This window comes from Pelodiscus sinensis, chromosome 32 (genome assembly GCF_052426305.1).
Source record: "Pelodiscus sinensis isolate ZL-2025 chromosome 32, ASM5242630v1, whole genome shotgun sequence".
Classification (NCBI taxonomy): domain Eukaryota; kingdom Metazoa; phylum Chordata; order Testudines; family Trionychidae; genus Pelodiscus; species Pelodiscus sinensis.
The window spans coordinates 12364450-12502259 of record NC_143083.1 but is presented as its reverse complement, the minus strand read 5'-3'; the positions used below and the strand labels follow the sequence as shown (position 1 = coordinate 12502259).

The window sequence follows — 137810 nt, the reverse complement described above, 5'->3', positions numbered from 1 at the left end:
GGAGTCCTCCTAGCACCCTCGTTGGCACCTGTCCTGGTGCTCTGCAAGCCAGGAGTCCCAAGGGACGGGCGTGCTCTGTTACCTGGTGTCACAGCCAGTGGGCGTGGGGCCCGCGGGGACAGTGGCTCTGTTGTCCCCAGAAGCAGCGCAAGCCGAGCCTGCTCGAAGGGGCAGGTGCCCCAGGTCGTCACGCCAATGACACAACCCAGGTGGGCCAGGCCAACCCTGAGTGACCCCCAGAGCTTGCTGCAGAACCTGCCAGCCCCAGGTGTTCCCTCTCATCGTTTCCATTCATGTGCGGAATAATGTTATATGCACGGAGGCATCTGCAAATGTGCACCACCCCTCGAAACACAAAACCTAACTGGGGGAGGGGTGCTCTGCTAATCAGCTGGGTGGCACTGGAATCTCTTCTGAGTGGCCGCCCGAGCACCCCGCTTCCAGGGGACGCTGCTCACAGGACGCGCCCTGGGAGCTGCCGCTATGGCCTGCCGTCCCTGTTCTGGTACCGGGGCTGTTGTAGATCCTGGGTAAGAATGAGCACATAAGACGATGTTCTGGGCACTAAAGCTAGCGCACCAGGCCCTGGAGGTTTGTAAATGGGGCCTGAGCCCCGAAAGGACGAGCCTCGCTGCTCAGAATCAGAGACCCAGCCCCTGTAGGCCCATGGAACCCCCCGGTGTGGGTCACTGACCCTGGTAGTGGTACTGAGACCACGTACAGCGGGAGATAAGAACAAGGGAGCGCTACAGCCTGAGCTGAGCCCAGCTGGCTTTATAGCTCAAGCTTGTAGAGGCTCCTCCACAAAGCTCCCCAGGTTCAAATCTACCCGGTGTCACCAGCACTGACCTTGGCCCCGGGCAGAGGCTTCAGCAGCAGCGTGTGGCTCTGGGGCGCAGCTGGGCTGAGGAGCCTGGTGCCTACGAGATTCAGTGATGCAGCAGCACAGTGCCCAGCGCAGGTAGGGAGCAGGCCCGTCCCTCTGCGGTGTGAAGACCTCAAAGAGGTTGGTTCTGGGCCGGCTGCAGTTCTTCCCTTGGATCACTAGATGTCACTGTCTGCTGAGCTTTGGTGGCCTGGTGGCTGGGTTGGGGCATTGTCCAGCCTGAGAGGGAGAGGGATGGGGGGGGGGAGACATTCCAGGGGTTCCCCGGGGGTCTGACCAAGCTCTGAAATTGCTCTGTGGCCCTGGGGTGAGCCACGGCCAGTATGTCTCTGTTGGAGAAGGGGGGGTGACTGCTGCATAAGCATCTTGCCCCCCAACACTCGGTGCATGGCATGGGTAGATGGTCAAAGTAGTGCTGGGGCAAGCTCCACCCCCTTCTGCTCAGGCTCCGCCCCCTGCTCAGGCTCCGCCCCCCAGCATGGTGGGGAAGCACAGAGCCCCAGTTCCGCTTCCCCGCAGGACCAGGACAGCACATGGCCCCGGCCCCAGCCTTCCTGGAGTATGGGGAGGGTGGGCAGTAGGGACAGCAACACTCTGCCCCCAGTACACCTACGGCAGGCGTGTGGCTGGCAGTTTGGGAAAGCAATGCCTTCCCCAGCCTCACCTCCCGACTGCCCGCTGAACGAGCAGCTGCTCTGCAAGGCCTGATGAGACCCCCCCCTACTCCGAGCTGTGATCCGATGTGAGCTTCAGCCCCCCCGCCAGACCAGACCAGACCAGCTCAGCTCAGCTCAGCTGTTGCTGTTTGACTTTTGTTAGTGCAAAGACAAGTCTCATAAAACGGGCTTGTGAAATGTTGCCACCCAAACTAGGGTGCGCTCTCCAGGACAATGATGCAACCCCGACCCTGGGCCTCCGCGACTGGGGCTCCAAGCAACATTTAGGTGTTTGGCTGCTTCTCCAAACTTCCTGGGTCTGTCGCGCTGAGCTGGAATTATCACGGTGCCTCCATGGGACAGCTGAAGACCTCCTGAGCTTCCCGGCCCCGCCCGGAGCACACACACGGCAGAAGACAGTTTGGAGCAAACTTGGCCAAATCTTGGTAACTCTTTAGCTCGGGTTTGGGAAGGGGAGGGAGGGGGGGTTAGGACACCGAGCGATGAGGCTAAATTCAGCCCTAACGCCTGCATCCAGCAAATGAGGAAGGCAGGCCGATTGGCGGAAACCCACGGCATCTGGCAACCCAGTGCCTGAGGAATGGGAAATAAAATGTCTCGGGGGCCGCACACGGGACCCCAATGGGCCATGTGGGGCCCATAGGCCACAAGCTGCCCACCACTGTGCTACCCCTCAGACCTTTGGAGCTGTGCTAACCTGGAGTTCCCACCCTAGATGCTTACGGTCGCTCTAACCCTGCAGACAACGGGGATGCAACAGGCAGGTAGGAGTGTTCCCCGTAGCCATAAGCCTAGTCTGGGTTAAAACTGCACTACTGCAAAACACTCTTGAAAGCAGAAGATGAAATTCCCTGGGTAACTCAGATTTCATCGATTATCTTAATGTTGGTTTCTGGGGTAAAGAAAGAGACCCAAGAGGTACACGCAGGGGTGCGGAACCTACGGCCCGGGGGTCAGATTCGGCCCTGGCTTACCTGGATCAGACCCCTGAGCCTCAGGGCTTCCCTCTGAGTTGGTGCTGATGTTCCAGCCCTCATGGAGCTGGAGCTGGAGCACCAGCGTTGGTTCCCCACTGCGGAGGGGGAGCCCCAAGTCTTGCGGGCCAGAGTCTGGCAAGCTGGGGCTGGAAGCAGCACTTTTGGCCCTGGTTTGGTTTGATTTTGGCCTCACCCCAGGACTTGGGGGGGGGTCCCACAAAATCTACTAGCCTGGTGTGCGTGGGGAATGCGTGAGGGTCTTTCTCCTTCTCAGTCGGGGGACCACGTTAGTGAAGTGAGGGGGTTCTTCCTTTTGTGCGGCCCCCGACTGATTTTTCTATGAGCCAGCAGCCCCCGATCCAAAAAAGGTCCCCCACCCCATGCAGGTTCCCATCAAGGTGCCTCGGCATGTGGTGGCTGTTGATTCATTAAATGGAAAATGCAAAAAAAAATATTTTTTTGGTTGCAAAATGCAGATTTTCATTGAAAAACACCCTCCCCTTCCAGTCTTAGAAGGTGACCACTGCCAAGTGGGGGAGGGGGGAGGATTGGAGTGGGAGTGGGAGAAAAAAACCTCAGTTTTGCTCTGAAGTGTCCGTCTCTCAGTAGAAAAGAGGCAGTGACGTGCTTTGAGGAGCTCTATTCCGTAGAAGGGACGCTTCTCGTATAGGGGTGTTGGGTATAAAACCCCAACGTGGTGCCCAGCTGGGAGCCGGGTGGACTGTCCCTTCCACCACTCAGGTTTGGTTGGACTTTGCTGCAGAATGTACCTGGCGTCAGGTACTGGGAAGGGATGCTCGGGTGAACCAAGCTGGCTTGGAGCACCCCACCCCCAGTGGCAGGGCTGCATGCCGGTCAAACTGGCCCACTGTGACGTAGTGGGGGGAGCTGTCTGCTCTATAACCCAGTGTGCTATGGTGGTGCCTTGCTGGTTGCTGGGCTAGGGCAGTGGGGGACCTCCATTGGCGGCTGTTTGTAGCACGGCCCAACAGGACAGCGGATGAGTCACTAGGCAAGGGTCTCACAACCTGTCGGACCGGTCGCCTCCCAGGGAGACAAAGGGAGGAAGGCAGAGACCAACCCCTGTCTGGGGGGCAGGGCTGGAAGAGAGTCAGTTCCTGTCTGGTATCATGGAGGAAGCAGCCTAAGCAAAGGGCTGGGATTTAGGGGCCCAGTCTCCCCCATCTCAAGGGGGGGCTGAGGCATCCTAGGCCTGCCCTGGAACCAGATTCCATCTGTGCTGTGTCCTGGAGAAGCAATAAACTCCCTCTATTCTACTGGCTGGTGGAGTCTGTTCGTGCCACTACAGGGGTGCAGGAGTCGGGGGACCCCCAACGCGCCGTCACACCCTGCAATAACCTTCGTAGATTCCAACACCAGAAGGGACCATCGTCATGGTCCAGTCTGACCCAGGACTGTGCGCTAGGATTTCTGGGGGGACGTCCCAGTCCTGGGAGGCCCCAGACAGCTGCCCCAGCCTGGTCCCCTGCCCAATGGCTACTAAAACCGAGTGGGCTGAGAAGCTTCTATTTAAGGCCAAGGTGCCACCCCCAGGAGCTCTGATTGAAGGCTCGCCTGGCTCCGCGGATTGGTCCAGCTAGGAGGTGGGAAAGGAAGTTTGTCCAAATAGCCTAGTGCAGGGCTACTCGACACGCGGCCCACGGGTGGGATCCTTTGAACACGGCCTCCACTGGGAACACGCTCTACCACGGTGAGGCGTCTCCCAGGAACGGTGAGCATTGAGAGACGCAAGCAGATGGGCTGGCTGGAACAGACGGGTGCAGGGTATCGGCATTTCTAGCCCCCAGGGTGCCAGGAGCGCGGGGGCATTGTGTGAATGAAGAAATTTGCATATATTTGCATATATATTTGCATGTATATGCAACCCCACTTAAGTTGCAGCCTTTGGTATGTGCTGTATCATTGTGGCCCCCCAGGCTTCTAAAGTTGAGTAGCCCCGGCTTTGTGGTTTCCCTTGTGCCTTGTTCCAGATGCCCAGCTAGGGTTGCCAGGTATCTGGTATTGACCCGGACAATCTGGTATTTTCACCTCCTGTCAGTAAAAAAAATTCAGAAAATACCGGACACCTAAAATGTCTGGTATTTTCTGATTTTTTTTCCCCTGCCAGGAGGTGAAAATACTGGACACGTGGCAACCCTACACATGCTCAGCAACCCGCTCTGTGCCTCCTAAGTCCCCCGGACTCTCCCGCTTACCTGGTTCTGCAGAGAAGCTGTTTTCTGGCTCGATCAGGAAAACAAGATGGCCGTTGCCAAAAGTTCCAAAGGCTTTTCTTAAAGGGGCCATGCTCTTTTATTTTTTTAAATTTTTCTCAACAACTTTGGTCTCCCCCCCCTTTTTTTTTCTCACCCAGAATATTTTCCCCGGTGTTTTTTTTTGGGGGGGGGGGGAGGTATTCGGGATTTTTAGTTAAACCATCTGGCAACCCTATGCCCAGCCAAGGAGGAGAACTGGGCATGTGTGCCAAGGAACACAGATGGGGGCTGTTCAGCTGGGGGGGCGCTGTAAAATGAAGAAAAGGTGACACCCTGGGGCACTGACCTGGCGAAATCTCTGGGTGACCTGCCGAGATGATGGCGTGCGGGGGATTAGGCCCAGGAGCGGAGGTGGAGGTGGACTGGGGGGAGCTGTGCTCACACCTGAGGCCAGCGGGCATGAGGCCAGGGCGTATGGGGGAGGCTTGCTCATTTTGGAGGGGTTTGAGGGTGAGATGAGGAAACGGGGGATCTGGAGCAGCAGCCGGACAGGCCCCAGCTTTGGGAGGAAATAAACAGGCTGGCCACCAAGCCACCATCTCCATGGCAACCCCTTTGGATGTGTCCATAGGAGAGTCCTAGCCAGCGTGCCTCGGGCTCTGCCATCAGGGAGAGGGCACAGACCGGAGGCAAATGTCCCCTCCCGCAAGGAAAGGCAGGGTCTTGGCTCCTCACAATCCTCGCCCCTTCCCCAGTTCTGCACCCCTGGAATTTCACAGGCCACCTGGAATGGGGAGGACAGCGCGGGCCTGCCTCCCGGGGCCTTGGTGGGACAAGATGGCACGGGACTGCGAGAGGTTCAGGTGAGGGGGGGCCTGAGAGACTGGACACCCGCCGCTTCCTGGGCATCCCTTTGTCGTGTACCAAACAGGCCCCGGCACCGTTCTGTAAAATGGAGGCCTCTTGGTGCTGCAAAATGTGTCTGCAGGATGGGGCCACGGTGGCTCGAGATGAGACGGATTCTACGTTCACATATTGCAGCCCGGGGGGGAGCCTTTTTGGGGGTGGGGAGGCCACTGACCCACAGAAAAATCAATCAGGGGGCCGCAGGTGAGTCAGAAGCATAAAAAACCAAAACCAAACCAGACCCCCACTGACATGGCCCCCGACTGAGGAGAAAGACACTCCCCACATTTCCCTCACGTGCTGGAGGCTTGGGGGACCCAGGCTAGGAGATTTTGTGTGCCCCCTATGTGGGGTGGGGTGGGGCTGGAGCTCTGGCATAGACTCCCAAATGCTGGGGGGACGCCCAAGCCTCAGGGGCTGGATCCAGGCAAGCCAGGGGCCACATCTGGCCCCCAAGCTGCAGGGTCCCACCCCCCAGGAGTCTGGGGGGACGAGAAGAGCTGGGGAGGGTCTTAGCCCATTGCCAATGTAGTCCAAATCACAGACATTTTACACAAACACGGAGCAGCAATGGGTAGTGTAGCAGGAGCCCCAGAAAAGCATCAGGGAGAGCGATCCGTGTCCCAGCCCGCCGCGGCCGGCTGAGAAACCTAGGGACGGGGATGAATTGCGAACCACCGATTGAATGGCAACGACGGCATGATTTATGGTTTTGCATTATGGCCGGGCTCATTTGAATATATGCTAATCAGGCTTTCTCTCCCGTTTTGTTTGGACGACTTCAGTTTGCTATGGCAACCGGCCGGCATGGCAGAACTGCCAGGAAATGTCAGAACGAGGTTAACGTGGCGACGGCGGGCGGGGGTGGGGCACACCCTGCCAGCCCAAACGAAGGGGCGGGCCCAACCTCGGCAGCGCAGACCATACAGGAAGTTCCCGCCAGCGGCAGGGTGGGCCCAGAGAGCGAAGTGATGGGCCTAGATCCACTTCCGGTGTGTCAGTTCGCATTGAGCACTGTGAAACAGGCCCCAATTCTAATGTTGTGTGTGTGGGGCGGGGGCGGGGGCGGGGGGCGGGGGGACTGTGCTGCTAAATATAAGAAAAAGTCCCCTTCCGGGTCCCGGTGATGATGGTAGGAGGCTGGGGGAGTCATTTGGCTCCTCGGATTCACACCTTTCCCCAGGAAATTCGCTGGCTGCGTTTCAGGCCACTTTTCCTGCCAGGCTGGGTTTGCCCAGAGGCTGGGAAGGCAAAGGCTTTCTCAGGGGCAGGCCCAAATCCTGTTCCTGAGGAACAATGTGGCTGGGATGGGGGAAAGGGGGCTGGGAGACTTTGAACCAAACTGCAAACCCGGCCTGTGATGGAAACAACAGGGGGTGCGGCAGGATCCAACGCTCCAGAACTCAGCTGCCCTTGTGGGCTCAGCCTCGGGCCCCATCAGAGCACTGTGGGGCTGAGTCTGTAGAAGTCAAGGCGTTCCGGCCGTTTGAAGAGGGGAACCGGGCCCAGCAGCCGTGCGGCCCACGGAAGAGGCTGTGGGTTGAGCATCCTCCTCACTCCTTTCTGAAAGGTGCCACCTTCCGTGGGGGGGCTACCTGGAGGGCCCATGCCCCTGGCCGTGGCCTGGCAAGCTAATTTGCAAGATGCAGCTGGTGACTATGAAGGTGGCCAGCGTTTTACAAGGTCCCTCACCAAAGGCTCTTAAGCAAAGTAAGTTGTCATGGGCTAAGCAGGAAGGTCCTCTCCCAGATTGATCACTGGTTAAAGGACAGAAAACAAAGGGTAGGAATAAATGGTCCATTTTCAGAATGGAGAGATGTAACTGGGGGGCGGTCCCCCAGGGGTCCATACTGGGACCAGTCCTATTCATCCGATTCATAAATAATCTGGAGAAAAGGGTGTGATGTAGTGGGAGGGGGCTGTCTACTCTTGTGGCCCTGCATCCGCTCTGGTTGGGCAGAAACTGGTTGCCGTGTTGGGCTGTGAGTGACCCCTACTGGTCTCTATCTGTAAGCACTGCCCAATGTGGTGGCAGCTGTCCTGATCAGAAACACATAGGCAATGGCCAGCGGAAACTTCTCACCGAACCATGAGAAGGGGTTTGAACAAAGGAAGGGGTGGGGCTACCTGGGGGGATGAGTGTTCCGTGGTTTGGAGAAGGGCTAGTCCCTTCTCTCCGTGTTTTCTTGGCTGGGAAAACATGGAGAGACGGGACTAAATCAGGTACTGGGGGACCAGGGGCTTGTGTACCCCTGACTCCCACGGGTCTAAGGCTGCCTGCTCCTTACTCCAGTGTCCACATTGAACCCAGGCTGTGCTGTATCTCTGAGAAGCAATAAAACCTCTCTATTCTACTGGCTGGCAGAGTCCCATCTTGCTGGGATGGGGGTGCAGGGTCAGGGGGTCCCGACGCACCGTCACAAGGGGTAAACAGTGAGGTGGCGAAATTTGAAGATGATACTAAACTGCTCAAGATAGTTAAATCCAAACCAGTGCTGGGAAGAGCTTCAAAAGGATCTCACAAAACTAAGTGACTGGGCGGATTAGGTGATGGGCAGATATGAATGTTAATAAATGCAAAGTGTCTCGAAATAGGACATTACTTTGAAATTTGGCACTGTGTAGACATGCCAAATTTCAAAATAAGCTATTTCAAAATAGAGTCGCAGGAAGATATGCAATTTGCGTATCTTATTTCGAGTGTCAGCTGCTGTGTCAATAGCACCAAAAGCCAAATTCAGCTATTTTAGCTTAATCTATGCAATTGACATAGCTGAAGTTGTGTAGCTCAATTCCACTTTAGCCCTGCTGTGTAGACATACCCTGAGAGGGAAATTTAAAAGGAACAATCCCACCCCCATCAAATTCCTAATCCATCAGCTATTATCAGGAGAAGGATAATCCCAAAGGAGGGATTTTTTCTGGAGAAAAAAAGAAAATATGGAAAATCAACTACAGAAAAATATTTGTAAGGAAGCAAAATGTTAAAATTCTGGGGCAAGGCTTTCTGAATTGGAAAAGGGGCCCAAACACACTCTCCAGTGCCTCCTGGGGCTCTAATTGGAGGTAATGAGTCCACATTAAGGAAACCTGCCTGGGACTAATTTGGGGCTTCCCTGTAGTGTAGACGTGCTATTTTGAAATAATAATACATATTTGGGGGTATGTCTGGACCACAGAACATTTCCAGGATATCGGAGGTATCCAGAAAAGTTCTGGTGTGTCCAAAGAACACGTCCGCTTTTCCCCTAAAAAATTTCGGAAAAGCAGACACATTTTGTCGGCATCTCTGTAAACCTCATTTCACAAGGAAGAAGGGATGTTCCGAAAGAGGGTTTTTTCCCACATTTGTCTCTGTGTAGACAGGCTAAATGTTGGAAAATCCTCTTTCGGAAGACAAGCGGGAAAAGATACGCAATTTGCATATCTTTTTCCAACTTTTCTTTGTAGTGTAAACACTGCCTGGCTACGTCTACACTGCAGGCTCGTTGCGCAAGAAGCCTTTTGCACAAAAGTTTTTGCTCAAGAACTTCTTGCACAAGAGCACGTCTACACTTCAAAGCTCATGGCAAAAGTGATGTGCTTTTGCACAAGAGAGCGTCCGCACTGTATGGATGCTCTTGCACAAGAAAGCTCTGCCTGCTGTTCACAGAATGGCCATCAAAGCACCTGTGCTTCTTCCGGTAGGGGTTTCTTGCACAAGAAACCCCTTTGAAGCGTCCACACTTGCCTTCTTGTGCAATAGCTGTAGCACAAAAGGGTGTTATGCCCCCTAGAAGAAGGTCACCTACACCAGCAAAAGCCCTCTCTGTTCTGCCATTTTATTGCTGATTTACTTGTGCAAACGCAAGCTTGAAGTGTGGACGCTCTGTAGGTTTTTGCACAAAAACCTTGCAGTGTGGACATAACCTAGGAGTCCTCAAGAGTGTGTTTTAGCGACAACTGGGAAGCGGTAGTTTAATTTAAACCAAAAGGGTTTTGCTCAGAGACACCTGTATGCAGAGATGATGAAAATGCCAAATCGTTTTCAGGTGGGAGGTTACCGAGCGTTGGAGGAGATGAAATTTACAAACTGATCAGTTCTTTTTTATTCTCTCTCCCAATAAATGCAAAACCTCTGTGTGTGGAAGGGGGAGGGGAAAGGGGTGGGTTTTTAAGGCTGGTGTGTCTCATCACGCTTAAAATCTAGCCAAGCCGAGCCGGGACCCCTGGAGTAGCTGGACTGAAATGGTGCGGATCCTTTTCACTCCTCTGTCGGGCCGATGCCTCCTTCCTCCAGGGGCGGCCCTTCTCCACGGGGGGCTTGTCTGCGAGATGAGCTTTTTACTGTACATCGCTGGCAGCTGGCGCCCCCCTCTCGGCGAGGATTTCAGTCTGTGACTAGGACACGGAGCAAGGGCCGCAGGATGGGCTTCTGGGAAGCCGGGCACAATCGGCTACCGAGCTGGGGTGAGTCCGTGTCTGCCCCTTCTACCTCTCGGGGATTTCAGGGGGGAACCAAAACCCAGTATGAACTGATCCCTAATAAGGGATTTTTTTAAACGCCCCTGCTAAGATCCGCTTCCCCCTCCCCTGTGCTCAGAACAGTTTGGAAAGTTGTGAGGACAAATCGCTTAACCGCCCAGTCTGAAAGATTATTTTAGGGCCCAGGGTTTGTGTGACTAGCTGCTTCTGCGCAGCTCAGAGCAACACAAGAAAACTGAATTGGCATCGCAGCGTCTTCCGAGGGATTGATTGTCTTCGGATATTTGCTGCCCATAACACTTGGCATAACTTTAGCGTGAGCTTTTATTCATTCTTTCTCTCGCGCTCGCACGCACGCACAGGTGGGAACCTTCTAAAGCAACCTTTTAACTCGAAACTAGCCCCACCAAAAGGGGAAGGGAAAAGGGGGAAAAGTCTCTTCCATTGCGTCCTGTTCTTAGCCCAAGCTCGGCTACCAGACTTCGCTTTTTCGGAGGCACTTTTTCGCCTGTGGGTGTCAACTATCAGAGAATGTAGCACTTTAAAGACTAACAGGATGGTTTATTAGATGATGAGCTTTTTTATCTGAGGAAGTGGGTCTGGCCCACGAAAGCTCATCATCTAATAAACCATCCTGTTAGTCTTTAAAGTGCTACATAGTCCTGCATTTTGCTTCAACTACCCCTGACTAACACGGCTACATTTCTATCACTATCAGAGAGGTAGCGTGTTAGTCTGGAGCCGCAAAGGCGACAAGGAGTCCTGTAGCACCTTCTAGACTAACAGATCTATTGGCGCCTAAGTGGGGCTTTGCCCACGAAAGCTTATGCTCCAATCGATCTGTTAGTCTATAAGGTGCTCTAGCGACTCCTTGTCGCTTTCGCATGTTGGGTTTGTCGTCCCGAGTGGAGCAGCTCTTGCTGGCTACGCAGTGGAACAGCCACCCCCAAGAGTAACCGGCCAGGAGGAAAGTGGCGTGTTTCTCGTGGGCCTGCGGGTTGGGCGGGGGGGGAGCAAAATGGTTGTCATTTGCCAGCTAAATCGCACCCTCTAGTTTGTGCTCCTCTCGGGGGTCTGCAAGATCCAATCGAACCCTCCACTCTGATCTTTGCGACACACCGTCTGGATTGTCTCGGTGTCTCTGTCGGGGTTGGATCCCTTTCCAGGGGCGCTTCTTGTGTCAGTCTGTGCGGGGTGGTAAAACCGAGCCGCTCTAACATACGGTGCGTTGTGGTTACCTGCTCGCTAAACGGCCGCATAGGGGTGCGGATTTTACCAGTGACCGGAACCTAAAACCACCTTGACTCCTTGTTCTGAGACTATTGGGGAAATAATCCATTTCCCCTCTTTGCTCTGTGTAGACAAGATGTCTAGGGAGCGCCAGGTTGTATTACTGCCCAGTGGTTTACTTGCCAGGCAGTTTAACGCTCCTGTTTCTGTATATCTACATTTTAAAGTCCATATAGACCATACTAAATTAATGTATTTGTGTAAGTAGTTTGATGAAAAATATCCTCAAACCATTAAGAAACAAATATGATTTGGCTAGTTCTGGCATTTTTTTAGTCTATTTATAGCTGACTTTATAAATCACTTGGCTTTTCCCCACCGTAGCACAGGGATTGGCCGGTGTTTATTGGCTGAAAATAAATAAAGGTCATGTTTCTTATATGGAGAAATGCCTTCACTTGGATACATCATGTCTACAAGAGTGTGATCTGGGGAAATAACAAGGGAGACACAAGAAGGAGAGTGACATTAGCTAATGTGAACGTGAAATTCACCAGTGTTAAGGCCCGGTGTATAAACTTACATAATTCTTCCAGTAGGGTGCCAATTTTCTAGGCAGATGTTCATTGGATTGTGGTTCAAGATAGCTTATTTCTGGAGTCATTCCGAAAAAGTCACTCGTTTGAAATGACTTATGCATGGGGTTATTTCGAAATTATTTTGAACGAGTGACTTTTTCGGAATAATGACCCCCTCTTCCCCCCCCCCCCCCATAAGCTATTATTCCAAAATGAGCTCTTATTTTGAAATAAGCTGCTACGTGGAAATAACTTTTGAAATAAGTCCCTCTATGTAACCCAGGGCTGAGAGAGGAGTCGGTGGAAAGGCAATGGAAGGGCTAATGGAGGGGACCCCCGTAACATTCCCTCTTCTGGGAGGGTCCTGGGAGGGTTTCATTACTTAGTTGGTTTTTGCACATCAGGTATGTATGGTAGGTATCCCTCCAGGGCTCCTGACCAAACAAACTCGGAAGTGCCATGGGAAAACCAGTCAGTGCACCCGGTAAGGTGGATGGTGATTTCTTCTCAAGCAAAATACTACCCTATTGAGTGGTAGGTCCCTATTAAATTCTCCAAAGATACATCTGCACAGCACCATTTTGGAAATAATTTAGTCCGTGTCTACACAGCAGGCAGTTATTTCCAAACAGTGTGGAAATACTGTCAAGCTGGAGGACTTCTTACATGAGGACTGCAGGTATCCCGAAATAGCTACCCTTCATCCAAGAAACTTGTCTGCTGTGTTAAAATTTTTGAAATGAGGATTGCGCGATTTCAGCATCCCTGTAAACCTTGTCCCACAGGAATAAGGGATGTCTCGAAATAGTGCTTAATGTCTAATTTGGTGCTGTGTAGATGCACCACATTTCGAAACAGCCTGTTTCGAAATAAAATCTAAAGATACGCAATTTGCGCATCTTATTTCTATTTTAGAGTGCAGTCTAGACATAGGACTCCTGTAACCCTCATTGCCGGAGGAGCGAGGGAGGAAGTGTTGTGTGGAAGCTCCCAATTTCAAAATAAGTGACTAGCTCAATTTGTGTAGCTTATTTCCAGTTAAGCCCTGTTGTGTAGATGCACCCCAAATGTCTTTGCCCTTGCACCTTGGGTCTTGCATGAATTGGCTTCATTTTTTATTCTAATAGAGCATTGAGAGACACTTGTATATATCAGGTCAATTTCACACACCCCCAACCAATCAGCCATTCTTCATCGTGCCCCCCCCCCCTTTGCCTAGTCAGTCACCTTTTTTGTGTGTACGTCCAACTATGTCAATGGCCACAGTTTGTTTGCAAATCTTTGTAGACACGTATTTGGCGCCCAGTTCCCCAGACCTCCGGGAGCAGGAGCTGTGAATCAGTTGGTTTTGAAGGCGACTCTGGGGTGGTGGGATGGGTATGACTAGTGTTGGTACCTTGCTGGTTGCTATGCTGGGGCTGTGGGTGACTCCTGCTGGCTGCAGCATGGCCCAGCAGACAGGGGATGAGTCACTAGGCAAGGGTCTCTCAACCTGTCTGACCAGCTACCCCCCAGGGAGAGAAACAAAGGAAGGTGGAATGGCGCCCCTGGCTGGGGGGCAGGGCTGGAAGAGCGTTAGTTTCTGTCTGGTAGCATGGAGGAGACAGCCTAGGGAAAGGGGCTGGAATTTAGGGGCCCAGTCTCCCCCATCTCAAGGGGGGGTTGAGGCATCCTAGGCCGGGTTCCTGTAACCAGATGGAGAAGCAATAAACCCCCTCTATTCTACTGGCTGGTGGAGTCTGTCCGTGCCATTACAGGGGTGCAGGAGACGGAAAACCCCAAGGCGCCCTCACACTGGGCAATTTAAAGAGGGCGATTAAACCCCGAAAGCTTCGGTTTTAACTGAGAGCAAAAGCGATTTTCAGCCACCCCTCCGGCTGTTGGTAGACACAAGGCGGCTGACTCCAAGTACCCTGCTGCTCTATATTGAATAAAGAGCAAGCACCGAATTTATTCGACACAAAAAAGAAAGTCCGGCTGAGAGCCGATGCACCGCGCCAGGACATGTTTAGGCGTATTAATTCTGACTTAAAATAGGCTTTGTAGACTGGCTTGTTTTTACTTTCTCCCTCCTAGGCGCTCGGGCAGGCTTCTCGCGTTGGGAGTCAGTGCTCTCCGCGGTCGGTAGGGGTCGCCGTGTCAGTCAAAGAACCCGAGTAGCTGTAAGCCCCCGTGCGCCCAGGGGAATCTGGCAAGGAGGGAAAGCGGCGGGGAACAGCCTGCGTCTAGATGAGACTGTGCAGCCCCGTGCACCCGGGTTGGAACTTGCGGGGGGGGGGGGGAACTTCCTCATTCCCAGGGTTTGAAGTTGGGTTCAAAGACTGACCCCACCCCTCCCCAAATTGTTCTTGGCCTCCTGCTAAGCGGGTGTCCGACGCAGCGTTTACACGGCTGTTGGCTAACTCGGTGTCCCTCTAACTCAGTGAGACGCTCTAGAGCGGCTGCCTTCCTGCGGGGAGGGGGGGAGCCGCGGAGAGCCCCGCGGAGAGCTAGCGTATGCCGGGGGGGGGGGGGATTCTCTGGGGGGGGGGGCAGGAACTCCGGTAAGGGTGGGTGGGAGCGGGGGGGTTGCCCCCCAAAAAACCATCGGACACCCCGGGACTGGGATGGAACAACGCGGCGAAGCCGTTCTGGTCCGGAGGAGGGACCCGGAACCGCCTGGGCTCCTGGCTAGCTGCACAGATGGGACCCGACCCTGAACTGCGTGGGGGCGCCCTGGTTTGGGGGGGGGCTGGAGGGGGCGGTTCCGGGCCGGAGTAAGCCGGGATTACGCCCTGACGTTAACTCGTCTGACTCCCGAGAGAGCGCGCCCCCCCTTGTTTCGATGGCCGTCGGCTACAGATGTGGGGGACCGAAACAAGGAGGAGGAGCAGATGTCAGGGCATCAGCCTTCGTGGGGGAAACCCACTTCGAGACGCCGTGGGTCTGCTTCGTTCTCTGGCGTTGCTGGAGGCCGGCCGGGTGCAGCTCCGGGGTACGCTTGGCTACGGCTCTAAACAGGCGATTTGCACCTTTTTGCTGTTGAAAAGGGGGTTGTGGGAATCTAGCAACCGACCCCGGGGTTGCTCCTGGGTGTGGCACGAGGGAGGTGATGGGGGCTCCAGGGAGCGTGTGCCCCTGCGGTGAGTGGCAGGCACTGCCCTGGCAGACACGGATTCCGAGGCGGGTTCCTTTAGGGCGCAATTGGGCGCCAAGGAATTTCAGCTCCAAGGCGGGGTTGGTAACCCGGGAATTTCGGGCAGGCCGCGCCGGGTTCCCACCTTTCACCTGCAAATGCCGAAGGCAGGAAAGGGTCAGAAACCAGTCCTCGGGGCATCCGGGCCTGGGGGGAGAACTCGTAGCGTCAGAGGCTCTATTCCCCGGAGCGAAACGCAAGGATCGGTCCTTTCCCTGCGCTCCGATCTTGACACTGACTCGTGTTCTGCGGGGGGGGGGGGGGAGTACAATATTGCTGGCGGGGAGGCGAGGTGACATTTTTCTGCTCCCTTCCCCCCCCCCCCATGCTGATGCGAGGCGCGCTCCTGCCCCGGGGCAGCAGGGGAGACCGTCGGTTCTTGGGCCCGCTACGATTGGAAGTCCGCAGGACCGGAGGGAATTGTGCAGCGGGTTACGGTGGGGGGCGGACGTTAGAGGCTCGGCTCGGACCAGGTGCACGTGTGGACAGAAGGACTGTAGAACCGGACCAGACCCGCCTTGAATCTCCCCGGCTCTCCAGTGGCCTGACAAACGCAGCTGGGGTGGGGGGCAGGCTTGGGGTGTGCGCTTGAGGGGGGGGTTGCAAAGAGTGAGCCGATTGCCCCCTGCAGTCCAGCTTGGGGGGGGGGGCGACCCTCAGGGCCTATGGCTGCTCACTGTGCATGGGGGGAGGGGGGCTGGGACAAGGGGAGCAGAGACCCACTGAACCGGACTGCAAAGCCTGGCTATAATAGAAACACTGGGGGGGGGGAGCCTCTAACACCGACGCTCCTCTGCATTCTGTGCCCCCCCCGCCCAGTCGTGCTCGCGAACCTCGTTCTCCCACCGCTGGGGGCGTGTAAGGGGGAGGGGCTTCCCTGCTCCGCGTTGGTCTCTATTAAATTAACGTCTGGGCGCGGTGCACCAGGGAGGAGGCAGCTCCCTGTCTGCATCCTGGGACAACCCTCCCCCCCCCAAGTGAAATCCGGGCCCTAGACACCTCCCCCGGCCACCTCCCGCTGAGTCCCCGGAGTTGCGCGTCAGCTGCGATTCAGAAGTCAACCCCCAGCCAAAACCGCAGCACTCAGGGAGTTAGTTCGTGGCGGGGGGAGCGGATCCCCCAACCCCAGCCCCGCCCCGCCTGTCTATCTGGCGGTCCGTACAGCTCGGGGCGCCAGGCCCCGCCCACCCGGCCCCTCCAGCTGGGTCTTGTCCACCTGTAGCATCTCTGGCCATTGGGCATCTCCTCCGTTGTCATTGCCTGTAGGGGACACACACACACACACACATACACCCCCCTCTTTATTCAAATTTATGCCTCGGCTCCCCCCCCACACACACGCTTCCCTCCTCTCTTTGTTGTTTTGCAAAAGCCCTAAAATATTCATAACTAGCTGCGACGGAGGTTTCTTTTTAATGAATTTTTGATCAAAACATTATCAGGGAGTCAAAATACACAAGCCATTTCCATACCCCCGCCCCCTCCCCTTCCCCCTCCGCCCCTACCTCGGAGGGAATACAGGGGAGGAGGTGGGTTTGAAAGAGCTGGGGGGGGGTGTCCTTTTTCTCTCCCCCTCCTTTTTTCTTGTTCAAGAGGAGGGGAAGCGGGGATTCCGTGTCAGGGAGATACTTGCTGGTTTCAGTGGCTCAGGAAGGCGGAGGTCAGACCCCGCTTTGCCTTTCCCAGGCCTAATTCTTCTGCATTTAACGCCCTTCACGCCGGATCGGGGCCAGCTGTGCGGCAGAGAGAGCCCATGGGCGGCTGGAAAGCAGAGCCGAGGAGATGGGGAAGGGAACATCCCCTTTTCCCGGGCCAGGCACAGAAGATTGACTTTAAAAGCGGGGCGTGGGTCTCCTCGTGCCTGGTCTGTCTTAACAAGAATCCCAACCTCCCTCCGGAGTTTGTCCTAAAAGATCAGAAAGGTTTGGCTCTCCTGAACCCCCCTGCTCGAAGACCAGCCGGTTCTGTAGTAGCTCCTGCTGCTAGATCTTTCTGTGAATGGCCATCAGAGATTTCTTGCGAAACAGTGTCCAGAAGTGTGGACGCTCTCGTGCGCAAAAGCACATCGCTTTTGAGATGTGCGTGCTCTTGCACAAGAAGTCTTTGCGCAAAAACTCTAGTGCAAAAGGCTTCTTGTGCAAGAAACCTGTAGAGTAGACGTAGCATGTTTACACTACCAGGGTATTTCGAAATAAATTATTTCAGAAAAATAACTGCTAAAATAAGAATAGCATGTCTGCACTAGAGGGAAGCCTCAAAATTAGTTCAAGGCAGTCTCCCCTAGGTATGTCTGCCCAGAGATATCCCAAAATAGCAATTCCCTGTCTTTGGAATGCGCCGCTATTCCAATATATAGCTAATGTGCTCTTCTGCCATCCCTTTAAACCTCATTGTATGAGGAATAAGGGGTGGTTCAAAATAGCACTTTATTTCAAAATGGGGTGCTGTGTAATCAGCACAAAATTTTGAAATAGACTCCAAATAAGCTATGCAAGTGTGTAGCGCAAATTGCCTAGCTTATTTCGAGTTTATGGTGCTGTGTAGACACACCCACATTAAGGAGTTATTTTGAAACGAGTAGTGCATCCACACTACGTCTAAATCTACGCTGCAGTGATGTTTTGGGATACCGAATGTATCTGGAAATAGCTATTCTGTGTATTTTGAGCACGCCCATTATTTCGAAATATAACAGGTTCACTGTTCCAATGTGCCTCATTCCACGAGGCATAAGGGATGTTTCAGAATAGCGATTTATTTTGAAATAAGTGCGGTGTAGACAATGCCGAACTTTGAAATAAGCTGTTTTGAAATTAACTCAAAATAAGCTATGCAATTTGTGTAGCTCAAATTGTATAGCTTATTTTGAGCTCCAGATGCAGTGTAGACACACCAAGCCCATTATTTCAAAATAAGGCGCTGATTATTTTGAAATAATTCCTGCTTTCCATGAGGAACAGTATGTCTACACTGCAATGCTATTTCGGAATACCAGAGTATTCCAAAATAGTTATCCTGCATCTTCACAGCAAGGCTGTTGTTCTGGACTCGCTATTCCAACATCCCTATAAACCTACGAGGAGTAAGGGACGTTTTGGGATAGTGCTTTATTTCAAAATTTGGTGCTGTGTAGACAGCGCCAAGTGACTAAATGAGCTATTTTGAAATACGCAATTTGAGCTACGTAAATTGTGTATCTTATTTTGCGTTACGTTGCAGTGTAGACCCACCCGAATAATGCTTATTTTGAAATAATTATTTCAAAATAGAGTTGTTATTGCAGTTATTTCAAAATAACTCCCTAGTGTAGTCCAGGGACCTTCTGACCCAGGGTACATCTAGATTGCTGAGTTTTTTTCCAGGATACCTCTCTGCCACATCCAAAGAACACGTCTGCTCTTCTGAAACTTTTTCAGATGAGCACATGCATTTTTTTGGCATCCCTGTAAACCCCATTTAACAGGAAAGAAGGGATGTTCTGAAAGGTTTTTTTTCTTTTTCTTTTTCTTTTTTTCTGACAGTTGGCCCAGTGTAAACAGGCCAAATGTCAGAAAAGCCTCTTCCAAAAAAAAAGTGGAAAAAGATACACAAATCGCGGTTCACAATTTGCGTATCTTTTCCCAGAAGAACTGTGTAGTCTAGACAGTCATAATGCCCCATGCAGCTGTGTGAGGGGTTAGGGTTTTTGAAAAATCGAAGGAATTAAAAATCTTTCCTCTGCCCAAAGGTTGCATTTTTTTTTTTTAAACTTCCCTTTCCTCCTTGTCTGGGCATAATTTTTCAGGTGAATTTGCTAGCCTAGCTCTTCTCTTCCCCTCCTCCCCCCCAGTCCAAGGCTGTGTTGCCACATCCTCCCCTGAAACAAAGATGATGGCTGTTATTTTATGCTCTCCCATTATTATGCATACTTAATATTCATGTGCAGCGCAGCAGTCTCTCTCTCTCTCTCAAACACACACACACACTCTAAGAATAAGGCTGACTTGTGCAGTCCAGTCAGGGTGTGTCTACACTGCACTGTAGGTCAAAATAAGATACTGCAATTTGAGCGGTATTGATCTTATTTTGAAATAATCCACTATTTTGAAATAGCACACCAGTTATATTTTTGAAATAATGGGCTTGCTGTTAAGACATGGGATAGCTATTTTGGGATACCTCAGGTATCCCAAAATAGCACTGCAGTGTAGACATTGGGTGAATCTACACAGCACCCTAAACTGTAAACCTCAAATTGTGTATCTTATTTTGAGAAGTCAGAATAAGCCATCTGTTATTTCAAATTTACTTCAAAATAACAATTACTGTGTAGATGCTTGCACTGTTATTTTGGAATAACGGCCGTTATTCCAAAATAACGCTGCTGTGTAGACACACCCGAAGTAATTACTCCCCAGTGCTTCCTGGGCTCTAAATTGAGATACCCATAATGTGGATATGCTATGTCTACACTGCACGGCTATTAGGGGATACAGTAGGTATCCCACAATAGCTACCCTGCCTCTACACAAGCTGCCCATTATTTTGAAATATTTTTCAAACTAAGGGGTGTGCTATTTCACCGTCCCAGGAAACCTCATTGCATGAGGGATAAGGAATGGCTTGAAACAGCACGTTGTTTTGAAATTTGGCGCTGTTGATGCGCCAAATTTCAAATTTTTCTATTTTGAAACCGATTTTAAATAAAATATGCAATTTGTGTAGTGCAAATTGCGTATCTTATTTCAAATTTAGGGTGCTGTGTAGATGCACCATCTAGCTTAGTAGCAGGAGCTTTCGTGGGCAAAACCCACTTCCTCAGATGAGTTTATCTATTCCTCCTACAGGTGTCGCTGTTTTCGACAGCGCTTTAGAACAAGCCCTTTTGGGGGCGAACATGAGCGTGCGGAATGTTTTGGTGGAAATGGTCCCACTAGCAAATCCAGTTCCCACTCCAGTATTCCGAAGAGGAAAAGCTGCATTCATCCCCCTTGTTCACACTCGGGGAAGCCAGGATCCTCCCCCTGCTCTCGCACCTGGAAATGCTCTCTGTTCTCAAGCTGCACCGAGCCTGCGTGCCTTAATAGGGAAGCAAAAATTTCTACCTGCATAGGTGGGACCAGAGAAGAATTTTGGGGAACAACCCGGCTTTCCGATTCAGCCGCTGGCCCGCAGCGACCCCTAGCGGCGGGGCTGATATAGCTAGTGAAGTTCTCCATGAAACTTAATAGAGAACTTAATAGAGTAGCCGTGTTAGTCTGGTGTAGCTGAAACAAAAAACAGGACTGTGTAGCACTTTAAAGACTAACAAGATGGTTTATTAGGTGATGAGCTTTCATGGGCCAGACCCGCTTCTGGCCCACGAAAGCTCATCACCTAATAAACCGTCTTGTTAGTCTTTAAAGTACTATATCGCCAGGTCTTTAGTTTCTGTGAAACTTGGCCTGGGTGAAACTTTCTCTCCTGTGGGGCCTCGGTTCCAGTCACCCCCTCCCAGGACATTGCAGATGCGCACCCAAAAGCTGCCCCCTCAGCGTCAAAACTCAGGCAGGGGGTGTCTGTGTCGCTTAGAAACGAGCGCAGCGTTTCAGGAAATGATTAAAACTCATCAAGTCCCTCTGTAAACACCGAGGCTAGGTCTAAGCTGGCGGGTTCTTGCGCCAGAAATCTGCAAATGAGGCTAAGCGTGGAATAGCGCTGAGCCTCGTTTGCATATTTCTGGCGCAAGAACCCGCCAGTGTAGACAGGAGAGAGTCTGCTCCCCTTGGCCTGGTCCCAAACATGGGTTTCTACCTCCTGCCCTCTCCGGATTTTCTGAATTCGCATGTAATGCGGATGGAGGGTGGATTGGGTGACGTGCACTTACCGGCCTAGCTGCGAAAGCAGGTACGAGTGTAGCGGCGGACTGGGTTGGGTGTACGTATCTGCGCGTGTTTACAGCGCTACAAGCCCGTCACTATTGTACACGCGTGGGTTTGCTGCATGGATCTACACAATGAGAGCTGTACTCTAACCGGAGTCGCTGCACCTGCCATGCATCCAGCAAAGCGTGTGTGTAACAAAATAGATTGAATTCCCAAAGAAACCACGCGATTGCTGTCTCAAAAGAAAAAAAAATTCGCCTCTACCTGCCTGGAGCAGCGGGGAGGAAGTTCCCCAGGGGTAGCCGGTAGCTTCAAGTTCTCTGCGATCTAACAGAACCCAAACCCACGGGTGGCTCTCGCGTGGCCGATGTACAGCTCCGTTGTGTCGCCACAGAAATGACAATGAAAACCCCCGCGTGCTCTGGATGCTCCAATTGGCCAGGAACCCGGGTGCACGGACTCTTGCTCCCTAGTTACGGTACAGCAGGGGACATAGCCCTGAGACGCAGCCTGCGCCGGGAAATATTGCTCGGAGTTCGGTGCATTTCTGCTCCAGGAGAAGCGATTCCATTCTCTGCCCCCTTGGCTTCCTTGCTCTGAACTCCAGTGTGGAAACCAACCCTGCGCAGGCGGGAGGGGTGGGGCTTGTAGCATTTGCACCCTGGGCTGCCTCAGTTTCTATCCCATCCCTTTGCAAACGGCTCATTCCAACCCGAGTTACTCCGCATCCGGGAGGCACTACCCAAGGAGGCGGAACAGGGCACATGCGGAGAGTAAGCGGGGGGGGGGGGGGGGGGGGCTGAGCTACACGGAGTTGTTTCGAGATAACTTGGCGCGTCCACACTTCCAAGCTCCTTATTTTGACATCACGGGCTGGTTAGTTCCAAATAACTCTTGCTTTCCTTGTGTTGTGGGGGGAAAGATTATTTCGAAATAGTGAGTGGGGAGTTACTATTTCGAAATAACTTCCTAGTGTAGACATAGGCCGCCCTTGGCTGATGTCTGACCCGCCCCTCCCCAGCCAGATCTAGGGCGCGGCAACACCCTCCTGCTTCTCCCAGGCTGAACCAGCTGCCTGCAGCGCTGAGGCTGCCCCAGTTGGACGAGGTGCGTCCACTTTTTCAATCCGAATCTCTCTCTTCCTTGAACAAGAGCCCCCCCCCTTCCCCAACGCTGGTGGTTCTCTCCGATGCGCGCAGCTACCTGGAGATCTCCTCCTTGGGGCATTTACAGATACTACTATTGGCCCGGGGGTGTCTCTCTTCACGCCGCTTTGGAGAGGTTTCCTTTGTGAACGCGCTCCGATCAGCTGCTCGGTGGCTCTAGGGAAGGGGGGTTAGGGGCGAGCTAGCTCCAGATTGGGATTTCCAGCTGCGAGGCACGCTTCTCTGGAAGAGAGGGGGAGACCTCGGATGGAGCGTGGGGACCAGTTTGGGAACCGAAAGGCTTGCTGCAAGGATGAGCAAAAAACAAAGCAAAGTGTCTACAATCCAGCTTCGTTGCAAAGGGCGACAGTGGAGGTGGGGCTAGGTTAGCTCCCCCTTGGGCCAGCCCAGGTTCCCACGCTAAGATTCCCACGCGTTGGTCCCGCCAAATATTGCGAGTGGGCTCGGGACCTAGCCGGCCCGCTTGTGCTTTTCACACCTCGAAATCTGGCTCGGAACTTGAGGCTGGGAACCAAAGCTCGCCAGCCTGCCTTTTGGGGAGGGGGCCAGGAAAGGGGAGCGGAGCGTTACACCTTCTCCCCCCCCACTCCCAGTCCAGAGCGCAGGAGCGATGTTTTGCAATGTTCTCTCCTCGTCTCACCGAGGCGATCCATCGAGCCACACCCTACCACCAGTCAGGGGAAGAAGTGGGGGGAAGCGGTTTCTTCCCTTTCCCTTTGGAGTGTAGACCTAGGAACTAGCCACAGTAAAAGGTAAATCCCCCACCCCCACCCCCTTGGTTTAATTCCCACACGGGGTGTGATTTTCCTGTATTCCAAAGGCCGGGAAGTCGCTGCATGGAAGGCACGTTTATTCTTTGCACCTCCACTTGCGTGCCCCCTATACTCGGTTCGAATCCTGCCCCTCGGCTTTAACGCTACCCCAAGATTCGACTCGGCTCAGCTCGATCCGGAGCGAAGACTCCTTCGGGCCCAGACGTTCTGGCAGGGCCCGGCCCCACGTGGACTCTGCATTGTAGATGAACCATCCCGCGCTGCCGGTTTAGTCTTGACTCGTGTTGATTTTCCCCCCTCTACAAAACCAGACAGGCAGCCTCGCCTTGACCCCCCTCCCCAGCAAAGAAACCCATTCAACTCCGAACGCAGCCAACCTATCCTGGATCTCGACGTCACGACGTCATGCTTGACGTAGTAAAATATGGAGAAAGCAAAGGGGGGGGGGGATTTCTCTCCTCCCCTGGCCTCCCTTCTCCATTTCCAAAATGGACAAAATGGATGTTTGGGTAACTCTCCTCTTACGGGGCGTCTGGGCGGAACAAGCATTCGCCTCCCCCAGGTCAATGCAGGCAGCAAGACTCCTCCAAAGCCCCCAGTTCAATGCTAGAGGTATGGGCTGGGGGGGGGGGGGGGAGGAGAGACAGACGTATCTATTTAACCCCACGTAAAGACAACGTGACCAGCAAGACTCAGCTGTTAATACCCTCTGTGCAGCCCTCTCTGGAGGAGACAGATGCTGCTGAAGCTTTTCCTTCCCGGGTGGATTTATTGTTGGCTTCCTGGCTTCCTTTGCAGCTCTTCCTTTTTCCAGACTAAACCCTGGGAAATCGCCCCCTTTCTCCCTCCGCTTTTCTTTCGGCTAGTTGGGATGGGGGGAGTGTGCCCCTCCTTCACGGGGCAGATGTGGGGCGTGGAGGAGGTGAAGGCCCCTCCCTCCCCTTTTCATCTTTTTGGGTATTTTTTTCCCTCCTCTTCCTCCGTCCCCTCGCTGATTTGCACCGTGAGAACCGCTGGAACCGCCTGGCCTGGGTGGCAGCCGGAAAGTTCCCGGAGGGGGAGGCGTGGGAAGCAGTTCCCCCCCCCCCCCCCGCTCCTACCTACCCCGTCCCCATGTAGCAGCAGCACCACACAAAGTTTGAGAGTGGAGCCAAACAGGGGGAGCGATCCGGAAGACACCCCCTCCTCCTCCCCCCCCCCCCGGGCCCGGGCTACTCCGAGAACTACTCCGCGCTTAGCAAGTAGCCTGCTCAATTAGAGGAACTCTCCGAGGTTGGTGCCCGCTGCCGATTCTCCGCCTGCCCCTGGCGGTGGGGTCCCCTCCCCTCCGGATTACACTGGGGCTTCCTCTGTGATTTTTCCCACCCCCCCATCGAACTGAGTGTTGGAGGGGAAGGGGGGGAATTGACACCAAAGGCGTGAAAAAAAACCCACCTCCCTGCAGCTCTGGCCGAGCCCGGAACAATGGAGTCCAATTCATGGTGGACAATGACCGCTGTGACGGCTGTTTGGAGTGCTGGACACGTTCTCACCAGCTCGGGCTGCCTTTGGGGACCGACCACAAGGGACTGTCGAGCAGAGACGCTGGAACTGTGAGAACAAGCGTGTGGGGGGAGGGGTGGGGGGAGAGGGGGCCAGGGCTGCAAAGTTTCTGGAAGTGTCTCCTCCCTTCTCCCCCTTTACTCCTCTCAAGATCTCTCCCCCCCCCCTACATCCCCAGTGTCTCATCTCATCCCAGTAGCCCCCAGCCCTGCCGAGACTGGTCCAAGAGTTTAGAACCTGCCGCGTGTCGCCACAGATCAGCACGCAGAGAAGATGCTCCAAGTTGGGATGACTTTCTATAAAGTCCCCCCCGCCCTTCCTCCTTGGGAGCCCGTTTCTAAGAAACGGCAATTTGGGAAAAAGGAGGGGAGGGGGAGTTCTCGCTTCCCTCCCTCTCTGGCCTGTGTTAGAATTTTGAATCAACAAGTAAGTAGCAACGCCTCGTGTTTCTTCCTCCCCCTTCCCCATTCCCTTTGGCATTTTAGGTCCCTTAGCCCTGGGTGTGTGTGTAGCTGTTTAAAATGCCTCCCAATCTCCCGACGCTTCTACAGAGGATGGGGGGGAGTGAATGGCTTGGAGGGCGGGGGGTGATGTGTATTTTTTTTCTTTTTAAATGTTCTGTCTTTTTTTTTTTCTGCTGCTTTCAAGGACTGGCCACGTTTTCTTTCTCCCCCTCCCCGTCTTTAATAGCCCACCCTTCCCCGCCGCCTTCACGATTTCTTGTTTTCATAAGGCAAACTCCATGCCCCAGCGTTGGCATGTGCAGCACAAACAGTTGTGTGATTGTTAGGGACCCTGGGAAAGTGTGGCTGGCCGTGTGAATAGGGCAGAGCGATTCCGCCAGTCGCTCTTGTTTGAGAAGACTTCTGTTCGCTCAGACGCGATTGTTATGCTAATCGCCGTCCCGCATGCTGTTGAACTTGATGTTGGCTGCTTTTCTTCGGGGCTGCACGTCTTTCCCGGCCCTTGTTTGTGGGAAAATTTTGCTCCGGGGCTCCAGTGTGAAATTAATTAATCGGGGGCCTTTCTCCGGGCTGGAGACACAAAAGGGGAGCGAGACGCACGCGGGGAAACTTACAAAAGCGACCCCCCGTTTCCAGAGTCTCCAGGGAAGCGGCCCCCGCGCTTACCGTAGGGAAAGGCGCACGGGCGAGGGGGGTTAATTCTATCGACACTCTCCGGGGAGCCAGCTGACAGGGCGCTTGGGGGCTTGGTGTTAGGATTTGGGGACTCGGAGTCGGACGCGGAGGAGGTCAGTGCTCTGGAAGTGGGAAGGGCCGGATTTGGCTGGGGATGGATTTGGGGCGTGTGTGTATCCGCGCATCCTGCCACTGAGCCGCCCGCTGTACTCGGCTCCTTGATGGCACACACTCCTGCCCAAAGGAAAGCCCCGGGAACTTTTTTATTAAACACCGAGACGGTTTTACACTCCCCAGGCTGGCCCGGGGAAGTGGGGGGAAGGAGGGCGAACACCGTATCCCGGGTCATTTTTGCACCGTGGCGCTCCGTGGCTGCGCATCCCCTAGCTGTGCATTTCTCAGCAGTATCTACAGAGCAGAGGAACAGCCGTCCTGCACCCGAGGGAAATAGCCTGTTACAATTTGGGGGGGGGGGGTGTTTGCTTGTGTGGGGTTGTTATTTGGCGGTCCGTGAAGGATCGGGCGGACTGAATCTTTCAGGACGAATCGGACTGTCCTTTCTCCGCGCGGGAAATAATTGCAATGAGCCGCAATGGAGGAGGCAGCTAGTCCTTTTTTAGGGAAGTCAGGCTTTTTTTTAGGGGTGGGGACCTTTGTGCCCCAAAGAGGCCAACATGTGAACATCAAATGCCCTTGTGGCCTTTTGTTGCTAAAGCCCCTGATCAGCTACGGGAGAGACCCACCTCTCTTGCTAGATGTACAGTGCATGGCAAGATCTCTCTTTCCAGCCTGACTGGGCAGTTTGGGGACATGTTGACTTGCGACTGCAAGCCTCTTACCGCTGCTTTCTATACGCGGGGTCTGATTCAGTGGATCCTTGTGATGGGTTGGGGGGGTTTTTTAAAATGCAAATCAACCTCCGCAATCCTAGCAAACCTTAATCGAAACAGCTAACATCTCCCTGCAAAGATACCCCCGGGAGCTTCCAAGGAGCTGGGAGGGGTGTTATGTAAACCCGCCTGTAGCTCAGCAGAAGTATTAGCTGCCCACGAGGAGAGAGCTGGAGGCTTAGATTTTTTGGTGAAATTGACACGTTCTCCTCCTACACGCTCGGGCCACCGTTCCGTGTTGATGCTTTCCAGTGGCTCTTAGATGTGGCAACGGAGCCATTAGCTCGTTCCTAACTCTGGGATTCTGCAGGGAGCCGGAGGATAACCTGGCACGTCAGTCGTTTTCAGGCCGCATGTCTCTCCACCAGCAATGCCCCGCACAACAGGGAAACACGCTGGGCTTTCGCCCGCCTCTGCCACCTGACTGTCTTGTAGGCCCTCGCCTATTCCAGCTGTTTTTATTTCCCCGCGATTGTGGGGATGCTCTGGCAGTTTCTGCAGGTAGAATTCCCGGGCTGGTTTTATTTCTGGCTTTGCCCTCTGGAAGCGGTGCGACTTCGGATCAGGGAACTCCTCGGCGGTGCTAAATGCGAGTCTGTCTAGCCGAGTGAAACCGACCTGATTTGGAGAATTACCGTTCTGCCACTGCGTGTGTTCTGAATCCACTTCGGTGGCTTTTCTGGTGTCATTTAAGAAAGAAGCTTTCTCCCAGATCAAGGGCGCTAGAGTTTTTAGCAGAAGACGGTTGGTGACTGGCACGTTTTCTCCGCTTGACCGTAGCTTTTCTGCTCTTTATAATCACCGTAAGTTGCCCGAGAGCTAAGGTTGGTTGTGGTGGGTTTTTTTGGCGGGGGTTGTTTAAAAAATACGTCTGCATTTTTTTAACATTTTTTTTTAGTTTACATCTGTCTCTGAAAGTTAGTCCAAGTTGGAGCACTTGCTTCGTTGTTATTCTAGCAAACTCTCCCCTCCCCACCTCCATCTTTCTCTCTCTCTCTCTCTCTCTCTCTCTCTCTTTTTGCAGGGGGAGGGGTAAGAAAAGGAGACTTCTTCCTTATCTTTGGCTCATATTTGTAAATGCAATGTTGTAAGTTTCCTCTCAAATGTCCTCCAACTACACACACGATTGTGCGTGTGTACCACGTGCACAAACTGCTGTGTGGAAGGGGTGTATGAACCCTGCTCAAAGTTCTGTAATTAACTGAGGCACTTGAAAATTATTTAAAGTTTTTTTTTTTTGTGGTGGAGGGGATGTTTTGAACCACAACAAATAACGGATTCAAAATACCAGGAGGCAGCCCTCTAGTATTTGGTTACAGACAAACATTTTTTTTCTTTGATTTACACGCATTGCATATTTCTAAATATCCCTTAGACTAAACGTCTGTCCCATTTTTTAAAGGTTATATCTCCTTCTTTTATTATGTTGATTTTTTTTGTTCTCATTTATTAGCTAATTGGATAAATTACTTTGTGTGTGTGAGAGAGAGAGAGAGAGAGAGAGAGAGAGAGCTGTGTTTACACCAGGGTCCAATATGGCTGCTGGTGTGAAGGTATCTTGTTTTACAATGACCATGCATGCAATATCTATCTATCTATCTATCTATCTATCTATCTATCTATCTATCTATCTATCTATCTATCTATCTATCTATCTATCTATCGACGCATTGTATATCATATTTGCATGTATGGTCCATATATATAGACACGCGTTGCATAGTGAAACCTTTGAGGGGATATAAATGGATATCATATATAATGGGGATATCAATAATCTGCCCATTTAAATGAAATAGATTTGGATGAAGGGAAACTTATGCAGGTAAGTGTCTAACAGGAAAAGCCCTCTCTTGGCCCGAAGCTTGTGCTTGTACGAATACACATTTTGCTTCGTTGTGATTAATTTCAAAAACCTGCCTGGAAGCTGACTTAAATCCACCTACCAGTCTCCCTCATTGCAGAGAGGAAGGACGGGGAGAGAAGGAAAGGATACCTGGCAGGGACAGTTTTTTTTTTAATCTTTCCTTTCTCCTTGCACCGTTAAGAGCAAATATTGCAGGACGTGGCGGTGTTTGTTTCTTAAGATCCGGGTTAAGCCCTAGGCACACGCAAGCTGGCACACGGGATAGAATTCAGGGGCGAACTCGCTCCATGTGTAGGATGTTTAAAGTCCTGGCGAAAGGACTTAAAGTAAAACTGTGGGGATCTCCCCGCCCGGCTTCATAGAGATTATCTCCCTGTCTCCAGGCACGGAGGGGGGGGGGCCTTAAATTCGGCCCAGAAACTTCCTGGGGCTCTTTGTACCGACCTACAGCTAATAAATGAGCGGAAAAGCCGCAGCGAACCAAATGAAGGGCTGGGATTTTTTTTTAAATTTAGACACCCCCCCTCACACACACACACACACACACACACACACACACACACACACACACACACACACTTCTTGTGGAGAAGTTTACAGCTCTTCGCGCGCTGTGGCTGAGTAGAAGCGGAAATTGTGGCTTCTTTGAGACCGGGTCTTATTTACACGGTGACCAGGTAGCTTAGAATTCGGAATGCGTCTCCGCTCCGGCCCTCAATCTTCGCCCGGGCATGGTTTGGCTCCATACCTGCGATCGGTCTCTTGCATTGCTAGTTATGTGAGTTGCGGGTGGCTTTTTGTGAGTCGGAGATTGGTTTTAACTATCACGCTGGGATTTTCCTCCTCTTTCCCTCCCTCCTTATTAAATAAATCCAGATCTAGGCCAGCCGGGCGTGTATCATGCAGGGCGGAATACCGAGAGCGAGGAATCTAGTTTATTTTACGTGTGAACCCCTCTCTCTCTCCTTCGGTGGGTTCTTGCTTTCCAGGCAGTTTTTTGCGCGGGGTTACTTACATCCAGAAGGCGTCTGCCCCTTTGCTTCTCGGGCGGACGCTGCAAATATTGGTGCGTGGCGACTTGCAACTGAGGGAGGGGGGAGGAATGAAAAGAAGCAGGTTCCCCGTTATGAATGTGTCCCGTTCCCACCTGCTCCGAAATAAGCATTTAAACCCCTTTGGAATTACACAGCAAATGCCAAGGGGAAACGTACTCCGATCTTAGCTGGCTGAAGGAATACCCCTAAAAAGAGAGAGTTGGAAAGGAGAAGAAACATTCTTGAAATCTTCTCCTCCCCCAAAAAAAGGCCCGGCAATATAGAAAGAGCATTTTACCGCGATGACTGAAAAGACGCGCACGGTGGAAGCAATTGTGCCGACGTGGAAACGCACAAATTCAAACCCCCTCTCCGCAGTAAAACGGCTCCGTCGTTTTTATATGGATTTCTCTGCTTTACGCCAAGTCCTGGGAAATATATTTTTAAAAAGCGTTTGCGATAAATCCCACAAAAGGGAAAAAAACTTGAATGGGCACACATGACGCGTTTTTATTAAAACGCATGTGTTGCTTTGTATAGAACACGTACCCACTTTTATCACCCTGCTTGTGTTACACGTATACATAAGACTAGGTCACATAGGGGCACATATATACGTGTTAAATGTGTGTATATATAAGACTAGGTCACATGTAGACAGTTATAACACGCACAGGAAAACATTGTTAAAAAAGTGCGGGCGCTAAGTTTATAACAATTGGGTTGGTGCACGAATTAGGTTCGGGTATCACAAACACGCCACCCGTGTCGCTATAAAATCCCTATCTCCTTTTCTAACAAAATTTTCGGTCTGTTATACGTGCGTTCAATTAGCACACCAAAATGTTGTTAGACAAATACCCCCCCACACGCGCACACAGAAGTGTGTGTGAATTCAGCCTGTACAGACACTTCTGTTTCAATGGTACGGTGTATGATCCACATGACAGTTTATTGTAACTGTGCGTGTCCCTAATTCCATTCCCTGGGATGGGTGTATTTTAAAGGATGTCCATTATTAATATGGGGTCCCCCCCCCTCACATCGTTCTATGGGTGAAAGTCTCGACTCGGAGCTTCTCGGTGTCTCTGGGAACAAAATGTATCCCGTGTCTTGCCCACGGGAGATGCAAACACGTTGGATAGACTTGGGCTCTGGTTAGAATCGCTGGGGTCCGGGGTATGGGTTAAACATGCCCCCCGCTGCCCCCGCAGCCCAGCCGGTGCAAACACGATGCTCCGATCAGAATAGAAACCCTTGTCTCAAACCAAATTCTAACGCCAAACGGGCCTTGGCTGAGACATGCCATCTCCAGCCCAATACAGTAGTTAGAAATATTCGAAAAGGGGGAAATATGTACACGCATGGCCATTTGCACTAGTTCTGTGCGCTGTTTAAGTGTGTGTGTGTGTGTGTAATATCACACACATCCGCCCGCACGCTGTGTATAAGGCATCTTCCATTGTCAAATTATACGCAGTCTCTCCTAGCACCGGGCATGCGACGCACGGTATAAAATAAGATCACCCCCCCCCCCTTATTATATTCCAGTGCATTAAGGTGTATGTCACACACAGCCTCGCGGGGGATAGTTATGCAATTAAAAATGCAACGCCCAACAACCACAAAAAGGCCGGGACGATGGGAGATGATCCATCTCTCGCTTTCTCTCCCGCACACCCAGATCATCTTTCACATTTCCCCCCCAAAATTGTTATTTTGGAGTATTTTGTTTAATGTCAGCGGAATGGAACACGCCGACTGTGTGCGTGTACACAGACACCCACGTGTCCCTGAGACATAATGATATATTTAAATTCTGCAAATGCATTGGGTGGGGAGGAGGGAGGAATAATAAGCTAACTAAATAAACAGTTACCTGGGCAACATCTGTCTCTCTCTCTTTCTCTCTCTCTCCAGTGCTGTTTGCCTTTTAAAAATAAATCTGGCACTAATAAGTAATAAGTTCTGTGGGGTAGGCAGTAAAACTTACTTAAAAAAAAAGAAATCGTGTCTGCCACATCAAGTCTTTGAAAATGGAGAAAGGGATCGACTCCGAATTAACACACCGGGGTCACTTTCTCTTATATTACACTAGCAAGAGCTGTAGAGCTACCGTAGGAGCCTTCGTCCAGAGTGGGATTCTATTACGGTTGACTCGTTTGCAAGCCGGGTCGGTGTATGGGCCAACAGCTGTTTCAGGGGTAGTCTTCATTGCCCATGCCGAACTCAAACCAGTATTTGTATGGCAGAAGCTTGCGTTTCAGTACCCTGGACAGCACGCGATCCGTTCCCATTCATTCCCCGAGCGAGTGCGATGGGCGCCGACCGGGCATGACGCCGAATTGTAACATTCTGAGTCCAGACATGTAGTTCAGAAAGCTCCGCTCATCCGTTTATTCGATGTGTTCCCTGCTCTGTGTTTTTTTTTTAAGACTAAATAACTCTGGGAGTTGATTTAACTGCGGGGAGGAGGGATCTTTGGGAATTATTTAAAAAATGTGATTCCCGAGTGGAAAAATGAACCGGGTCACGGTGAAAGGGGGGTGGGGGGGATGCTACGGACCTTGGCTTTTCTTCGGTACCCCCAAAGTCTTTGCTCTAAGGGATTCCTCTGCGTATCCTACTTGGAGCCCGTTCCTCCTCCCGCTACAATTTGCACCTGTCCGATCCTGAGAACAGACCCTAAAGAAGAGTCCTTAGCACGGAATAAATGACATAGGCCGCTGACGTCAATGCGAGCAGGATCGGAGCCATAATGGGGGGAGGTGTATTTTGGGGGAGAACCAAGTGGATTCCTCTTAATGATGAAACAGTAGCGTGAAGCAGCCGCGTGATTCTTAATGGGCCATCCCTGCGTGCCAGGAGGCAGGTAACTAACAGCAGCGTGTTAATCGCCTCGATCCAAGTCAGTTGTGCTGTTGGCTAAACAGGCAGGGCCGCTGTCCGGTGTGAACAACACCTTGAAAGCGACAGAAGCCGGGAGAAAGCTGGGGACCCCGAATTCTGTTAGATCGGAGCATTCTCCGGGGGAGGGGGGTGCTTGCATTCGGGAATCCAAGGGACAGACGAAGCTTGATTTTTCCAAAGATCCACGCCATCTCCACGCACCCAAAAGCCTCTTCCCTCCCCCCAAACCCTCCTGCTTCCTCCCGGCTCGACTCTGAATCATTCACACCAGAAATGATCCTCATGGGAGGGGGGGAAGCACCCCTGGAAAGGCCTTTGGCGTAGGACAGTTCAGCAGAGGAGGCTTATAAACAGCCTGTGCGGAATATCGCCGCAGGGGTGCAATATTCATGGCTCTATCAGGGCTCGTCTTCCGACTTCTCAGCTAATTAGAGGCCGGCCGCCTGGGTGAAATATACAGGCGCTGGTTGGCTGGGGTGGAGCCAGCCTTTACGAAGGCAGGTCGGAGTCAGGGAATTGGGAAGGGGGAGGGGTCTTAATTGATGCGCTGCGCGTTGGGTTGATTTCAATCGGATGAAGAAGACAAAAAAAAGCTTCCAAGGGTTTCTCTAGAAATAGGTGGAAAGCTCACGGATTTGCACCGGGGAGGGGTTGGAGCTGCCTACGTCAGCTGACTGCGGCAGGCCAATGGCAGGGGGCGGGAGGCTGGCAAAAATAACAAGCCAGGCCAGAGGACTATTTAGGAGGCTGGGAGATGGATAAGTTACCAGCGCAGCCGGTGTTTGCGTGGGGGGGGGGGGGGGGTGTCTGCATGACAGGGATGGTTGGTTTGATTGTTTATGGGGGGGGGGGTAATGCCTTTCTTTACTGAGGGGCGCTGGCTGCCCAGCCATGAGATCTGAGTTCCCTTGATGTCCAGGCGAGACAGGGCAGGGACCATCATAGAATCATAGAACTGGAAGGGACCTGGATAGGGCATCCAGTTGAATCTCCTGTCCCCTCAGGGCAGGACCGAGCACCCAATCTAGATCATCCCTTAGAGATGTCTATTGAACCTGCTCTTAAATATCCCCACGGATGGAGATTCCACAACCTCCCCTGGGCAACTTATCCCAGTGTTTCACCATCCTAACAGTCAGGAAGTTTTCCCTAATGTCCAACCTAAACCTCCCTTGCTGCAATTTAAGCCCCTTGCTTCTTGTCCCGTCCTCAGAGGCCACGGAAAATCATTTTTCTCCCTCCTCCTTGTGACACCCTTTTAGATACTGGAAAACTGCTCTCCTGTCCCCTCTCAGTCCTTCCTTTTTTAAACTAAATAAGCCCAGTTCTTCCAGCCTTCCCCCATAGCTCATGTTTTCTAGGCCTTTAACCATTTGTGTTGCTCTTCTCTGGACCCTCTCCAATTTCTCCACATCTTTCTTGAAATGTGGTGCCCAGAACTGGACATAATACTCCAACTGAGGCCTAATCAGCGCAGAGCAGAGCGGAAGAATGACTTCTTGTGTCTTGCTCACAACCCTCCTGTTAATGCAGCTCAGAATCGGGTTTGCTTTTATGGATACAGTGTCACACTGTTGACTCATATTTAGCTCGTGGTCCACTATAACCCCTAGATCCCTTTCTGCAGTGCTCCTTCCTAAACAGTCACTATCCATTCCGTATGTGTGAAACGGATTTTTCCTTTCTAAGTGGAGCACTTTGCATTTGTCCTTATTAAACTTCATCCTATTAACCTCAGACTATTTCACTAGTTTGTCCAGATCATTTTGAATTATGACCTTCTCCTCCAAAGCACTTGCAACCCCTCCCAGCTCAGAATTATCCGCAAACGTAATAAGTGCCCTCTCTATTCCATCATCTAAATCGCTGATGAGGGTATTGAACAGAACCGGTCCCAAAACAGACCCCTGTGCAACCGCACTTGTTATGCCCTTGCAGCATGATGACGAACTATTAATAACTACTCTCTTATCCAACCAGTTATGCACCCACCATACAATAGCCCCATCTAGGTTTTATTACCCTAGTTTATTGATAAGAAGGTCACGCGAGACTGTATCCATAGGGAGCAGGCTTCCCCCGACATGCTCTCTCCCCCCCTTGGCCTGGTTCTGAAACCCTCTAGGAGTCTCCTAGCTCCTTGGTGAGTCTGTTGAGAAGGGGGAATGTAATGGGGAGATGTATCTTCTAGGCAATGGCTCAACACGGCTGCCTGGTTCCATGCACAGGTGTGGACATGCTAAGGCAACATTAAAATCCTTAACACAAAGGCTCGCTAGGTGCGGGGAGGGAGATTAGAAGTTTCCCTGGGATTGCCTCAAGGCTGCAGCAGGCTGGGAGTCCTTCTGAAGCCTCTGATTCTGGCTTTTCCTCAGTGATGCGGGGGTCCAGAGCACGTTTTTCTGACCCCGCCCCCAGCCTAATCCTTCTACTTTGCAAGAATGTGTCCAGCAGGATGTCCCCCCTAGGGTATGTCTAGATTACACGCCTCTGCCGACAGAGGCATGTAAAATAGGCTACCCGACTTAGTCAATGAAGCCGGGATTTAAATATCTCCGGCCTCATTGAAATAAAAATGGCTGCCGCGCTGTGCCGGCTCAGCTGATCATCGGCACAACGCATGAGTCAAGACACAGATTGGTTGACAAGGGAAGCCTTTGTCGACTGCTCCCTTATACCTCGTGGAATGAGCTTTACAGGACTGGTCGACAAAGACTTCCCTTGTTGACCGATCCGCATCTTGACTGCACCAACGATCAGCTGAGCCGGCACAGAGTGGCGGCCATTTTTATTTTAATGAAGCTGGGGATATTTAAATTCTGGCTTCATCGATTATATCGGATAGCCTATTTTACATGCCTCTGTCGGCAGAGGCGTGTAATCTAGACATACCCCTACTGTAGAGAGCAGGACCAGGCTTTGGAAGTGCCCTCCCTGCCCTTTCAGGAGGGGAAATTATTTCAAAATAGTTATTTCAAAATAACTCGCGTAGTTATTGGGAAATAGTCATTTAGGGTATGTCTACACTACAGTGATAGAAATGTAGCCATGTAAGTCTGGTGCAGCTGAAACAAAATACAGGACTATGTAGCACTTTAAAGACTAACAAGATGGTTTATTAGATGATGGTTTATTAGATTTATTACACTACAGAGGTTTTTTTTGGGAAAAACCGCCATTTTTCTGAAAAACTTCAATTACCTCCACATTGAAATCATGTTTTTTCAAAAGAAAATCGAAAGAATAGAGGGGTTTTCCCGGCATTGGTAGACCTCTTTCTATGAGGAAGAAGCCTTTTTCCAAAAGAGCTCTTTCACAAAAAGGTGTGTGTGGATAGGGAAGAGGGAGTTCTTTTGGAAGAAGAGGAAAGAGGAAAAAGCACAGGTGCTCTGGTGGCCGCTCCATCCATAGTAATCACAGTTTAAATGTGAAAGAGCATCCATTCAGTGTGGATGCTGTCTTTTGAAAAAGCAGATTGCTTTTTTGATGCATTTTGGCAGTATGGGCATGCTCTTTTGGAAGAAGTTTTTTTGGAAGATCTCTTCCGGAAAAGTTTCTTCCAAAAGAAGTCTGCAGTCTAGACATTGGGGAGTTGTTATTTCGACATAACAATTCCCCAAATAATTATCTCACAAGAATTATTTTGGGAGTTAATAACTATGGGTATGTCTACATTACAGGACAAAGTCCAATGAAGATACACATTAATTGCATAGCCGAAGTCGATGTCGCTGAACTCAACTTTTGGCGTTGACCACAGTGCAGGAAGTCGAAGGGCAAACACTTTCCCTTTGACTTCCCTTACTCCTCGTGGAAGCAAGGCTACCGGCTTCGACCGGAGTGCCCCTCTCTGTTCGAATCAGCCTGTTTTCACTAGATCCACTCATTCGAACCCTGGAAGATCGACAGCAGCAGCGTTCATCTTCTCTGTAGTGTAGAGCTACTTTGAAATAACAATTTCCGGAGTTATTATTCCAAAATAGTTATATCAGGAGCTATGCTGAAATAATAACACCAAATCCAACAATTTTGAAATAGCACTATTCCTCTTCAGAAGCAGAAGTTATTTCAAAATAATGGTTTGGTAGTGTGAATGCTCACCTTGTTATTTCAAAAGAATGGGAGTTATTTTGAACTAACTCCCTAGAGTAGACATGCCCCACGTGTCCAAGGGTGCTTCTACACTGCACCCTTAGCTCGAAATAAGATACACAATTTGCATAGTGCAAATTGTGTATCTTATTTCAATTCTTTTTTGAAAGTGACTATTTCAAAATTTGGCACATCTACACAGCACCAAATTTCAAAATAAAGCACTATTTTGAGACGTCCCTTGTGCAATGAGGTTTACAGGGATGCTGAAATAGCACATCCACTGTATTTTGCAATAGACACGGGGTAGCTATTTTGGGATACCTCGGATATCCCGAAATAGCATTGCATTGTAGACATACCCTAAGACATCGAATACCCCTAAAGTCCAATATGACAGGAATTAGTTAAGACTTGCCCTTGCTTTACCAATGCAGTCACGGTGCCATAGACAAACTATGAGGAAAAGCAGCAAACTCTTTCCATACAGATGTGAAGCCTCTTTGATTTCATGGTGTCCCCCAGGCCTAATTTTGTTTTTTTTATTTTAAAGTTATCCCCACTGTGGGAGGTCTGCTAGGATCCCCACTGGCTTTTGCTGATGTGTCAATTTCACACACACCCCTAGACAGTGAGGACAATCGGGAAGGAGTCAGATCATGTTTAGGAAAAGTTTTAAGCTTATTTTCTTCCCTTTTTTTCTAACAAGGCTCAAAGAGTCCTGAGTCATTGGCCTTGCTGTGGCTAGACCAGGACAAAGGGGGTTCACGACAAGGCTACAAGGGGTCCTTAATGCATTGGCTCTGCCCTCTGAGGGTACATCTCCACTACAAAGACGACTGATGCTGCCACTGTCGATCTTCCAGGGTTGGAATGAGCGGGTCTAGTGAAGACAGGCTAATTCGAACAGAGAGGGGCTCTCCAGGCCGTGATGGTAGCCCTGCTTCCATGAGGAGTAAGGGAAGTCGAAGGGAGGGTGTTTTCCCTTCGACTTCCTGCACTGTGGACAGCACCAAAAGTTGAGTTCAGCGACCTGGACTTCAGCTACTCAATTGACATCGCTGAATTTGGTTATCTTCTCCTGTAGTGGAGATATATCATGTGGGGCTACCTGCTTCCCCCTGAAGTCAAAGGGAGTTGTTCCATTGACATCAATGGGAGTTGTTCCATTGACATCAATGGGAGTCGTTCCATTGACATCAATGGGATGCACCAGGGGCAATATTTGGCGTTATTTCCATGTATCAGATTCAGCCCCTGCTTACATGCTATGGCTGAATCGGAGCCAGGGCACCTTGAAAGAATGAAGCTAAAACTCTGCTCCCGTATGAATTGCAGCATCTTCTGGGGAGAGGTTGCACTCTGGTGGGCATGACCAGGCTTCAGGGAGGCCAGGCCACTCTCCCTCTGTGTGTGGCTAGATGGGAGAGGGGCACTGACTTCAATATCTGGTAGCTTGAGGCTTTGGTGGAGAAATGTAGACACCCCCCTCTACAGGGTGCACAGCAAGCCGGGTGCTTTCCAAGAGACAGAGTCTCAGTGGATTCCAATGGCTTGGAGATAGGCATGGCAGGGTGAGTGTTGTTCCCCCTTACAACAGCCCCATTTCTTTACAGAAGTTTGCCTCTGATCAGAAATTGGCCTGAAATGCCCACTCTTCCGGATCCGGTCATCATTTACTTTGACTTCGCCCACAGGGTCTCCTCCAGTAGTTCTGGCATGAAGCCAGTAGCTCCTGCTAGGGCCAGAATTTGGAGTTGCCCCAAGTTGGCAAATTTCACCCCCGGTTTCAGCAGGAAGTGTTGCAAAGCTGAGGCCGAAGTGGACAACTCCGTGCTTTTCAAGAGGCAGTTTCAGGCTTTTAGGTGTCTGCAGGGTCCTAAACCACCAGGTTTATTAATTGTAAAACTGAAATTTCCGGGTAACAAAGGCTGAAGGAGAAAGCCATTCGTGTTTTTAAAAGATTTTTTTTCTATTTTTAATCGGACCTGTTGAATTTATTTTTTATTCACAATAAATCAAAGTAGATGTATTGCATGTGGAATAGTGCACTATATGCTAGCACATATATATTCCACGCCAGGCATCTGAGGAAGTGAGTTTTACCCACAAAAGCCCAAATAAATCAGACGTAAGAATGGCCATATTGGGTCAGACCAAAGGTCCATCTAGCCCAGTGTCCTGTCTTCCAACAGTGGCCGATGCCAGGTGCCCCAGAGGGAGTGAACAGAATAGATAATCATCAACTGATCTTTCCTGTTGCCCATTCCCAGCCTCTGACAAACAGAGGCTAGAGACACCATTCCACCCATCCTGTCTACTAAGTATTGCTGGACCTAACCTGCATGAATGTATCTAGCTCTTTTCTGAACTCTGTTCAAGTCCTGGTCTTCATAACATCCTCTGGCGAGGAGTTCCACAGGTTGACTGTGCCTTGTGAGAATAAACACTTCCTTTTGTTTGTTTTAAACCTGCTACCTGTTCCTTTCATTTGGTGACCCTTAGTTCTTATATTATGGGAACAAGCAAATAACTTTTCCTTACTCACTTTCTCCACACCAATCATGATGTTATAGATCTCTGTCCTATCCCCCTTTAATCTCCTCTTTTCTAAGCTGGAAAGTCCCCCAAATCTGGGGCATACAGCTGTTGACAAGGTCTTTATGGCCACGTGCTGTTTCTTCCATCAATGCACACGCAGGTGTACGTGTCACACATCTGTGGATGTTGCACGGGTGTCTGCTCACACACACTTGCATCGCACCGCTCCTATGCATCCGCCTGCCTCCCAGGGAGAGCCGATTGGGTGCATGAACTTGGGAGCAGGCGGCCGGGTTCATGCAAGTAATTGGCCAAGCAAGGAGCCTGCTCGTCTTGCATGATGCTCGCAGCCGCCGAGAGTTTCCGGGGCAGGCGGCCCCGGGAGCCGAAAGGCGCCGGGTCCCAGCCCCTGGGCCCGAGTTGGTTTCGTGCCGCGTGGGGTGGGATTGCTTCCCCCCCTCCCCGCACCCCCATGGCCGCAGCGCTGGGAATCTCCAGGACGGAGCGTGGGCTCCCAGGTTTGCTTGCACGCCGGGTTCTCGCGGGGGCTGGCGTGGGCGCTGGGTATGGGGAGGTCCTATCCCGGGGGGTCCAGCGTCGGGGAGAAGGCAGCCCCGAGGGGCGCGTCCCCTGAAGGTTGGGGGGGGGGGGCTCGGTTTGTGTTGTCCCCCGCCCCGTGCAGTTTATACGAGGGATGTACCGCAAAGCAGGACTGAGCCGCGACGGGTCCCGGGCGACACCGGGCAGGGGGGCCGCGCGTAGGGCACCTTTGGGGGAGGCCAGAAAGAAACCCCAGCCCGCGGCCGCCCCCCACTTTCCGCGCTGCGGTGTGGGACCCCCGACTGGAGCGGCCCGCGGGCCAGCTAGCATGGGGAGGGGGGAGTTTCCTTCCCACGCGCCGGGGCAAAAGGAGGCTGGAGGGCGAATCACTCTGCGATGTCCCGGCCCGAGAGGAGCCGCCGCGAAACCCGCTCCAAACGCGCGTCAGACCCTTGCGCCTGCGGGGCGACGGGGTGCGCCCGGCTGCGCTGGCCCTGCCCGCTGCCCAGCGCTCGCCTGATTGGCACAACCGTGGGCAGGGGCCCAGGAGAAACTCAGGCGCCGCTTGCCAGAGGCTGAGGCCAGGCCGGGACGGAGGAGAGTCTGTGCCAGCAAATGGCTGGCGGGTGCGCCGTGCCCACCTCTCCAAGAGGCCCAAGGACTGTCCATGCAGCCTTGCCTAGCGGATCCCTCTCTAGGCCTCCCGGACCTGCCCTCACTCCTCCCCCGCCTCGCGTTTGTGTCACTCGTGTGCCGGGGCATCTGTGCAGGCCTCCTAGAGTGCCTCAAGCCATTGGGTTAACACGATGTCCCACTCAGCAGCTGCCCGGAAAATCCCCTTAACTCTGACCTACAGCATGTGCTTCCCCTTCTGCATTTGCCAGCATCCGCGCTGTGGGTGTATCCCAGCTCCGGCCCATGTGTTCCTTCTTCTCAGGATAACTTCCCCTCAAGCAGCTCGACTAAAAAGCCACCCGGGGTACTTCACCGGGGGGAGGCAGGGGGAACCCAGCCTGGCGTCTTCCGGCTCTCACCAGACCTGAACGCGTTATCCAGCGACCTCCATCGGCCCACGGCCAGACCTATAGCTTGATCTAAAAGTCCTCCTCCCCCTTCCGCGCGTATCTGTCTCTTCCCTCTGCCCCCAAAAGACCCCCCGCTTGCTAAATCCCTAACCCCCTTTCAGAAAAGCTGACAAGAGTGAGAGGCCCCGTGCTGGTGTTTGGGCAGACACCGGCGCAGAAATCAATGGCACGCGGAGGTCTGCAGAAGCGCTAACAAATGCGGCGGGTGGAAGGGAAGGGTTCTCACAAGGCAACGCGTTTGAATCCTTCTCCCTTTAGAAAAGGGTTGCGATAAATAACACAGGGCGCGCGGCTCGCTTGTAGGAAGAAAGCGGCGGCTAAGCCCAGCGCTTAGAACCTAGCCACGTTTCAAAATAAGGCGCGATTTTCAGACATCGCTTCCCCCTCTGTGGCACTAGGGCTACCAGGATGCCGAAATAGCTATTTCGAGACCTATCTCGAAACAGGGGCGGAGCTCAAAAGACGCAGGATAGCTATTTCGGGATCCTTCTGGTAGGCCGAAATAGCCGCGCGTCTAGACGCGTCTTAAGACGTTTTCCTGCCGCCATTAGGAGCCGACTTTCCAACCCAATGTGGCAGGTGCCTTCTCCTCCAGCTGCCAATTTTCTGCGGATGTAAATTTCCTAGGAAGCGGACCAGGAGTTTCTAAAATCTCTGGCACTAAACGGGTAAATCCCTAACCCGCGCAGGAGTAGCGGGCCAAAATAGAGCGTGTAGCGAGTAAAATATTACCGGAGCGTTGTGTACCGACTAAAGCGGGGGGCTTGTAACTTTTATGGCGGAGACAACTTCTTGAGAAACGCGACTGAGGTTAGCGGAGAGATTAGAAAATCTCCGGCGCGAAAGAGACTGAAACGAGGAAATAAAACAAAAGGCGCCAGTCGCTGGGGGAGGAAGCTTGCTTGCAGGGGTTTCTGGTATTTGAATACCCCCTTGAGAAAAGAAGGGGCAATTGCTTTTTTTGAGGGGGGGACTCTATGTTATTCGGGGAGCTGCAATATTTTTAAGGGTAAAATACATTCAGCCAGGGGAGGGGGAAATCAAGATAAAAGCGGGGGGGGGGGGGGAGAGATCATTTAAAAGACCAGTGGAAAATGTGGAAATCGGCCTCCCTTGAAAGTGATCTGTGTGGAATCAGGCATCCCGAGTCCCGCGTGTCCAGGAACACCGCGTGGGAACATTTGGGTGAGCCAGGGACAATTGGTACCAGCAGGGAAGCAAACAGAGGGTCTGGGAACCAGGGCATTCTCCTGGGGAACAAATTTCTGAGCCGCGCGGTTAGATTTGCTTTCAAAGCCGATTTCCCTTTTATCTAGTTATTTTTTGGGTCCTTGGGCGGTAGCTCCTCGACCCCCCTCCTCCTCTCCTTCCCGCGGGATGCCAAAAGGGGACGCGAAGAGAGGGGGCTCGAACCCGCAGCGCTGGCTACAGGGAACGGCGCGGGTTCGGGACCCACGCGAGTTCCGCGCAGGGGGCGGTCGCGTGCGTAGAGTCACCGCGGAATCCGATCCCTCGCACAGGGCTTCTCTGGTTCTTTAGGGCTGCTCCCGGGCCTGGCTGCCATGGATGCGAAACGGCCTCCGTGTGTGTGTGTTGGCATGTGCACCCCGCAGCGAACAAAGCCGCAGCCCTCGGCTCGCTCCCCGCGCACCCAGCGCCCGAGAGACCGCTTCCCTCTCCCGGCAACTCCCAACCCCCCCAGGACTTTCCTCGCCCCCTTTCCTCGAGAACACACAGATGCAAACGCAGCGGCGCCCTTCCTGAAAACGCGAGCCCCGCCAGCGCCCGGACGCGAGGGAGAGCCTGTTTTCTGCGCGCCTGAAAAATCACCCGAGTCCTCGGATTCGAAATTGCTGAGCTATTGGGGTTGGAGGAGGTAGAGGTCGGGGAGGGGGTCAGATGCTTTCCCCTCTGAGAAGGGGCCTGTCTTGCGGCGACACAGGGCAAGACGCGCGATTTCCTGTGTTAAAACCCAGGTAACAACCCAGGCCCCCAAATACGGACCCTGCGCCCCAGTACAGATACTGCTCCACCGCCGGCTGATTTCTGCTCTCCGCCCTCCTCCCCCCACTCGCACACTCCCCAGGACAATGGCACGGGGGGACCCCGAGGTCACAGAGAGCGGAATCTGGCCCCCAAATATTTCTTAGCCGAGGGCCCCTCGGAGAGGGAACAGGGAGCGATTCGATTTCGACTCAGGGAGTAGAATTTTCAGGGAGATGGTGCATGTGAGTGTGTGCAGGGATGCGGTGTGTAGGTGTGTGTGTAGGGGTGTGTGTGTGTGTGTGTGTGTGTGTAGGGGTGTGTGTGTGTGTGTGTGTGTAGGGATGCTGTGTGTAGGGATGTGTGTGTGGGGGGAGTGTGTGTGTGCAGGGATGCGGTGTGTAGCGATGTGTGTGTGGGGGAAGTGTGTGTGTGCAGGGATGCGGTGTGTAGGTGTGTGTGTGTGTGTAGGGATGTGTGTGTGTGTGTGTAGGGATGCTGTGTGTAGGGATGTGTGTGAGTGTGTGTAGGTGTGTGTGTAGGGGTGTGTGTGTGTGTGTGTGTAGGGATGTGTGTGTGTGTGTGTAGGGATGCTGTGTGTAGGGATGTGTGTGAGTGGGGGTGTGTGTGTTGTGTGTAGGGATGTGTATGTGGAGAGGTGTGTATGTGTAGGTGTGTGTGTGTGTGTGTGTGTAGGGATGTGTGTGTGTGCGTGTGTGTAGGGATGGTGTGTGTAGGGATGTGTGTGTGTGTAGGGATGCTGTGTGTAGGGATGCGTGTGCGTGTGTGTAGAGATGCTGTGTGTAGGGATGCGTGTGCGTGTGTGTAGGGATGCTGTGTGTGGGGGGGGATGCTGTGTGTAGGGATGTGTGTGTGTGTAGGGATGCTGTGTGTAGGGATGCGTGTGCGTGTGTGTAGGGATGCTGTGTGTAGGGATGTGTGTGTGTGTAGGGATGCTGTGTGTAGGGATGCGTGTGCGTGTGTGTAGGGATGCTGTGTGTGTGTGGGGGGGTGCTGTGTGTAGGGATGTGTGTTGAACTATTTCTGAGTAAAAGTTGCGGGATCCCCTGTCCCAAAATCGTGTGCACGCCCGCGCGCGTGTGTAAAGTGTTGGCGTTGCAAATCGGTTTCATGTTAATACGCGACGTAGGTCCCCAAATCTGAGGCCCAGAGGCCGGTGGGGCGGCGGGGAGCTGCCCCCTCATTCGTGCTGCGGCCCCGCCCTTGGTCTAAAAGTCCCGTTTCGACCCTTTCCAAGGTGCGTAAAGCAGAGGCCGGGCAGCGGCTCCGTGTGGACACGTCCTTGCGCCGGATCGGTCCCCGGGTCTCGAAGCCTTCGGTGCCGGGGGCGCTTTCTGAGCGGCGGAGCTGTTGTGTTGGGGAAGGGGGGGGGAGGCCACCCAGGGCCCCTCCCTGGTATCCCCCGGACTGCCACTCGCGCAGCCGGCGAAGCAGCAAGCATGTCTAATGGCGCTGACATCACCCCGGCCCGGGGGCCTGACCTCTGCCCCGACTGGCTGGCCCCGCACCCGGCCTGCCTTGGCGCGCAGGGCGGCCCAGCCCAGAAAGTCTGGCTTTGTCCCCGGCAGCCGCCCCTTTGCCCCCCCTCCCCCTTAGCCTCAGACTTGCTCCGTCCCCTTGTCTCCCACCCCTCCCCCCAGCCCTGGGCACTTCGGCGGCTTCCCAGGGAGACCGGGGCTCAAGTTTAGAGGGAGACCAGGCTGCGCGGGGGAGCCGATTCCTTGGGGAGGAGGCGCTTCCCCGCCTAGAGCCCACCCAGCTCTCCCCATAGACACCCACCCAGCTCCTCCACTCTCCAAGCCGAGCCGGAGCCAGGCGGAACCCCCCCGCCCCCCCGGAGCCGCCGAAGGTACTTGTCTCGCCTCTCCTTCCCCTGCGGCTAAGGGGGCCGGGTCTTTGCGCTGCGATGGGGCTGGCCGGGGCGGAGTGGATCCGCTTGTGTATCCCCCCCCCCTCCGTAGTTCGGTCTCTGCTCCTTTCCCCCCCAAAAAACTGGGCCCTGGGAGCAGTTTATACGGGGAGGGTGTTTTCTTTGCCCTTTTGGGGGGGGAGGGGCAGGAGGAGAAAACCCTGGAGGGTCCCTGGGGGGGCGGGGCAGGCAGGAGGAGAAAACCCTGGAGGGTCCCGGGGGGGGGGGCAGGAGGAGAAAACCCTGGAGGGTCCCGGGGGGGGGGGCAGGAGGAGAAAACCCTGGAGGGTCCCTGGGGGGGGCGGGGCAGGCAGGAGGAGAAAACCCTGGAGGGTCCCGGGGGGGGGGGGGGGCAGGAGGAGAAAACCCTGGAGGGTCCCGGGGGGGGGGCAGGAGGAGAAAACCCTGGAGGGTCCCTTTCAGATGAATATTTTTGTGGTCACCACCGGAGTGCTCATGACTCAGCCTTTCTCCTGTCCTGCCATTTGCAGCAAGTACCCCAGCCCAGGGAGAGGGGCTGGAAAGTGCATTTGGGGGTGAGAAGGAGGCAGTTTCTGTAGGGAGAAGGGAGAGTTTGAGCCGGTTCCTCGAAATAAACGCCTATTCCCCTCCCCACCCTTGCCTGTGGTGTTGGCTGTGACTGTTGCATGAGGTTGCCTGGATTTGTGTGTTGCATTGTGTGTGTGTGTGTGGGGGGGTGTTTCAACGTACACAGGCATTAACAATCATGCCTCGATTGTATCTCTCTCATGCTAGGGAGGTGGCCTAGGGAACCCTCCCCCCCCCCCCATCTAAAAGGATTTGGGTTTTATTTTGAACTGGGCTGAGTGTGTGAATCAGGCAGCTCCTGTGTGCGCAGGCGTCTGGTGTGCGTGGAGAGGTGGAGGCCTATTTTGAAAAGACTGGGTTGGTTTTTGTCTTTGGTTATCTAGCTGTATGAGTGTATGTGATATCATAAAGCTAGAGAACCGAATGTAAAAACTGATTCACTATTCTCCGCGACTTCCTACCATCTGAGAGCTCGCCCTGTACTTCCAGGGGGGAGTGGATTGCCACACGCCACCAGCCTCTCTGAATTATTGGCAGCTGTCTAAAGGAAGTGCATGCATCTTTTGCAAAGGAGATTTAAAGGGACATATGCTGTGTCTATTCTGCTGAAATTTCAGCAGGTTTTTGTCTTTAATCATTTTTTACTGAGGCCCAGAGAAAGCATCTGTTTGTCTGGTGATTCTGCCTATGCCAGTCCAGTGGTCCCTGGGCCAGCTACAGATTTCAACAGCTTCTTTTTTCCACGGTGGTTTTAATCTTCACATTGATCAGTAAATATTGTCATTGGGGACGAACAGAGATAACGATAATGGAGCCTGCTTAGAAGGGACCTTGAGCCAAATGTCATTTGTGGAGAAGTAGACAGAAAGTTCCTTAAATGTGTCGCAACAAGCTCACTGTAATGTAGAGTTAACGCACGAAGTCTGAGGTCTATCTCTTTTGGGAGGCCCAGAAAGTCAATTTCACTAGAAGAAAGGTCCATGGCTTGTCTGTGCCTAAATGGATTTTACAGTGTTGTTCGTAGCAACACCCGACTAAAGTCTGAGATGCACATGCCATTCTAAACCCCTCTCGTCGTTGCTGGTCCGCCTGTCCTGCTTCCCTATTGTTGATATTTCAAAATATTTCATCGACCCTCCTGGCCATTGCCGCTCTGTGGCATGATTCTTATTTTATTACCATGACAAAGGAGGCTGGCTCTGTTGTCCCAGGTGTAGAGGCATCTCTGGGAGCTTTACAAATGCAGCAGGACTGAGTGCGAGCTGGGTTTGTGTGGGTGGTTTGCAGGCTGATGTGGTTCAAAGCCCGCAGTACGCCTTAGGTCGGCCCTGGTAGCAGGGCCGGACCGAGCCATTGCGGCGCCCGGGGCAGACAGTTTAATTGCGCCCCACGTTGGGGGAGGGCGCATGCACAGCCCTGCCTCCACCCAGCGCGTGGGGGACGGTGCGCAGAGCTGGTGGCAGCAGGATGCACGTGCTGGGACCGACTCGGCCCAGCTACAGCCGCTGGCGCGCAGCCCGGGACCGTCTGGCTGAGCCTGGCCATGCAGGGCCGCACGGCTGCTGGGGGAAGGGCGCTGGAGGCCGGCGCTGCGGGGGTTAACGTGGCCCCCGCCCCAGGTGGCCGCTGCAGGGTGGACACTGGGAGTTGCTGCAGCCTGTGATCCAGGAGCCGGGCGCGTGGCGCCTGATGGCAGGTATAAGGGGTGCTACATGCCCCTTACAGCTGCCATCAAACACCCCCCTAGGTTGGCGCCCCGGGCAGCTGTCCGGCTAGCCCATGCCTTAATCCGGCCCTGCCTGGCAGTGGGCAGTGGCAGGTTGTCCAAGTGAAGGCAGCAGTGTATTTTAAGGCCAAGTGCCAATATTATCTATTATTTGCAGTGATAGTGCCTCGCTACTCCCATCATGGACCTGGGCCGCACTGTACCAGGCACGGTCCAGATGCAGCCAGCCACTGCTTCTAAATCGTGTTGCCAACTTTTCCCAGGCCAGCGCTAAAAATTTCCCAAATCTGATGAAAAATTTCCAGATTATTTTGTATATGTTACAAAGGCTATTTTATGTACAGTTAATTCATTGATTGTATTACTTTTATTTTGATATATATATAATTATTCACTCGAAATATACAACAATCATTTTGATGATTACATGATGCTCCCTATAATTAAAAATAGAATTTTATTCAAGCTGAACTTTTCAGCCCAAAATGATGGAGGGTAAGAGTCGCGGGACAATGCTGACCCACTGAGAGCAGTTTTTGATACATTTGAATCGTCTGCAAATTTTTGTTCCAAAGGAATGAGAAAATGAACAGAAATGTTAATTGCATTGAAAATTTCCCAGGATTTAACAGAAATTTAAAGAAAATTCCCAATTTCCCATTTTGACATATTTTACTCAAAAATTCCCAGAATTCGGGAAATTTCCCAGGATATAGGAGCACTGCAGCCAGCGCCCATGAGCATCCCATGGGGCTGGGTCCAGGGGTAAAGTGAAGCCCAGGCTTAAAGGATTAGCAGGACGGGAGCCGAATTATGCAGCTTAAGCAATGGCCATGTGGTGCCGTGTGGTGCCAGCTCGTGAGTACTAGGGTGCGGGGCCTTATGCAAAAATCTTGCCTGCGTTCACCAATAGGGGATGGGCACCTATTTCATTTTGACCCTGGGCAGTAAGGGGTGGGAGGAATCATTTATTTGAAAGCATCCAATGACTCCCTACAATTTCCAGCCCCTTTAAGCCCATTTGCCCCTCTGCAGAGCCCAGCTGCTGTTTATCGCGTGCCTGCTTTGTTACTCCGAGGCCTCTTTTCTCTCCCCCTCCTTAAACCGATACCCAAGTACCTGTGGGAAGCGAGGCCAAGGCAAGCGCTGGGAGGGATTGCAGCTCACCAGTGCCCGAGGACCCGCAGTGGGAGGGGAAAGTGGATGTTTCCTCGCTCTGAGCGTGCTTGGAGGGGGTCAGAGGCCGGGCACTGGGGCAGCCGCTTGCTGGCTGGGGCCTGGCAGTGTGTAGCGAGTGGGTCTTCCCAAGTCACTGGCCACCTACTGCCCGTCGAGGCTGCAGAGTGTCCACCGCCAGCGTGGAATCGCCACCACGCCCTCCTCAGGCTGGCCCCGGCCTCCAGTCTGGACCTGATCCCTTCCCCTCCTCTGGGACTCTGCCCCCTTTTTGTCAGGCCATGAGCGTGGCACTCTCAGCTTCCCATCACGTGGCACTCTCTGCCTCCTATCGCGTGGCACTCTCTGCTTCCCATCAGCGTGGCACTCTCTGCCTCCTATCGCATGGCACTCTCTGCTTCTCATCAGCATGCACTCTCTGCCTCCTATTGCGTGGTACTCTCTGCTTCCCATCACGTGGCACTCTATGCCTCCTATCGCATGGCACTCTCTACTTCCCATCAGCGTGGCACTCTCTGCCTCCTATCGCGTGGCACTCTCTGCTTCCCATCAGCATGGCACTCTCTGCCTCCTATCGCGTGGCACTCTCTGCTTCCCATCACGTGGCACTCTCTGCCTCCTATCGTGTGGCACTCTCTGCTTCCCATCACGTGGCACTCTCTGCCTCCTATCGCGTGGCACTCTCTGCTTCCCATCAGCGTGGCACTCTCTGCCTCCTATCGCGTGGCACTCTCTGCTTCCCATCACGTGGCACTCTCTTTCTCCTATCGTGTGGCACTCTCTGCCTCCTATCGCGTGGCACTCTCTGCTTCCCATCACGTGGCACTCTCTGCCTCCCATCCATTTGGCACTCTCTGCCTTCCATCCACGTGGCACTCTCTGCCTCCCATCCATTTGGCACTCTCTGTTTCCCATTGCGTGGCACTCTCTACTTCCCATCACGTGACACTCTCTGCTTCTCATCCACGTGGCGCTCTCTGCTTCCCATGCACATGGCACTCTCTGCCTCCCATCCGCGTGGCTCTCTCTGCTTCCCATGCACATGGCACTCTCTGCCTCCCATCCGCGTGGCTCTCTCTGCTTCCCATGCACATGGCACTCTCTGCCTCCCATCCACGTGGCTCTCTCTGCTTCCATCTGATTCACTTCCCCTTTCCAGACCCTCGCTTCAGAACCTCCCACGCCAGCTCCCTCCTTTCCTCCCTCAGGCCACCATGTTCAGCATCTCTCTTTATACTGCACCATGGGCCCTGCGCACCAGAGTAACTCAGGGCTTAATTTGGGCCAGGGCTTTCCAGGGCTGAGCTCTGGCACCTCAGTGCTGGGCAGTTCATAACCACGGCACCTCTGTGCCTAGCACCTGGTACCTCTGGCCTTGCTGCATCAGTTAGGAAAGTTTTAAACCATGGCTTACGCGCCAGCACTGCTCTCTTTACCCATTTAAGCACTGAAGTAACTGCAGGGGCATCCAAGGAGCCCCTCCGGAGTTGCACTGGTGGAACCTGGCCTCTCTCCTCTCCTCACTTGGGTTTGCACTTGTAAAGCTCGCCCTAGGTTTCCATGAAGGCCAGTTTAATGCTCCGCCCTCCCTTCTCCCCATCTCTCCATAGTCCATGTGTCCCTCTCATGTTGCTTCTCTGTGGGCTCGGGGAGGGGGGGAAGAATTTATGTCTAACATTTTCTTCCTTCTGCCCTGCTGAGAATATAAGGGGGGTTGGGATGGGGCCCACGCTCTGGACTGGGGGTGTTGGGAGGCTCCAGCCAGCGTGGGATCCAGCCTCTGGCATGTTTCAGATCAGACCAAGTGCAGCTTTGCCCGAGGTCCACTGGGGAGCCAACAAAGCAAGAACAGAAAGAGAAAAATATCTGACAGCCCCGTGGTTTGAAGGCTGCCGTAGAAATGTGGCAGGGAAGAACTGCAGAGTGTCTCCGACAGACAAGGACTGTTTTCCCAGGGTTCTTCCTTCGGCTGGCAGCATTTCGGTGCTGCTTACTTTGCAGCGGGGTAGGCTGAGGTCTCTTAAGAAACAGACGCCAAAGACACGTCTGTTATCCTGGCCAGCCTAGCCCTGGTCTTGGAGGGAGGCCGCTCTGGTGTGGGATTTCTCCGATTCGGCTCCGGCCACCAGGTGACCCCTTGGCAAAGGCTTTGCAGTGTGTTTGGGCCAGAGCGGGCCCATCTGGGGTGAGCAGGGGTTCGTTTGGGGCAGAAGCACAGAACCTGCTGTGTGTGCGGCTTGGATGGACCCCTCCCACCTCTGCATTCCTGTATGGGTGGGGGCTGTACGGAGGTGGCGGGGGGGCAAGGAGCGTAGGATTGTGGGGGAAATTCTTGCATTCTGCATTGAGAGCTCTGGCGGCCGCATTGTCGCTTCCCGAGGCCCTTTGTCCAGCTGAGGTTTGAGTGGAAGGAAGGCAGGCGAGTCATGTTATTAGCTGGCCTTTCACCACAGGTACTTGGGAGAGAAAAGCGCCCTATTGAAGCAGCAAAAGCGCGTGGCCTTCGTCTCACACTCTTCTCCCCAGCCCGATGAATTAGACAAAAGCTGCTGAGATCCCAGCCCGAAGGAGAGAGGCCTGCGGAAGTGTTGTTCTCCACTCGGAAAATAACCTGTTGCCGTGCTTTTGTGTCGGTCAGAGCCTGTGTCTTTGGATTTGCTGTTGGCAAAGCAAGCTGGGTCCACTTACTTCAAGTATTTCCAATCACACATTCTCTGGGAACCTTTGGACGACTTGCACTTCTGCATCACCGGGCTATTGTCTGGGCCTGACGTGAAACCTTCCCAGTTGCCGCATTTTCTTGAGATTTTTTCAGAGTTGATTTTCATAAGGGTTCTGCGTCCAACTCTTGTTCAATTCCAAAGGGAGTTGGGAACCTCATGCTGGGAGACCCCTTTGAAAAATCCCAGCTCTCTTGCCACTATAAGATCAGCACTTGCCCTTGCCTAACTCCCTTAATGCTGCAGCCTTCTCCTAGCAAGGAGCCATGCTAGGAAATTGACACATTTCGTATGTTTCATGTCGGCTCCGCACATCACCTGTTCAGTTGCACACTCCTGCACTCCAGGCAGGGTGGGGTCAACTCAGTTGAAAGAAATAGAAATTAATGATGGTGGGAAACATTTGCAGTGCCTGTGCAGTGCTCGTATTGTCATGTTAACCTGTCAGACGGTATTTATGCCGCTGCATAATCCAAAGGAATAATGCAACACGGTTGATACCTTATCTTCTGAATGCCAGCTCCCTCTGCCATGGGTAACCAGACTGAAAGGGATTCTTTGCCGGCAATATTTGCTTGGTGACATTTATATTAATGGCGTTTTGGGGGAGAGGAGGCCCCGAGAAATCTCTCAGGGTATGTTGGTTTCTGGAAGCTTTCTTTTTTTCCTGCCAGCTCCTTGCAAAGCAGTCAGGAGAATTTCTTAAAATAGGTTCCACTTTAAGGACTTATCTGCTGAATGCCATTAATTTTCTGGGGTTCGTTAAAAGCAAACTTGGTATCATAGCAACTGAATCTATTCCAGGAAATCAGCCAATCGGAAAACACTTTGTGTGCAACCGAAGGCAGGAGAAAAGAGCCATTCAGCTTAATTCCCGGGCACAAGTCTCAGCAAGCGAAGTTTTAATTTTCAGGAGGCTTCTGCCTGTTTAATTGTATTATTATTGTTTTAGTGATGGGGTGAGAGAGAGAGAGAAATTTCCCACAAGCCAAAAAAAATTTAAGGCCCCCTCATCCGACCAACTTCCTTTCCTCACTCCCCTCAGACAAATAGAAAACCTCACCACGGAGCAAGCTCCCATCCCTTGGTAAGGCCTCTGGGCTGTAAGACTGGTGTTTAGCTCAGCTACCCAGGATCCGCACATAGAATCATAGAACCATAGAACTGGAAGAGACCTCAGAAGGTCATCAAGTCCAGCCCCCTGCTCTAGGCAGGACCAAGACATAAATAACAGGAGCTAAATATATAGACCGTTTTCTTTTCTCCCTGTAAAGAGCAAGGCGTGGGAATTGCCTGATGGAATCCTCAGGTTGGAATCCTCAGGGAATCCTCAGGTTGGAAGATACCTCTGGAGGCCCTGATAAAAGCAGGACCAATCCCAACTCAATCCTCCAAGCCAAGGCTGTGTCAAGCCGGGACTTAGAAACCTCTAGGGATGGAGATTCCATCCCCTCCCTAGGGAACCCATCCCAGTGCTTCTCCACCCTCCTATTGAAATAGATTTTCCTAATATCCAACCTGGACCTCCCCCATTGCTCCTCGTTCTGCCATCCGTCACTACTGAGAACAACCTCTCTCCAGCCTCTTTGGAACCCCCTTTCAGGGAGCTGAAGGCTGCTCTCAAATCCCCCCTCACTCCTCTCTTCTGCAGACTAAGCCCAAATTCTTTAGGCTCTCCTCCTACCTCATGTGCTTCAGCCCCTGAATCATCTGTGTCGCCCTCCGCGGGACTTTTTCCACTGTGCCCACATCCATTCTGTAACAGGGGGCCCAGAACTGGATGCAACCCTCCAGATGTGGCTTCTCCAGTGCTGAATAACGGGGAATCATCACTTCTCTAGAGCTGCCCACAATGCACCTCCTCCTGCAGCCGGATGTGCCCTTAGCCTGCTTGGCTCACAGGGCCCCTTGCTGGGCACTGGCTGATTCAATGGGGTGCAGCAGGTCATCAGAGGGGCAGTGTCTCTGTTGCAGGCTCCTCAGTTCAGTGTCCCAGACACAGACAGACAGCTCTGCTCTCATATGCCCGGGCTGCCCTGTTGGCTGTCGCCATTGAATGGGGATTGCCCGGGTGCAGAACGGTGGGCGCTTGGGTAACGTTGGGGTGGGGCCATAGAGTGGGCTCCAGAGATGGTATCTGGCGTGATGGATGCATTTGGCCCTGGGAGATAAGATTCCGGGTGCCAGGTCTCCTGCAAGCTTGGAACAGAGGCTGTTGCCAGTCTGGGAGAGTGAAGCCGCACTGATCCTCCTGCGGCCTCTAGTTCCCGCACCTATCCAGGACAGCGACAGAACAAGCAAGGCCCGGAAGCATCGTCTTTTTGCGGGGATGTCCATAGGGTTTTGTGTTCACCCACTGGCGTGCAGGGAGCTGTAGGGAGTTCAGCTCCGGAGGAGCCAGCCGCCCGAGAGCGAGACGCTTACCCTTTTGTTCCTTTCAAAACAAAAGCCGAGGGCAACCACCTGGCTCCGGGAGCTGGAGCTTTAAGAAACACAGCAGCTACCCAGAGAATATAATGACAAGAGCTGGCAATGCGGGGATGGGGTCCCATTTGGGCACAGGGATCGGCCTTCCCTTAAGTCTGCACCGGATCGGGGCCTGTTGGCAATGCGATCTCTTAATCCGTTTCTCCTTCCCCTCACTGCCCGACTGGCTCCACTTCATCTGTCCCTCCTCTTTACTCTTTTACCCCAGCGTCCGTCTTGGCCCTCTCCGTGTGGACTTGGGGCACGTCATTCCCCCTCTCCCGGCCTCAGCTCCGCCATCCCTACATCGGCGTGGATGGTCTCCTCCCCAGGGAGGCGCGAGACTAGCCGGCACACTGACCTACCAACCCCCCCCAGTTGTGGGAAAGCGGCAGGTGATTTTAACGCCACCTTTGCCGTTGGCCCCCGAGTGCCATCAAAGCTGGCGCCGGCTCATCCTGTCAAAGTAACTCCAGGGGGCAAGGCAGCTGCTCACCCCCCTCCCTGCGGCGGTTCCTGGCAGCGGGAGAGCCTGAAAGAGCTTTCCTGTTCCCTGGCCCGACAGGCTTTTGTGCTGGGCATCCTGGCACCCGCCGGGAGGAAGGAAGCTGAGAAAGGGACTTTGCCAGCAGCTCATCAAAAGGCCTGGCGGGGAGATGGCTCGGAGGAGGGACTGGGCAGCCAGCAGCTCAGGAAGGAGCCCCCTGCACCCCCAGCTGCCTCTTTGTGCCATGCTCAGTGCCCATAGGAAGATGCAGAAGGGCCGCCCCCCCACCTTGGTGACTGCTTTTCGCTCGGAGCTGCCAGGACCTGCATCCCCACGCTTGGCATCCAGGCCCTGCCAACAGCAGAAAGAGGCCTCTGTGCTCCCCGGGCTGGGGGGTGGGTGCGAGGCTGGGCAGGTGCCAGCCCGGAGCAGCTGCCTCTGAATCCCCACCCCCACTAGTGGGGCTCGCAATAACAACCCTGCCCAGGCGGGGCAAGGAGGGATGAGCCTGTGCGGGTTGAAGCTTCAGGAATGAATCGGGGCTTATCAAGGGCCCAGAGAAGGCCAGGGATGGAATGCGAGGGGAGGGCAGAGAGGGGTTAGCACGGCTCAAATCCAGCAGAGCTTGTGGGCTCCCTGCTGGGCTCGGGGCTGTCGCTGGCGTGTGGGTAACTGGTGAGCTGGGCCGGGGGTCAGAGGGAAGCCAGGCGGTGCTCTGGTGCGATCAGTGTCCTTGGGGCAAGGGGACAGCATGAGTGTCCTTGTCCCTGGCTCTGCCCGCCGGGGCCTGGAACACACAGCCCGGGATGAGCAGCCGAGGTGCGGGTGTGGACCCCAAACTCTCTCTTGCGAGGGGAAGCCGCCGGGCGGGCCCAGGCAGCATGACCAGCCTGGAGAGGAGGCGGCAAGTGGGGAGGGGTCGCAGTGAACATCAGGGGTGAGGATCAGAAAGGCCTTTTCTTCTGGAGAAATTATTATTTACCGTTTGACATCTTCATGTTTCTATGGAAACTCCCTGGCGGGGCTGGGTGGGAAAGTCAAAGCCAGCTGAGGAAATAGCAGCATTTGAGCAGGACTTAGGGGAGATGGGGGGGATGTGTGAGAGCACCTTGAACTCTGGAGCCTGGCAAAAGTCTCATCCCGGCATTATTAGTGTGAGTAATTGGGGCAGGGGGAGGGTTGTAATTAAGTCACTTTGTAGCCTAGGGTCTTGATTGTTTTTCCCCTGGGCAATAAGAGGGTGAAAAGGTTTTGTGTCTAGTAACTGTGCCTGGCACGTTTTTCAAGGCGTGTGTGCGGATGCGTGGACATGCCTATGACAGTCCTTTAAAAAAAATTAGCCACATAAACTCAATAGCAGAGTGGGAAGCAGCCACGGAGGGGAGTAAGCCCTGGGGTGCACCCTGAATGAAGGGCAGGATGTGGGCTCTCAGGGATGTGGGCCCTGGAAGGTATTCTGTGAGGGGATAGAACAATAGGATTGCCAGGTGTCTGGTTTTTGCCCGGATTGTCCGTTATTTGGGTCCCCCATCCGGTAAAAAAAAACAGAAAATACTGAACATGTGAAATGTCCGGTTTTTTTTTTTTTTTTTTGCTTAATAACTTTGGTCTCTCCCCTTTTTTTTCCTCTAAAGATTTTTTTTCCATTTTTTTTTGGGGGGGGGGGGAGGGTTAAACCCTCTGACAGCCCTGCAGAACAACCAGAGTTGAAGAGGCCTGAACAGGACAGGACAGAAGTGACTGGGAATCCAGCTGACTGGTGCCACTGGTCGTGGTGTCCCTGGGCTAGAATGTGGGATAGCAGGTTGGCCTGGGTACACCGGGGCCCTGGCAAGGTGGCATGAGTCTAAAGACTTTGGAAAGCCCTGAGGATGGGTGTGAGTCCCACAGATCTGGGCCATCGGCAAACGTGGGACGGCTTGAGATGAGTGTGGTTACCTGGGAAGAGGTGGGCGAACTGGTGACGTGGCCACGTGGCAGGAAAACGAGCACTGAAGTGACACAGTGCCTGCGAGCTGCCGGCATCTACAGAGGGAGAGCCGCTCGGTTTGAGAGAGCGAAACCCTTCCCAACAGACCACGGGTGATGTTGGCCCGGTGAGACTCACCCCTCTTGTGGGCTATGACCTGTCCCCTTCCCGGCCCAAACAGCAGAGAGGCGGCTTGCTAATGAAAATAACCATTTTTTTAAATGACCCCCTCCCCAAAGTTTGAAGCTTGGATCTAAGATCTAAGATTTTGAGACTGGCTCTCCTCTTTCTGCTATCAACAGCGGGGAATGTTGGTGTGTGTGTGTGTGTGTGTGTGTGTGTGTGTGTGTGTGTGTGTGTGTGTGTGTGTGTGTGTGTGTGTGTGTCTTCAATATTGTCAATCCAAGCTATGTCAGGCCTCCCCCCAGTCGCGAAATTGGCTTAAAACGGTTTGGTTTCCTTCATTGGCCTTCTGCCTCTCGACCCTTTAGGCGTGGCGTTGCCTAAAGTGGCATTTCTTCCAAGCCAGGAAAGGTAGAAATGTACTTTGGTCCATATGACACCTCAGAGCCTCATGGGATCCTGCTAGTCTCAGAGTTTTGGGGGGGCAGCTGAGTTAGTCTGTTACAGAAAAAACAGCAGGCAAATGGTCTGGTAGCACTTTATAGACTAACAAAACATGTAGATGGGATCATGAGCTTTCGTGGGCACAGCCCACTTCTTCAGATGTCCGGAGTTATGATTAGAGGATAAGGAAACTTGAAATAAATAGGAGAAGGGAAGGGGGAGGGGGAGAAAGATGTTCTGTCACCCACCCCTACCTCTATGCATAAAATATCAGGAGAAAGGGTGCTAAACCTGAGCAGATAAAGATCAAAGTCAGTGGATGGATAAGGCAGGAAGAATACCATTCAGAAAGTAGTTAGCACCTTCATTGATAAAGGTTCCACCACCTCATATCTTGATTAAGTCCATAATTAAAAAGCAGCCGATTCCACCAGGCTGGAGATAAAATTGTGAGCCGCATGGTGGGTGGGTGTAATTCAGACCAGAAGATGCCACATAGTCAGGCTGTGTCTACACTGCACTACAGTGTGGACGCTGTCTTGCGCAAGAACGCTCTGATGGCCATTTTAGTCATAGGGGTTTCTTGCACAAGAAATTCATGTTGCCTGTCTACACTGCCTTCTTGTGGAAGAGCTCTTGCGCAAGAGGGCTTATTCCTCGTGGGGAGAGGAATAACTCTTCCGGAAGAAGCTCTGTTTTCCAACGCTGTACTGTAAATTTACTTGCGCGAGAACGCCCGTGCAGTGTAGACGCCCTGCAAGTTTTTGCGCAAGAACAGTTGTTCTTGCGCAAAAAGCCTGCAGCGTAGATATAGCCTCAGGGTGCGTCTACGCTACAGAGACAATCGACACGGCTGCTGTTGATCTTCTGGGGTTCGGATGAGCGGGTCTAGTGAAGACAGGTAATTCGAACGGAGAGGGGCGCTCTGGTCCATACTGGTAGCCCTGCTTCCACGAGGAGTAAGGGAAGTCGAAGGGAGAGTGTTTTCCCTTCGACTTCCTTCAGTGTGGACAGTGCCAAAAGCTGAGTTAAATGACTTCAACTCCAGCTACGCAATTAATTGCGCTGAAGTTGTGTGTCTTCATTCAGCCTTGTCCTTTAGTGTAGACATACCCGGACCCCCTAAAAGCACAATTTCCCTGGAAAGCCTTTGGCTCAAAGTCAGGGGAAACAAATGTTGTGAGCTGTAGAACTGTAGGCTGTGTCTAGACTGGCCAGTTTTTCCGGAAAATCAGCCGCTTTTCCGGAAAAACTTTCCAGCTGTCTACACTGGCCGCTTCAATTTCCGCAAAAGCACTGACTTCCTACTGTAAGAAATCAGTACTTTTTGAGGAAATACTATGCTGCTCCCGTTTGGGCAAAAGTCCCTTTTCTGCAAAACTTTTGTGCAAAACTGCCAGTGTAGACAGCTGAGATTTGTTTTCCGCAAAAAAGCCCCGATCGCGAAAATGGCGATCGGTGCTTTTTTGCGGAAAAGCGCATCTAGATTGGCCACGGACGCTTTTCTATAAAAAGTGCTTTTGCGGAAAAGCGTCCGTGCCAATCTAGACGCTCTTTTCCGAAAATGCTTTTAACGGAAAACTTTTCCGTTAAAAGCATTTCCGGAAAATCATGCCAATCTAGACGTAGCCCTAGTGTTTTTATGGAAGCCCCCCACCGTAAGTGGGTACAGGATCCTACCGAGAGGTACCTAAGTTAGAGAGAGAGATCTCTGGAAATCTGGCGGTTCTCCAGGACAGATTTTATCTTGGTCAATTTCTCAGCAAGGACTGTCAAGTGTGGGCAGTTAATCTTGGACATAGACCATTAAGCATCACTGACTGAATACACCGGAGTTCAGTTTCATGGCTGTCACAGTCCAGAGTGATAAACAATTACAAGTTTGGAAGGGGATGGGGACAGAGGCAGCTTAAAAGATATCCGGCTTCGCTGCCTGCTGGAGCTGTGTTGGCTGGAGGAGAGATCCCCTGTGATGTGTCCTGCAAAGGATCGCTAGTAGCAGGGGAGAGGGGAGGAACAATGGAATAGGATCCCAGCCTGAGATGGGGAGACATGGTGCCAGCTCTGCTACTGACCTGTTGTGTGACCATGGTCACATCCCTTCCCTTCTCTGCCTTTGCCTGAGAGCTGGTCAGCTCTGCAGGGCCAGGGACTGTGTTTGTCCAGGGCATCCCTAGGTGCAAAGAACTGATTAAAAACTACTTGGCACAATAAAGGGTTCTTTTCAATGGTGCAAAGATGGATGACACTGTGACAGGGCGCTTGCCCTGCACTGGCCCTTTAAGGGAAAAACTCAGCCCTGAGTGAGGGCTGCAAGTGAAGCCCCAGCTGAGGCCGTTGTGGCTAATGAGGGCCCAGCTGGGGGCTATATAAAGAAGGGCTCCTGGCGGGAGTGGGAAAGCTCTGGTTAGAAAGCAGGAGGGATCTGGCAAGCTAGCTAGTTGCAGGGTCTAAAGCAGCCAGGGCAGGCAAAGGTAGCAGATCCATCCCCTTTGTCAGTGAGGAGTGGCCATTACAGACTGCAGTTTGCCCCTGAGATAGGGGCTAGATGAAGACTGGCAGTGGGTCACTGAGGCTAGGTGGGGACGGGGAACTGGGTGTTCCCTGGGAGGAGAACAGGATGCCCTGGGGAGGGGAGGACCCCTGGAAGGGGGGCTCCCACACTGGAGTAGGCCCTACCGGAGGGCGGTGTCCTGAAGAGGGTGTGGAGGTCTGTGAATGACTCCCGGCTGGGCTGGGGAGGGCAGCTAGAGAGGAAGGTGTCCAGCCAGTCAACAAGCCAATTCCCAGAGCAACCAGCTGGCGGCACTCAGCCTGCCCCATGAGAGACAACAAGGCAGGATGCAGCCCAGACCTTCCTGGCTGTGTAGGGCCCTCCATGCTGGCTGGTGAGACCAGTAGTGGGTCGTGGAATGCCTGGTACCAATCACCTGGTGGTAGGGTAACACCTGCAGGGGTACCCTCCCAGGGCCTGTCCTGGCCAATGGGAGCTGAGGGGCGTGGCCTGCAGGTGAGAGCAGCCATGTGTGCACCTCCGCCTAGGAGCCAGACCTGCTGCCGGCTGCTTCCGGGGTGCAGCACGGTCCACAGGGCCAGGGCAGGCTTGGAGCATGCCTTAGCCCCCTTCGCTGTGCTTCTGACTAGTAGCTAGTGGAGGTAAGCCCACGGCCCAGTCCCCTGCCCTGCGCCCTCCCCCTCCTGCACTCCCCACCTCTCCTCCCCGGCTCCCCCCCCCCTCCCCACAGCCGGCCCTCTCATCAGTCATGTTGGGTCGCAGGCATCTGCATTTTTCTCCAACGGGGCCCTGAGAGAAGACGTTTGCAAGCCACCAGGCTCGTCCTCCAGCCGATGGCGTGGCCCAGGCTGGTGTCTCCCCTCTGCCAGTCCCCTGGCTTTGTAGGGTGGGTCCTTGACGCTTCCCCGAGAGGTGTGACCCCCCCGCAGTCCTTCCGCCCGCTTTCTGAGCCCAGTGACCCCGCCGTGCATCCGGAGGGGCGCCCTCGGAGGGGCTCCAGAGTAACTGCACCCTAGGCAGCCTCCCGCCCCTTGCGCCTGGCTGGCGCAGAGCCCTGCCCCACCCGCTCTGTCTCCAGATTGATTGGGGCAGCGTCCCCCGAGCCGCCGGCTTCTCTAGGAGACGGGGGCGAGCGGCATTTCAATGCAGGCCCGCCTGGAACAATGGGGCGTGTTTGGAGGGGGCTGTGAAAGGGGACTCGCTGAATAACTGAAAAGGAGGTGGCGGGGGGAGCCGGGGCAGCCCCTCCATTAGTTCAGTGCAACAGCGAGAACAGCTGTGAAAGGAGCCCAGGCCTTTTTCCCACGCCCGGAGAGCGGAGCGAGCGGCGGAGCCCTCCCAGCAGGGTCAGCCGCCGTCACTAATATATACACAGGCTGTGGCCTCATTCACGCCGCCCGGCACAGGGCTGTTTAATGCACAGACACTCCTTTCTCTTCCCCGCCGGCGGCCCATGTGCACAAACCCATGCGAAGGCCCCGGGGACGAGCCGGCCCCCTTCCCCCAGCACCTGAGCGGCAAGGTCAAGAGGAGGCTGAACATGGCTCTGTGTCCCGTCCAGCTGCCCTGGCGGCTGGCTGGCCGGCACCTTCCCAGGGCTGGCAGGGAACAGGTGGGAAAGTGATGAGTTTTATGTGGCAGGCAGGAGTGAAGAGGTGTAGGAAACAGGGACCAGCTGGTGTCAATCGGAGGAGCACCCGGAAAACAGCTGGTATAAATCAGAAGCGCACCACTGAGTCTAATGGAGATGCCGATTTACACCAGATTGGGCTCTGGCCCCAGTGACTGTCTAGCGACCTGGGTTCTGGTCCCAGTTTTGGCACTAGCCCTGCCGGGCGGCCGTCACCGCATCCCTTGTCTCCCAGTCCCCAGATGCTCTTTGCCTGCCTTGGGGGGCAGGGCTGCCCCTGTGCACAGCACTGGGATCTGCCCTCTAGCATGGAGCGTCAGAGTGGTTGGAATGAAACGAGGTGGGCGCCAAGACCCCGCTGGCGGATTTTATCTCCACGCTGAGCCCGATTCCAGATGCTGCCCTGCGTCTTTGCTGCCATGGGATGGAGCCATAGTGTAGATCAGGGGCCGGTGCTCTCCCGGCTGTGCCCTGTAGCCCTGTTCGGAGCAGAGAACAGACTGACTCCCGGCACGAAAGCCTCCAACTTCCCAAGGTCCCAAGTTCAAATCTGCCCACAGGTTGAATTCAAGGCTCAGCCTGTGCTCCATGATGATGATGTTTTTTCCCTTGAACAATAATGTGGATCGCAAACTGATTTACAAAAAAGAAGAAAACGATTATCCCCCATTTTACTCTGGGGGAAACTGAGGCACCGAACATGGTGGCTCACTCCAGATGGGAGGGAATCAAGCAGAGCGCAGCCCCTTGTCTTTGGGCTCAGAGCTGGCTTGGGACTCACAGGTTTGTCCCAGGGGGAAGCTGTCAGGTATTTTAGCCTGCAAAAGCTCTTCCCGAAACCAGTCCCCCGTAGCTCTAGTCCCTTCCTGCCCCACCTGCGTGGAAAAGCACCAGGGCAGAGGTGGCACAGGAGTCTGGTTGGGAAAAGGGCTGTGGGCGGATTTCACTTGGCATAAAGGGAGGGCAAACCTCTGCCATTCGGATCTGCCTGCCCATTGTGCCCACTCTGCGCTGGGGTCCACAGGGACACCCGGTGCAAGGCCAGGGCGCGCAGGCTGCAAAGCTGCCACGAGACATCCCCTCCCGCCCCGGCCGATGATTCCGTGCCTGGACTTGCGCTCCATTGAGTGTCCCACTGCAGCGAGACAGCTGTCTGGGGAACCTGGCAGCAGCCGGCCGGGAGGGCTGCTGAGGAACAGGCAAAAAATAAATCAGGCTTTGTTTAGTCTGGGGCCGGGCTCTCTGTGCGAGTCCATTTAAAAGCCTCCTCCCTTAAAGGACGGCCTCCTAAATCAATAGCCCTTTTGGGATGCAGGCAAACGGGAGCGGTTTGCTCAAAGAACGGACGTTGGCCCCATGGCTCTCAGGTGCTGCAGCATGCAAGGCCGCAAATCCCTGGAATACCATCTGCCAGGCCTGTCCACGGAATTCTAGCGTGGCCTAGGGGATAGGGCATTGGCCTAGGAACTTGAGGGGTGTAGGTTTGAGCCTGGCTACCTCAGGAGTGTTCTCTGTGCTAGCATTAGTTGCTCCACTAGGAAGGCAGGATAAGGGATGCCCTGCCAGTAGAGGAGGTTGGTTGGGTTCTGGAGTGGGATTGGGCATTGGCTTAGGTACTTCAGGGCTGGGTGCTCATAACCAGGGCCAGCAGCCTCCATCCTACACAGGTACCCTGGAGCAAGGCTGGGGGATGTTTAAAAGGATCCTGGCTCAGCAGTTCTGTGGGCTGCTGTTTTGGTTTGGACTCATTCAGGTGTTCAGACCTGTTGATAACCTTCCTCACCAGCACAGAGGTAATCTCCTTTTTTGGGGGATTCCCAAGCAAGAGGTCATAGGCCCAGTGGTCACAACAGCCTCCCCGCCTGGCGTCAGTCTGGGATAGTTTGCGCACCTCCAGCTCAGACCCTACCTTAACGGGAGTGTCGTGATTCTCGCGCTCTGCTCTGCACCGGAGGATTGCGTCCAGTTCTGGGTGCCACCTTACAGGAAAGATGTGGACAAATTGGAGAAGGTCCAGAGAAGAGCGATACAATGTTTACAGGTCTAGAAAACGTGTGACCTATGAGGGCAGATTGAAAGAATTGGGTTTATTTATCCTGGAAAAGACTGAGAGGAGACATAACGTCTTTCAGGTACCTAAAAGGGTATTAGAGGAGGGAGAAAAATTGTTCTCCTTGGCCTCTGAGGATAGGTCAAGCAGCAATGGGCTTAAATTGCAATAAGGGAGGTTTAGGTTGGACATTAGGAAAAATTTCCTACCTGTCAGCGTGGTGAAACACAGGAATAAATTGCCCAGGGAGGTTGCGGAATCTCCATCATTGGAAGCATTTAAGCACAGGTTGGACAAACATCTGTGATCTGACGGTGCTTGGTCCCGCCGTGAGGGCAGGGGACTGGACTTGATGACCTCTCGAGGTCCCTTCCAGCTCTAGTGTCCTCTGATTCTGGATTGACAGTCGTGTGTGGAAATGCCTTTCGGTGTGTTCGGGAAAGGGCTACGGGATCCGTAGATGAGACGCTCGAGACCTTCGCATTATTCCGACGCGCGTGCTGCAGCTTGGCTCCCCATGTGCCGCAGCCCCTCCATGATGTGCGGCTGTCTAACCTGCCCCCCTCTCCCTCTTTGCATTTGAATTGCTTTTAACCCCCCCTCTCCCTTGTCTCACCTCAAAACCAGACCCGGGATGGCAGCCCATTGCAAATGCATGGCAGAGCCCGGTCCTTTTGAACTAAAAGGATTTTCTCAGAGGCTAAGTTCAAATGTAGGAACGTTATTTATTTATCATCCCATTATGTATTATTCATTTATTTAAAAAATGGATGGCAGCTGCCAGCCTGCTGTTTAATCACCAGGCTAGGGAGAGACGGACAGGCCGAGACGGTGACTTGGGCCACTGATAACCTGGAGTAATTACATGCCACCGGGATCTGCAGCTTGCTAGAGATTTGCTTTAGCACAGAAAACTCGGTACGCAAATAGCCCCGCTGCACCCTGATGTCAGCCAGGGGACCCCCCCCCCTTCTCCAAAGGACAGGAAGTGGAGCTTATTCCCTTTTATTCAGCTTTGGTAAGGCCACATCTGGGCTACTTCTACAGTGGCATGATTTTCCGGAAATTCAAGCGGCTAGTGTAGATAGCTGGCAAGTTTTTCCAGAAAAGCGGCTGATTTTCTGGAAAAACTTGCCAGTCTAGACACAGCCCTGGAGTATTGTGTCCAGTTCTGGACCCCCCCCTATACAAAAAGGATGTGGATGCATTGGAGAGGGTCCAGCGGAGGGCAACCAAAATGATTAGAGGGCTGGAGAATATGACTTATGAGGAAAGGCTGAGGGAGTTGGGTCTGTTTAGTCTGCAGAAGCGAAGAGTGAGGGGGGATTTGAGAGCAGCCTTCAACTTCCTGAAGGGAGGTTCCAAAGAGGATGGAGAGAGGCTGTTCTCAGTGGTGACAGATGGCAGAACAAGGAGCAATGGGCTCAAGTTGTGGTGCGAGAGGTCCAGGTTGGATATTAGGAAAAACTATTTCACTAGGAGGGTAGTGAAGCATTGGAATGGGTTCCCTAGGGAAGTAGCGGAGTCTCCATCCCTAGAGGTGTTTAAGTCTCAGCTTGACAAAGCCCTGGCCGGGTTGATTTAGTTGGGATTGGTCCTGCCTAGCACAGGGGGCTGGACTTGATGACCTTCTGAGGTCTCCTCCAGTTCTATGATTCTGTGATTCTATGAGCGAGTGGCTGGAACAGTGGGGCTGGCTGCAGGGTGGGGCCCCTGGGGGGGGCATCTGTCTCAGGTACAGTGCGTAGGATACTAGACTGGATTCAAGCCCATGCTCTGAGTGACCTTGGAGCAGGGCTGAGAAAGAAGTGGCCCGAAGTCCAGATGCGGCCCAGGGGCCGGATTCGGCTTGCCTAACACTTGGCGCTTTCTATTTATATCTCGCTGCCCATGCCACTGAATTTCCAGGAGGATACTATTGAAAGGGCTCCTGGCTCCAGTCGAGGCAGGAGCGGCGAGCCTTTTAAATAGCGGCTGCCAGGCAACACAGTAGTGGCGAGGCCTGGAGCTGCAAGCCCTTGGCTGTGCTTTTAATTCAAAGCCTCCGGCCCCAGAGCACTCTGAGGGGCGGAGGCTAGACCCCAGCCCCGCCCCTTCTGCCCTGGCCCCGCCCCTTCCAGGGTGGAGCCGCCCGTGACCATGCACCGAAATTCATTAAGAGGCCCCGCCCTGCGAAAATGATTGACCACTCCCGCCTTAGCCGAGTCTCTTGGTCTCTGCACCCCGCTTCCTGTCTGCACAAGGGGGGATAAACAGCTCTGCCCTGCTCCCGGGGGTGTTGGGAGGGTCAAGATTGGGAGGGGCTTGGATGCTAATTGGAGCCGTACAAATTCTGCCTCTGGCTAGGACTCCTGGGTTCACTCGCCCCTCCTCTTTCACATCCCAAGTAGCAAGGGAACGATCGGGGGTTCCGGCACAAGGAGACTGGGACTGAGGTTCCAGACTCCCCTGGGTGACTTCGCATTTCATCTCTCCCGGCTTCCCTTCCCCACCTGCAAAACGCTTCCTTTGTCTGTCTGCAGGCCCTGTACGTGCAGCTCCAAGCACAACCCCCCGCTCTGTGGCGGGGGGGAGGGGAGATTTCTAGGTGCCGTCAGAGCCCAAAAATAAATACAGAGGGTGACAAGGGAGAAAGTGCAAACTTCTTTTTTTAACTAAAGAATCCAGCCTCTATTGGCTGTTTTGGCCCTTGGCCCTTCCCCCCAGCTCTGCAATGCCTTTCCGTGCCTCAGTTTCCCCATCTATGACAGGCGGAGGCTGATGTTCGCTCTCCTTTGTAACATGCACTGATGTCTATGCAAGCACTAGGCATCGGTAGTGCCTGTAAAGAGTTCTGGGGACCGGGATCCCGGACAGATGTTGGTGGGTGGCCCAGGGAAGGGCAGGAGTGTAGCGTGTATGATCAGATGGGGCTACAAACAAACACAGGAGCCCTAGGTGCTGTGCCTGGCTCTGCCAGAAATGTGCAGGGCAAATCCCATAGGCTTACATTTTCCAAAGTCGCTAGGGACTGTGGGCACCCCAACTTCTGGCTGCCCCACCCCAAGATCTCTGGCCTTCAGGTTCAGGAGCAAATTAGCCCTTGCATGTCCCCAAGTGACTCTTGAGTGGGGAGTGCCCAGAGCTTCTCAACGTTGGCGTTCCCCCAAACATTAAGGCTTCCAACATCCCCGGCTGCTGAGAATGTAGCCTGTGCCAGCTCTGTGCCTCAGTTTCCCCAGCTTTGAAGGGAGGATTGCTCTGGAGGAGCCTACTGGCCAGTTGCCTTTTGCCTCTGTGGCAGGTCACCTGCCTGGCTTAATTAACGTGCAAAGGACGAGGACTCTTCCAAGGAGAGGCCCCAAAGGAGCCCAAAAGGCAGATGAGACATTCTGGCATCCAAGCCTCCTCCAGCGCCAGAGTGAAGCCGGTTCCCCCCCGCCCTCAGTCCATGCACACTCGCCCCTCTTCCACCCGCTTGCCCTGCTTTGGACTTGCTCTAATTGAGACAGACTCTGCCCCGGCCTCCCTCATCTCCCCCCGGAGCTGAGCGGCTGCTCCTTCCCTAGGGGGGCACATTGTCTGCGCCAGCCTGGTGGATGTAATCCCTGACCCTGAACAATGCTTCCCCACCCCCGCTCCCAGGGAAAGGGCAGTCGCCTCCCAATGAGATAATTACTCTCCAGGCCACCCTAATCACCTTCCAGTCCAGCGTGGGGATCTACTTTCTGCTGTCTGGGAACATTCCTCCTCCCCTCCTCCCCTCCGAGCCCTCCTGCCTCTGTCCCTGCGGCTTCTTCCTCCCTTTTATTTGGGCTGTTACAAGAGGTCGGAGCCTCCCCGCCTGCCACCCTTCCTCGTGGGCGGAGGGCGCGCCAAGCACGGCCAGTGCTGGAGTGCAGGGGCTGATCCTGCTTGCACCAGCGTTACGTGTATTTACACTGGTGCAAATGGCAGCAGGGAGCCGGACCACAGTGCTTTACACCCCCGCTTTGCTCTGGTGTAACCACGGTGCCAGGCACTGGGGAATTGCCCCCAAGGGCAGGAATAGCAGCAAGGGGGCTGTAGGTCACGACTCAGGGTTCCCAGCCCAGAGCTGAAATAGACGGCGATTGTGAGTGGAGACCAACGTTCCCTCTAATCTTTTCCATCCACGTGTGGAATAATTTTTCCAAGGCACGTGCGGATGTGCACCACCAGGAGAAACAAAACCTAGCGGTGGGCGTGCTGCTGATCAGCTGGGCAGCATTGGAATCTTTTCTGAGCAGCTGCCCCAGCGCCAGCTTTGTGGGAACACCAGTAGGGATGAAAGGGTGTCAGGAGAGCTGTCTGTAGGGAGACCAGCAGCGGAGCTGCAGGGAGATGCCGGTCTGGGGGTGCAGAAATGCACAAGGCGAGCGGGGATTTTTTTTCCTTGCCCCTGCTAGGCCTGGCTCTGCACCTAAGTCTCCTTCCTACAATCTTCCCTTCACCTCCCAACTCGCATCTCTCCCCGTTTGCATTGCAATCCACCCTGAGGTCTCCCCGTCCGCAGCCAGTTACAGAAGAAGAGTCTCTTCCCAACCACTGCTCTGCTTAGGAAGAGAGAGCTCTGCTGAGTCAATGAGTCCGGGGAAAAGCGGCCGCTTCTCTCCTGGCTGTGGCTAGTGCCGAGGGAAAACTCAGTCCCCGGAATCTGAGCGTTATCGGGGCTGACGCGGCAAGAACGTTCTGTCTCCAAATTTCGGTGTTTCAGCGAAATCCCACCCACGGCGTCAGTGATCTGCTGGGAAGCGCTGCACTCAGCACGCCGCGGCTCTGTGTACACTACCCCGTTATTTCGAAATACCTCCCGAAAGAACTATTTCGAAAGAGCGACAGAGAACCCTTGAAATCAGTCCCCTTAAAGTGGACACGCCACCTCAATTTAGAGCCCCAGGAAACACCGGGGAGTAATTACTTTGACTGACTCTGGGGAGTCATTATTTCGAAATAGCAGCGGCGGCACGGCAGCACTAACCCTGTTACAAAAGAGCCATGTTGAAATCGGCGTTATTCCTTGTAGAACAAGGGGATATTGTTATTTTGAATAAACAGGCTTGCTGTGTGGAGGCTCACTTTGTTATTTCGAAATAACTGTGTAATGTAGACATGCCCTGAGAGTGTAAACCTCCCCCTCGGGTCCTTTCCTAGGGGGTTCTGGTGCTTCTGCTGGGTAGTCATCTAACAAAAAAACCCAGGTCTGATCTGACACAGCTTCTGCCTTGGTCTCAACTGGGAGCTCTCAGGTACGTCTACACATTGCAAAGAAGGGGTGTTCTTAATTCGGATTAAAAGAACAGTGAAGATGTGTCGCCTTGACTTTATGTTGCATTCAAGTCTACAGGGGATCCCAAGTGAAAGAGCACCCATGCAGGGACGGTGGGTATAATAGGCAGGGGAAGGGATTACCTTCCCAAACTGTCAGCCTAGCCCCACCCCGACTCCGCCCCCAGAACACCTACTGTAAGCATAATGGGGGCAGAGTGGTGCTGCCCCAAGCACCCACCCTCCCCGTGTTGGGTGGGAGTGGCCTGCCTCCCGGGGAGGCGGGGCCTTGGCTAAAGAGGCGGGGCTGGAGGCTGGCCAGACTTTCCTGAGCTCCACCAAAGGTTAATGGTTGGGGTTGTGTCCTGCTAGAACAAGGAGCCAATACTAATAAAGCCCACATCATATCTTCCAAACTTCCCCAGGATTTGGGGGTGTCCAGATCTGGACTCCAACATGCCATGGAGTTGGCATTTAGGGAATGTGATGCAGGCCGATCCTTGACAGAGACTCTTCCAATGTCACTTGGAGCAGGCAGGGCCTGTCACTTGTTTTCTCTGCCTTCCTCAGCTCTGCCTTTGCTCAGTGATAAAAAAACTTCCAGTGCGGGAACCTCCCCCTTGAAAGGGAAACTTAGTTGGAGAAGCTGGTAGCAGGCTCATTCCATTGGAGTTCTCTAGCAGGAAGCTTTGCTTGTCTGTACCCCAAGAATGCATGAAGATTAGAGCCAGTCAGAAAAATGCCATCACCTTTTGGTGCTTGAAAATGGTTCTGAGGCTAAACCAGGGAAATTCTGGGGAGAAAATGTCCCTTTTTTCATCGGAAAAAAAAATCAGATTGTCATAAAAAACGGAACATCCTTCTGAGGTTTATTGGGGAAGTTGGTACGTTTTGGTCTGACCACTGAGATTACAAAAATTAACCAACGTTGTTTATACCTAATCCGCCTACCCAAAACTGTCCAAAGAAACGCCCCCTTTTCATTTCCCTCTGAAATTTTTCACAGAAGGGAAATCACGTTCTGATTTTTTTTTCTTCTTCTTATGAAACAGCCTCCTACACCCTGCTCAGAAATGGCTCTCAGATGTGATGCTTGGTTACCTAGCTAGAGATGATATTAGTAATGTGTCAAGGGCGGGGGCGGAGGGGGGACAAATATATCCCTCCAGAAAGAAGCAGGACCTATTTGATCTTTGAACGGGTGGCCAAAGTTTTGCCTGTTTGTGTATGTGTGTGTGTATGTGTGCGTGTGACATCCTCTTCTTGGAATAGCTACATGAGTCAGCTTGGAATGTCTGTATGAGACAGCTGTGCTCCTCCCCAGCATCAGCAGCCAGTCAAACACAGCTGCAGAATATCTGCTGCTGCTGCTGCTCCCGATGGAGAGAAATGTGCTGTCATCAAGCTATGCATTGCGTTGGCATGCAGCTAGGAGGAAAAAAACCTCCCTCTGCTTACCGAGGTGCATGTGATATGTATGACTGGCTGAGCTCAGCTGCCGATGGTTCATCTGGAGGAGCTGGAGTTTAGCTGTGCACTAGCAGCATGCTTGTGTGTGTGATATGTGAAAGCCAATTAGCACCTGATGTGAACCTCCCTGCCCCCATTAGCCTTGGTAGGCCAGTCGCTGATCATGAGACAGCTGTGCTCCTCCCCAGCACCAGCAGCCAAACACAGCTGCAGGCAGATTTCCTGGCTTCTCCCACCCCCACAGCGTGGTCTGCACCATCCCCACAAAGCAGGCTTCTCCAGGCAGGTACTGCCCTTTTCATCTGAGAGAAAGCAGTGAGCCATGTCTGTCCTCACAGTCTGGGCTTCTGTGGGTGCAAGGCCACCTGCTCCAGGTCGGCTGTCCCTGGGAGAGTGAGGCCCATCGCTGACTGCCGAGCCCCTCGTGCAAAGGGAGTGTGAACGGGAATCTCCCTCTCACCAACTTTGCACGAGTGCCCTGAGTGAAGGATTCTGGGTAGCTTGGTGCTCCAGATGTTCTTAGGGTTGCCAGATGGTTTAACCAAAAATACCGAACATCCTCCCACCCCCCAAAAAAAACCCACCAGGGAAAAAATTCTGTTGAAGGGGAAAAAAGGGGGGGGGAACCAAAGTTGTTGAGAAAAAAAATTAAATAATAAAACACCATTAAAACAGCATGGCACCTTTCAGAGTATGTGCAGAGTCAGAATGGGATAGGAACAGGGGAGAAGTTGAGCACTAAGACCCAGGGAAGGCATTTCTTCCCCTTGGTCTTAAGGCTTTTTGCTGGCAGCCATTTTGTTTTCTTGATCAAGCCAGAATGCAGCTTCCCTGCGGAACCAGGTAAGCAGAGGGTCTGGAGGCTGCGGGTGTCAGGAGCCAGGGGCTGGGCCCAGTTGCCGAGTGTGTCGTAGGGTTGCCAGGTGTCCAGTATTTTCGTCTTCTGGACAGGAAAAAAATCAGAAAATACTGGACATTTTAGGTGTCCGGTATTTTCTGAATTTTTTTTACAGAACAGGAGGTGAAAATACTGGTCTTTCCAGCTCAGTACCAGACACCTGGCAATCCAAATGTTCTTTGAGCAAAAGTCCGGGTAGCTGTTCTCATCAGTCAATGCCCTGTGCAGGAGGTGAGTGTATTCATAGGGGACTGGTCCCCTGCTGCATGAAACTGACCTTCCGACAGTAACTACTGGCAGTCGTGGGAGCAGCTCCCGATTTTACACCAGCATAAGGAGAGAAGAATTGGGTACTAGGTATATAGCCTGTCAAGACTATTCCCCTGTCTGGCACTCCTAGTGCAGCAGGAGGCGGGCCTGCAAGAGACCTTCAAAACTACCTTGCCTCTATAGGCTTCTGCTTTAAAAAAAACTCCCCAAGGTCACCGATTCCCTGACCTTGGGAGATAGGTAAGCAGGGGGTCCGGGGGCCAGTTAAAACCCCCCTTTCTTCTTGAACCCAGGAAGAAGCACTTGGAACTTTTCCCAGAGGTCCCCCAAGCTCTTTTACCACAAGAGAGTTTGGAAAAACAAAACAGAAATCCAACTGTAATCTTTGATAGCCGACCTCTCGGTTTTAGGCATGCATACTTAGACCTGTTACCTTCCAGGACACAAGAATCAAATCATCGGCTGTGTCTAGACTACAAAGTCCTATCCGAAAAAGATACACAACAAAACCTGGCAAGCCCCAGCCTCTTGTGAAGGGCGAAAGGGGGCAGCAAGCCGGGCCCTGCTTGGAATGGGTTGATGCTTTTAGGGTACAGCTAGACTGCGGGGCGGAGGGGGAGGGTGGAGGGTTGGGATCATATCCCGGGAAAACTCCGCCGCGTCCAGGGATCGTGTTTGCTCTTCCGCCTTTTTGTTTGTTTGCGGAAGAGCAAACACAGAGCTCTTTCAGAAGCCCCTGTGTTCCTCATTCCACAAGGAAGAAGGGGGCTCTCGAAAGAGGGTTTTTTCCCCAGATTTGGCCCAGTCTAGACGGATCCTCGCAGTCCAGTGTCAGAGAGGTGCTGGGGAATGGGGGATCAACGGAACTGGCGGCAGAGGTCTAAATGCCCGTTTTCCCTGCATCCTGCCACTAGGACTGCCAGGAAGGTGGGAGTTTTTTACCCGCCTTTCCCCACAGGCTGTACCCTGTTACAATCAGAGCAATGTCACAGAGAAGCTTAATCCCCTGCCAGTCACTCAGATCAGACGAGGGTCTCGAGGCAAGGCAGCAGCAGACCCGGGACGAGAGAGAGCAGGCAGGAGCGACCAGGCCTCAGGAACTCACCACAGAGGTGGGCAGCGGCTCCCTGCACGAGCCGCGGGGAGTTAATTTTAGCGTGTTCCCGCGTTCCCTGGCACCACGGAGGGCAAGGACACACGCCAGGGCCCTGCTGCACCATTCAGTCCAGCTGTGAGATCAGAAGGGGGGCGCTTTCCCGCACCACCACCGCCCCCCTGTGTGCTGGGGTACCCGACTAGGCGAGAAGCAGGCAGCGGAGCATCAGACCCGCCGTTAGGCCTCTTCTGGCCTCCCCATGTGCCCAGGGTTGGCAAGGAGGGGGTGGCAACGGTGGCGGGGGAGGGAGGGAGTTCAGATGGGTCTGTCCGTGCAGCTCCTGGGCGTTTACCGAGGGGCGGGGGGAACGTTCCAAAGGCGCGTTTCCCTCGGCAGCGCTTTGAATATTTATAACTGGGTGTGGGGGCAAAGCGGAGAGAGGAGGGAGGGGGAGGAGGGGGGGCTGGCCCCAGCCCCTCCCTCTCTCTTTCTTGGCTGATCCCCCCCTGACAGACAAACACAGTTTTTCTCCCAAACAAAGTCCTCGTCCAGCCAGGCACACAATGTCCTGCCATTATCCAATGGGGGACAGAAAGGAGGGGTGTGGGCCGGCTACCTGCTGACAATGCACACAAGGGGCGAGCGGAGACGCCCCTATTGTGTCTGATCAGGAAGGGCCGAAGCCCATGTCTAGGCCCGTCATGAATGGGACCATTGTGTGTGAGTTCTCCGTCTTCTCAGCACCCACCTTCCTTCCTCCCCCCTCTGCTACAGCCCTCGGTGCCTGCGGCAACCTTCCCAGGAGAGCACCAACGCATAGAGCAGGAGCTGCCTTCTCTGGGCCTAGAGGCTTCCTTTGGTGGCTTGTTTGTTTGTCCGGTTTCCCAGCCTTCTCGCAAGAGGGAGGAACAAAATCTCTCCTGTTTCAGGGAACGTGGGGAAGGACCGTGGCTCTTCCATCTAAACTCATCACTGTCCATCTTGCAGATGCTACTGGCCAGGGGTGGCAGGAGCGGACGGGTTAGGATGTTGAGGGACTGAATCAAGAGGGATGTATTAGCAGGAGCGCTGTAAGCGAGACTCAAGAAGCCATTCTTCCACTCTACACTGATTAGGCCTCAACTGGAGTGTTGGGTTCCGTATTGGGCACCACATTTCGGGAAGAATGGGGAGAAATTGGAGAGGGTCCAGGGAAGAGCCACCAAAAGGATGAATGGTCTAGAAAACGTGACGTAGGAGGAAAGACTGAAAGACCTGGGTTTGTTTAATTGAGAAAAGAGAAGCCTGGGAGGAGGAGGAGGAGGGGGGGGAACAGGGTAGTAGTTTCAAGTGGATGAAAGATTGTTGCAAGGAAGAGGGAAAGAAATTGAGGGGTGCTCAGCAGAGTATCAGAGGGTGTGTCTAGACTACAGAGTTTTGTCGACAAAAGTGGACTTTTGTCGACAAAACGATACCTGCGTCTACACTGCCGCTGAGTTCTGTCGATATAACGTCGACAGAACTCAGCAGTTTTGTCGACGGCGGAAAACCTCATTCTACGAGGAATAACGCCTTTTGTCGACAGAGTTCTGTGGACAGAAGGCGTTATTGCATCTACACTGTCCTTGGCGTCTACACTGTCATGTCAACAAAGCGGCTTGCTTTGTCGACAGAACTGGATGTCGTCTAGACGCTCTTTGTCGACAGAAGCTTTGTCGACAGCATCTGTCGACAAAACTTCTATGGACAAAAGCCTGTCGTCTAGACATACCCTAGGACATTGGGGAAAACTTTCTAGACATACCCTAGGACATTGGTAGTTTCGGGTGGACATTGGGGAAAACTTTCTCCTGGGCAGGGTGGTTAAACTCTGGACTGTATCGCCGAGGGTGGTTGTAGAATCTGTATCAAGGGAGGCTTTTAAGAGAAGGTTAGACAAACAGCTCTCAGGGATGGTCTATATCAGGGCAAGGTGAGATGCGGCCCAAGGGCCGAATCTGGCCCACCTAACACTTTGGCTGCATCTGGCCGCTTTCTATTTATATCCTGCTGCCTGTGCCACTGAATTTCCAAGCAGTGGCTTAGCCAGCAGGATCCTATTGAAAGGGCTTCTGGCTCCTGGTTGTGGTGCTACCCCTGTAAGGGCAGAAGCCGCAAGCCCTTTAAATAGTCGCAGCAACTCTGGGCCTCCCGAAAGGCTAGGGTCTATATCCTTTGGCTAGGCTCCTTTGGCCAACAGCCTCGTCCTAGCTTTTCACCAGCACCTGGGCATGGCTCTGCTCAGGTCCTGTGCTCATCTCTTACTCCCCTGACGATATCGGAGTTATCCCTTGGAGCTGAGCCAGTTTAAACGAGATCAGAACCAAACCCGCCAGCTTCTTCCCGCTTCCTTTCCTCTGCTGGGGTTCCTTGGTCTCAGGGCACCTCGTGCTTTCGTGTCTCGAGACTTCCCCCACTCCCATGTACAGAAGAGGAGTGAATGGACCCCCCCCCCCCCCCGGTTGCTGCCTGAGTGTGCTGCAGAGGAAATAGGGGGACTCCAAGGTTCCCAGGGAGAGACCTCCTGGAACGCAAGGGTCGACCGAGGCCCAAGGATAAAACATCTGGTTTTGCCGGGGTAGAAGGTGGGGAACCCCGTACATTCCAGGAGTGAGAAAGAGGAATCTGTTTGCAATCTGGAAATGTAACCAGAAGGCCAGTGGCCCTCTGCCGCTGGGCCCTGGCTTTTACTTGCTGCTCTCTGAGGCTCCGGCTTGAGAAGTCCAGGTTCCCACGAGGCACCTTGAGCCCCAGGTCACTCGGAGAGAGAAGCGCCCTCTAGTGGACCGACCTTAGTGCCGGGAAGCACGAAATTCTGAGCTTCCAACTTGAGCTCTGATTGTGGGCGAGAGTCACCCTCTATGCCTCAGTTTCCCTATTTGTAAAATAAGGGTGTGAGCTTTATTTACCCACCTGAGTTAGGCTATAAAGATGAATTAGTTAATGCCTGTAGGTGCACAGAGGCTAGGGTGATTCTCCCCTCTACGAGGACATAGATAAAGATTGAGGGGTGGGGAATTCTGCAGTGGGGACAGGGGGAGGGCCGCATTCTCCTCATTCTCCTTGCAGGGTGGGAGGAGGCTTCCCGCGCTCCCCTGCCTCAGGCCCTGATTGGCCTGGGGGTGGGGGAGCATGGGAAGCCTCTTCCTGCCCTTCCAGGGGCATGGGTGCCTAGTGGGAAGGAGGGGGCAAAGGGGCTCACCCATCCCCAGACCAATCATGGTCTGGGGGTGGGGTAGCCCAGAAGCATACTGGCCCCGCCCCCTTCTGGTTTAGGCCCACCCCTTCTGGGCAGCCTGGGGTCACTTCAAAAATTTGTGAAGTGGCCCCTGTTGCCCACCCCTGTGCTAGGGTTTCAAATCCCAGTCACTCCGGGATGGAGATTTGAACCCACAACCTCAGTATGCAGCACAGCTGTTTGCAAAGGTTGCTAGCTGTGTCAGGTCATGCAGGAGCCAAGACATGTGTCTCTCAGTTGGGAGCAGAGTTGAGTCCTGGAGTCAGCCACAGCTGGTAGATGGTACCAGATGGGGTGTGTCCAGATCTCTTACTGTCGACCAAACATTGAAGTCAGTGTCGCTGCACACACTTACACCAGCTCTGATTTTGCCCTCAGTCTCTTTCAAAATCCATGTGTGCTGGGGAAAAGTTAAGGCTCTGGACAGACAGTGCCTGGAAGATGCTCTCCATTTAGCCCTCTTCTTATGCCTCCATCTCTCTGGTAAGCAAGAAAATGCTAGCCCTGCAAGGGTTAAATGCACAGCTCACCTCTTCACCTTCCTGTGAATGCCATGAAGAATAGGTTAGCCCCAATTCTGGGCTCTGGACATGTGAAATTGACAACAGGTAAATACAACAGGGGTACATTTAACTGCAAGCCCTAAGCTTCACGATTTCTGGGAAGCAGTCTCAGCATCAGAAACAGCTGTTTGAGTTTCCCCAACCTCTGATGTCAGTGTCACAGAATAACGCTCCTGGAGAATTCCCAGAGAAGTCATCTCAAAACCCAGCCTCTGCCTGCTTCTTGAAATGAACAGGTCATACGGGAACCCTGTTCCAAAGTCTCTGTCAGTCATTTCAGGAGATGTGGGGAAAAGTTCCCATCCAGAACTGAAGCCCTAAAGTGGAACTCTCTTTTTCCATGTCTTGTTTCCAGGTGGGACGTGTTATAATGTAACACATAGACACCCTATATAAAGACCAGTGAGCTTTTGTTTTAGGGTACGGTTTACGTGCTGGGTCAGAACTTACCAGATACGCAGCTTTTGGTTTAGCAAACTGATTGAAGACACGTATTTAATAGGGTAGTTAACCTAGGTATGATCCATTGATCTGAGAAAGCCTAGGTATATGACTCCCAGTCCATTTTGCGGTTGCAAGAAAGGGCCTCACTTGTCAAATAATTCCCCTGCTGCCGTGATTTCTCCCACATCCTACCTCGTTTGGCTGCTCGTTGTATAACTTTTAGGTGGCAATGTATGCTACATACAGTGGTGAAAGGAACTTAACATTTCTTACAGGCACTGTCCTATTGCAACACGGGTCCCTGCCAGCTCTGTAAATAGCTCCCCGCTGCTCAGCCAGCTCTTTTGCCGCTGCTCAGCCAGCTCTTGCCGGAGCTGCACTCCATGGCATCCTTTCACCTCTGGCTAAGTGCATTGTTTTTTCCTCTGCCAAGGCCTCACCCAAGAGGGGGAGAAGAGCCTTATGTGGCTCTCTTGATTTTTGAGTGACTCTCTTGATTTTTCGGAAGCTAGACACCTGGGTTGGAGTTCGGCTGTCTGCAGCTTGAGGGAGCAGGGAAAAATCTGCAAAACCTCTTGGTCTGAGGGGCAAAATCAGGGTCCAGTATCAACATGACAGTTCTCTAGCTTTGCTTCCTCATTGGAGGAGGTAAGAGACCTCGAAAGGAATCATCCTGATGCGCTAAAGCGTGAGATCAGTTGGGTAGCAGGAATGCAGGCCTAGTTGAGAGGCATGTCCTGAGTCCTTGCTTGGTTTTCACCTTCTGTAGGACAGCATTTAACCAGCTCTTTGTCTGTTTTTCTGTAGCCTCTTGCAGAAGAGGACAACCACCAAAATTACCACCACCTCTGGATGCAGTCCAGCAGCAATCCTGGCCGGGGAAGAAGCACATGCACATCAGGTGGGAAATAAAGAACATTGGAACACACAGGCTTTGAACTTAGTAGCAGCGAGGGCTCTGTTTTCCATGCTGGAAAGTGACCTCCAACCCAGCACAGATGTACCGCCTAGAGGTGTGTGCACCAGCCACACACAGGCAAGATGCCCCCTTTCCACAGTGTGGACAGGAGAAAACAAATGGCGATCAGGGTCTGCGTTAGAGGCAGGTTACGGCTCCCCAAATGTGGGGTGGCCCGGACGTTTCCCAGCTATGAGGAATTGGCTGGTCAGAATGTTGTTGTCTTCTACCGGCAATGCTTTGAGTGGCTCTTGAGGACTGGCGAGCGTGGCTGGATAACTCCAAGGCCAGGATGAAAGCCTGGGGGAACCAAGGAGGGATGGCGCTACCTTGACGTCCCTGTAGATGCTAGGGGCTGTCTCTTGCAGAAGGTAAGCCTCCGTTTTTCTTGCATTGCTACTACCTACCCACACCTGCTCCTAGGTGAATCCCTTCCACCAATCCCTAAATCCCCAGGAATTGTCCAGACACATGACGCCTCGTGCTCTTAGGAAAGGTGGGTCTTTGCAGTGGGGAGCAGGGCAGACAAGACAGAGCCTGGAGCTACAGGTTGCATCTGGAGAGCAGAAGACTTGGGGGAGGGGGTGGAGATGCAAAGCAACGGATGCAAATCAGAGAGTGATGGGCGTGAGGAATCGTGCTGCTCTGGCAATTCCCATCATACACATACAACTCTTTGGGGACTCTCTGGCCTGTGGCTCAGCTTCTCTTGTGTCGGTGGGAGGGGCATTTGTTGGATCTAGGATCTTGGCTTTCAGGCCCCTCTCTCTGCCACAAGGTGGCAGCCCATTGGCAGTGGGAGCAGGAGTTTAGGTTCCCGAGACTGGATTTGGAATGGGATGGAGGGAGCAGGATTTTAGACGTCCCAGCCAATGGGAAGGAAGTATGAGCTAGACCGTGTGCCAGCTTTCTGTCGCGGGGTGAATGTCACCCAGGAGTTCCCAGTAAGCTGTGTGCTTGGGCAGCCACCCAGGAGAGATTCAGGTGCGGCCCAGCTGATTCGCAGAGTTTTGTGTTTCTCTGAGTGGTGCACATTTGCCCATGCCTTGGTGCACATAAAATTATTCTGCACCAGGCTGGAAAAGATTAGAGCGAACATTTCCTGGGAGAACTCGCTGTTGTTATTAATTGTGTCATCAGGGGGCCTTCACGTCCTAGTTCTGGACCAGGATTTCATGGTACGAGGTGCTGTACAAACTCCTGAACGCATAGACTGTTCCTGCCCCCCCAAAACTTACAGTCGAAACATAAACTAAGCAACAGGCGGAGACAGTCTGACAGAGGTGTACAAGGACACAATGAGACAGTGTTGGTCTAGGTGACAGGTGGTCATCTTCATCTGCGGCCTGACCAAGTGTTTTTCAGCATCCAGACAAAAGAGAGACCTGAAAGAGGGTGAGAAGGGCTGGCTGGAAACAAGAATTCCAGGTGGTGGAAAATGTCTAGATTTCGAGATTTTTTGTTGTTGTTGTGCGTTGGAACAAAAAGTAGCCTTGTTCAGAGAGCCTGAGCCTCACCCACCCCAGACCAGCCAATAGCTTTACGGTCAGAGCAGTTGCCGCCGCTCGGACCTGCGAGACCCTGGTTCAAGTCTTTTTGCTGACTCCATCCCAGCTGAGTGTCCTGGGTTCTAGACTGGTTCTCTCCTGTTCCATTTTATCATTAATGATTCATCGGGCAGAGAGAAAAATTCCATCCTGGACCCAAAAAACCGTCCCAACAGAATCTGCATTCCAACGGAGACGTTTCTGCAGATAATACCAAGCTGGGAGAGGTTGCGACTGCTCTGGAGGACAGGGTCATAATTCAAAATGATCTGGACAAATTGGAGAAATGATCTGTGGTCAACAGGATGAAGTTTAATAAAGAAAAATGCAAAGTGCTCCACTTAGGAGGGAACAATCAGTTTCACACATACAGAATGGGAAGCGACTGTCTGGGAAGGAGTACGGCAGAAAGGGATCTAGGGGTTATAGTGGACCACAAGCTGAATATGAGACAGCAGTGTGATGCTGTTGCAAAAAAAGCAAACATGATTCTGGGCTGCATTAACAGGAGTGTTGTGAGCAAGACATGAGAAGTCATTCTTCCGCTCTACTCTGCGCTAGTTAGGCCTCAGGTGGAGTATTGTGTCCAGTTCTGGGTACCACATTTCAAGAAAGATGTGGAGAAATTGGAGAGGGTCCAGAGAAGAGCAACAAGAATGATTAAAGGTCTAGAGAACATGACCTATGAAGGAAGGCTGAAAGAATTGAGTTTGTTTACTTTAGAAAAGAGAAGATTGAGGGGGGACATGATAGCCGTTTTCAGGTATCTAAAAGGGTGTCATAAGGCGGAGGGAGAAAATTTGTTCATCTTGGCCTCCGAGGATAGAACAGGAAGCAATGGGCTTAAACTGCAGCAAGGGAGGTTTAGGTTGGACATTAGGAAAAAGTTCCTAACTGTCAGGGTAGTTAAACGCTGGAATAAATTGCCTAGGGAGGTTGTGGAATCTCCATCTCTGGAGATATTTAAGAGTAGGTTAGATAAATGTCTATCAGGGATGGTCTAGACAGTATTTGGTCCTGCCTTGAGGGCGGGGGGCTGGACTCTATGACCTCTCGAGGTCCCTTCCAGTCCTAGTATTCTATGATTCTATGAAAACCATTTCTGTTGTTTTTTGGTAAATTGGCATTTCCTGATGGAGAAAAAAAAGGGAAAAGCTCTTGGGGACCAGCTCTGCTAATGAATTGGTTTAGTTTATCAGCACGGGATGTTTGTTCAAAGGTACCATTTGAACCATTAGGGGCTGCAAAACTGGCCAGGAAATCTCCGACTCCCCACGAAATGGCTTATCTGGATATTTTAATGCTCCCTGTCAGAGGCAGGGATTAAAGAGGGAGTGGAAGGAGAATATTGATTTTAAAAAACAGTGCAGCCCATTTTCTGCAGAGTTTAAAAACAGGGTTGGGTTTCACGCTGCGAGCTGGGTTTGGTTCTCATTCCGTCTGAACTAGTTCAGGGTCGCTTGGTCTCTTTTCATCTGGGTCTGGGACTTCCCGAGGAGTGCAGGAGAATGATCCTGCTGAATTTCAAAAGAAGTTGGACACCTAAATTGCTTAGTATCAGCGCCCTCACCTCCAAACCCCTCGATGATATGGCGCCACCATTTGGCGCCCCATTTAACTTGGCGCCCTAGGTGACCGTCCAGTTCGCCTATATGGACGGGCCGCCCCGCAGCCTCTGGAGTGGAAATCGGGCTCTTATGAGGCAAAGGAGTGCCTCCCGGAGGCCTACTCTTCACTGTTATCCGCCATCTTTGAACATGGCCGCTGCTTGCCCTGGTTTCTACTCTGGTTTGGTCAGTGTGGGGGAGTGAATTCTCAGCGCTGCGCCTCAGTCAAGCCGGGTGTGGAGTGAGGTTAATTTTGCCCTACCTGTGAGGCTTGTTCAACAGACCACGAAGTTTGCTGTTGTCGGCTGAGGAAGGTCTAGACAAGGGCGAAGGATTGTTATTTGATTTAGGGAAGAGGCTGTATGACGCCACCAGACCCACTCTTTAACTGCTTTGTTTATTAGCCTTTCACTGGGCTCCTGACCGTGGGTAGTCTGGCAGGAACTGCAGCCTCTGGGCCGAGTGTTTTCCATTTTGTCTTGCTGAATTGTCTCCAGTGCTGTTTCTTTGGGAGTCCGGGGTGGGGTTGGCTGCCAGCTTGCCTCTCCTACCCAGGGCACGGGCAGCCACTTTTGGGAACCAAGAACCTCTTCCTTTTCTAGATTGAATCCCTGGACACCGAGCGGAAAAGCACGTCCGTCTTGATCGAGCTAAGGAGTCTGACCACAGGCCCAGAGCTAACGATTCTCTTTGAAATTCCTTCCGGATCCATCCCAGCATTCCTTGCCTTTTCAGAGTACCCAGTGTCACTGCTTTTGCTTCCAAGTGATGGCAAAGCATCCTTAGTTCCTGTCTGGACCCCCAGAGTCTGTTTCCTGACGGATTCTGTTTAAAGATCTCACCTGAGTCTTGCCAGAACAGAGCTATGAATGGGATGCTGTAATGGGCAGGGCGAGTGCTGACCAGCACCCAGTGCTGAAGGGGTTAAACTCAGGTAGCTAGCAAAGGAGTTGGCCACGGGACTGGGAGAACCAATCGAGATAGAGGGACGAAATTTGGATTGGATATAGATTCCCCGCCTGCTTTCTTTGCGTGGGAGAGAGAAACCGGGAACTGAGAGCCACAGAATGATTTAAATCCAGATGGGACCAGCATGCCCCCAAGGAATTTGGGGCATGGGAGTGGACTGAACAAGAGAAAATTGGAAGTAAGTAAAGAGAAAAGTGGATCTAGTCGCAATCAGGGTATTTTTCTTTATTTAGTGGCTTGGTATGAACTGCTCTGTGTGAATCTCTGCCTCTCCCTGCCCCATTTACCATCTCGCATTGTGCCCAGAGACTTTTCTCTGTGTTCTAATTTGTTTTCCTTAGTTGCTCTGTAACATCTAGCAACCAAGTACGCTTTATCACGTTTCTCTTTTGTGATAATAATCACTTCTTTAAAGACTATATTATTGCCTCCGTATAAATCCATGGTACGTCCACATCTTGAATATTGCGTACAGATTTGGTCACCTCATCTGAAAAAAGACTTATTGGCATTGGAAAAGGTTCAGAAAAGGGGTTCAAAAATGATTAGGGGTTTGAAGAGAGATTAAAAAACTGGGTCTTTTCAGCTTAGAAAAGAGGAGATGAAGGGGGTCTATGATCGAGGTCTATAAAATAATGATTGGTGTGAAGAAAGTGAATAAGGAAAAGTTATTTCCTTGGTCCCCTAACATAAGAGCTACAGGGCACCACATGAAATTCATAGGTAGCATGTTTAAAACAAACCAAAGGATGTTTTTCTTCACTCAGCGCACAGCCAACCTGCGGAACTCCTTGCCAGAGGATTTTGTGAAGATCAGGACTTTAACAGGGTTCCAAAAAGAGCTACCTACATTCATGGAGGTTTGGTCCATCAATGGCTATCAGCGGTGGTGGGTAGGGATGGTAACCCTAGCCTCTGTTTGTCAGAGGCTGGGAATGGATGATAGGGGAGGGATCTCTTGATGATTCCCCGTTCTGTTCATTGCCTCTGGGGCATCTGGCATTGGCCACTGTCAGAAGACAGGCTAATGGGCTAGAACCGCTAGATGGACCTTTGGTCTGACCCAGTGTGGCCGTTCTTATGTTCTTAAGTGAGTCATGTTGTGCTTTCCCATCACTCAAAAAAGATGAGATACCAACACACACACACACACACACACACACACACACACACACACACACACACACACACACACACACACACACAAACACAGCCTGGAGGCTGGGAGGAGTCCAGCAGGGACTGTGAAGTGATGTCCCGCTGAAGTGCCACGCTGCCGTGTCCCGGTGCTGACAGGCCCAGGCGGCGCCCGTGTGGGTAGCCGAGCTGTCTCTCTGGTGCCACTCGGGCTGTTCTCAAGGCCTGTCAGATGGCAGCCGTGCCCCCCCCCTCCCCCAAGCACCGACAGCCGCTGTGTCCCCTTTGTTTACGGTCACTAGCTTTAGCAAAATTAATCTCACGTCGGCACTGAACCCTGACCCCCCCGGATGCCACCTCTTCCCATCTCGATCTATGGGAGAGGGCCAGGGGGCCCTGTCTTGGCTCTCCAGCAGCCCAGAAGACCGGGCTTAGGTGGTGTCACAAGCTAATTAAATGCGTAACCCCGTTAGCTTTGTTCCTCCCGCCGCACCCACTTTGCCGCCTGCACCATTTGTGTCCCCTTTAAACACCCTCCCTCCCCCCTGTCCCTTTCCTCCCTCGCCGACATGGTAAAGAGGGGGGGCCAGCTCCTTTTCCCGACTCTCCCGCAGAGATCCGGAGTGGGAGGGGAGCAGCCAGCTGAGCACGCTTCTCGCTGCCCGGCAAAAGTAGGGCACCCAGACCAGATGCTCTTTGGCTGACGGTGATGGGTGAAGCCATCTTGTGCCTCTGTGCCTGGCTCTAAAATGGCCGCCCGTCCCAAAACGGGGCCGAACACGAGACACCATCTGCAAAGCTGGTCCCACGCCCGGCGTGGCCTTTTTATGCAAAATGGAATTAATTGGATTTGAATATGGTAATTAAGCCATCAAGCCCTCCCGTGCAAGTAGTTTTGTTCCTTTCTTTTGGCGCTCTCCTCCCCCACGGTCCCCCACCCGCCTTCGCGCCCAACATGTACCCTTCCTGCATCTTAATTAAATATTTCATGTAGGAAATGCCACTGCTTTCTCTTCCCCTTGACTTCACCAGCCTCCTCTTTGTCTTGGGGTCCCCTGTTTAGTTCTCTTGGACAAACGCCCCTTCGCCTTCAGCCTTTCTTACCAAGCGCTTGCCTCGCCTTTACCTGAAACGTAGCCACACAGCATAATACGCAACAGCCACACCAGGCTAAAATTTCCAGGGGATTTATTTTACAAGCCCTTTTTTTTAAAAGGGGGACATATTTGTTTCCCAAAGCGCATCTTTAAAAATCTAGGGCCCGATGTTTGGCAGATGTAATTCTGTGGTGTTCTATTGACTTCGGCGGAACAATGTCAATTTTACACCGTTCGGGAATCTGGCCCTCTGTTTCCCATTCTAATAACACAAAGACTTTTCTGTTTTCAGCATCTTTCTGCATTGAAACTGGCTAGTAGTAGTCAGATGTAGATGGGGAACTATATATACATATATATGTCTAAATTATGTTCTGTGATAGCTTAGTTTTAAGCTTTGATTGAAACCGTGACTGGGATGTTCCGTACGCTGTAACTCAGGTGGGCAAAGGTTTCTAAACAATTTCCCCACCTTTAAAACAAACTCGGGTGATATTTTAATCATCGCGTCTAAGTCCTGGCATCACTGACGCTTCAGTTTTCTTTCCTTTGCCTGTGCAAACTGTGTTTACCTGTGGCTATTTATTCCACTGAAGTGGCAAGAAAAATTGTTGTCCAGTGGTTAGAACAGCAGATGTGCAATCGCGACTCTCTGAAGCTATCTGCAGCCCGGAGTGGGCAGAGCGGTTGAGTGGCTAGAGCAGGAGGTTAGGAAATCGGACTCCTGGGGTAAATTCCTGTCCCGACTGAGGCAGGTGGAATTTTTCCATTGACTTCAATGGGACATGATTTCACTCCACGCTCTATTTCTGGCTTTACCTTTGATTTCGCTGTATCGTGTTTCCTTGGACAAATAGCATCACGACTCGGTGCTTCAAATTCTACAACATATCCTGGTGACAAAGATACTTGCTTCCTTGGGGGTGGGCCTGAGCATATTTGAAAGGTGCTTTGAGATCTTCAGATGGAAGGAAATACAGAAATGCAAAGCTTTGTTGTTATGTACTCATTGGGGCTATGTCTAGACTATACCTCTCATTCCTCAAAAAATGAGGTTTACAGGATCTGTCGAAAAAGGGTTTATTTTTCGACAGATCCCCATCTAGACTGCTGTTTTTCCCCAAAAAAGCTCCGTGTTGAAAAAAAGCGGCAGCCATGTTTATGCTAATGAAGCACGGGATATTTAAATCCCTGCTTCATTAGCAATTTCGACGTACCTAATCTATATCTCTCTGTCGACAGAGAGGTGTAGTCTAGACGTACCCTGGAAGACTACATCTAATATTGAAATCCAGCAATGTAGTCGCTTAGTGGAAGAGAGAGAGAGAGATTTTTACTATTACCTATTTTTATTATCTTGCCTGATGCACCCAACTAGCTCAAGTGTCTTTTAAATGTTTCTTGATATGTTTTATATTTATACATGTTTGAATTTCATTCCTCCACTTTTCAAAAGGAAATATTTTTACCGGGAATTATAATTTTTTTTCTCTCCCCAAATGTCCTAATTGCTTCTATCTGCAATATATCGATAATTGGTTCAGTTGCTCTGATCCAGTAGTCACCCTGGTTGCTGTAACTTTTGTGTGTGTCCAAGAAAAAGGCCATGGCTGGGCAGTTTAACATCCTTTTAGAAATTTACAGCCCACCGAGAATCTTTCTTTCACATGGAAATTTTGTTTCCATTGAAAGTTTTCTTTTTCGTTTTTTGTTGGGGAGAGGAAAAAATTGGGGTTTGACATTTTTTCCCTGGAAAACCCCAAAATTGGTCCCTTTGGGGTTCAGTGGCCGAAAACCCCCATAACCTTCCGTTTTGGAGCAAATTTTCTTATGACCAAACAGGTCTTTTATTTGGGGGGGGGGGGATCCTGTTTTTCTTGACAAGCCATTTTCCATCTCAAAAAAGCCCATTGAGACATCGTCTGTTTTGACTCTTTCTATACCGATCACAGAGATTAGTTTGGGTTAACCTGGCCCTGTTTCCCCTATATTGAGGGGAAATCGCACTGGGAAAGACTTAGCAGATAGGCTCAGCTCTGGGTTGGAACTCATAAGAATGGCCAGACGGGGTCAGACCAGAGGTCCATCTAGCCCAGGCTCCTGTCTGCCAACAGTGGCCAATGCCAGATGCCCCAGAGGGAGTGAACAGAACAAAGAATCAACTGATCCATCATCTATCCTCCATTTCCAGCTTCTGGCAAACAGAGGCTACAGACACCATCCGTGCCAGCCTGATGGACCTAACCCCCATGGATTTATCCAGCTCTTTTTTGAACCCTGTGCTCAGGCACGTCGATGAACAGCAGGGAACGGAGGAGGAGTTTGCCCTGCGGCTCTCAGTCCTGAAGAGAAAGTTGCATTATCCTCAGTGAGTCTCCTGTCTCGATAGAGGGCTTCCGCCATGCATGGGCCTTGTCATGGGCGTCCAGTATCTAAGGCAGGGGATGGCTTTTCCTTCCCAAACCACCAGGTGTCGTCCTGCCCACACTCCGCCCCCAGAGAGCGTTGCTGCCGTCGGCACCCGCCATCCCGGTGCTCCAGGTCTGGAGAAGCCGGGCTGGGCTGGGCCGGACCGCATGGCGTCCCCTCCTCCCTTCTCCAGTGCTAGGGTTGCCAAGTGTCCAGTATTCACCCGGACAGTCCGGTATTCGTGTCCCCTGTCCAGTAAAAAAACCCAGAAAATACTGGACACGTGAAACGTCCAATATTTCCTGCTTCCCTCGGACGGAAGCCTGGCGGGGACAATTTTCCCCTGGCGCATCTGGCGAGGGCGAGGAGTGAGGAACACGGGGACATTTAAAGGTGCAGCGTGTTTTTTTTTTTTCTCAACAACTGTGGTCTCCCCCTTTTGTTTTCTCAACAGAACTTTTCCCCCTGTGTTTTTTTTGTGGGGGGGTCGCTATTTTTGGTTAAACCATCTGACATCCCTACCCGGCGCTCTGGGGCTGGAGAGGCCGGTCCGGTCCATGCAGCACGTCCTCCTCCGGTTCCTTCCCCTCCCCATGGTTGGAAGTGGGGAGCATATGCGCGGCGCAGTTCCACCTCCCTGTGGGGGGCAGGGAAGGGGCGGAGCCTCAGCAGAAGGGGCGGGGCTGGAGGCTTGCCTCCCCCAGCCCTGCCTACCCCAACTGCCCATGGGCTGTGTGCTGGCTTCTCTGTGCAGGCTGGAGGTTTACGTCCTCAGAGAGACAGTGCTGGCTCCTGCGAGTGGACCCGTGCAGCAACTTTTCCCTTCTCCGTGTGGGGGGGGGGGAAGAGCGGAGAAGACAAAACGACACAGATAATTAACTAGGGAGGAACAGGCCCTCGCTATGGAAAAACGACAGCTTTCTGCCCAGGGGACGTGCCTCGCTGCTGAGCGCTGAAGGTTACCCGGGGATGCTGCTGAGCAAATAACTTAGTTCGACAATCGTGGCTGGTGTGTTGCTTTTTTTGGTGGAGGCGTGATCGGGGGGGGCATGTGCAAAGCCAAGGCACCACTGATGCCCTCGCACGGGCCCTGTGCACGAGGGTAGATCCACCCCCACGTAGATTTGCCCCCAGTGGTTTGCAATCTCCTCTCCGTTTTCTGTTCCCCCCCCCCCAATCATGAACCCCAGGGGTGCCTGGGTTATAATTGTGGGAAGCTCTGGGAGACCAAGCAAACCCTTCGCCCTCTTCAGCCCCATACTAATGCAACCGGCATAGGGCAGCATTGTCCGATGTTAACAAGGGGATTAGTGCAGGGGAGGGCAATAATTTTCACATGGGGACCACTTAATGAATTTTGGTCTGTGGTCATGAGCCGGCTCCACCCCTGGAAGGGGCGTGGCCTGAGGTGGAAGGGGCGGGGCTGGGGGCTATCCTCCTCCCCCCCCCCCCCCCCCGACTTGTCTGGGGCTAGAGGCTTTGAATTAAAAACACAGCAAAGGGCTCCCGGCCCCACTGCTACCGCATTGCCTGGCAGCCGCTTGGGGTTGCTGGAGCTATTTAAAGGGCTTGCGGCCACATCTTGCCCAGCCCTGCATTAATGGGACCGGGTATCACAAGCAGCCTGGGTTCTGCTTTTCTTTTGGGAAGCATCCAGGTAAGGCTCCATCTTGTTTCCCTTATGGAAGCCGGCAGCTTATGTTTCTATTGGTGGTGCACATCCATGTGTGCCTTGGTGCACAGAACAAAATTTATTCCACCCCAGAGGGGCAAAAAATGAGAGGGGACGTTGCTGAGCTGTTCCATGGATGACCTTGTTTGTCAGAGTCTAGCGGACTGAAGGCTCGAGCGAAGGTCTGGTCACCAGATGGATTGGGAAGGGTGGTGCCACAGGGACCCTTTGTTCCCCATCTCCCTAGCTTAGCCCCGCCCTGGAATAACAGGGGCTGTTCCATTCCTGTGTCTCCCCCACATTTTCCCCTCCCTCCTCCCGTTGAGGTCTGGAAAAGCTCTGCTGTGCTCTAAATCCACTGGGATGCTCCCAACCTCCGTGGTACATGCTGGGTCACCCATGCTTTGCAGAGATCTGATTCCAGCCCCTTTTCCTTGTTCCCGCCTGGAAGATTGTATTAAAGGAAGCGGCGAGTCCATGAAATGCGGCTCCTCATATTCCCGCGCCGTGCCTGCAACTGCTGTCGCTGCCCCAGGGGATGGCGCATGATTGGGAATGAGAGGGACAGGGCTTGAAAAATCCACTCATGCGCTCACTCGCGGGCAAGGAGAATCTTTCCTGGCTGAGTGCAAGTCCCTTCTGCAGAAAATCCCTCTGATTAGGAACATAGGAACGGGCAGACTGGGGTCAGACCAAAGGTCCGTTCACCCAGTGTCCTGTCTGCCGACAGCGGCCAATGCCAGATGCCCCAGAGGGAGGGAACAAAACAGGAAATCATCAAGTGATCCCTCTCCTGTCACCCATTTCCAGACAAACAGAGACTAGGGACACCATTCCTACCCGTCTTGGCTATAAGTATTGATGGACCGAACCTCCATGGATTTATCTAGCTCTTTTTTGAACCCTGTTAAAGTCCTGGCCTTCACAACATCCTCTGGCGAGGAGTTCCACAGGTTGACTGTGCGCTGGGTGAAGAAAAACGTCCTTTTGTTGGTTTTAAACCTGCAACCTATGAATTTCATTTGGTGCTCCCTCGTTCTTAGGTTATGGGAACAAGTAAATAACTTTTCCTTATTCACTTTCTCCATACCTGTCATGATTTTATAGACCTCGATCATATCCCTCCTTAGTCTCCTCTTTTCTGAACTGAAAAGTCCCCATCTTTTTTCTCTCTCTTCATATGGGTCCCATTCCAAACCCCTCATCATTTTTGTTGCCCTTTTCTGAACTTTTTCCAATGCTAGTGTATCTTTTTTGAGATATGACCACATCTCTACGCAGTATTCAGGATGTGGGTGCACCATGTGTTTATAGAGGGGCAATAAGGTGTTCTCTGTCTTATTCTTGATCCCTTTCTAAAAATGATTCCTAACATTCTGTTTGCTTTTTTGACTGCTGTCGCTACACACTGAGTGGATGTTTTCAGAGAACCTGTGGACCGCAGCAAAACTGACAAACAGGAAGCCCCTTCTCCTTTTTGGACAGGCACTGATGTTTTCCTGGGAAAGGAGAGGCCAGCTGTGATGTGTCTACAAGGGAAGAGATGGTCCTTCTCAAAACCAGCAGGCTGCAAGGTCGAAGAGGGGAACAGAGAGTGGAACAGATGACTAGCCTGAGACTTGGCACACGTTGGTTCTATTCTTAGCTCTGTCATGGTCTCCCTGGTCACGCCTCGTGCCTCAGTTTCCTCTGCTGTCATTTATTCATCTTGTCTATTTAGGCAATGAGACCCTTGGGGGGCAGGGATTGCCTCGTACCATGGCGGTACAGGGCCTGGCACAATGGAGCCCTGACCTCGGCTACGGCCTCTAGGTGCTACCGAAATACAAATAGTTAACAGAGAGAAAATGCTCCTACTGTTTTTCCGAAGAGTTGAAGTGCGAGGCAGGTCTCAGATTTGTTGGGGAGCTACATCCTGTGTCAGAGAGGGGGTAACCACACTATGTGGGGACAGAGGGACAGAGAAGGCAACAGGGTTTAGGGATATTTTGAGGCAAGATACGCTGTGTTTTGTTATAGGGAGGGGGAAAGTGGAACAAACCAAGGGAGAGGGCCAATACCCAGAGAGACAGAGCACAATACAGTTTAGGAAATATAGCCCCTCACAAGCGAGCTGCAGACCATCCAGCGCAGACCGGCCGTACGCCTTTAAACAGCAGAGAACCTGGTGTATTTGTCAGAGTGAATGTGGCTACGTCTACACTGTTGGACTTTTGCAGAAAAGGATATGCAAATGGGTGTTCATTTGCATATCTCGCACTCTCATTTGCATATCTTCTTCCGATCCTCTTTTGCGCAAGAGCCCAAAAAACCTCATTTTTTGAGGAATAAGGGAACTTGCACAAAAGGGCTTTTTCTGACAAATGGTCGGGGCTTTTTAGGGCAAAACCTCAGAAGACGGTATGCAAATGAGTGCACGATATGCAAATGAGCACCTATTTGCATCTCCTCTTCTGCAAAAATCCCGCACTGGAGATGCCTGTCACTCTGGTGTTGTGCTTGGGGATCGGGTCCGTTTTCCAAGTGCTGGCAGGGGAGCTGGGGTCCGTTTCATTGCAAACGGAAGGGGATGTCTCTGCAGATGAACTCTCAGGGAAGATCATTCTTAGCCTGGAAAACCCTTAAGGCCTCTGCCCAAGCTGGCGGGACTGTGCACCCCAGAGGGAGACGGGATGCTAGTTAGGTGTCAAGCAGCCTTCCCCATAAGTTGTGCGCTTGGGCAGCCACTCAGGAAAGATTCAAATGCTGCCAAGCTGATTAGCAGAGTGCCCACAGCTGCCCTCAGCCAACAGCATATGTTTCTGTTGGTGGTGCACATCTGCATCTGCCTCGGTGCACATGACAAAATTTATTCTGCACACAGATGGAAAAAAATTAGAGGGAACAACGGTGTCAAGGTGAAGAGGAGGGTCCGAACAGGGGAAGATGACCATTTTGCGGGGCCCTGGGCAGCACAATTTCGCGGGGCCCCCCTTTGCCACGGCGCATGCGTAGGGCTTCTTGAAGCGCAGGGCCTGGGGCAGCCGCCCCGCTCGGCCTGCCCTATATCCGCCCCTGGGTCTGAAATCCAGCAGCCCTGAAGGACGGGGTTGCCTGAGGTCTGCCAGCTGAATGGGATGTATTCAGAGTGAAACCTGGGTTCCAGCCTAGGACCTTGAAACTTCTGCTCCAGAATGGAGAAGGGACCTAGCAAGTAACTAAAAACAGTAGCTGATCTGACAAACAATGACAGGTTTCTCGTCACTGCGCAAGGCAGATAACAAGAGAGTCCCTGTCTTGATGAGTTTACAGACTCATTTTTCCTGTCTGTGCAATGGGCCCAATCTGCAAAGTTAAGATCCCAAAGTTCAGGGGTGTTTGGCTGCAGAAGTCTAGTTGAAATCAGACTCTAATAATTAAAGGGGGTTAGTTCACCCTTGGTACCAAAGAAAATAATGGAATGAGCCGTGTGTGTGTGTGTGTGGTGTGTGTGCGTGTGCCCACACAAGCCAACCCCACTGCCTAGATGGAATCAAAGCTGGACAAGTATGTGTCATAGGCCCTATATTGCTATCATCTCATGGGGAGTCTCTTTTTCTTCAAGTAACAGAAATCCATCGTTTTGGAGCTCTGAGTTAGCCAGATGCCACTCTGCAGTTCTGAGTGTTCTTGGTGTGGAGCAGAGTGATTCGGTTGTCTTATATTCATGCAATCTGCCGCTCTTAATAATAAGTCGTGGCTAGTAATTTAACAATACTCTATTAGACACATGGTTAACCATAGCCATGTGATTTCACACCCATCACATCTAATTCCAGGTTACTCACCAGCGATTGCAAATGGTGTTAAGACAGTGACAATTACTAAGAAAAGCCAAAGAAACAACTACTCATTTAAAGTTGTAGAGATGTAGCCGTGGTGTGTGTGGTTGTGACAATTTTCTTCCATTATTTGATCTGAGGAAGTGGGTCTGGCCCATGAAAGCTCATCACCTAATAAACCATCTTGTTAGTCTTTAAAGTGCTACACAGTCCTGTTTTTTGTTTCATTTATAGTTGACTTTATTCAATGATAGCAGATCGCCATTCCTACAGGGTTTATTACTGGCACCGTTGTTATTTAATGGAAAACTCACGCGGGTGGCCTAGGTTTTCTTTTTTGGCCCAGAAGGCTGTAAGGAAAGGAATATGTGTAAATATCAGCCGCGTTGGTATCAAAAGAACCGTGATGCTCGAGGATCGCATTGGCGACCCTGTTCGAAGCTGTCTGGTTGAGTACGTTCTATAATGGTAGAGATAGGACTCGGAAGGCCAAAGTCACACCGCCGTGACAGCTGCCAACGTGTAGGTGATGGCAGCTTGTGTCTACGTTTGTGAAAAACCCACTGAGAGCCACAGGCTCTGATGGAAACTCCTTGGTGTATGTAGGGGTGGGGGGAGGAAGGAGGGCAAGAGTATGGAGGGGTGGGTTGTGCGGGAGGGTGTCTCTTATCCCCATGAGGCTGCTCCACCAGGAACTCTCGTGTTACAATAAACCAATCTGCCAAAGGGGTTATGTTTGTGCGACTACATTTCAAAGACTGGGGGGCAGTGGGGGGGACAATCACAGAAGGAAACCCGGTTCTTTCACAGGAGGGTTTGAAATCTGGGTCTTGAAATGCTTCGCCTGCCTCCCCCGCTTCCTCCGCTATTAACGCTCCTTTAAAATCAAGTGAGGGCCGGGCTGGGCACCCACGCTCTGCTCCCACCCCGGAAAGGCCCCTTCTGTTTCTGGATGGCTGCAGCCCCTTCCCCGCCGTGCACACTGCGGCCGAGGGACCCGGGCGGCAGCCTGGATAAAAGGCATCCAGCAATTTAATACAAACTGGCATCTGCACCTGAGGGAGGGGGTTATCTTCTGACTAATCTCCCGGGACGAAAGCCCCCGACATTCCCCTCCGAGCGATGGATGTGACCTACATAGCTGGGCTCCAGATAAGACAGCCTGAGCCGCCACCGACACCCACTTAAAGAGACAGCACCCTGCCAGCTGCCGGGCCTGGGTTGGAATTGGCATTGGAATCCCTGCTCGCCTTATCCGGGGCGGGACCCAGGACAGACCTGCAGGGTGGCCCGGCATCCGGTTGGGACCAGCTGGGTACCCATCGGAAATGAATGGGCCTTGGAATTCCATCCCCTGCCCAGAAAAGCTAAAAATCCTCAGGGCGCAAGGGAGGGGGAAGTTTTTCCGGTGATGACGAGCCAGTGAGATCCAGCTGGTGCTTAGTTTTCCTGCGTTGCTGGGAGGGTAAAGAATTGGGTGGTAGCCCCACATGAAACGTCGGGCCTGGGATCCGGGAGCAAAGCAGGGAAGATGGGCACCAAAGCATGGAGTGGTGCTTGCTGGGTAGGATTGAGCCAGGGAGCCCTGGAATGTCGTGGAGACAGGGGAACACAGGCTCCCTGCGATGGTGGAGGAGGAGCGGAAGGAGGGAGCCCCATGATGCTGCACGCCAGAGGGGCGCCTGAGAATCAGGAGTTGGGGAGGGAGGGGAGGATGTCATCAGCACAGAGCCAAGTCAGGGAGCGGATCCCAGCTGGAATGAAAGACCCTCAGAGCCGGTCTAATCTGCCCCCGGCCCCTCCCTCTCTGATCTCCCCGTCTCTCCCTCAATCACCACATTGTATTTCCCTGCTCAAGTGAAATAAGCGCGAAACGTTTTTCTTTTTCCTTTAATTCCAGGGAAGGGCTGCAGCTCAGCTCCTGCTGCTGGGAAAGTGGGGGCGGGAAGAGGGGGGAGAAGAAAGCCCAATGAGCCCTGCTCCCATGAGCAGCCTGTGCGCGCGCTGCCTCTGGGGTGTAGCATTTCCAGGCCTGCTGGCTTTTGTCCTGCGCCACGTGTGACATTTTATGCAAATCACGCAATTCGCTTCGGTGCATATTTGCAAGTCATTTGCATGTGGCCATACATTTGGGAGTCAACGCACCCCTCCCACGCGCAGAGGTGGGGGTGTGGAGTCGCTTACACGTGGCAGCTCCCACTGGAGAGGTAGGAGGGCGGGTGCAGGGGGGGGAGAAGTCTAGTTTCAGGTTGTCATCCAGGGCGCACCTGCCACTCCAGCCAGTGAAGATGATCAGCTTCCATGTGCGGAGCTGCCAAGGCGGCGGTGGAGAGAATGCGGGACCAAGCCCCGATCAGCGACTGCAGAATGGGCCCGGTTCTTCTGTGGGGGGTGGGGATTTACATCCTGCAGAGACCTGTCCATCACCCCTATGGGTCTGTGCAGGTGGCTTGCAATATTGTGAATATCCAGTTCTGGGTACCACGTTTCTGGAAAGCTGGTGAGAAACTGGAGACAGTTCAGAGAAGAGCAACACAAATGATGAAAGGTCTAGAACAGTGGTTCCCAATCTTTTTGGTACTGGGGACCGGTAAACCCATTCACAAGCTTTTGGAGGACTGGTAACATTATTTGCATATTCATTATGCAAATTATGAATATGCAAATAAACGGTGTTACTGGCCCTGTCTGTCCGGCGGCTTGTTCCACCACCCCTCCTAGCCCCAATCACGGCTGCTTTATTGTCTGTCGCCAGCTCCCCCGACTGTGTCCAGTGCCGGGTGTTCTGCATCGGTGCGCACGGCACCTGGTTTTTTTCCCTAGTGCCCACCGGATCTAGCCCCGCCGCCCGGGAGCATGCCTGGCAAGAGGGCTGCACTCAGCAGTGGGGAGTGCTGCTACCCCTTCACACAAATTAATAGGGTCGTGCACGATAATTTTTCTAAGGACCGGTATTTTTTTTCTAAGGACCAGTACTGGGCTGCTGGCCACACTTTGGGAAACGCTGGTCTAGGAGACACGAGCTAGGAGGGCAGACTGGAAGAACTGGGTTTGTTTAGTCTGGAAAAGAGAAGACTGAAAGGGGACATGAGAGCAGTTTTCAAGTAGGTGTTACAAGGAGGAGGGAAAAACTGAACAAGAAGCAAAGGGCTTAAATTGCAGCAAAGGAGTTTTAGGTTGCACATTAGAGAAAACTTCCCAACTGTCAGGGTGGTGAAACACTGGAAGGGAGGTTGTGGAAGCTCCATCACTGGAGAGATTTAAGAGTAGGTTAGACAGACGCCTGTCAGGGAGGATCTGACGGTGCTTGGTCCTGCCGTGAGGGCAGGGAACTGGACTTGATGACCTCTTGAGGTCCCTTCCAGTTCTAGGATTCTAGGATTTACCAACCAGCTCCAGTATTTATTATAAACTGTGTTGCGTTTCCATTGCGAGTCCCCATCTGCAGTTGACAAACCCAACAGCATCAAGGCCCCTGGTGGATCCTGCCTCCAAGAATGGCATTCAGGGTATTCCCTCGGCGCTCGGTTTTCAAGCCCACCTTAGCCACAAATAAATTGCAGCTCTAAGAAGAAGACAGAAAGAAACCGCTGTCTCCTTCCTTCTGTGGTGCTTTGTCCTGCCGTAAGGGCAGGGGACTGGATTCTTCCCATCCTAGAATTCTAGAGTTTCTCTGGAGAGCAGAGTTTACTGCGGGGGTGTGCAGGGGGTGGGGCTTTGTTCTGGGGTTCCCAGAAGGAGGGGGCGTGCTGGATTTCAGGACGAGCCAGCGTTCACGGGAATAAATCCCAATGAACAGAATCAAGTGCAAGTCCAGGTTCACTGGCATTTACAGCAGCACTTGCATTTGGGGGTGATAGCGGCTTGGGGGGGATCCATTTTTAGAAAGTTATGTCTTTGTAAAAAAATCTTTATAAATGGTTATGGGTCCTAGCTAAAACAGCCCCCAAACCTTGAGTCCTGGTCTCCCTGCTCCCGGGGACCAGATGGGCCCACACTCAAAACAGCTCCACTCTCATGTTCTGGGAGTCAGCCCCTAAACTAGTGAATAACACAAAGGAGCCGCTGCTCTTGTGTAATCACCTTGTGTAGTCACTTACCCTCGTGCAAGGTGGGGGCAGATGGCCTCCATCGTGATAGAGACACCCCCCCGGGTGCTCACCTGGTGTAGATGTGAATGCTGCACCCGGTTCAGGGTGATGGAGCAGTGCCTCTGAAAATGTTCTGTCCTGACGCGAATACTGATTTCCTTGCAGGAGGCTTGTAGTCATAATGAGGGGGCTGGTGGGGAGGTTTCATAGCAAAAGCCCGGCTCCGTGAGCAAGAAGGGCCACAAAAGGGCCGGAAAGCAACAGACTTTGCAGGCAGCGTGAACTAGATTTTCCAAGGTAAGTCGGCGCCTTGGGCACTGCGCCAGCCTGGCCATTGCTTTCTAAAAAGCTCTGGCTTCAGCCACAAGATCTGTGCCTGATGCCAGGCTCCCCAGGTGATGTTGTGACATAGTGGGGGTACCTGGCTGGTTTCTATGCTGCTGGCTCTGGGGTAACCCCCACTGGCTGCCGTGGGTACCACGACCCAGCAAAACAGGATGAGTCACTATGCAAACCGGTATGGCCAGAAACCCCCCATGGAGAGGAACAAAGGAAGGTGGATGCTGCCCTGGCTGGGGGGCAGGGCTGGAAGAGAGTTAGTTGGTGGCTGGCTGGAAGCACGGAGGAGACAGCCTAGGGAAAGGGGCTGGAGTTTAGGGGCCCAGTCTCCCCCATCTCAAGGGGGCCTGAGGCATCCTAGCCCAGCTCTGTGACCAGATTCCATCTGTGCTGTGCTGTATCCTGGAGAGGCAATAAACTTCCTCAATTCCACTGGCTGGTGCAGTCTGTTTGTGCCATTTCGGGGTGCAGGAGACGGGGGACCCCCAACGCGCCGTCACAGATGTCCCCTGACCTGCGCTAGGCAGGTCTGACCCCGACTGGCCCCTAACCCTGTGAATCACTTTGGAAAATCAGACTCATCATCGATTGACCATCTGAGAATCTATCCGTGGCTTCCTTGGAAAATCTAGCCTTATCTGCTTCTGTACGCCCCGGTGTCTAGGGTTGCCAGATACTTTCACAAAAAATCTTGAACATGGTGGGGAAAAAAATTGGTTGAGCAAAAAAAAAAGGGAGACCAAACTTGTGGAGGAAAAAAAAATGGTCTCTGTGCCTTTAAATTTCTGCACCCCCCCCCCATTCCCTCCACCCCTACCAGATATGGCAGGGAAAAAATGTCCCCTCACCCACCGGCCTTCCCTCTGAGAAAAACAGAAAATACTGGATACTTTACATATCCAGTATTTTCTGGATTTTTTTTACTGGACAGAAGACGCAATTACCAGACTGTCCGGGTGAAAACTGGACACCTGGCAACTCTACCGGTGTCTGCACTGTGTACTGCTAGCTCCAACCGTCCGGATTTTACAGCAGCCTCCCTGCAAGCCCCATCCCCAGTCAGGTGAGGGAAGACAGGAAATGAATGAGAGAGCGAGCTATGGGAAAAGGAAAGCGGAGAGCTCCAACAGCTGATAGATACCTAAAGAGGGAGGGAGGGGATGTTCTAGACCAGGAAAGAAAAAAACCATGAGAGAGAGGGAGATCTCTGGAAAAGATCCTAGAGAACAGAGGTGGAGGGAAGATGATCGAGAGGTTGATAGAGTGACAGACAACTAGAAAAGGGAAGAGAGATAATTAAGAGACACATGGCCCTAGATGGGGAAATTATTCCCACCAAGTTTCCCCAGGTGTTGGAGTCACAGGCTGTGTATTAGCTGCCCTTGGTCCTTCCTGGAGTCGGGCGGAAGATGCCAATTCTGTTTCTCAAAGTGCTTGGAGATTCTGATTAGGAACGAAAGCGGAACATTGGGAAATTCACCAGAGGCATTAGGGTACCATATTTGAACTTCCAAAAAAGAGGACGGTCCTGAGAGTAATCTGTCCTTAGCCCCCCATCCCTGGTAACCCGTCCTGAACCCCTCACCCCTGGTAACTTGCCCTGAGCCCCCCACCCCCGGTAACTCATCCTGAGCCCCCCATCCCTGGTAACCCGTCCTGAACCCCACCCGCAATAACCCGTCCTGAGCCCCCCATCCCTGGTAACCCGTCCTGAGCCCCCCACCCCCGGTAACTCATCCTAAGCCCCCCACCCCTGGTAACTCATCCTGAACCCCTCACCCCCAGTAATCCGCCCTGAGCCCCCTACCCCTCATGCCCCTGCCCCTCCCACACAACCCATCCCCCCTCCCAACCCAGCTCCGTCCCTCTCTGCCACATGGGGTGAATCCCGGAGCAGGCCTCAGGCCCCAGGGCCCAGCCCTCACCTGTACTGCGCGGCCAGGCGCAGGGCGGTGCTGTTGGACTCGTACTGGCCCAGCCACATGCTGAGCCGCTCCGAGTGGCCCTTATAATCCTGCAGCGTCCCCGCCAGCAGCTGGTTCGCTGAATGAGCAGGGCAAAATCCAGGACATTTGTAGATATTTTAAAAACCCGGCTGGCCAGAGATTTAAGGACTGAAAAGGCGGATTATGTCCTGGACAAAACGGACGGATGGGAACCCTAAGAGACATCGCTGAAAAATGCAGCCCAGGGCCGGTCAAAACCAGCAACGGGCAACCTAGGCTAGTTTGGTGGGTGACCTTGATGGGGCCTTCTGGACCTAGAATTTGTGGTTGGCTGCTGAGGGCGCGCCTGGCTCTCACCGTCCGCGTGGTGTGCCATCAGCCCGCCCCTCACTTCACGTCCCCTCGCTTTACCTGCGCCTCAGTCTTGTAGGACCGGTAGGAAACAACCAACATGTATGGAAACCAGCAGAATCCATCAACCCTGCGTGTGGCAATGGTAGAACCCGAGGGGCTGCAGGGTGCCCACCCCGGAGCAAAATATTTCATTTCTCTTTCGCCTGGTTGATTTTCGCGCCTGGCACAGGGCAGACTGCCACACTGGAAAAAGTCACAACAATGTTGTTTTACAACGAAAACGGGACATGTTTCATTCCGATAACTCGAAGGGCACATGTCGAATGTCAGAACCGTGCTCCCCCCCCAAAAAAAATAATAACTTCCGCTGACACAAGATGATTTCATGGCACATTTGGACTGTCATGCAACGGCCGTCTCTGATAGAGCATGTCCAAGTTTTACTGTCCTGTGCTAGTTTATTCCCTTTCTCCTACATTAGTTGCCTGATGCTCTAGCAGCGGGAAGGGGCTTGTATTTGTCCTGATCCTCTTTGCTCTCTGTGCACCGAGCCCGCTTCTAGGGCGGGAAAGTACTACAAAGAATGGAAAGTTTGAGCTTTAAGGTTTTCCTTGGGGCCCATTCTATAGGGTGTTGGACTGGCACTTGGGAGGACTGGATTCTGGTCCTGGCTTTGCCACTGACTCCTTGAATGACCTTGAGCATGTCATGCCAGCGCCCCGTGCCTCAGTTTCCCCATCTGTAAAAGGAAGAGTGCTGAGCCTGGTCTCCTTTGTAAAGAGCCTTGAAAGCTACAGTTGGTAAGAGCGAGGGGATCTATTCACCAGTGTCCCTGAATGGCGGGTTCGTTTCTCTGGCTTGGCACATGGAACCACTTTGTGTTTGCTGAAGTGCCTGGATATTGAACACGTGGGAATGGGGCTTAATTAAACAACTCTTGCAAAGTATTTTGGGGGCCCTGGGATGGAGAACCCTGCAGCAATGCAAAGCATCACTGTAAATTCCAGGCTCGCTAGTACTGGGTGTATTTTCATAGCCCCAGAAGCTCCAACCTACATCAGAGCCCCGCCATGCCAAGAGCAGCATAGACACAGAGCGGGAGAGGATCCCTGGTCCAAAGGCTGCACGGGACTATGGGTAGGAAGTGTGAATAAGAACGGCCAGACTGGGTCAGACCAAAGGTCCATCTAGCCCAGGATCCTGTCTGCCAACAGCGGCCAATGCCAGGTGCCCCAGAGGGAGTAAACACAACAGGGGACTATCAAATGATCCATCCCCTATAGACCATTCCCAGCTTCTGTCAAAAAAAAAAAAAAAGGCTAGGGACACCATCCCTGCCCAGCCTGGATAATAGTCAGTGATGGACCTATCCCCTATGAACTTATCCATCTTTTTTTTAACCCTGTTCTAGTCTTGGCTTTCACAACATCCTGTGGCAATGAGTTCCACAGGTGGACCGTGCATTGCATGAAGAAGTGCTGCCTTTTGTGTGTTACAAACCTGCTGCCTGTTAATTTCTTTTGGTGAGCCTGTTTTATGGCTGGGTAAACTGAGTCACGGAAAAGTCCAGGGACCAATGAATGGACAAGCTCAGCTCCCAGTTAAGTAACCAGATCCATGGTAAGATTTGACCCAGATGCTCGCAAGCATGTCCAGGACGGAGGTGCAAATCGAAGCAGGTCCCCTGAGTCCAAGGCCAGGAGAGCATCTGAACCATAGAGTACAGCCTTCCCCTCTCCTTTCAGCCTTCTGGGGTTTGTTTTGGCTTTCCCAGTGTGATGCCTGGCCAGGTACAGAGATGACCTTTGAAAGGCTGCCCACAGAATGGTGCCTTTGGAGCCCTCTGACACACAGACCCTCTCTAGGCCCCCAACCGACCAATCAAAATCACCCCAACTTGAAACAAATCAACCTCAACATGGACATGAATAAAATGTAGAAAACTCCAAATCCCTCCCCTAGGCAGAGTGTTCTCCCCAAGAAAGACAGAATAGCTAGAGACTCCATGGAATTCACTAGTGAATTCACTATTCCTGGTGATGGGACGACAGCACAAAGCCAAAGAACATTGGCATTAGAAAAGATTCAGAAAAAGGCAACTAAAATGATGAGGGGTTTGGAACGGGTCCTATATGAAGAGAGATTAAAAAGACTGGGACTTCTCCTCTTAGAAAAGAGGACACGAAGTGGGGATATGCTAGAAGTCTATAAAATCATGACTGGTGTGGAAAAAGTGAATAAGGAAAAGTTATTTACTTGTTCCCATAACATAAGAACTAAGGGTCACCAAATGAAATTCATAGGCAGCAGATTTAAAACAAACAAAAGAACGTTTTTCTTCACTCAATGCACAGTCAACCTGTGGAACTCCTCGCCAGAGGATGTGGTGAAGGCTAGGACTTTGACAGGGTTCAAAAAAGAGCTAGAGAGATTCGTGGAGGTTAGGTCCATTAATGGCTATTAGCCAGGATGGGTAGGGATCGTGTCCCTAGCTTCTGTTTGTCTGGAATTGGATGACAGAAGAGAGGGGATTACCTGTTGTGTTCCCTCCCTCTGGGGCATCTGGTATTGGTCACTGTCGGCAGACAGGATACCGGGCTAGATGGACCTTTGATCTGACCCAGTCTGGCCGTTCCTATGAACAGTGTCAGCACGGCCGATGGATGCTCAGACACTGCACGATGAGCACAATCTAAGAACCCACATGGAATGGAATAGGGAGCAGCTTGAGACCCTACCCCACAGAAACTGACCACTGCTGGTGGCACACAGGACAGACGCCAGTGCCTGGGAGTTTACTCTCCTGCACAGAGCTCCAACCAACCAATGCTTCTGTGCTATGAAACGCTGGCACCCTCATTACCTTGTCTGTGAATGATGCTAATTAAGTGTTTCTCGTCATCTCGGTCTGTAATTTCAGATGCAGCTTCCCCTGCGCACGCACAACATTACACATGTGTATAGTCTAGGCAGAACAGGTATTTTGTGACCATGAATTTATATATCACTCTGCAGCATCAAGACACGCCATAGCCATGCGTGGAGATGACACCCAGGCGGCTCAGCCCTGGTACGAAAAGCATTGGGGCCTGTTCCTGCCTGGCCAGAATAATCCCCGGATCAGGACTGGAAATGCAGGCTCCAAGCACCAGGAATGGAGTGAGGTTAAACCATCACTGCCTCTCACCAGGTCTCTCCTTCTCCTGAAGCCTTTAGTATCAGCCCTAAAAGGGCCCATTGGTCTGGACCAGTGCAACCCGATGGTCCCACCGCAGGAATATATTAGCTCCTTAATCAAGCCTGCTAGCTAATTACTCGGCCCTGCATCCCTGTGAGGCTGCTGAGCAATTCACATGGTTGGAGTTACAGGGCTATACATCCCGCAAAGAAAGAGGGAGACCTCATTAAACCTACAGCAAGATTCGTTTTTGTCGTGGCTTTCCCCGCGAATTTCCCACATCTCCTGCAGGAAGAAACCCGCCCTGTTGTCTCTGTGGTCTGCCTGTTTGTGCCTCTCTCCTCCCTGAGAGCAGTGGGTGCAGTGGGCAGGACTGCCAGGCATTCAGGGCCCGGACTCACCAGCACACAGGGTGTTTGTGCGCTTACCGATGCCAGTGACAATTACCGGCCTCTCTTCGTACCCACCCTGCTGCTCAAGATTTCTTTGTTGGTGAAATGGCGTCCAGGTCCCCCCCCCACACACACACACCCGCCCGTAGGGCACAGACCTGTCTCAGACAGGCCGGGTGGGGGGGAAGCAATCAGCCAGCATTTGCATATTCAGAGCAGGTGGAGGCCCATATGCTGAAGACGCACCAGACGAAATTAGCCACTGTAATCATAATCTAATGTGCATTTATGCTGGGGGGAAGGGCCGGGCTGGCAGACGAGTGGGATAATTATGGAAGCCAGCATGTGCACAGCAGTTTTGCAACAATTATGCTTAGCTCAGCAAGCCCGTGATGAGGCTTGTTACAAGCCTCCGTCTCCCACCCACCCTCCTCCCTCCTGGGAGTTTGTTCCCAGGAGGAATGTGTGAGATGCAAGATGCCATCTTATTTCCGCCGGGAAGTTCCCTTCTCAAAGGAGCCATGGCTGCGATGCTTTTCCTGACCCCCACAGAACGTCCCAGCTTCCGGGTGTTCTGCCAACAGCGAATTTTCACTCGGCGGCAGAGGTTGGGCTGCCCGGATTTAAGCATTCACTGATAACGAAGAGCCTTGCCGGGCACCCACTTCACCTTTTCCCTGCCACGCGCTGTTAGGGCAGTTTGCATTCGTGGTTCCGAAAATACGCGTACACCATGTTCTTTCCAGGCAGCTGGGGCTTCTTTCAGGGGATTGCCTCCTCTCTAGAAATCCCACCCCTAACTCAGGCACACGTGGTGTGAAATAAATGCAAGAGAGGGGAAGAATAAGACACACACACCCCTCCAAAACGGCAGAGAATGAAAGCCATCTCACCCCCCAATCGGAGCACCGGCCTTGCCCCAGAATGGATAGTGAGTAGTTTAAGCTTTTAGAGGAGGGATTCGTGCTGCACCTCTGGATACACACGGCCAGATCTAGAAAGCCTCCTGCCTCATCCTTCTTGTCTATTTTCCTCCTCTTCTTATGAGACTGTGTTCTTTCCATAGGGCTCTTTAAAGAGCGTGCAGTAGGCGTGGTTTCTGCACTCCCTCAGTGCCGCAAGAGTTGCTGAGCCGGTCTCCTGGTAGGGGGGCTGGAGCTGACAGTCCGAATTTATCCCTGGACTCCGATGCTCGGGGGCTAGTGTCATGCAGTATTTCTCTGAACGAGCCCTGCGGGGAAGGGGCATGCAAACAGAGCGCCGACGTGGGCACACGGCTTCACAAGCACATCCCTATCCACGTGTGCCTCGGCAGGGCAAAATAACGGAGAAAGAGGGGTGCGCGCTGGCTGGGTTTTGGAGAGGCGCACTGGTGCGCTCTACTTTTCTCACGAGCGCTCTCTACTTGGCTCACTAGTGTTCACTGTCACTCGCCACTGGTGGTTGCCGTTTGTTGTGCAAATGCCACCCGGTGCCATGCTCGCAGGTACATGGGAAGCTTGTCTGTGCATTTCAAAATGTGTTCCCGTCCCCAAGGAACAGATTGGTGTCTCGCTTTTAAAATAACTCCCTCTGCTTGCTTTTTCCTCGTGTTGGAAGGACGGAAAGATAGAGCCCTTTGTGGACACAAAATTGGCCTCTACAACTGCACACGCAATCCGTGGCTACATGCAGCTACCTCTGCAGAGGTGGATCCTGCGGCGATAAAGCAGATACCCACAAATGTGCAGAGTTCTAGGTACAAAATGGGAACCCGCAAAAACGAGCCGGGGAGATGCGTGGATTTTGCAGCACTTTACTGAAGGATTCCCACCGATGTTCAGATCCATCCGGTGTAGCATCCTAGGGTGCGTCTACACAGCAGGGCTTAACTCGAAACAAGCGATGCAAATTGAGCGGCATCAATGGCGTAGCTCAGTGTTTCTTAAACTTTTTAAGAGCGAGGAACACGAAACAAGAATTTTTTTTAACGAGGAACACCAAGGATTTTTTTGTTGAGCAAAAAAAAAAAAATCTCGCCCCTTTTTTTTGTTGAGCAAAAAAAAAAGCTTGCCCCTTGAACAACAGACGACACTTTTACTGACAACAACAATGTTCGCTCACTGCCCAGTGAAGCCTTCTAGACTTCTGTCTTTGTGATAGGAAAATGTAATTTACTCTGTTTACTCATATTGGTGGAAATTATACATTCAATACCTCATCAAGCATGGGTTAATGTCAAGCAGCTGACTAACAGCAGCCATAGCAGCCACGCCAGCATTAGGGGCACTGAGGGCCGTACCCTGCCCCCCAATTCACAGTGAGTCCCTTACTGCTTAATGTTTTGTCCTTCAATAGCTCTAGCCCCTGGCTCTGCTATTTTTGACACAGAATACTGAAGGGAAGGGCATTGTCTGTGCAAGAGGGTGGAAGGTGCTGGCCCCCGTCAGCTGTCCTGGGTAACAAGCGAGGGCTAAAGGCACCGGTGCAAAGACCCAGTCGGGGTGGCGGCTTTAGGGCAGTTCTCTCTCCTGGCAGGCAGGATCCCCAGAGACAGCCAATCAGAGCCGGGCCTGCTGCTGGCCCTGCAACGCTCCTCCCCTCTGGCAAGAGGCGCCACCGAGGCACGGAGCTTTCCCAGGCGGTTGCAAGCCGGGCACAGAAGCATGGGAGGAACGCGGGTCGCCCTGCCTCATTTCCGCTGCATCATCACTCGCTCACCTCTTCGCACCACCCGCTGCGTCTCAGCAGCTCCCGCGGGCGTTTTTTTCCTTCAAACGGCCGTAGCACACCTGTGAGTTCTCCGCGGAACACAGTGTAAGAAACAAGGGCGTCGCTTCTTTCGAAATCATTCTGAAGTCATTCTGCCGCTCTACTCTGCACTAGTTAGGCCTCAGCTGGAGTACTGTGTCCAGTTCTGGGTGCCACATTTCAAGAAAGATGTGGAGAAATTGGAAAGGGTACAGAGAAGAGCGACAAGAATGATTAAAGGTCTAGAGAACATGACCTATGAAGCCAGGCTTCATGAACTGGGCTTGTTTAGTTTGGAAAAAAGAAGATTAAGGGGGGACATGATAGCGGTTTTCAAATATCTAAGAGGGTGTCACAAGGAGGAAGGAGAAAATTTGTTCCTCTTGGTTTCTGAGGACAGGACAAGGAGTAATGGGCTTAAAGTGCAGCAGGGGAGGTTTAGATTGGACATTAGGAAAAAATTCCTAACTGTCAGGGTGGTCAAATATTGGAATAAATTGCCAAGGGAGGTGGTGGAATCTCCCTCTCTGGAGATATTTAAGAACAGGTTAGATAGACATCTGTCAGGGATGGTGTAGACGGAGCTTGGTCCTGCCTTGAGGGCGGGGGACTGGACTCGATGACCTCTTGAGGTCCCTTCCAGTCCTATGATTCTATGAAATTGGGCACGTCTACACAGCACTTGTTTCGAACCAGAATCCTCTTCCTCCGACTTCCCTTACTCCTCGTACAATGAGGGCCAGGGGAGTCGGCGTGGGAAGTCCTCCAGCTTGACAGTATTTCGACGTTATTTCGAAATCCCGGCCTGCTGGGTAGATGCGGACTAAGTTATTTCGGAATAACATGGCTGCTTCCTTGCGGTCGCAATCAAAAAGTTAGCTTGGGCTCCCCGGTTCCAAGTCCTGATTCCTGGAAGGAGCAGCCTGATCCCCTGCAGTATCATCTTGGGTCAAACGGCACCTCTGATTTTAAAATAATCTCTTTGCCCTGCGACATATAACGGAGGGGCTAATTGCTCCCCTCCCCCTTCGCTTGTTTCACTCCCGCGTGGCTGCCGATCCGGCAGGTTGCCCAGTACAATGCAGGAGGCGGTCGGCTCTCCAGCAAGCGGTTGATTATTTGATTAGCCTGTGTGCTGTGGCGGACACCGTGGGAAATGAGCTAACAGGGAGCTCTGTAAAATCACAGGTAGGTTTTGCACCCATCCACCCGCCGGCCGACCCCTCGCCCCCACCACATGTTTTGCAGCTAAGCAGTAATCTGAAAAGGCAACTGCTGTGTCCCTTTCTGGGAAATATTTCCACCGCTAAACACCAAGGGGGCTGCCTCTTCCGTAAAATCCTGGCTAATACGTATTGAAAAGGGCTAGAGCTGCTACATCGGGTGGGGAACCATTCTGGGGTCGTGGGGCCACTGACCCACAGAAAAATCAGTCGGGGGCCGCACACGAGTCAGAAGCAAAACAACCCCCCAAACCCTCATTGACGTGGCCCCCACCTGAGGAGAAAGGCCCTCCCCACATTCCCCTCACACACCAGAGCCTGGCAGGGGCCCAGCCTAGCAGATTTTGTGTGCTCCAGCCCCACAGTGGGAGAAGTGGGGGAAGGCGGGGGGCTGGAGCTCCAGCACTGGCTCCCTAATGCTGGGGGGAGCTCTGAGCCTTGGGGGCCAGACCCAGGCAAGCCGAGGGCAGCATCCGGCCCTCGGGCCCTCGGTTCCCCACCCCTGTGCCAAACGAATGCTCCATCGTGAGATTTTTCTCTCGGCATAAATAACATTGACAAGGAAACGATTTAGACATCCAAATCCCCTTCAGGTTGGCGAGAGTCCTTCCAATGGCTTCCCCTTAGGCCCCATGTCATTTTCTAAAAAAGGAGAGGGAACTTACATTGGAAATATATTTTCTGGGTGTTTGATCTTGCCTTTCCTCTGTGGATCACGGCACCAAACGGTGGCCTAGAAGCTAGCAGCCCGGTGAATGTGTAAAGAATTGCGTTGGGGGTAGGGTTGCCAGGTGTCCGGTATTTTACCGGACAATCCGGTATTTGCGCTCTTTGTCCGGTAAAAAAAATCAGAGAATACCAGATCGGTGGCTCTCCCGGAACTCAATTGTGGTGACATGGGGTGGTCGTGGGGTAGTGCTGTCCTGGTTTCCACACACTTGGACGGAGGCGCCTGTTAGTAGTGGACTCTCGGGGAAAACCGACTCCCCTGCTGGTCTGCTCCTTCAAACGCACACCCCTAAACGTTGCGAGTGGGAACCACCACATTGGATTCACTGGGATGGCCACAGGTGGCATTTGTAGAGTCCACTTCATCTCTAACAATCCCTGTGTTTGGAGCCGTGTTGTATTTTAGGGGTGCGTCTACGCAGCGATGCTAGCTCGAAATCAGCTATGCAATGTGAGTTATGCCAATCGCGTAGCTTATTTCGAGGTAGCGCCAGGTTTTGAAATAGACTATCTACACAGTGCCAAATTTCGAAATAGACCACTATTCCGACAAGTCCTCCTGGAACGAGGCTTACCGGGACATCAGGATAGCAAACCTGTTATTTTGATTCCATTTTGAAATAATGGGCGTTCTGTTAAAACGCGGAAAACTATTTCGGGATACCGGACGTATCCCGAAATAGCGCCGCAGTCTAGACGTACCCTAGGGGGTTTTGCAGCAGTGGGAACGTTTCTGTGTTAAAAGCAGAGATCCTATTTCTTAAAGAGCCTGGATTTTTCTGCTCGGCATCCGAATGCCTCACTTCAATGACTCCTGCGAAGAAAACATTTGAGGCTTTTTTTTTTTTTAAATCAAGAACAAATGCACTTCAATTGAAGTCATAATTGAGATTAATCCATGGTTGCAAGCTGATAATGGATTCTAGCTCTCATGTGCCAAATCTGAAAATGGCACGCTGAGAGTTTGCTGCATGTGTTTTAAGGACATGATAAAAGACCGGACTCTTCTCCCCATTCAGATTTCAAAGATTTCCTCCTCCCCGTTTACACCAGCATCAATGAAAGACCCCAACAGTTAAGCGGACTCGCCTACCACTTTTAATCTCTGGCGTCACAAGTGTGAGTCTGTTTAACAGAATGGGTACGCCGAGGGAGTCCGTAGAATTGCAAATATTGCACATAGTGCAAATACATATCAGGCAACTCCATGTCTCACTGGGAACTAAGGCAGAACATGATCTGTCACTGGTAGGGTTGCCAGATGGTTTAACCAAAAATACCAAATATCCCCTCCCCCCCAAAAAAAAACGGGGAAAAAATTCTGTTGAGAAAAAAAAAAGGAGGAAACCAAAGTTGTTGAGAAAAAAAAAGGACCCCGAGAGGCCCCTTTAAGAAGTACTTTTGAGACTTTTTGCCCCTAACAGGCTGCTGTTGTCCACCATCTTGTCTTCCTGCTCCAGGCCGGACAGCTCCCCTGCGGAACCAGGTAAGCACCTGGGATTTTCACCTCCTGGGTGCAAATCAGAAAATACTGGACATTTTAGGTGTCCAGTATTTTCTGAATTTTTTTACAGAAGGCGAAAATACCGGACTATCCGGGTCAACGCCAGACACCTGGTAACCTTAGTCACTGGGTCCTATGCAGGAAAAACAGAAAGTAAGTCAAACCTACTTCAAGTTTCAAGCTACTTCAGCTCGGAGCAACCATTTGTCATGGAGTGTAGGGGAGTGCACCCCCATCTGCAGTCAGACTGTCAACCAGCAAGTAGAACAGAAGGTTTATTGGTTCACAGGGACACAGTGTAGCACAGACTTGTTGTTACAGGAACCAGGAGCATTCAGTACAATCCAACTTGGGGATAGTGGGGCCCACAGCCAGCTAGATTCCCCCAAGCCAGCTAGACTCCTTTCTCCCTAAGCCAAAAAACTACACTCACACACCCAGCAACTGGTCCCAGCTCTCCAGGCAGCCCCAACCCCTCCTTTGTTCAGACTTCTGGGCAAGGTGTCACCTGGTTGTTTCCTCCATCCAGGCTCGGGTTACAAGACAGCCTGAGTTTATTGTTGAATAGTGATAGAGATGTAGCCGTGTTAGTCTGGTGTAGCTGAAACAAAAGACAGAACTATGTAGCACTTCAAAGACTAACAAGATGGTTTATTAGGTGATGCGCTTGAAGTGGGTCTGGTATATCCTTTGGTATATATGGTCGTGCCAATTTTCTTCCACTATTTGATCTGAGGAAGTGGGTCTGGCCCACGAAAGCTCATCACCTAATAAACCATCTTGTTAGTCTTTAAAGTGCTATATAGTCTGGTTTTTTGTTTCAGGGAAACTGAGGCACACACCCGGGGTTACAACAGAAAAGTACAGGACAGTAGGAATCACATCCACCATCACAAAACAAACAGAACGAACACAATCCTCACCATGTCACTCCATTCAAAAGTAGATCTCATTGCCAGGCAGGATAGCTAGGTGTCCGGTTTTCTCCTGGACAGTCCGGTATTTGTGGCACCTGTCCGGTAAAAAAAACCCCAGAAAATATCATTCTTCCCCTGCCCAGTCTGGCGGGGGTCAGCAGACCAGGGAGATTTAAAGGCGTAGTGACCTTTTTTTTTTTTCACTCAACAAGTTTGGTCTCCTGTTGATTGCTTTTGGTTTTGGTTTTGATTTCTTTTTTGGTTAACAACTTTGGTCCCCTGTTTTGTTTTGGTTTTTGCTCAACCAATTTTTTTCCCCCACCATGTTTGGGATTTTTTCTGAAAGTATCTGGCAACCCTATTCCTAGGTTCTGCTATGGAATGATACAGATTGAGCGTCTGATTTGTGGGGCTATTTTTCTGATACTTTTTTTTTTTTTTTGGACAGATTGTGGCTGTCTGGCAGGAATAAAATTCCCATTTTATTGGTGTTTCAAAGAAAGTTGTGCAATCAAAAATGTCCTCTTTTCCCCAGCATGCTTGTGCCGCGGCAAGAAATCTTTACTGATCAACAGCCCCACCACCATTTTCACCTCTGCAGAAATTGACAATTCAAAGTGTTTTCTGTATATTTCTATAAACCTAGTCTTAGAATTTGGCTTTAGTTGGGTTTTTATTGCTTTTAACCTAAAGGCCAAGTTACAGTCGATTGTGTAGCTCTGTGTATTCCAGGACAGTCAATGAAAGGCAGCTGTGCACGAATCTTAGAGGATACAATGAGGAGTCTTGTAGCACCCTAGAGACTAACAAAAATATAGATAGTATCAAGTATCAGCCAAATAGCTAAAAGGGTGTTACAAGGAGGAGGGGGGAGGAATTGTTCTCCTTGGCCTCTGAGGACAGGACAAGAAGCAATGGGCTTAAACTGCAGCAAGGGAGGTTTAAGTTGGACATTGGGAAAAACTTCCCAACTGTCCGGGTGGTGAAACACTGGAATAAATTGCCTAGGGGGGTTGTGGAATTTCCATCACTGGAGAGATTTAAGAGCAGGTCGTATAGACATGTGTCAGGGATGGTAGATGGTGCTTGGTCCTGCTGTGAAGGGAGGGGACTGGACTTGATGACCTCTCGAGTTCCCTTCCACTTCTAGGCTATGTCTATACTCGCGGTTTCTTGCGCGAGAAATATGCAAATGAGGTTAAGCGTGGAATATCGCCGAGCCTCGTTTGCATACCTAATGAGCCGCCGTTTTTGCAGAAGAGGCTCTTGCACCAGAAGGAGCTGTCTACACAGCCCCTTCTTGCGCAAGAAAAACCCTCTTGCGCAATGCCGCTACGCTGATTATGCTCAGGAATAACGGCATTGCGCAAGAGGGTTTTTCTTGCGCAGGAAGGGGCCGTGTAGACAGCTCCTTCTGGTGCAAGAGCCTCTTCTGCAAAAATGGCGGCTCATTAGGTATGCAAATGAGGTTCGGCGATATTCCACACTTAGCCTCATTTGCATATTTCTCGCGCAAGAAGCCACGAGTGCACATATAGCCCTAGTGTTCTATGATTTGAGGAGCTTTTGTGGGCAAAACCCACTTCTTCAGATGGGATGATCTTGAGGAAGTGGGGTTTGCCCATAAAAGCTCATAGAATCATAGAATACTAGGACTGGAAGGGACCTTGAGAGGTCATCGAGTCCAGTCCCCTGCCCTCATGGCAGGACCAAATACTGTCTAGACCATCCCTGATAGACATTTATCTAACCTACTCTTAAATATCTCCAGAGATGGAGATTCCACAACCTCCCTGGGCAAGTTATTCCAGTGTTTGACCACCCTGACAGTCAGGAACTTTTTCCTAATGTCCAACCTAAACCTCCCTTGCTGCAGTTTAAGCCCATTGCTTCTTGTTCTATCCCCAGAGGCCAAGATGAACAAGTTTTCTCCCTCCTCCTTATGACACCCTTTTAGATACCTGAAAACTGCTATCATGTCCCCCCTCAATCTTCTCTTTTCTAAACTAAACAAACCCAATTCCTTCAGTCTTCCCTCATATATCATGTTCTCTAGACCTTTAATCATTCTCGTTGCTCTTCTCTGGACCCTCTCCAATTTCTCCACATCTTTCTTGAAATGTGGTGCCCAGAACTGGACACAATACTCCAATTGAGGCCTAACCAGCTCAGAGTAGAGCGGAAGAATGACTTCTCGTGTCTTGCTCACAACACACCTGTTCATGCAGCCCACAATCATGTTTGCTTTCTTTGCAACAGCATCACACTGCTGACTCATATTCAACTTGTGGTCCACTATAACCCCTAGATCCCTTTCTGCCATACTCCTTCCCAGACAGTCACTTCCCATTCTGTATGTATGAAACTGATTGTTCCTTCCTTCATGGTTTTATATATATATATATATATATATATATATATAAAACAAAGACTGTGAATGGCTAGCCAATTACAAAAGCAGTTTCTCCTCTCTTGGTGTTCACACCTCCAGATCAGCTGCTAGAAGTGGGCCTCATCCTCCCTGTTTGAATTTACCTTGTTATGTCTAGCCTGATTCTTGCCTGCGTATTTATACCTGCCTCTGGAAATTTCCACTACATGCATCTGACGAAGTGGGTCTTTGCCCATGAAAGCTTATGCTCCAATAGATCTGTTAATCTATAATGTGCTACAGGACTCCTTGTCGCTTTTATATATATATTTGTTAGTCTCTAAGGGTGTGTCTAAACAGCAGGGCTTAACTCAAAATAAGCTATGGAAATTGACCTACGTCAATTGCTTATCTTATTTCGAAATAGGGCGCATCTACGCAGGACTTATTTTGAAATAGAGCACTCTTCCTCCAACTTCCCTTACTCCACGCAAATGAGGGTTACAGGAGTAGGAGTAAGAAGTCCTCCAGCTTGACAGTAGTTTGACACTATTCCGAAATCGCTGCCTGCTGTTAGACGCGGACTAAGTTATTTCGAAATAACGTTACTGGGTAGATGTATCCTTAGTCATCATTGTTTATTTGTCTTACTTTGGGTCCTATTTCGAAATAGTGTTGCAGTGTAGACGTACCCTAAGGTGCCACAGGACTCCTCATTGATTTTAAAGTTACAGCCTCCCACGACTCCCCCTCTGAGGCTTAGAGGATACAATCGTTCCAGCCCCTTGGCCCAGTTACAAACACTGCAGGGGTTTGGAAGTTTGGCTCTTGGTTTTTTCAAAGGTGGCAACCATTGAGGGAGCATGGAATTGTGTCAATTCCACTTCAATACATTGCCCAAAGTTAAAATTCGGGGCTAAGGCCGCCTCTCCCTCACATGGCTAACGTTTCCTTTTATTCAATCATGACACCAGGGAGAATTTCATCAGATCATTTGGCAGACTTTAAGTGGGACAACATTTTCAAAGACCTGTGTGAATTGGGGAGGCTTTGTCCTTTGTGCTTTTAAAAATCTCCCCCTAAAATCTCCCTCTCCGGTTTTTTTGTTTTTTTTTTAGTGTCAGTCTCTCTGGGCTCCTGAACATGAAGTGGCTGATCCAAAGCTCACTCAACGGGCGTCTGTCCATTGATTCTTCAGCTGGCTTGGGAGCAGATCTGAGATTCTCACATGTCTGAAAGAGAAGCGGGCCAGCAAGCCTGGCACGTCCCCATTCTCTTGTGCAGAACAATCCAAACTACTTCTCGTCAGCGTTTGGCTTTGGAGAAAAGCTTTTCTTGCCTTTATGGTTTAATTGATGGAGGAGTCAGGCAGGGAACAGAAATGCCCTGAAACGAAGCAGGCGACTCTTTCCCCAGAGCTGTTCTGGTGAGTATTATGTCACCATTCCAAAGTTGATTACAAGAGGCCTGTGGCATTTGGGAAAAGCAAGAAAAACGTCTGTCAGTCTGTCGGTCCGTCAGTCTGTCTGTCGGTCAGCTGGAGGGGCGGAGCCTGGCTCTGTGCGTGTGTGTGTGTCCGCACATTAAAAATCCTCTCTTTATGGCAGTGTTTCCCAATTGGTGCTCCGTGGAACCCTGGGGTTCCGCAAAGCGAAAGCAAGGGTCCCGCGAAGAGCCGGCACTCCCCCGCCTCTCTTTTAAAGAGACAGAGCCGTGGCAGAAATCATGGCAGCGGTGGGTTGTTTAATGGGTTTTTTTGCTTGATGAAACGCGGTGGGGGTCTTTTTTTTTTAAAGGCAACCCTAGTGGTTCCATGGCCAAATAAAATTGGGAAACACTGCTTTATGAAGAACACCTAGAGAGTTGTGAAGTCTGGAAGAGTCCAACAGAGACCCGTTAGTCACCCTCCCCATACTGGCGAGGACTGAAACTGGACTTAGCGACGCCCAAACGCCGCGGGTCAACTGGCTGAATGCAAGCCACTCTCCGAGCAATAAATTAATGAATTCTCCCAGTCTTGCGAAGGGGGTGGGCGAGTCTTTCTTTTATGCCGGGCCAGACAGCAGCAGGGGGAGCAGAGAAGTAGAAAGGGGAGTAGGGCTGAGAAAGTGACGGGGTACTCCATAAATATTATATTGGAACTCGTTTGCATTTGAGCCTGCGCTGGGTGACAGGCGGGCCAGACAATCCCTGCATTGAACTGTCAGGCGGCGGCTAGACAGCCCAGCTGGTGTGAATGGGCTGCGCAGCGGGTGAGAAAGGACCCATGGGTTCAAGGTCAGAGGTAGCCCCTCGTGTATTATTCAGCCAATCCCCTTCACTTTTGTCCATAAAACTAATAAAGTGAACTGGCTGTTACACGCTGAACATACCAACTGGCTGCCAGTGCCAAGCGGGGGGCTAGGGACTGGTGCTCACCCCCCTCTCTGACCCGCTGTAACGTTGTTTCAGGGCCCCTCATCCACTCAGCGTCTGACGAAGACGTCGATCCCACCGCACCCCCCAAGGCATGTGTCCATGTGGTGACGGCGCGTCAGGGAGCCCCCGACCCTGCACCCCCATCCGCAGCCAGATGTTTCTCCCCGCCAGCCAGCAGAGTAAAAAGGGTTTATTGCTTCTCTGAGATACAACACAGCAAAGGCTCGATGTTGACTTAGGAGCCAGGGCAGAGCCTTAGCCCTCTCAGGAGGAAGAGGGTCGCAGGCCCCTGATCCCCTCCTGTCTTGGACTTAGTCTGCTTCCGTCATGCTTCCCCCAGCTAAGACTGCTCCAACCCCCAGCAACTGGTCTCTCAACCCCCAGGCAACCACACCCCTTGCTTTGTTCAGAGTCCACCACCTAGCCCAGGTGTCAGGCGGCTGGGCCATGCCTACACACACACACACACACACACACACACACACACACACACACACACACAGCCTCTGCAGATCAGCATAGGGCAGTAGGGGTCACACACAACACACACACACACACACATAGCCTCTGCAGATCAGCATAGGGCAGTAGGGGTCACACACAACACACACACATAGCCTCTGCAGATCAGCATAGGGCAGTAGGGGTCACACACACACACACAGCCTCTGCAGATCAGCATAGGGCAGTAGGGGTCACACACAGCACAACACAGCAACCAGTGACTGCAAAACCAGAGTGGATCCAGTGAATGCCACAAGACAGCACCTCCACTACGTCACACCCGTGAACCCGCGTGAACGGTATGGTGGCTCGGAAAAAGAGCTCTCTCCTCCCGCAGGATCTTTGTTCGGAGGTTAACGAAAGATGTGAGAAGGCGGGAGACCAGAGGATGATCTGGGGGGCAATGGAAGGGGCCAAGAAGGGAGCACGGTTCTTGAGTTGGGATTTCCAAAGGCGTTCGTCACCCGGGCCCCCCTGATTCCTCAGAAGTCCTGTGAAATCCCAGCTGGAGGGTTGGACATGAGTGGACCAGTAGGGAGGATCGGGATGGTGCTAAGAAAAAAGAAGCTTAGGGCCCAGTTCTCTGCTGGTGCAACGTGGCACAAGTCCACATTACAGCAGGCGGAGGAATCTATCCTGGAGGCAATAGACCAAACTTCCTGCCGATGTGATAGATCTGGCTGGGGCGTCAGCCCCCCAGGGGAAGGGGAGAGGTCTCTATTCCCCTCTCCCTGCCCCGCTGTGAAAAGGATCTAGCTGGGGAATTGTTTCCCTGTGGCTTGGGCCCGGACCAGGCAGAACAAAAGCGAATGTAACCAAGGAACTGATCCTGCCCTGGACCTGGGAGATGGGCAGGATTGGTCTTGCCAGGAAGTCTCTATGAAAACCGCTCTGATTCTCTGCACATGATTCCAACCTCCCACGTGAGTTGGTTTTTTGCCTGTCTACATTTTCACGCTGTGCGTGGCATGGCTGGGGGTAGCATGCGCAATAGGTCAGCAACTCTACATGACTTCGGCCCAGCCCTGGACTCTCCTCTCAGGCACCTGTCGCCATCCCTTGCTGCTCCGTTGCTGTCATTCTACACATCTGAAATCTGCAATTTGACATGCAACATTTTTGCTCGGGGGGGGGGCGTGGGGTGGGGAATAGGAACAGGTTTAGATTGTAGGGATCTTCGACTCCGGTCCTCTCCGCACGGTGGCGACTTTTTCCTTGGCCCTCCCGCCCAGCTCTGGTCTGCAGAGAGCGTGCCCTGCAGGGGCCTTCAGCTTCTGTGGGATGGTGTGTGTGTGTGTGTGTGTGTGTACGTACACTAGACACTTGCAGTATGATGCAACACGCCTACCGCTGGGAGGGGAAGTGCCCAGCCAAAAGCACCCGGCATCCCCACCGCTGCCCCGGAGCTCCCAGGTTGTAATCACAGCACCGGGAGAGAGTGTCTTTTGGAATATTTTATGGCATATTCGTCAGTCCCTAGCAACCCTTGTTTCCATGGCAAAGAACCTTTGCGCCAAGGCTGAGGTGTAAATGATCATTTCTGCTCATTTCATTCTAGGCATCCGTGCTCGGAATCCCGCCCTGGAACACCAGTGGGCACGCGTCGGGGGCTCTAAAATCCAGGCGGGCTTATGGAATTTCCCCTTGGTTGGGGTTTTAAAACACAGAACAGGGGGAATACCCCACGGCCACGTTTACACTAGAAGATTATTTCGAATGTAATCATTCGACTTAATTAATATTAAATTAATATTTAATTTAATCAGTTCGGCTTTGGGGCACCTGATTTTACAAAATCAAACTTTCGTGTCCTCCCTTCTGGAAAGAATCGGATGTGGTCCGAGGCAGGCTCCATTAATGTGGTTGTGCTCCCTCGGACTCTGAGCTCCAGAAAGCATGCCGAGGAGCTGTGGGGGGCCTCCCCCAGGCCAATTAGTTCGAATTAGCAGCACTGGAGCATCCCCACTAACGTTAGTCCTGATTTCCAAGTTTGGGAATAGCGTTATTCCCCATGAAAAGCGGGAGTGCAGAGTTCAAATTCCGCAGTCTCTTATTCCAGAATCACAGGCTTGGTAGTGTGGATGTGCCACTTACAAATTCGACCTGGGGGTGGGTTATTTCTGACTAAGGTCCTAGTGTAGACCAGGCCCAAGAGTCCCAGCAGCACCAGGAGATAGAAGAAAGGGGAGATTCCCCTTAAAAAATCCCTAGATTCTCCTCCCCAGATCTTTAAGAAACCTGGCAAGCAGCAATGCAGGATTCAGCCCCAGCTCTCAAACAGAAAGGAACCGAGACTCAGGGCTCCCTGTGAGTTAGGTACATGGAGGAGCCCCAGTTAGCTATGGAGAAACTGAGGCACAGAGTGGCCAAAAGGACAGACTTCTGGTCAGTCCATCGGGGCTGCCAGAACATCATAGATGGGAAAACATCCTTGTGGTGTCTTTGGTCCCACTCCCTGCAGGGTCTAGTTTGAGCCAGGGGACAGAGTCAAGATGGTCGTCATCCACATGTGAAGCTGAAAACTGCTACCACGTGTGGAAGAAACTCTGGTCTAGTGGCACAGAGCAAAGGGCTGGTCATCGGGGCTCCCAAATTCTATTCACAGCCCTCTGGCCATAGAGTCGTTAAATTAACTCTTTCTTTCTCGGTTCATCCATCTGTACAATGGGCATAATGCTGTTCCTGTTGTCAAGGCTGTTCCCCACTCTGGCACGATGAATGCAGAAGTGGGGACCCACAAAAGCACCCCAAAACCTGATGTCTACAGGCTTTGGTACAAAAATGTCCCCCAAAATCCTAATACCTGGACTCTGGGAAATAAAAACCGCTGCCACCACCCAAGTATTACAAGAAAAACCAGGGAAGAGGTCACTTGGGTAACCTCCGCCATAAAAACCTCAGGGGTACCTCCAGCTCTTTTCCCCAAAGATCTTGAAAAAGAAAAGAGAAAATACAAGCTGCAGTCTGTGGCCGCTGTCCCCGAGTCAGAGGCATGCAGATATCCACAGCAGATTTACCAGGACACAGAAATGAACCAATACCAGGTTATTTAAAAAAAGAAAGAACTTTTATTATCAAAACAAAACTCCAGTTACAAGCATAGTTGGAATGGCTAGATGGTAAGATCCATCAATTAATATACTCATGGGGGATCCCCCCATGGGGCAAAACTCAGTTACAAAAGAGAGGGGAAACCATTTCTAACAGCACAGACCTCAGATCCAAATTCCCAAACCAGAAAACAATAAAACCGGATGGATTTATCTAGACTTTACCCTACTTACACATTATGACGAGTCTTTTTCTTGGAGAGAGACAGGAGAAGTCATTCTTCCACTCTACTCTGCGCTGGTACTCTTGCACTCTACTCTGCAATTGGAGTATTGTGTCCAGTTCTGGGCACCACATTTCAAGAAAGATGTGGAGAAATTGGAGAGGGTCCAGAGAAGACCAACAAGAATGATTAAAGGTCTAGAGAACAGGACCTATGAAGGAAGGCTGAAAGAATTCGGTTTGTTTAGTTTAGAAAAGAGAAGATTGAGGGGGGACATGATAGCGGTTGTCAGGTATCTAAAAGGGTGTCATAAGGAAGAGGGAGAAAACTTATTCATCTTGGCTTCTGAGGATAGAACAAGAAACAATGGGCTTAAACTGCAGCAAGGGAGGTTTAGGTTGGACATTAGGAAAAAGTTCCTAACTGTCAGGGTGGTGAAACACTGGAATAAATTGCCCAGGGAGGTTGTGGAATCTCCATCAGTGGAGATATTTAAGGGTAGGTTCGATAAATGTCTATCAGGGATGGTCTGGACCAGTGGTTCCCAAACTTTTCAGCATCATGCCCCCTTTTTGATTTTTGAGAAATCCTCACCCCCACCTCACCCCCCATAGCAGCAAAACGTGTTGAGCCCAAAAAAAATGAATTGACTGGGGCTGAAAAACAAAAACAGCAGCAAAACTTAGGGGAGGGGGATTAAGGAGGGGGATCTGGGTCACCTCGCACCCTCCCTGGAATTTCGGCACGCCCCCAGTTTGGGAACCCATGGTCTAGACAGTACTTGGTCCTGCCATGAGGGCAGGGGACTGGACTCGACTTCTCGAGGTCCCTTCCAGTCCTAGTATTCTATGATTCTTCTGTCTCCCTCAGTATCTAGAGAGCAAAACTGGCTCAGAGACAAAGGAGGGAAAACCCCAAAATTCCTTTGTCTCCCTTTGAAATCCCTCCCTGCATTTCTGTTGGCTAACTGCTACCTGGCTAGGTAGAGGGGACATAGTTAACCCCTTAGTCCCCAGGCTGTTGGCCAACCCTCATGGTCATGACAACCGTGAAACGTGCTTTTAAAACATTTGGAGCTCTTCGGATAAAAGGCAAAGTGGGGTAAGGCATTCTTCCCTCCATTAGCAGGTGGCTGGGTTTCATTTATTAACTATGTCAGTTTGTGTAGATTAGGACTATTCCCAACCATTGGTTTTAGGAGGATTGTGTGTGTCGGCCACGTGATGTGCCGTGCGGTAGCCTGGCTTAGGAACGCCAAAGGATGCTCCATATTAGTATAAAGTGATTTCAGGGCACTCTGCTGGTGACACGTCTTGGTTAGTTTATTACAAGAAAACAGGCTCATTTGCATGGGGGGAGGCGTATCCCAAACAGGGAAATTGGGGGAGTTCATCAGCCTTCCCAGTGCAGCGAACCATGTAGTGCCCGGCTTGTCTACCTTACATAAAGAGGAGAGTTTGGGACTGACATACATATTCATTATTCGCTAGCTTCAGGGGGTAGCCGAGTTAGTCTGATACAGAAAAAAAAAAAAAAGGTCTGGTAGCACTTTATAGACTAACAAAACATGTAGATGAGATCATGGGCTTTCGTGAGCACAGCCCACTTCTTCAGATGACCAGAGTTATGAGTTTAGGATGTGTACACCCAAAATAAATAGGAGAGGGCAAGAGGAGTGGGGAGGGAAGAAAAAGAAAGGGGGTGGGAGACAGAGAGCATCAGTAAGTATCTGAAGATTGGATAGTTAAACTGAAGCAGATAAGAATCAAAGTCAATATATTTATTATTATTCATTATTGTTGTTAATAATAATACTTACTCATTAATTAATCTATTCATTGTATTATTTTAACCGTAACGGTGGACATGATTTTTGTTCATGTCTCTTCATTTCGACTTTCCACATCCCCAGTGGTGCTGGGAACCCCAGGGTGGCGTCTCAGCTGCTGTAAATCGATCTGGTGCCGTCAAAGTCAGTAAGCGACACTGATTTCCCCAGCAGCACTGGGACAGGCTCCATTCAGGAAAGCACTTAAGCGAGCGCTTTAATTTTAAGCTGGCACTTAAGTCAAAAGGACATAAACACGTGTTGAAGCATTTCCCTGAGTTGGAGTCGTAATGCAACAGACCCGGGAACTGAACCCGCCTGGAGAATGACAAGGAGCCAAATTGCAACAGACAAGCTGCTGTCCAAATTGAGTGAATCCTTTTGTTTCAGTGTTCCCGAGTGCTGGAAATTCCAGGGCCAGATCCCCACCTGGTGGGACTCAGCCAAACTCGATGAAATGGACAATACCTGATTCCCTACCCACGTCCTACCACACCTACACGGAGACCAAGCTCTATCCTACTTCCACTGAACTCAGCGGCCAGGCTCACGTTGATTTCAGTGGCACAGGATGTGGTCTATGATCTCCCAAAGGAGGATGTTTAGCCTGTCAGTTTACAGCCCATCACTCATCTTGATAACTAGCCACCCATATCTCAACTATCTAACCAGCATTTCACTTGGCCACGGTCCCACTAGCCCCTTAATCCCCTTGATTTCAGTGGGAATATGCACAGGAAGAGTAAGGACAAGCCGCATGATTAAAGGATCAGACCAAGACACTCTTAGGCTGTGTCCAGACTCAGGGGGGTTTTCGAAAAAAGTAGCCTTTTTTTCTAAAAAACTTCACCTGTGTCTAGACTACAGCCGCGTTCTTTCGAAATTAAATCGAAAGAACGCGGCTTTTCTTTCGACGGCGGTAAACCTCATTTCACGAGGAAGAACGCCTTTTTTCGAAAGTGCTCTTTCGAAAAAAGGCGTTCTTGAATGCCAACAGGGCTTTTTAGAAAGAGAGCATCCAGACTCACTCGCTGCTTTCTTTCGAAAAAGCGGCTTGCTTTTTCGAAAGTTCCGCTTGCAGTCTAGACGCTCTTTTTCGAAAGAGGCTTTTTCGAAAGTATCTTTCGAAAAAGCCTCTTTCGAAAGAGGCTTGCAGTCTAGACATAGCCTTAGATTCCTGGGCCAGAGAATTTCCCCAGGTATTTTAGCAAATAGCATCCAGTCTTGATCTACAAATTGTCAGTGATGGAGTATAGGCTGAATCTCTCTAATCCGGCACTCTCTGGTCCGGCAAGATACGTGGGCTGGCATGATATTAGTTAGCCGGATGTTCACTTAACATGGGTGTAGCCAAGTTTCCCATGGACCTGTAGGCTACGTCTACACTGGCATGATTTTCCGGAAATGCTTAAAACGGGACAGTTTTCTGTTATAAGTATTTCCGGAAAAAGCGCGTCTACATTGACAGGATGCTTTTCCAGAAAAGCACTTTTTCTGGAAAAGCGTCCGTGCCCATGTAGACACACTTTTCCGCAAAAAAGCTCCGATCGTCATTTTCGCGATCGGGGCTTTTTTGCGGAAACCACGTCTGTGCTGTCTACACTGGCCCCTTTCTGGAACAGTTTTCTGGAAAAAGGACTTTTGCCCGAACAGGGTAATAGGGTAATCCGCTGTAATAGACTCTGTACAAACATATAGAAGGGTGGCCAGAAGTTTTAGTACAAAAACATGTCTCATTTTTGATTGTTCACAGTCCTACAAACTGGCGTCTTTCCCACACTCTTGTCTTTATTGGAACTGGTCAGTATTTTTTTAGATGCGCTGCTTGATAGCAGCCTTCAGCTTTGAGAGCAGCCTTCAATTTCCTGAAGGGAGGTTCCAAAGAGGATGGAGAGAGGCTGTTCTCAGTAGTGACGGATGGCAGAACAAGGAGCAGTGGTCTCAAGTTGCAGTGGGAGAGGTCCAGGTTGGATATTAGAAAAAACTATTTCCCTAGGCGGGTGGGGAAGCACTGGAATGGGTTCCCTAGGGAGGGGGTGGAATCTCCATCCCTAGAGGTGTTTAAGTCTTGGCTTGACAAAGCCCTGGCTGGGATGATTGAGCTGGGATTGGACCTGCTTTGGGCAGGGAGCTGGACTCGATGACTCCTGAGGTCTCTTCCAGCTCTGTGATTCTATGACTCTATTATTCTAAGGTCCAGAGAAGAGCAACAAGCATAATAAAGGTCTAGAGAACATGACCTATGAGGGAAGACTGAGAGAACTGGGCTTGTTTAGTTTGGAAAGGAGAAGACCGAGAGCAGATATGAGAGCGGTTTTCAGGTATCTAAAAGTGTGTCACGAGGAGGAGGGAGAAAAATTGTTCTCCGTGGCCTCTGAGGATAGAACAAGAAGCAATGGGCTTAAATTGCAGCAAGGGAGGTTTAGGACTCAATGACTCCTGAGGTCTCTTCCAGCCTTAGGATTCTAGGATTCCGTCAGAAAATGTGGTTTCATCAAAATTGAAACTCTGTGAAGGAGAATGTCAGTGTAGCCACCAATTTAAAATGGTTCAGCTGGGGAAAATCCAAATTATTATTTTTTCTTTCATGTAGCCATTTGGAAGTGAATCCACACTTTTTTCATCTGGGGAATATTGCTTCTCAATTAAAACTGCCGCCTTGAAATAGCAAAAAGTTTCCTTTTGATACAAAGTATCCAAAAAAAGAAGAAACCCCCACATTTGTTCTGGGTGATTTCCGGTTCAAACGCTTGGAGGATTGTTTTATATTTTGCTTCAGAACAGAGAACTATTGCTGACATGGTGACGTTTCCTACCATACAAAATTCCAAAAAGGGTGTTACAAGGAGGAGAGAGAAAAATTGTTCGGCTTGGCCTCTGAGGATAGGACAAGAAGCAAAGGACTTAAATTGCAGCAAAGGAGATTCAGATTGGACATTAGGAAAAAGTTCCTAACTGTCAGGGTGGTGAAACACGGGAATAAATTGCCCAGGGAGGTTGTGGAATCTCCATCACTGGAGAGATTTAAGAGTGGGTTAGATAGACATTTATCAGGAATGATCTAGATGGTGCTTGGTCCTGGTGTGAAGAGAGGAGACTGGACTTTATGGCCTCTTGAGGTCCCTTTTAGTTCTAGGATACTAGGATTCGATGCTTTGCCAACAAGCGCTTGTATTTATTATAAAACTGTTTTGCGTTTGCATTGTGGGTCCCCAGCTGTGGATGACAAAACCCAACCACAGCAAGGCCTCTGGTGGGACCCTGCCTCGAAGAACGGCGTTCGGGGTACTCCTCCAGCGCTCGGTTCTCAAACACACCTTAGCCACACATAAATTGCAGCTCGAAGGAGACAGAAAGAAACCGCTGTCCCCTTCCTCCTATTCAAGACCAGGCAGAATTCAATCTCATTCCAGTTTGATTCTCTCCCCCCCCAACCTCGCCCGCCCGCCCCAAACTCTTGTATTTGGTTTAAAGTGTGGGGGAGGGAATGGCTTTTTCTTTCCGTTCATAATCAAAATATTTGCCATCCGGAGGAATTTGCCTTCGCAGCTCATAGAAAAGGACCCTAAAGCGGCTCTAAAAGGAGCCTTGTCCTTCACCGAGGAGTTGAATAGACGTCTCTGGTCACAGGTTTCATAATAAAGCACTGGCGGTACTGAACTGAAGGGTCGTTATTGCAGCATCTCGCTTTTCTTCTGAGAGCAAGAATGCGAAATAAATCTTCTCTCCCCCCGTCATAGGGAAACCGCTATTGTTGGGGGCCCAAGTTTGCTGGAATTATGCGGCTGTTTACGCAAAGCCTATTGGCTCCCAGCTCTCGGGGGCAGCCGGTCAGGGTCGGGGCTGCAAAGGAATCTTTATTTCCCCTATTTAATCTCACGGAGCGGGGAGGCAGAAACCTTCCTCCCGGCACAGCGGGTGTTGAATGCGCGCTACTGAAAGGCCAGACCCAGTCCCACGCCTGGGGAGCTGGAGCTAAACACCTTTCCCCTGGCAAAGAGGCGTCCCTTTTGAGCAGGGAGAATAACGCCCCCCTGAAACAGCATCCCCGGGGGCGGAGGGGGGCAGATTCTCCATCACGCACCACTCTACAGTCAAGGGTGGGACTTCTTCAAGGGGAGTTCTCTGTCTGGGGTTACACAGGGAGAGGAGGGGGCAGATTGGATGATCACGGTGGTCCTTTCTGGCCTTGGAATCTGTTCCTCCAGCCGTTTTGACTCTGAAGGACCCGTTCTACCAAGGGTGGAGAAGCTAAGGCCCAGGGGCCGGATGAGGCCCCCGGCTTGCCTGGATCTGGCCCCCAAGGCTCCGGGCTTCCCCAGCCAGCATTGGGGGGCATGCACTGGTGCTTCAAACACCCCCACAGGAGCGGCCTGAGGCAGGCTGCGGCAGCTGGCGCCCCAGGCGGAACACACAATCGGCGCCCCTGCCTGCACGGCTGTCAATGGAGTGACGTCATCATCGGGTGCCCCGTGACATCATCATTGGGTGCCCCGTGACATCATCATTGGGCACCCCGTTGAAGGCGGCGTCCTAGGCGACGGCCAAGTCGGCCTATAGTCACGGGACCCCCTGCGCCCCCAATACCATTGCCATCCTCCCTCAGGGCTGGAGTGCACAAAATCTACTAACCTGGGCCCCTTAGACTGGTGTGTGAGGGGAATGTGCGGAGGGTCTTTCTTCTTCTCACTTTGTGAGGATTTGGTGTGGGCTTTTTTCTTGCTTCTCACTTGTGTGCAGCCCCCGACTGATTTTTCTGTGGGTCAGTGACCCCTGCCCCAAAAAAGGTTCCCCCCCCTTGCTTTACACACACACACACACACACACATTTCAAGCTAGAAATCTTGGGAGGGGACAGTTTCAATGTTTCACTAAATCTTATTTTTGAAAAAGCCGTTTGCGTCGGTGTTTTGGGAGCATCGCAGGTTTGGTACCCAGAATCTGCAGCAGATCGGACAATGCCTTCGTTTTTAATTTAGAAGGTGAGCCTGTATTTTTATTTCACCAGCTTTGTTTTTGTTTTTAAACACGCGCACACACGCCAATAAGCATGCTCTGCGACTTTAAGGTTACCCAATTTCTTGTGCATCGGCGGCTGGTATGGGAGGAGGGGGAGGCGTTGCCTTCCCAACCCGCCAGCCTGGCCCTGCCCACACTCTGCCCCCCCAGAACACCTACTGTAGGTTACTGGGAGCTGAGTTTTGCTGTCCCCAGCGCCCGCCCTCCCGGTGCTCCAGGGCCATGCCATTCTACCTCCTTATGGCTCCAGTGGAGGGATCTGGGCAGAAGAGGCGGGGCCCGGGCAGAAGGGGCGGGGCCTGGGCTGAAGGGGCGGAGCTCAGGCAAAAGAGGCAGGGAGTGGGGCAAGACTGGGGGCTTGCCTCCTCAGCCCTACCTTCTCCCACTGCCCATGTTCTTGTGTATCCTCCTCGCACTGCCTCCTCCGCTTATCTATTGGGCTAGTGTGTATTTAGGTGGCATGGTAACCACAGCCGAAATCCAAACAGACAGTCCCTGCCTCCACAAGCTCACAGCCTGACAAGACAGGCACAGTATGGGGGAGACGCAGAGACACCTGTCATTGCAGGCCAGGTCCCCACCACAGACAGCAGCAATGTTGCGAATAGGCCTAAGCCAGCAGCTTTTCTACTGCACCATGCGGCTTCTGGCAGTCACTGCCTCTCCCGTCATCCCGGCCCTGTCTGCCCTGGGGATCTGCCCCCATTCCAGCCCTGGGCAGCCAGTCCCTAGTGCAAACCTCTAGTGTAGACACCCAACGGTGTGATTTGCACCCTGCACCTGGACTGGTGCAAATCACAGTTTACACGGAGGCACGGGAGGGAACATGACACCATGACTTTAAAATGTTGCTCCACAAGACTGACCCCATCTCCCAGCCTCTGGTGAGGGGAAGGAAGTGCCCAATGTGAAGGAGCTTAGTCTGGGCTCAGGAGATAGCTCCAGTCCCCAGCCCTACCTCTACTTCCCTGTGGGATCTTGAGCCAGTCAGGCCGTCCATCTAGGCCCCAAGTCAGATGCATCAAGACCAGGCCTGCCCCATCGCATAAGGGTCTGTCAACACGGCTCTTCCCCCAGGGATGCCGTGTCTCACGAGACTGGACAGAGAGGGAGCAAGAAGGGACCTGGGCTGGCGGGGCAGCGGCTCTTTTCAATCTGATTTGATGAGCTTTGGCTTTTCCATTTTCACTGGCTCAGAGAGTCCCTGGCATCTTTCCCAAGCGGGGAGAGCAAAGAGTTAATTTTGTGCACTTCCTCCCCCCCCCCCCACTGGACACTTGCACAAATCGGCTCGGTGCCTGGGCACAGCTTGACACTGATTGTTCTCGTCAGGGTGGAACCGGCTTGACTGCTCCTTTGCAGACTCACCTGCTCCCTGCGGGCAGGCGGCCTGGGCTTACTCGCTCGTATGCCCTGAGCTACTTTGTCACTTCCCAGCAGGGCTCGGACGGGGCCAGTTCTGCTGTCACCTGCTCACGACGGCTCTATTGCGCCTGTCTCACACACACACACACACACCCCGCGGCAGGCTCGGGCGGCAGGAGCCAACGCTGCGTGCAACCTGCTCACGCCGGACACACACACACACACACACACATGCATGTGCATGCCCCACGGCAGGCTCGGGCCGCAGGAGCCAATGCTGTGTGCAAGGGGGCTTGAGCAAGGAGAGCAAAGAGAGGCATGCACCCCTGTGTGCCCACAGCCAAAGGAAAGCAGCCTCCAGTCCTGGGCAAATGAGCACGTTGTGGCGTCGGAGACTGGCTGTGAGAGGAAGCTGCAGGATGGGGCTGGGTGCATCCGCCTGACCCTTTGGAGCCTGGAAATAAACTCCTAAATCTGCTCCCCCCCGCCGCCCCCCATCGAACGAGAGCAGGGAAAAAACGGGACAATGACATTTTGCCAGCAGGGGCTGACCTGGAACTCAGGAGACCCTGAGTTCAGCGGGTGTTGCCACTACAGACTGGGCAGGTCACTCGGTATGTCCACACAGCAACATTATTTGGAAATAACTAGAGTTTCAAAACAACTCAGTCCATGTCTCCATAGCAGGCAGCTGTTTCAAAATAATGTCACAATACTGTCAAGCGGGAGGACTTCTTACTCTGGCCCCTGGGACCCTCATTGCGCGAGGAGGCAGGGAAGTCGGAGGAAGAGGGCTCTGTTTCGAAACCAGGGCTGTGTAGACGCTCCTGATTTTGAAATAAGCAAGGCAATTGCCGTAGCTCAATTTGCATCACTTATTTCGAGTGAGGCCCTGCTGTGTAGACGCACCTGAAAGGCAAGAATTTTAAAAGCTCCTTGCTCAGTTCAGAGGTGAAGTGACTGCCCCAAGGTGACCGAAAGAACCAGTGGCAGAGAGGTGATTTGAACTCAGGCTCCCTGATGCTCTGCCTCTCCACTTGCTCCAGATCTTATCGTCTCACTTCTCCAGCCCCCTGGCTGACAGCTAGACAGCACTTCCATCAATAAGCTAGTGTCTTCTAGCTTAACGGACTTCTAGCTTAAAGGACTTAACAAGACTTTGAACTTTCTCACCCATTACCAAGACAGTTTCCCCAATTATCACCTGTAATACCATTAACTCACAAACATCCCACTCTCCCTACCTTTAATATCAGCAATTCACAGACACTTACCTTCCTTCCTCCCCCTTCCCACCCCCCCGCATCCCCCTTCTGTTCTGCAATGTGATTTGTCCTTTTCATATTTGTTCATTTTTTTAATTGTATCCTTTGGTATATATGGTTGTGACTACTTTCTTCCACTATTTGATCTGAGGAAGTGGGTCTGGCCCACGAAAGCTCATCATCTAATAAACCATCTTGTTAGTCTTTAAAGTGCTACATTGTCCTGCATTTTGCTTCAAGTACCCCAGACTAACACGGCTACATTTCTATCACTAGTGTCTTCTGTAACCCAGGTCATTGCTGGTTTGAGGATCCCCAGGCAGAATAACAGCAGGGATCGCTCTGTGCCGTGGGCCCTGGAGGATTTTAACATGAGTCCTTCTCCCTTTGGCTTGTTCTTCATCCCACTCAGCTGTCTCCATGGTCTCCTGATTTAGTCTTTGAGGCCAGAAGTACCTGTCAATTGTAGGACCCATGTTAATTAGGCTAATTAAGTAGGCTGGAGGAATCGCATCCATCGCTTTTGATGTGGAAATGCAGCTGTTAATGGCAGGAGAAATTGGTTTCCTGAAATCCCTTGGTGGAAGAATGGCAACTTTTCAACTTTGGGGGAACACCAAAGCCAGTTTAAAGAGCCCCATGCCTTCCCTCCCTGCCCCCATCAAAGTGGCCATCTTCACTTATCCCCTGCTGCTGTTTTATCCACCGAAGGCACTTGGCTGTCAGCACAAGGTGGATCTTTCTGTCTCCGGGCCCCATTGTTTCTCTTCTGAGCGCCTCACAGTCCGTGAGGTTTTTATCCTCCCCGCCCCACTGCAGAGGAAGGGAAGCCCCAAACTTCCAAAGCAGGTTGGCTGCTTCCATGTTTGCAAACCCAATAATAAGAGAAACACCCAAGGCTTAGGTCAGTGGCGGGCAGCCTGTCACCCACAGGCCCTGTATGGCCCATCCGGGTTCTGGGTGCTGCCCATGTGACATTTTATTTACTGTTGCCCGGGGAAGGGTTGTTTTTTTCCCTACCGGTGTTACTAAAGTGACATGCGTGTAAAGCCAGAGCATGTGGAGGGAGGGGCAGGCTGAATGCATGATGCATTGACTGAGAGCGGGGCACGCCCTCTGCACCCCATCAAAATGCTTCAGTTGGCACCACCCACAAACTGGCTTATGTGGTACTTTTCAGCAGTTGAGCGCAACATGCTTCGCAAAGTTTAAGAGAGGGGGGGAAACTGAGGCACGAAGCTGTCATGTGACTTGCTCATGGTCACCCAGCACTCGAAACCAGGTCTCCTGAGTGCCACGCTCTATCCTCTAGAGTCCATACTGCCTCCCCCTACTCGTTTTCGAATGGTGCGTGCCCAGCACTTTGTGACCAGCTGGGTCAGCAGCTCGAAATCTTTTTTTGAGCACGTGGGCCAAACAGTGTTTCTGTTTAAAGAACGTGCCCGTGGGCAGGATAGCTGGGTTCTGCCTTCATCTCATTGTATGTTTCGATGGGCGATTCACCCCCTTCCAGTGCCTCAGTTTCCCCACCTGTAAAATGCAGATAATAAATCTGACCTGCTTGTGAGACTCAATCCCTTCATGTCCATGACGTCTTTTGCATCGTCCTGGAAGAGGAAAGCTAAAGCTGGCCTTTTGGGAGGTTTCATTTCAAAGGGTTTTGCACCATGTAGGAGGGAGCCTACAGCCGGGACGTGAAGGGTTAAATTCCCCATTTCCTCCTGGCCCAGGGCTAACAAACAAGAGATGAAGGACCCTCAATTACCCCCTCCCCACAACCAGATGTGTATAAAGGGGGCCTGGAATCCTTCTCCTTTGCAAGAGGTTCCAGATACAAATTAACTTTTATCATCGGGGCGGGGGAGGTTTCTGATGCGCCCAAGTCAGAAGCCTTGGTTGGGGAAGTGTCATGTAATGAAAAGGCGGCTGCTTATTATCGTCATTATTCATTGCTAACGAGCCTGGGGCGCTCAGAGCCAAATCCTCAGTCGAGGCTACTAGGGAGGGAAGAAACACCGCGCCCAATCCACTCCAGACCCAGTTTGTCCACACGCCTTCCATCTTGATCATGGGACAACCCAGGGCCCTGGAGTCCTACCCCACCCCGACCTTCGGGGAGCTGGGAATCTAGAACCGGGTTCAGACGCATGCGGCTTGGGCATGTCTCCACCGGGAGAGACTGCTCTGAGCGGCCCTTAGCGCTGGGTCTTGTTGGCACGTCTGAGGCCGTCCCTGCCTGCGAGGACGGAACGCCCAGCACAGCTGTTCCCTTGGGAGCCGGAGATTCATAACGGGGGGGAGGATGGAAGCCAGGGGGGCCCAGTCTGCCCATGTCCCTCCTGCCTCCCTCGGGCAAAGCACCAGACCCTGCCCCAGTGCCCACCCTCCTGCAAGGAGTCCAGGCCTCCCCGCTGATCTCTGCCCCCTGCCCCCATTCTCTTGTCCTCCCCCTGGCACGCCGAAACCCTCTTCCTTGACAGCAGACTCCGATTCACACCGCCGAGAGGGATGGGCAGAGCAAGGAGAAATTAATCCGTATGGAAATTTATGTAAATCAGCTCCTGACTGGCCTCACCAGCTGTTTGCCCGACACAGCTTTTCCCTGCATGGGGGGAGGGGCAAATGGAGGGGGAGCTGCCGCAGGGAGGAAGAAAGGGAGCGGGGAGGAGCAGAGGGGAAAAAGGAGACATAAGGGCATGGAGAAGGCAGAGCATTAATCCCAGAATCCCGAATCCCTCCCTCCCCACAGCCACTCCTGGGGAGCGAATGCCCTCTGGGGCTTTCTTTGCCAACCCCACACGTGCTGAGCCGCGTGAGTGGGAATGTCGTACGCGATGGGGAAAGGACGCGGGCGCGCCCTGGCGCACCAATCCGGCAAGAGCTGGCTGAGCTGCGGCAAAAGCCAGCAGGGAGCTATTTAAAGAGCTGGCAAGGACCTGGGTTGTGATAGGGCCAGGCCTGTAAGAAATTTAAATTCCTTTCCCCCCTGATTGTACTAGGATCTGTGGGAAAGCCAACTTCAGCCAGCACCCTCCTCCGGCACCTGTCTGCAGTCAGATACTCACCAGGCCTCAGCGTTCCTAGCCATCAAATTCCCACTGGGTATCCAAGTGTAGAGCAGCTCCTGACAGCGTCTAGAGCTTTAGCTGCCATGCTAATTACACGTGAATGTTAACGAATCATCGTCAGCGCTGGCTGGGCATTTCTGTGCGATTTGACAGGAGCTGGGGGAAAGATCCAGTTAGCAAAATTAAACTTTCTCATGGGAACAGGCCAGTTCTGACAAAAAGCTGGATACGACCATTTTTTTGGAAAAAAATTAAAAGAAAACAGAAGTTTAGAGATTGTCAAACCCCTTCCCTGTGGTGTTTTCCACATGAAAATTTTCCCATTTCCGGTTCCAACAGCCTTTTGGTTTGGAAAGGTGATCTCGGGGGCTGGCTAGAGCCGTGTTTCTCAGCCAGCGGTATGAGCACCCTTAGGAAGAAGTCTGGGGGAGATGTTAACACCCCTGCAATTTGGAGAGAACTGATTTTTTCTTTGAAGTTTTACAGCGCTTTATTATTGGACTTTTTACACCCCAAAATTTCATCGCCCACCCGGCTACAATTAAGTTGTTTAAACAAATGTGTTGCAAGGGTAGAAGAAAATGTTGTGTGTCTGAACACTGTAGGTACTGGGGGTACTTTTTTTTTTTTTTTTGAAAAAGGGGTACTTTATACAAAAAAAGGTTGAGAAACACTGGGCTAGACTACAAGTTTTTGTCAGAAAAAGGTATGCAGAATGTGCTCCTCCCTACTCCCCCCATAGGGTGTCTGCTGTCAAGGTTTTGGCAGGCCAGGGGGAGAACAAGGGGGTTGGGGGGCGAAGATCAGAGATGAGAGACTTGGAATAGATAAAAAAAACCACCTGGATGCAGTGCCTTAGAGAAGGGAGGTTTGGTTCGTGGTTAGGAGGTAAGGGGGGAAACCAGACAGAAATCCGAGTTCTACAAACGTTGGGAACAAGGGGCAAAGGAGCTGGCTTCTTTCCGCATCCCGCCCAGATGCTAACATGATGAATGCCTTCATTTTCAGGGCCACCCCGACACTCCACCGACCGATCCCATCCACTTACAGGTCTCAGGCCTGCAACGCGCGCAGCACCGGGGATTCATACCGGGCCCCTCGTGCCGCCAGGGGGGAAGTAAGAGGTTTGTGGTTTGGGGATTTTGGAGGGGTTTGTTTGTTTTTACAATCCATGGGAAAGAACTGCTCTAGGCTTGGATTTCCTGAGCAGCTTACGGGGGTATCGGGAATAGGGGGGAGCATTTCCTGAAAAGACGCCCCCTTTCGAGTGGCAGTCCCAAAATGAGGACACACTCAAAATTGCTAGTTGCTTTTTAAAAGCTCGCCCTACGGGACTTCTCCTTGTCCTTGCCCGCATGGCAGGATCCCCTGTTCTAATTTCTTCCCTGCTCTTTCAAGATTCCCTAGGGAGTTCCGGCTCTTTAGGAGCATCGTGTCCCTCGGTTGCGTGTCCAGCGGTGAGTCCAGCCGAACAGACAGATGCCCGCGACCTCTGGGTGTGCCTCCCGCCCAGCAAAGCCGTCTCTCTCTCTCCTCCAGATCCTCACGCCGCTCTGCTTCCCAGCAGCCAAGCAGTTAATCCAATCTCAGCATTTCAGACATCCACTCTTCCCATTCCCCAGTGACACCTGACCAGCCGCCACCTGTGTCGGGCGTACGGGGCACTTGTAAATGGCGATTTCCCATCAGTCAAATTAATCAGAAGGGGATTTCCAGCACTGGCTCGCAAGTTCAAGGTAAAGCATAAACCCGTTCATTACCATCCGCGCCCCTTCCGATGGCTCGCAGGGATCTATTATTAGCTGCTCTCTCCGGGGCTGGCGGATGGTGCGATTATTACTGTGTGATTTAAGTCCTGGGGATGGAGGTTAACAGGAGGAGAACAGGATCTGACCAATTTCCCGCTCAAGGAACAAGGTCCAGGGGAAGATCTGGGCAGAACACTTCATGGAAGTCCCCTGATGCATGGAAGTCCCCTTCATGGAAGTCCCCTGATGCGCTTCTATCGATAAAGGGGGCAGAATAGTGTGAACTGGAGAGTAGTCGAAATCGAAGATGGGAGGGGGAACCTCTGTTAAAGCTTCCCACCCAAACCAAGCCCGGTCAGGCCCAGGCTGCTCCCTGCATCAGAAAGGGTGCCCTGGAAATCCACCAGGCTTCTGTCTTCGCTCTCGGTGCGTTCTCCACACTGACCGCCACTCCTGGGGGTTGGGGTTATCAGAGGACTGAGTCTCCCCAGTCGCTGCGTAAGCGAGACAGTCTCTGGGCCAAAGAACCTACAGACACAGAGACAAGGCAGAGGAAAGTGGAGGAGAAAAGACAGAATGTTCTCCCCATTTCACAGATGGCAAATGGAGGGATGACATGACCCGTCCGTGTCACACAGGGAGGCTGGGACAGAGCCAGGCTAGAACAGCTTTTAAGTCACAATCCAGGGCCTTCCTTCCCCACGGAGCTAGATAAACAGTTCCATGTTGCCAATGATCACGCAGAGGAGGAGGTCCCTGCTGCAGCATGTTGTCTTGTTTTAGTGTGATCATAGAGCAGTGGTCACCAACCAGTCGATCGGGATCTACCAGCAGATCTTGGAGCCTCTGACAGGGGATCCTGACTGGTTTGGCCAGGAAAATCAAGTGCTGGCACTTCAATTGCCCCTCCACCTGCTGCTCCTGCCCTCTGCCTTGGAGCCACCCCCTGGGAGCCTCCTGCTTGCTGTGCAGGGTATGGGAGGGAGAAGGGGGGGGTGCTGATTGTCAGGGTGTTCCTCTTCCCTCCACTCCTGTACCCCATCTCCACACAGCGAGAAGGGGATGGAGGGAACTTGGCAGTGCCAATCTCTATAACTCTCACACACTGTGGCTATGTCTACACTTATTTTCAGGAAGAACGGCTCCTGCGCAAGAGGGTTTCTTTGCGCAAGAAGGAGCAGTGTAGACAGCTTCTTCTTGCGTAAAAGCCCCTTCCGCAAAATGGCGGCTCATTAGGTATGCAAATGAGGCACGGTGATATTCATCGCCACGCCTCATTTGCATATCTTCTTGCGCAAGAGAGCGCAATGTAGATGTAGGCCTTGGCTCAAGACCAGAGCCTGCACCCAAACCGCTACCCCAGCCTGGTGAAAGTGAGTGAGGATGCGGGAGGAAGGGGGATGGAGTGAGCAGGGTGAGGCCTTGGAGAAGGGGTGGAGTAGGGGCATGGCCTCAAAGAAGGGGTGGGTAGGAAGCCGGGCCAGGGTATTTCGGTTTGAGGTAGATCTTACATTGCACTGATATTGAAAAAGAGACCATGTGGTTAAAAAGGTTGGAGACCATTGGCATAGAGGTAGGGGTGGCCCGTGAGCCTAGGCGAACTAGGCAGTTGCCTAGAGCACCGCTGGCCCGGGCGCCCAATGATGATATCACGGGGCGCCAGGGTGCCCCGTGATGATGTCATGGCCATTGACAGCCGTGCAGGCAGGGGCGCCAATCTCACCACCCACCTGGGGTGCCAGCTGCTGCAGCTGGCCTCGGGCCGCTCCTACGTAGAGGCTTCCGTTGTCCAACCTGGGGCTTAGGGTGAAGTTCCTAAACCGGCTGTGATATCTCCCAGGGAAAGGGGTCTGATTGTCACAGGTGCTGCACCCTGCTAGGGACGTCAGTGAGCTCGGCAGGCACTCCGCACTATCTCTTGAAATGGTTAAATATGGCTTTCAGACGAGAGCGGAGGGACTAAGTGACGTTTTGATCCAATAGCTGAGCCAAAAAGATTGGGGGCCAAAAAAAAAACCCCTGTTTGGGATAAAACCGGAACAATGTTTTTAACATTTCTCAGTGCAGCAAAAAAAAGTGACTCAACGTGAGACGCGGGTCTCACTCAGCGTTTCCTTTCAGGGCTTCTGGGATCGTTTTGGGTTTTAAATGACGCATCAGGGAATTGTGAAATGAAACATCTTTCCAAAGCAAAACAGCAACTGATTTCTGAATTTATTCTTTCCTCCTCCCCCCCAAAAACTATTCTCCAAAATCAGCCCAAATTTGTACACAGTTCGGTCATTCTGGAGCTGAATTTTTGGGGGCAAATATTTTTGTATGAAAATCTCCCCCCGCTCTATTGAAGAACCTAACTTTCCCAGCCTGATTCAAACATTCTGGGGTGCGGAGCCTGGGTCCCCCCACTGTACATGCCTCTTAGAGCTGAGTTCTCAGGGGTGCTGATCAGTGTTCCCTGTAAGATGAGTGCTTGGGTGGCCACCCAGAAGAGATTCAAATGCCACACAGCTGATTAGCAGAGCACCCACCAGCCAGCAGCATGGTTTTTTTTTTACTGGTGTTGCATGTGCATATCTTTTGTGCACATAACAAAATTTATTCTGCATGTAGATAGAAATATTAGAAGGAACATTGATGCTGAGTTTCCATTGGGTGAATCCTGGCTCCACTGACATCAGTAGCAAAATGCCCACTGACTTCACTGAGGCAGGTTTTCCCGCACGGACTAAAGCTGGAGTTGTGGGGTCCCAAATGTGTCTGCAAGCCAAGCATTGGTGTCCATATGCCCAGCAAGGCAAGGAGGAGGGAGAGATGTGCCATGTCCTATTACTGAACCGTCTCTCTCTGACTGACAGGTAGCGTGATCAGATGTGGAAGGGGACGACCACGAAAGCCACAAGAACCAGACGGCATGAGCAAGAGGCTGCATTGGACGGCAAGAAAGAAAGAAAGAAAGAAAGAAAGAAAGAAAGAAAGAAAGAAAGAAAGAAAGAAAGAAAGAAAGAAAGAAAGAATGGTTGGCCAGCTGCATTCTCTGTAGTAAGACAAGCTGTGCATCTCCCCTCTGAGCAGAAAGGACCAAAGTAAACAGAGCCAAATCCAGCACGGGGGAGTTGCATTCTGCCTCCCAGAATTCCCCCTTGTGATTTCCACTGGATTTGGGATTATGCTTCACGTGGTTGCGTAGCTGAGGTCAACACCACCTCAAGGTGGCATACACTCAAAGACCAAATCCAGCAGCTGGAAGCAGGGGTAAACGCTGTCTTTTATGTGGACTAGTCATTAGAGGGTGACAAAAGTAGGGATGTGAATGGTTAACTGCCCCTGGTTAAGCAGTTCACCGGTTAAAAATAACCGGTTAACTGATTAAATGGGACTTTACATCCCTAGACAAATGCCTACAAGCATGGGTTACCTGGCACTGCTGTGTGTCGTGACACAGATGCTGTATCTTACCACGAAAGCAAGTCAAGCTGAGCCCCTGTATATAACTTCTCGGTCAGTTTGTAATGCATCTCGGGACCCCATGGTAAGAAAGAAGCTATTGGCCGTGTGAGTTCTAAGGGTCCTGCCTGCTGCTGGGTGAGATGTGTATTAAAAATATGAACGTGACTCATCGTCTGACTCTTCTTTATTGATTTGCTTTGCTGAAGCCACTACCATCCGGGTTCCTGTTTCTTGGCTGTGACAGCCAAAAACCCCTCCATCCTCCCGACTGGTGCTGCAGCTCACACACATCCTCCGTCTTCAGCATCCCTTTGCCTTCTCAGATCAGATGGGTGTGTGTCCACAGTTCTCTCTTTATAAACCCCGGGATCACCTCACCAGCCAATGGGCAGCTAGGATTCCCCAAGGTTCCAAAGCCCACCTCGTTCAGTGGTGGAGCTCACAGCTGAAGTGCCGATTGGTTGAGTGAGGAGGAATGTTCCATTCGAGGAACTGTGGTGGGGAAGGTTTCTTTTGGAACTGGAGATTTTATTCAAAGAAAGGGGGGGAGATGGGTCTGGTACAGTACCCCTCATGCACACAGACTTTGGGGCATTCTCAGTCCCGAACGAACGTGAATGTTGCAAATGGCCCCTCCCATTAGGAAGCCACACAGCCAAGCCCTGCTCCTGGTCTTCGGAGTGATCAAAATTCAGATGTTGGTGTTTGTTGGTGGAGCCTCTCTTTACCTAGCCCCAGAATCCACCTTTCTAGGTTCTTATATAAAAACAACGCAGAATCTGTGGCTCCTTAAAGACCCGCAGATTTATTTGGGCATCAGCTTTCCTGGGCAAAACCCTACTTTGTCAGATGTTGGCTGTTGCATCTGATGAAGTGGGGTTTTGCCCACAAAAGATTATGCCCAAATAAATCTGTTAGGGTACATCTAGACTACAGGGCTATGTCTAGATTGCATCACTTTTTCGTAAAAGGGATGCAAATTAGACGTATCGCAATTGCTAATGAAGCGGGGATTTAAATCTCCCCCACTTCATTAACATAAAAATGGCTGCCTCTTTTTTTCGGCACGGAGCTTTGCTGGAAAAAAGCGCCAGTCTAGACGCGGATCTTTCAGAAAATAAAGCCTTTTCTGAAAGATCCCTTATCCCTCTTAAAATAAGGGATAAGACAAAGCTTCGTGCCGAAAAAAAGCGGCAGCCATTTTTATGCTAATGAAGTGGGGGAGATTTAAATCCCTGCTTCATTAGAAATTGTGATGCAATCTAAACATAGCCCAGAGCTTTTTGGTATCCTGGAAAAGCTCTGCCACGTCCAAGGAATGTGTCTGCTTTTCCGAAAAAAATTCGGAAAAGAAGACGTGTTTTTTCAGCATCCCTGTAAACCGCGTTTTAGGAGGAAGAAGGGATGTTCCGTAAAGAGCTTTTTTCCCGACAATTGGCCCAGTGTAGACAGGCCAATTGTCGGAAAAGCCTCTTTTGGAAGAAGAGGAGGGAAAGATACACAAATCGCGGTTCGCGGTTCGCGTATCTTTTCCTGCTAGATCTTTGTAGTCTAGACACTGCCTGAGTCTTTAAAGTGTCGCCAGACTCCTTATTGTTTTTGCAGCTCCAGACTAACACAGCAACCCTGCTGATATAGGATTGTGTATGGTACCCATCACTGGAATGTCTGCGCACTGGCCAAATTCTCAAGGTGGATCTTTGTTCCTTTATTTATGCAGGGAGATGCAAAGAGACCCCAGCTCTGCTGAGCACATGGAGTTCAAGGTGTCAGCTGTTAGACACTTCCTCCCTGGACTTGTGCAATTCAGCCACTGTGTTCTGGAAGCTGCTGAGAGAGCTTAAACTCACCCCGCCATGGGCCAGATTTTGACACGCCTTCGGCTGGGTTCAGACTTTCCAAGGAGTGCAGCTCCCACCTAGGCAGCCAAAGAAACAGCCAGGTTCTCCAAAAAGCTCCGCAGGTGTGACGGCACGTCGGGTTTTTCCCGTCTCCTGCACTCCCGTAATGGCACGGACAGACTCCACCAGCCAGTAGAATAGAGGGAGTTTATTGCTTCTCCAGGATACAGCACAGCACAGAGGTTATCTGGTCACAGGAACTGGGGCTAGGAGGCCTCAGTGCCCCCCTTGAGATGGGGGTGGCTGGGCCCTACAATCCCAGCCCCCTCCCTAGCTCCTTTTCCCCTGCTTCCCAGACCGAAACTAACCAACTCTCTTCCAGCCCTGCCCCCCAGCCAGGGGCAGCATTCCACCTTCCTTTGTTTCTCTCCCTGGGGGGTAGCTGGTCAGACAGGTTGAGACCCTCTTTGCATAATGACTCATCCCCTGCCCTGCTGGGCCATGCTACAGCCAGTGGAGGTCACTCACAACCCACTGCCCAGCATAGCAACCAGCAAGGTACCCCCCACTATGTCACAGCAGGTCAGCTGTAAGTAGCAGGGCTCAGCCCTTGAGAATCTGGCGACCATGGTGGATTCGCAACCCAGGGAAATCTGTCCTCGAGATGTTTTGAAAACTTGGCGGCCAGGCCTCTTGACAAAGTGAGTTTGGGCTTCCCGGGGCACGCGGCCCTTAAGCAGTAGCAAACTCCAGCCTTCCCGACCTGACAATCCCCTCATAGCTTTGCTGTCTTAAGAGTTTCGTTTCCTCTCGCGAAGGAGCTGCAGGATCTCTGCAGGAAGGGCTCAGGCGCTTGGAGCTTGGAGAAAGGACAATGGCCTTTTGAAAAATGCCTTCTCCTGTGTCTCGTGCTGCCTGGCTCTGCCCCGTTTTCCCGTGCCCAGGGAAGCAAACTTTTGACACTAAAATACTGGAAGAAGCGGTTACAAAAAAATATTGTAGGCGAAAGTTTCCGGGGGGAGGGGAGAGTGGAGGAAAATGTCCAAGCTCAAGAAGAAAATACCTCTCTGGCCTTTTTTTTCCTTTGGCTTGCTGGCGGCATCAAAAGTCTGACCATCCCGCACGTTAATCCAGCCTTAGACGGCAGACCACCCACTAAAGGAGCACTCAGCCATGATACGTCCCTGATATAGTATAAAATGCATCAAGCGTTTACAAGGGACTTAGGGCTTAGCCAGAGTTCAGCTGGGAGGCATGGGGATAAAAAAAAAAATCGCATCTTGCTCGCTCTTCTCTTCCCCCTCCCAACCTGGAAATTAGGTTTCTTTCCATTTTGCATGAGCAGCTCCGCAGAATTCCAGTAGCCGGGCTTTCCTGGCAGCTGGAGCATCGCACGCCTCCCAAAGGAACTGCCCCCAGCAAGGGCCTGACTTGCCACTGAAATGCGCTCGTAATAATAAAGGCATAAAAAAAGGGTTACCATATATCCGGTTTTTCCCAGA

General features: G+C 51.9%; 1 long non-coding RNA gene across 2 annotated transcripts; it reads left to right on the top strand.

Moving 5' to 3' along the window:
• Window positions 1-25466: 25466 nt before the first annotated feature.
• LOC102461580 (uncharacterized) lies at window positions 25467-134655 on the top strand. 2 transcript variants are annotated; one of them, XR_016348213.1, is made up of 7 exons: window positions 25467-25685; window positions 76369-76890; window positions 111650-111957; window positions 112983-114376; window positions 130281-130396; window positions 130812-131008; window positions 133876-134655. It is a non-coding gene; the product is annotated as an uncharacterized LOC102461580 (long non-coding RNA). The 2 variants fall into 2 exon arrangements; XR_012896697.2 differs by having other exon boundaries at window positions 130671-131008.
• Window positions 134656-137810: the final 3155 nt, after the last annotated feature.